The sequence below is a fragment of the Muntiacus reevesi genome, chromosome X (genome assembly GCF_963930625.1).
Source record: "Muntiacus reevesi chromosome X, mMunRee1.1, whole genome shotgun sequence".
In the NCBI taxonomy this organism is placed as follows: Eukaryota; Metazoa; Chordata; class Mammalia; order Artiodactyla; family Cervidae; genus Muntiacus; species Muntiacus reevesi.
Genome location: NC_089271.1, coordinates 146,497,011 through 146,636,585, shown reverse-complemented (window position 1 = coordinate 146,636,585; position 139,575 = coordinate 146,497,011). Strand labels below are relative to the sequence as shown.

Here is a 139,575-nt window from a genome sequence, read left to right as displayed (position 1 = left end):
CTTTGCTAAGATAGCAACCTGTCCTAAAAGGCATGCCGTTCAGCGATAGGACCATTTTGGTCTGTCAAAAGGGCAAAATACATGGAAACCAGAAAAGATGGGGGCCAGCTCTCCTGGGGACCCTCCCATTTGGGGGAGACACATGGCAGCCGTGCCCCTGGCCCTGGGCACTCGGCCCCCTGCAAAGGCTTGGTGAGCTGACTCACAGAGGAGTTTCTGGAAAGGTTGGAGTACTACCCACCCCCTCCCCCCATCCTGTGCTTTAGTGACTCAGGGTTGAACGGCTGGAGGAGGAACATTTGGACTGGATGATGCCACCCTCACCCCTGCAGAGCTGCTATCCCAGCCCTCCCACAGGGCTTCTGCACTCCAGGCAACAAGACCCACCCAGCGATGGAGGCGAAGAAAGCTAACCCGAACCGCCGGGCCAGTCCTGGGAGTTCCGAGGACACAGACCTGGTCCTTCAGGGGAAACGGGATCCACCTGCCTCGTCCTCAGGGGCTTGGCTAGCCAGGCCTAGCCTGTGACCCTGTTGAGGGATGAGGTGGAGAACCTTCTCGAAGAGGACTTGAGTGAGAGGTCAGCCATGTCGGAATCGAGGCTGCTTTGAAGGCATAGCTGGGCCTGCCTCTGAAGCAGCCAAGCCTGCATGCTCAGGTCCTAACAGAAACCTCAGGGTGGGTTCTCCTCTGTGGCCTCCCCGCTTCTCCCACTGGGCACCCCCCAAGCCCCCCACCCGCCCCAGACACACAGCAGAAATTGCCTGTGCAGGGCAGAGGAGCAGAATGCTGGGCAGTGGCCAGGATGTGCTCCTGTGCACCTGTGACTGAAAGCGGCCGTACCTGTGAATATGCAGCTTTTCCAGGTCCTGATTCTGGGTCACTTTTCAGACAATCAAAGCTTTGAAGAAAGGCCTGTCTCACTGGGTCCTTGCATGGAGGCCCCGGCGTCCCCAGAGCACCGGCGTTCGGGTGCATGTACACGTGAGCCTTTATTTCTGGGCAACCATTGGGTCCCACCGAGCGCAATATCCTCCGCTGAAGCCATTTGCTCACATGACAACCGCCCCCCAGGCCGCTGCCGCCCCTCCACCGCTGGGAAACAGGCTTCACCGCCCCTCCCCCCTTGGAGGCGCGTAGCCAGCATCTTCTGGACGCATCTCGCGCTACCAGTTGCCATGCCTCCGGGAGCACATCCTAGGCCCTGTTCCCAGGCACCCCACTTGCCCGCCACAGCCCCCCTGGCAGGACCATCTGCGGGCATTGGAAACCAAATGACCCAGTGATGGCTCTCAGATCGGCACTTGAAGCCCAGGTGAAAGGGACAGAGAAGACAGGAGGGAGGCAGTGTGTGCAGTGCAGCAGTGATTGATTTCTGTGGGGCCAGGACCTCGGGAGCCATTAACATCCCCATTCTGGGAGGGCTCCAGTTCAGGTTTGATAACCTGGTTATCAAACCCCTCTGGCCAGCCGTGTGGGCTCCTGGTCCTTGTCTTCCCAAGAAGCCGTGCAGCACGTGTGTTGGGATGTACGTTTCAGATGATATAATTCTTTTACTGGGAGAGAACTGGACTCCCACGCCCATTAGCTGGACGGGCAAAGAGAGGCGAGAGGGAACCGGGGGCCGGTGGTGGGAGGGGATGAGACAGAGGGCTAAATGGGACCAGGAGAGGGGAACCAGAAAGGTGGAAGGGACAGGCCAGGAAATCCGGCCCCTTTCAGCCCTGTCTCTCATCCCCTGCTGCGGGACCTGTCACCAACTGCTCTGATGAAGGCCTCTGTGAGTGAGGCCATCACCGGGTTCTCTGGTCACATTTCCCTGTCCTCCCGCCAGGAACATGGTTCTTGACTCAGGCCATCGCCTCACAGGAAGGAGTGTGTGAAACAGAACAGTGGGCTCAGGCCCCTGGCTCTGGCTCAGTTGTCTTTGGGGGGCCGGGAGGGCCTCCTGTGGGGAGGGGATGCTGTGGGTTTTTCTCATGTCCTCATCTTCAGGGGTCTGCCTCCCTGTATCACAGATTGATCACCTCGCTTCCCAATACGGCAAGGCCAGCCTGCGTCCCGGGAGCTCCTTGCACCCAGACCAAGGCCTGCTAGCAGGTTGGCTGGGTCACTGCTGTCCTGGGGTCACGGGTGCTGGGCACAGCTCTGCACACATCTTCTCCCGTCGTGGAAGCTTTCCACCCCAGTCCGGTCTGGGAACACCTCAGCAGTGACTGGGATCAATGAAGTCAGGGAGGGGGCCAAGGCCCAGGTCAGGGACCTGCCCCATGGCTATGGCTTCAGTGCTGAAGCTGAAAGAGTCAAGGTGAGAGCATTGCACAGGGCGAGCATGGAGCCACTTGGCCCCTGGAAGGGAGACTCAAGTGGGCTTTTGCCATGTCAAGTCATATTTGCTGCCCTTTGAAGCCTTGCTGTCACGAAGTTTGGAGCAAGCCGTCCTTGTTGGCCCAGAAGGCCCCGTCGTGAGACCCTTAAATAATGAGAACAATGGCTTTTTCTGGTCACCATGCCAGGAACAAGGGCCACAAAGCTTCCATATGAGGAAACTGAGCCCCTGAGAGATGAGGCTGAGGATCCCAGCCTCTGGTGTCAGGGCTCGGGTCCGAGCCCATCTTTCTCACAGATTTCAAGGTTTTGTGGTGTCGGGAGGGGGCCCAGCGAGGAAGGATGGAGCTCCAGGTCACAGAGAAATCATGGAGAGTGGTCCACATGGTCCAAAATGGTGGCGAACAGCCAGTGGAGAGACCCTGGTCTGCCTGTGAGTTCAGACCCACCCTGGCCCGGACGAGGCCTTCTGTCATTGCCCCTCGGCCTTGTCCCTGTCCCCAAGCACGCCTCCCCGCCAACCCCGCTGCCACCCTCTCCCTACTCGTACTTGAGAGGCTTGTCACAAGGAAGGCCCAGGATCTCTCTGCCAACTCTGTGGGGACTTTTCCCGTCTAAATTGAGAGAGTAGCTATTACCCTGCTGTACCTGCTTCTCACAAAGAGGAGAGACAGAAGAAGAGCGAGGGGAAGGCCAAGGCCTGATGGCGGCAGGGCCAGGGGAGGGTCACTGTCTCCCCACAGATGCCGCTTCAGGCCCTTGAAGCTGGCCCTCTTGGCAGGAGGCTGTGAGGGTCAGGGGCTCCTCTCAGGGGTCCTCAGAGCTGTCTCCCTCCAACATGGTGTGTTCACCCCTCCTCAGTACCTGCCACCTGCTCCCCATCGCCCCTCACCCCCAGCACCATTTCACTATCACAGAGAGAAAAGCCAAGGACTGAGGTTGGTTTCCTAGCCATGGTGGCCTCTCTTCACCACACCTCCATTTTAGGGACCCCTGTTGGGGCTGGCGTGGGCAGGGAGCATGAGTGTAACCTAGAGCCCAACGTGTCAACCTGCAGGACTTGGCTCTTGGGACCTGTCCGGAGCCACAGGGACTGTGACTAGGACTTTGGCCGCCCTATGGCATCCCTGGCTTGAGCTGCCTGTTCTCTATGGCCCCAGAAGAGAAGAGGGAATCAAAGATGGAGTCCCCACGTCTATAAGCCTGAGAGGACTCTTCCTAGTCAACAGAACGAAGTCCCCAAGGTCTTGTGCTCTGGCTCCCAGTAACAGCTTGGGACGCTGTCTCTGTCTTAGCCAAGCCTCCCCTCCCCATCTCTGTGTCCTCTCCCCCACCACTGACCCTGTCCTTCCAGCACCAGCCTTGCCTCCACCCAAGTCTCTAAATTGCTCTCAAAGGTCCTTCTGTAATACTTTGTAATAACATATCTGGGAAAACAATCTGAAAGAGTATATGTATATATATGCATATATGTGTATATATATATATATATATATATATATATATATATATATATGTATATATATATATATATATATGTATCCGAATCACTGGGTTATATACCTGAAGCTAACATAACATTGTAAATCAACTATACTTCAATAAAATAAAGAAATACCTTGTGAAATTTTAAAAATAAAAGCTACGGCAAATAACACATGTCTAAAGAAAAGCACTTCTGCGTGTTCTTGCTCACTGCACCTCCCAGAGCCCAAGGCCGGTTGGCATAACCTTATCTCCCAAGGTGATGGCTTCTAGATGTGATTTGTCCATCTTCCTGTCGAATACCAGGATCTTTGAAGCTCTTCTTCTCAATAGACTCACCTCTCACGCCCTGGTTTTGGATTCAGCACTGGAGCCTTGGGTCTGGGCTCCCACCTCTGTCCTGTTCTGTCCATTCGAACCCCTGTGTCTCTGGGCTTCTCCTGTAACCCTGGTCCCCTCTCCACTTGGTACCCTGTGGATCCCTTACTTGCCCCTGGCCACCTTCCTTTTCCACCATCCTCAGTGGCCAGTCCCAAGCTCCATCAGTCTTCTGGAGCCCAACTGAGGCCTGACCCTTCCAGTGGGTACCTTTGCCACCCATATAACCTGACTGTCTTCAGGCCAATCGGGTGAGAGCTCCCTGGACTTCCTGCCCTTCGTGAGTCAAAGCCAGCAGCAGTTGTAGTCCCAGTGCCCTGGCATCCAGGCTCAGAAGAACTGGGGTCCGCTGTCCCATCCCCTCAGCTACTGTCCCAGATGTCACCTGCAGAGGTGCCTTCCTATGTCCCTCCCACCCCTCTCTGCCCTCCAGGTATGCTTCCCACTACTCGGGCCATTTCTGTCAAGTTTGTCTCAGGCTCTGAGTCCTCTTCTCCCACTGCGTGTTTCCCCGAGATGGCCTCCACTACTGTTCTGGGTGGGCCTTCCTGGTGGCTCAGACAGTAATGAATCTGCCTGCAGTGCAGGAGATCCAGGTTCTATCCCTGGGTCAGGAAGATCCCCTGAAGGAGTACATGGCAACACACTCCAGTATTCTTGCCTGGAGAATCCCATGGACAGAGGCGCCTGGTGGGCTACAGTCCATGGAGTTGCAAACACTCGGACATGACTGAGTGACTGACACATTCACTTCAACATGTTCACCTCTCCTGGGTGATGACTGTGCCATCACAGTCTCCACGGCTCCCTGGATGACCCAAGGCCCTTCAGATGTGTTCTTTGCCACAGGGAATTCACTGTCTCCCCTCAGTTGCCCAGATCCCAGCCTCGAGGCCATCATTCAGTTCCCTTTTCTTTCCACCCCTCCCACCTTGAGTTGCCACCTCCTGCTGGGTTCCCATCTAAAGAGTGGGCATGTGCTGCCCTCCTGTCCCTGGTCAGACCCTTCCTCAGTCTTGCCCTCATCCCCACAGAGTGGACGTGGTGATTCTCCTAAAGCAGAGGCTCTTGCCACCTCACCCCCCAGCATTGTTCAATGGCCTTGAGTGGCCTTGTGGACTTGGGGACAAAGTCCAAGCACTTCAGCTGGCTCATATGGTCCTGTGTGACCTCTTGACTTCCAGCCCCTCTCTCTCAGGAATCTTCTGCAACCCCACTGCAGTTCCAGTTCTTGCCAGAACGCACCAGCTTTCTTGTGTCCACTTGCCTCATTCAAGATAACCTGACGCACTGAGGTTCCAGGCACAAAGGTGTTTTGTGGGGCCACTCTTCAGCCCACTACGGCCAGCCCACTGCCCCCAGTGCACATCAGCCCATGTGCAAAATACATTCCCCCCCACCCTGTCATCTCCTAGAGACTTCAACAGCCATACCACCACACTTAGTGTTGCAACTCCTCATCGGCCTGGTGAGGGCACACCATCTTTCTTCCCTTTACTGGTACAGAATAGTTGGGGACAGAGGCCACACCATGTTGGCGTCTGTCTCCAGCATGAAGCGCCCAGACTGGCTCTGGGATGGGGCTCCTGTAATGTGTGTGGACCCCAGGAGTGAGTGGATCCAAGAACCTGGCTATGATGGCTAAACAACTGAACCAGGTCACCAGACCCTGCTGATTAAGAAACAGGAAGACAAAGCCGGCTACCAAGGAAGGGGCCGGGAGACATGGGTGTCACTGCCGGCCACCTCCATCCTGGCCACAGGAGACCTCAGAGTGTGGGGCTCTGGTTCTCCTGGCACCCTTTGGAGTTGCAGGTCTGAACTCAGGCTGGTCCTGAACACAGATGGATGCCACCCAGCCGCCGCGGGCCCTTCTTCGTGATGGGCCCCAGCACATCCTCCGGCCTTGCGCCACAGGGTGCTGGGCATCCTGGCACAGTCGCATGCTGACACTCACTCTGGACCCACCAGGGTCGAGGCCAGTGGTGGTGGACTCCGGACCGAGCCTCTGCAAGATGACCACTGGGCAGCTTGTGGTGTTGAGACCAGCCTGACTGTGAAACACTTGGTGCCCTCTGCAAGGACTGGCTGGGGGCTGCTGCCCGGGACCCCAGCCCTGGATGCCCCCAGAGAGGCCCACATGGCTGTGACTCTGGGTGAGAAGGGAGTGGCTTGGCCAGGGCCCCCGGCCTGCCTCTTCTGAGCAGGAGGCAGCACTGTCGTCTCATTGCAGGGGGTGCCAGGCCTTTTGTCCCAACTCATCCCCCACCATCCACCAGCCGCTTCCTGGCTCTCAGCCTTAGTGGGCATCTGGCCGGGAGCAGGCCAGGAGGGAGCTCAGGGCACCAGGAAGGAGAAGATTTGGAACCCGGGGAAAGGCTGGCCTGCATCTCTGATGGACTGTATTGCAGGGCTTCTCTGTCTGTTGTCTGCTCCTCTGCCCGGGCAGCTGGTGAGCCCAGCGCCCCCATTGCAGGTGCCTCTGGGCTCTACCTTGCCTGGCATCGGGCCTAGGCACCACAGGCCCTCCACAGATGTCTCCTGAGTGAATGATGTGTAACCCCACATTGGCCTTCTCAGCACCCCCACCCTGGCCCACTGCTGTCTGACCATGGGGCTGACTTGTGGCTGTGGCCACTTGCCAGGGCCCCTCCCTGCCCCGGGTTGTCCTCCTCCTCCAGGTGAGGACTGTGAATTCCTGGGGTTGAGCTCCGATGACTGTCTTGGCTGCCTCCTTTGTGCCCGGCTGTACCCACAGCCTGCAAGCTTGGTCACGGAATCTGGATGCTCCCGCTGGCCCGGGTGCCCCCACACTGCCAGTCCTCTCTCCCAGAACCCTACAACTGCCCACACATCCTTCTTCCAGTCCAGGCAGCTGACTGGGGCCCTGGGGTAGCTCCTACCCACAGCTGAAGGTTGAGCATGTGCTTGCTGATGATGGGGCCAGCCACCCCTGCCCTGCCTGAAGGCATTTGCTGGGCATATAATGCAGAGGAAAGGGGGGCAGGGGCCGGAGGGGGGATGAGTTGCCATGCCATCCTGTTGGCATCCCTGGGACACCTCTGCCACAGGTTCTGTGACCAGTCACCAGCCTTGGTTACTGCGGAAACCGGAGCCTCGTCTGAGTGCTTAGCTGTGTGGAAGTGGACAGGCAGAGTGCATCTCTCCAAGGGATGAGGGCCAGGGTGCCCACAAGACTGCATGGAACCCCACCTGTGTCCACCAAGACCCTGGCTGGCTTCCAGACTGACAGGGGCCCTGGATTGGGCTAAGGGAGAAGGTTAGGAGCACCAGAGGCTCCCAGTGTCAGTGCTAAAACTTGCTTCATCAGTGGTGCTATAGTAGCACAAACCCAGAACCAGGACAGTCACATGGTGTCCACACGTGAATGTGCACAAGCCATTACAGGGCATAAATTCACCTCCCCCGGGAGCCTGCCAAGGTTGAGACACATGCACACATATACACACTCGTATATATCCAATTAGGATTTAAGTGGACCACATAAGGTATAGCCAACAAAAGGGACAGTGATGCAAAAGACCAAAATGTTCTAATAGGACATTAGTGTAGGGCTTGTTACCGATTGAATGGTCCCCCTCCCACCACTCACACGTTGAGTCCTAACCTCCCTGTGCCTGTGAATATGACCATCTTTGGAAATAGGGCCATTGTCGACGTAATTAACATGAGGTCATACCAGAGTGGGGTGAGCCTCTAATTAAATATCAGGGGACCCTAGCTCATAGACCACAAACTGGGCCGCACAGGAGGAAGTGAGTGGTTGTCTTCCACAAAACCGGTCCCTGGTGCCAAAAAGGTTGGGGACAGCTGAGTATGACTGATATCCTTATGAAAGGGGGATATTGATTTCTCTGTTGCTGCAGCATGTGGGATCTTAGTTCCTCAACCAGGGATGGAACCCATTCTCCTTGCACTGGAAGCATGGAGTCTTAACCACTGGACAGCCAAGGAAGTCCCAATAGGGGACATTTAGACACAGACACTCCCAGGGAAAATGCTGTGTGGAACTGTAAAACCAAGGGGCATCAAAGGCTGCCAGCACACCAGTGGGAGCCAGGGGCGACCCCTGGGGCAGACCCTTCTCTACTGTCTTCAGAAGGAGTAGAACCCTACACACAACTCGGTCTGAGACTTTCAGCCTCTAGAGCTGCGACACAATAAATGTCTTGTTATTTTAAGCCGCCTAGTTTGTGGTGCTTTGTTATGACAGGTGTAGCAGAAAAGTGGAGAGCCTTAGAGCTCTTGAAAGGCTTTCTCATCTATTGCATCATTTAAAGCTAAAAGATACCCTGTGAGGTGAGAAAGTGTTAGTCACTCAGTCGTGTCTGACTCTTTGCGATCCCATGGGCTGCAGCGCACCACTCTTCCCTGTCCTTCACCATCTCCTGGAGTTTGCTCAAATTCATGTCCATTGAGTTGGTGATGCTAGACAGTCTGCATACATGCTAGCTGGTGATGAGGCAGATAGCCTTAGCATTTCTCAGATGAAGAGTTTAAGATTCAGCACACTTGAATGACTTTCCCAGAGTAATTCAGTTGGAAGCAGACCTGGGGCTCAGTGCAACTCTTCTGGTTTAAAATCTAGATCCAGTGATATGTAAAAGCACTAAAGTCTCCAAGCTTCCTGATATAGTCAGATTTTAATTCTTTTGTAAACGATGAATTTCTGAAGTTTTCAGCCTGACAGATACTGTTGATTGAATGAATCAAGGCAAATTGTCTATCCTTACTCTATGCATTTTCATACCTCTGATAAATTGATTCCTTTTGAAGGAGAGAAAGAATCTTTATTTTTTTCTTCTTTTTTTCCCTATAAATATCCCTCCTCAGCACTGCTTTAGCTACTTCTCACAAAATTTGCTATATTGGAATTTTATTTTCTTTAATTTCAGTGTATTTAAATTTTTTTCTTTAGACTTCATCTTTGCCCCATGGATTATTTAGATGTGTATTTAGTTTCTTAGTGTCTGGAGATCCTTTTCTGCTATCTTTCTGTTACTGATTTCTAGTTTGATTCTATCATGATTGGGGAATAAACTCTGCATGATCCAGTTCTTTTTGGTTTGTTGGGTTGTTTTATGGCCTGGGATATGGTCTGTGTCAGTACATATTTCATGGTGTTTGTAAAGAATGGAGATCTGCTATCATTGGGTAGTGGTGGTATAGTGGTGGTTTAGTCTATAAGTTGTATCTGACTCTTGCGACCCCATGGACAGAGGAGTCTGGCGGGCTACAGTTCATGGGATTTTCCAGGCAAGAACACTGGATTGGATTGCCATTTTCTTCTCCAGGGAATCTTCCCGACCCAGGAATCGAACCCGGGTCTCCTGCATTGCAGGCAGATTCTTTACCGACTGAGCTATTATTGGGTAGAGTGCTTCATAAATATCTATTACATCGGATTTATTGGTGGTGGTGTTGAATTCTTCTACATCCTTGTTGATTTTATCTCGTTCTTTTGCCAGTTTTTGAGAGATGAGTGTTGACCTCTCCAACTGTAACTGTGGACTTCTCTGTTCCTCCTTTTGGTTCTAACAAATTTTGCCTCATGTATTTTGCAACTCTGTGGTTTGGTGCATACACATTCAGGAATGCTATGTCTTCTTGGTGGACTGGCCCTTTATGATAAGTTTTTATTGTTGTTGAGATGACTTTGTTTATTATTATGTAGATGATTTTTTTTTTTTTGCCAGTTACAGTTTTCATGATTTAGGGGATGCAGCAGAATTAGAGGGTCTTGGAAAGCAAGGGAACTCATCTCAGAGGAGGTAGTTTTACTTTGTTTGGCCATTCTAGACTGAAATTAAGGAAAAGAAAAGAAAGTCTGCACTCTTTTCTGCCCCTCCCCATGGAAAAGGGAGGTAGCCATGAGCGGACATTGTCACCTGCTTGGGAATTCCCCCACAGCAGAGGTATGGATGGGGCTGGGCATTTTGATCAGAAATCACAAAGAGGTGTTTGCTTATTTTACCTCTGGGACAGACCCAGCTTTAACAAGCAGCAGCAATTCATAGTTGACGTTGAAACAAAGTTCTTAATTTATCTTTTTTTTAACTGTGTCCTGTAGCATGCAGGATCTTAGTTCCCCAACCAAGGATCGAACTTCTGCCCTCTGCCGTGGATGTACAGAGTCTTAATCACTGGCAGGAATGTCTTTTTAGCTTATTCTTAATTAATTGTATTCCTTTAAACCCTGCTGTAAATTATAGCTTTTCCCAAATATGCATCCCAACCTAGTAACTGATAATTAGTTATGTTAGCTAAGAGCTTATCTTTAGGGAGGAAGCATAATTTAGTTCGCATCTAACAAATGCCTGTGGAATAAATGAATGAGCTGATTCTGTTGGTTTCCAGGGATAATCTAGGTCTGGGAATAGTTACTGACACGGCAGCCGAGAAACCAGGATGAAGTGGACTGCCTTCAACAAGTGGTCAACAAAATCCACAGGCTGGGAAAGAAAAGGGGAAGCTTTGTATAAGGTGGACCCTGGACCCTAGTCTTGCAGTAGGAGTCCACCGGATGGAGCAGGGAAGAAAGTGGTACCAGGCTGGAACAGCATGGGCAAGAGCAGGGAGGGAGGAAAATGCTGAACCTTTTCAAGGACTCAGAAAGACTCCCTGTGGCATGTATGTGTGTGTGTCTACTTTGGGTAAAGATGAAGCTGGAGGCAAAGAAGAACTGAACGTGCAGAGCCACATGGCTGCCACATCAGAGAAGGGGACTCTGGGGAAGGCAATGCCCAAGACTGCCCCCCTCCTTTGTTCAAGAGCTGGAGGCTGCTTCCCAGATGGCAGCTTGTCTCCCAGAGCCCCTGGGACACACACACACGCACATTTTTGGGCCTTGATCACTCCCACCCCTCCCACACACTTCTGCCTGAAGTCACGGTACACGCACCCACACATTCACAGTGTGAGTGCGAGCTCCTGGGTACCACCTTACCTGCCCTATACAGCTGCCTGCATGCACACATGCATGTGTGTACACACACACACACACACACACACACACACACACACACACACACCACATACATAGAACTCTTTGCCTCCGCTGGGCAAAAAGCAGACATGCCTGTCCTTGGGGCTGGACCCTTTAGCTAGTGGCCTCTCACCGAGCCTTCCCCTTGCCCCTTCTTATGCCAGCTTCTGGTTCTCTATACCGTTCCAGAGGTGGGCAAGGGGAGCTGGGCACCATGCAGCGTGACAGATCCCTGTGAGGGAGGCAAGACGTCTTTGCATACTCATGAGATGGTGGGCGGGCAGTTCGGTCCACGGATCAGTGGCTTGGCTGCCAGCCTGGGCCAGGCACAGTGGGTCATGGATGGGGGTGGGCAGAGCCCCGGGTGAGCCCAGCTCCCCCGTCCGGCCCACCCCTGAGGCTCAAGCTCCAGTCACACCTGACCTTTGTGCTGAGTTGATGCACATTCTCTCTCTTCTGGTGATTCTGCCTCCTTGTGATGCAAACCCCCAGGGCGATGGCCGACCAGGCTGGCTCCCACCCCAGGACCCTGCTTTCCCCACGCGGCCCTGGCAGCCAACTTGTGCCCTCACCAGTTCTGAGCTGGTCCCCTGGGGGACAAGAGGTTGATCTGTGAACTCAAGACTCCTGAGTCACTGCCCAGCCCAGCTGAGGATACCCCAGTGGGCTGCCTGCAGCCCCAAGCCCGAGCCACAATAAGGGCAGGACGGCCCTGTCTGGTGCTGGCTGGTGCATCAGCAGAACCTCCGCCCTCCTTGTTGCCACCAAGCCAACGTGGCACCAACATCCACTTCCTGCTCCCGGCAAAGTTGGCCCATGGCCTCTTTGGGCCTGGCCTCCACAGTCGGCCCATGACCTTCTTGGGCCTGGCCGCCATGGCCGGCCCATGGTCTCCTTCTTAAGGGGCTCGCCTGCTTACCACCTATGTCATTGCTTCACCCTGGACTCTTTCTCTAGGTTCCTTCCCCAATGGTGTCCCAAGGACCTGCTGCTGAGCTCAGTCGGTGACCCCAGCACTCTCTCCCCGGGGCCTTAGCTCCATTGACTGCCCATCCTGGGCTAGTCTCAGACAAGGGGAGACAGGATGGAGAGAAGGGGGCCTGGGGCAGCCTTCCCCTGCCCCCCCCTTCAAGCTCTTCTTCACCCCTGCTCCTTCCTGCCCCTCTGGACCACCAGCCTATAACGGTCTTGGACCTTTGGCCTGCGGCCTCCATGCGTCAGTTCGGTTCAGTCACTCAGTCATGTCCAACTCTGTGACCCCATGGACTGCAGCACGCCAGGTCTCCCTGTCCATCACCAACTCCCAGAGCTTACTCAAACTCATGTCTATCAAGTCAGTGATGCCATCCAACCATCTTACCCTCTGTCGTCCCCTTCTCTTCCTGCCCTCAATCTTTCCCAGCATCAAGGTCTTTTCCAATGACTCAGATCTTCACATCAGGTTGCCAAAGTATTGGAGCTTCAGCTTCAGCATCAGTCCTTCCAATGAACATTCAGGACTGATTTCCTTTAGGAGGAACTGGTTGGATCTCCTTGCAGTCCAAGGGACTCTCAAGAGTCTTCTCCAACACCACAGTTCAAAAGCATCAATTCTTTGGCGCTCAGCTCTCTTTATGGTCCAACTCTCACATCCATACATGACTACTGGAGAAACCATAGCCTTGGCTAGACAGACCTCTGTGTCTGGTGAGCAGTAACTCAGAGGCCAGTAGTCCCAGGCAAGTGGTTCAAGACTCGACTGTGAGGAGGAGACCTGGATCCACGGATGGACAGCAAGGACCTGGAACAGGGCTTTGGTGATGTGTACCCAGGGGTCAGCTTCGTGGTTTTGAACACCCTCTCCTCCCTGCTCTTGTATGGTGTGATGGGCCTCTTCATTCATTCATTCATTCAAAAAATAGTGAAGTACCTCTGGCATGTCATGTACTGTGCTAGGAACTGATAGAACAGGAAACAAAGCCAAGCAACTATTGTTGAGGTGCTAATATTCAAGCAGGGCAGGCAAATGGTGACTCAGATGAAAGGCAAGTTTCCCAAAGCTCAGGGGAAACCTGGGCCCAGGTATCCTCCCAGAGCCCCTTGGAGCCAGCATGACTGTGCCAGATCCCCTCTGGTGATGGCTAGGCCCTGAGTGGCAGCGGCCTAGCAGCTGTGAGGCTGGGTTCAGGCTAGCACACTGTCCCCTGCAGCCCCCATCCCCATGGGGGAGTCCCTGGGGCCATCCCCTCCTTGTGCGTCTGGTGTCTCTCTTGACTACAGCCTTCACTCCTGCCCGCAGTACTGTTTCTGCACTGTTCTCATCTTGGCATGTAAACACAAGGAGGCCTCAGAGAACTGGTCTGCCTGGCTGCCCTGGGTCTCCACCGCTCCCCTGCCCCCCATCAAGGCCAGGGAACACGGAGCTGAGACTGCAGACAGACAGGTAGACAGGTTGATGGGCCATCAGGTCTGTAGGGAGGAGGGTCATTGTGGAAAGAAAGGAAATGGCTGAAGTCACCAGCTTTGGCGACATGGAGGGCCTTGGCCAGAGCAGTGTCTGTAGACACTGGGTGGGTGGCCATTGAATGGGTGGAAGGTTTGGGGCTAGGGGGTGATGGCTGGAGGGGTTCCTGTGTGCTGAGTCCCAGCTGCCCAACCTTCACAGTTGGGGGAACAACCTGGGCATCTTGCTGGGTCCAGCACGCTCACCGAGTGATGGCCACCAGCCCTTGCTGGTTGGGAGCATCAGCCATCACCCTCCTGGTGCTTAGAAGGGCTCTTTCCCACATTCCCGTCTCCCCTGGAGGAGTGTCCTGGGGCTGCCTTCAGGGTCCCATGAAGGGGTAATGACCTTCCAGAATGTTCTCATCTCCAGAGCCTAACCTCATCATGTCTTTGTCTGATTGGGCCACATTCATAGGGCCAGTATGTGGACTTGTCTCTCGGGGGAGGGGGGTGCACCATTCACCCCACCAGACCCACAGCGTGTCACCCCCTCCGCTTCCAAGGGCAGTGACTTGCAGAAGGGTTCCTGGGTCCTCCCAGTCAGGCTGGAGGATGGGGCCTCCTAGCAGCTCTGAGGGGGGATGGCCACCCTAGCCGCTGTCCAGCACGTAGCCAGATGGGAGTTCCGTCCCCAGAGGGGCTGCTGTGTTTGCAGATGGGCACGTGCTCAGTGCATGATGGAGAGCAGTCCAGGGGGGAAGGGCCCAGGGTCCCCGTGGAGGGGCTGGCCTCACAGGGGAGCAAGGACAGGCCATCTGGAGGACTAGGGGGTGGGGAGCGAAGGGCCATGTGGGTCACGGGGATGGCCAGGGTGGGGGGAAGGAAGAAGCATTTGGGAAGCGGGCCCACTTGTACCTTGAGAACCTTCTTGAAGGCCTCCCTCCATCCTGCCCCCAAACCTTGGCTCACGAGGTCCCCTGATCCCTGCCCTTGCAGCCCCCACCCCCCCACCCCGTGCTTCCGGGCTTCTCTGTAGGACAAGGGTTCAGCTCTCCACCCCCCACTCCAATCCCCCCAGCCTTGAAAATTATGCAGCCACGTAAATGCCATTCACCGTTAAGCCAAGCAAGTCATGGTTACTTTTCTCCTCTGCACAGCATTTTGTTTTCCCAGGAGTTAATAATTGTCCTCTGGCTGACTGTTTGCTTAGCTTCCCATGCACTTATCACTAATTCAACCCGAGACTCGTCCTGGTGTGTAAATGTTCTCTCAAGACGTTCAAACACACCAGGCATTCAAGTGATTTCATCTTGAAAAAAAGCTCTCATGGCAGAGCCCTCTGACTGGCCTTCTGGCTGCCCGTGGCCCCGTCCCTGGGCACAGTGGGCACCCTGGGTCTCTCTTTGCCATCTCCCAGGGAAGCCCCCCATGCTGCAGCCCTCAGTTTATAGTCAATTTCCCTCCTCCTTTTATTTTTTTTTAAAAGCATGTGCTTACGTACTGCTTATTTAAAGTTTAAAAAAAATATATTTTAAGAGAATGCGATTGGAGATCAGAAGCACTGGGATTCCATGTGGCCTTGAGAAGGCCTCCCTGGGTCTTGCTTCCATGATCTATAGAACCGCAGGTTTTGACTGTGGTTATTCATTAATCCTTCATGTATTCATTCATCAGACATTGGTTTAGCAGTGACTCTTAAGAAAACTGTTTATTGCGGAAAATATCAGCCATTAAGCAAAGGTGAAGAGAATCGTTAATGAGACCCTGGGGACTGACCAGCCAGTGTCAACAGTTAGCAACAACTGGCTTGGATTTTTCCTTTCGACCTTTTTTTTTTTTTTTTTCTGGAGTATTTTTGGGAATTTATTGTTTCAGAATAATTAGATTCACAGGAAGTTGCAAACAAACAGGCAGGAGGCCAAGGCCCCCCTCCCCAGTTCTGTGTTAATTTCTGCTGTAGAGCAAAGTGACTTAGTTATAAACACACACACATACATTCTTTTTCATGCTCTTTTCCATTCTGGTTTATCACAGGATGTTAAATACAGTTCCCTGGGCTGTACAGTAGAAACTTGTTGTTTATCCATCCTAGGTGTACTAGTTTGCATCTGGTAATCCCATACCCCATTCCATTCCTTCCCCATTGCTCTCCCCCTTGGCAACCAAAAGTCTGTTCTCTATGTCTATGACTCTGTTTCTGTTTCATAGATAAGGTCATTTCTATCATATTGTAGATTCCACACATAAGTGACATCATATGGGGTTTGTCTTTGTCTTTCTGACTTACTTTACTTGGTATGATCATCTCTAGTTGCATCTGTCTTACTGCAAATGGCCTTATTTCTTTCTTTTTTATGGCTCAGTAATGTTGCACTGGATACATGTACCACCTCTTCTTTATGCATTCATCTGTTGATGGACATTTAGGTTGCTTTCATGTCTTGGCTATTGTGAATAGTGGTGCTATGAATATAGGCGTGCATATATATTTTTGAATTATAATTTTCTCTGAATATATGTGCAGGGGTGAGATTGCTGGATAACACAGCAGCTCTATTTTTAGTTTTTCAAAGAATCTCCCTACTGTTTTACATAAGGGCTGCACCAACTTACATTTCTACCTACAGTGTAGGAGGGTCCTCACAAAGTGAGCTTTTGACTGTGGAATAATTTTTTTGTTGTTTAGTTGCCAAGTTGGGTCCAACTCTCTTGCAACTCCATGGACTGTAGCCCACAAGTCTCCTCTGTCCATGGAATTTTCCAGGCAAGAATACTGGAGTGGGTTGCCATTTCTTTCTCTAGGGGATCTTCCAGACCCAGGGATCGAATCTGCATCTCCTGCTTGGCAGGCGAATTCTTTACCACTGAACCACCTGGGAAGCCCTGGGATAATTTTACATGAAGTTGCAAACATAGTACAGAAGCTCCTGGGTTCCCCTCACCTACCTAGCTGCCCCTGAAGTTGACACCTGGCCTTCCCAAGGTACATTTGTCAAAACCGAGAAATGAACATTGGTACAGTACCAGTAACTAAGTTCCAGACTTCATGTAGATTTCACCAGTTTTTCTACACATGTTCTTTTCTGTTCCAAGAGCTCACATCATTTCTAGTTTGGATCATTTGAAAATAAATGGTAGACTTCATATCATTTCACACATAAAGACATACCTATGGGTTTCTAAGAGATCCTGGCTTCTAAAAACAGATACTGGCTTCTAAAAACAACCCCACAAATCATGATCACACCTAATGATTGATATTAGAAATAGTCCTTAATGTCACTTAATATACACTTTCTTTGTCTGAAAGATGGCTTCTTATAGCTGGTTTGTTTAGACATGAGCACTAGTAAGGTGATCACCTAGCAGAGAGTTGATTCGCCTCTCATGTCTTATAAGATCTTGAAAAAACCATGTCCATCCTGAAGCATTCCTCACAGCTTAGATGTGTCTGATGATGATGATGATGATGATGATGATGATGATGATGACATCCTTGTGGTGTCTACTGTGTCATTTGTCTCCTGTATTTCCTATAAATTGGTAGGTAGAGCAAGACGTGTCACCAGATTCAGGTTAAATTTTGTTGGTAAGATGACATGTCAGGTGGGGCTGAGCACTTCACATCCTACGCCAGGAGACACACCTCGTCTAGTTGCCCACTTTCAAAATCAAGATGGACTGGTAGGTGCAGGTGGGGTCAACCTGATACAGCAAATGTCCACCCAGAAGTTTCAGCAGGCATTGATGTTCTCCATCTAGGACCATTATTTTGAGTTATGAATGGTGATTTCATGATTGTATAATTCTTCTTGCACCTCCTAGTTGGCTTTTTGGATGTAGCGATTATGGTAGAGACTGCTGGTTGCTTCTGTGGTGACCGATTTTAGCTGGGCCCATGACTGTCTGAGGATAAGACTACACTTCTGAGTCTCTTTTACAATTGAGTGTGGCCACATGACCAGTTCTGGGCAGTGAGATTAATTAATTAATTAACTTTCCTTCTGGGAAATTCTTTTCAGAGGTGCTGGTATTCTTCTTGTTCACCCTTTTCTCTATTTTTTTCCTTATTTCTGTCTGGTACTATGGTTGGAGCTCTGGCTGCTGTCTTGGATCAAGTCAATGAAGACCACACTCCAGGGTGTTGGAATGATCTGGAAGGAATATTGATTGCTAGTGATTTTGTGAAATATCCATACTAGTCATGAGTGTTTTACCTCTGGACTTCATTAATGCACAAGACAAATAAATATCTCCCTTGGTTAAGCAACTATTAAGTTTTTTCTCATATGTGTCAGTTCAATTCAGTTCAGTTGCTCAGTTGTGTCCGACTCTTTGCAACCCCATGAATCGCAGCACGCCAGGCCTCCCTGTCTATCACAAACTCCCAGAGTTTACTCAAACTCATGCCCATCGAGTTGGTGATGCCATCCAGCCATCTCATCCTCTGTCGGCCCCTTCTACTCCTGCCCCCAATCTCTCCCAGCATCAGGGTCTTTTCCAGTGAGTCAACTCTTTGCATGAGGTGGCCAAAGTATTGGAGTTTCAGCTTCAGCATCAGTCCTTCCAATGAACACTCAGGACTGACCTCCTTGAGGATGGCTGGTTGGATCTCCTTGCAGTCCAACGGACTCTCAAGAGTCTTCTCCTACACCACAGTCCAAAAGCATCAATTTTTCGGCGCTCAGCTTTCTTCACAGTTCAACTCTCACATCCATACATGACCACTGGAAAAAAAACCATAGCCTTCACCAGACAGACCTTTGTTGGCAAAATAATGTCTCTGTTTTTTAATATGCTATCTAGGTTGGTCATAACTTTCTTTCCAAGGAGTAAGCATCTTTTAATTTCATGGCTGCAGTCACCATCTGCAGTGATTTTGGAGTCCAAAAAAATGAAGTCTGACACTGTTTCCACTGTCTCCCCATCTATTTCCCATGAGGTGATGGGACCAGATGCCATGATCTTAGTTTTCTGAATATTGAGCTTTAAGCTAACTTTTTCACTCTCCTCTTTCAGTTTCATCAAGAGGCTTTTTAGTTCCTTTTCACTTTCTGCCATAAGGGTGGTGTCATCTGCATATCTGAGGTTATTGATACTTCTCCCGGCAATCTTAATTCCAGCTTGTGCTTCCTCCAGCCCAGCGTTTCTCATGATGTACTCTGAATATAAGTTAAATAAGTAGGGTGACAATATACAGCCTTGATGTACTCCTTTTCCTATTTGGAACCAGTCTGTTGTTCCATGTCCAGTTCTAACTTTTGCTTCCTGACCTGCATACAGGTTTCTCAAGAGGCAGGTCAGGTGGTCTGGTATTCCCATCTCCTTCAGAATTTTCCACAGTTTATTGTGATCCACACAGTTGAAGGCTTTGGCATAGTCAATAAAGCAGAAATAGATGTTTTTCTGGAACTCTCTTGCTTTTTTGATGATCCAGAGGATATTGGCAATTTGATCTCTGGTTCCTCTGCCTTTTCTAAAACCAGCTTGAACATCTGGAAGTTCTTGGTTCACGTATTGCTGAAAAGCATGGCTTGGAGAATTTTGAGCCTTACTTTACTAGTGTGTGAGATGAGTGCAATTGTGCGGTAGTTTGAGCATTCTTTGGGATTGCTTTTCTTAGGGTTTGGAATGAAAACTGACCTTTTCCAGTCCTGTGGCCACTGCTGAGTTTTCCAAATTTGCTGGCATATTGAGTGCAGCACTTTCACAGCATCATCTTTCAGGATTTGAAATGGCTCAACTGGAATTCCATCACATCCACTAGCTTTGTTCGTAGTGATGCTTTCTAAGGCCCACTTGACTTCACGTTCCAGGATGTCTGGTTCTAGGTGAGTGATCACACCATTGTGATTATCTGGGTCATGAAGATCTTTTTTGTATAGTTCTTTGTGTATTCTTGCCACCTCTTCTTAATATCTTTTGCTTCTGTTAGGTCCATATCATTTCTGTCCTTTATTGAGCCCATTTTTGCATGAAATGTTCCCTTGGTATCTCTAATTTTCTTGAAGAGATCTCTAGTCTTTCCCATTCTGTTGTTTTCCTCTATTTCTTTGCATTGATCGTTGAGAAAGGCTTTCTTATCTCTCCTGGCTATTCTTTGGAACTCTGCATTCAAATGGGAGTATCTTTCCTTTTCTCCTTTGCTTTTAGCTTCTCTTCGTTTCTCAGCTATTTGTAAGGCCTCCTCAGCCAACCATTTTGCCTTTTTGCATTTCTTTTCCATGGGGATGGTCTTGATCCCTGTCTCCTATACAATGTCACGAACCTCCGTCCATAGTTCATCAGAAACTGTACCTAAATGCTAACTGATGTAGTCCCTGTTATTACCTAGTGTGGAGACAGCCATTTGATGACACTGTTATTATTATTGCAAGGCTATCTATTAAAGAAAAACACAAGGCTACCCCTTAAGTATTCTTCCCTGGAGAATCCCATGGACAGAGGAGCCTGGCAGGCTACTGTCCATGGGGTCACAAGAGTTGGACACGACTTAGTGACTAAACTATTACTACTACCCCTTAACAAAAAAAAAAAAAAAAAAAAAAAAAAAACAAGAATGAGAGAAAGAGAAATTCATCTTAGATGAATTTATCGAGGTTTTTGCAATCAGAATACCAAGAAGGAAGCCATTTTTATGACAGAATACATGCAAGGTTTGTGATCTTTCAAAAGGTGTAAGTTGATTTCTGTTTTTTTCAGCATTATAAACTAGATGCTCTGTGTGACCTTTCTGATGAAAATAATTAAAGTCACTGAATAAAAGATCTAAAAAATCATCTTTTTAAATGGACCAATTAGATGGTAAAAGAGTAAGGAATCCCAGAGTCCAAAAATTCAATCAAGACAGAAACTCAGAGAGGGAAACAGAATGCTGAGACCAGTCTTGAGAACATTTGTGGATCCTGGTGACCCTGAGCTTCAGTTTTCACAGCATCATGGATTAACTCCAGATATTCGAATGATCAAATATAAACTTGAAAATAGCTAACCATACACTGTTCAAAGATATAATTGACAATATTGATAATTATGGCAGGGAACTGGAGCTATAAAAAGAGCTACTTAAAAATTCTAGAACTAAAAATGACAGTAATCAAAAGTAATAAACAAATGGGTGGGTTTAAGAGCAGACTATGTATAGCTGAAGAGAGTATCAATGGACTGGAAGGTAAGTCAGAAGGAACTATGCAGAATAAACTAGAGAGAGACAAAGAGATGGAAACTAAAAAAAAGAGGAAAAGAGAGACAGGATATAGAGCTAAACAAATGGATAATTAGAAGAGGAGAGAAGGAAGGGGACATGACTAGCATTAAAAGACCTAATGGCTGAGAACTTTCCAGAAACCAGTGGGGGGTACCTCAAACCACAAATTAAAGAGGACTTAGAAACTACTTGAAGAATAAATGAAGAGAAATGTGCACCTAGAGATATCTGGGTAAAACAGCTAAAAACCAAATCACTGGATTGTGAAATGTTGAAAGCATTACGTTTGAGGTCAGATACAAGATAATGCTACAATCTAATTCCATTTGACATTGTACTTGAGTTCCTGGCCAGTGCCATAGAGCAATCCAAATTAAAAAAGAAGATTTAGAAATTCTTTGCAGATGTTATGATAGTTTATGTAAAAAGCTTGGAGATTCTGCAGATAAATTATTCAAATTAATAAGAAAATTTAGCACCATTTCTGGATATAAATCAGTGTTTGGGACAGAATTTATGAATAAAGAAAGATAACATTTACAATAGCATAAAATATCTACGTAGGAGTAAATACAAAAAATGACGTGTAAGACCATTATTTAGAAATTGACAATCATTTGAGAAGACATTGAAGGAAAGATGAAAATAACAATAGAAATATATGCTATGTTCATGAATTGGAACACATACATATTTTTTCACTTTAACTTTTTTAAACATAACTTCAAATTTGTGAAAGATTACAAGAATAGTAGAAATAAACAGTGGTAGGGGGACATCTTCAATGTGAAATAGGGCGTGTAGGAAAAAACACAGCTAACATTATACTTTATGATGAAAGACTGAAAACTTTCCCTCTAAGATCAGGAACAAGACAAAGTTGTCCATTCTTGTCACTTTCAGGTAACATTGTGCTGGAGCTTCTAGCCAGGGCAATTAGTCAAGAAAAAGAAATGCAAGGCATCCAGATTAGAAAGGAAGAAGTAAAACTATCTCTAGTCACAGATGACATGATTTTGTGTCCTAAAAAGCTATTAGAATGAATAAATGAGCTCAGCGAGTTGTAGGATACAAGATCAAGGTATTAAAGTCAATTGTGTTTCAATACACAGTAATAAACAATCCAAATGAAATTAAGAAAACAGTTTATTTATAAATCACAAAAAATAATAAAATGCTTAGGAAGAAATTTAAGAAAAGAAGGGCAAGTCTTGTACAACAGTATGTTCTTAAAAGACAATAAAGAAGATATAAATAAGTAGAAAGACATCCTATGTTCACAGATCAAAGAACTGATATAAAGTGGTAGTACTGTCCAAACTGATCTATGGATTCAATACAATACTTATTCTAACTGGTGTTTTTGCAGAAATTGACAAGCCAATTCTAAAATTCACATGGAAATGGAAGGGATCCAGAACAGGCAAAATAATCTTGAAAAAGAAGAAAGTTAGAAGACTCACACATCCTTATTTCAAAACTTCTAACAAAGTGTCAGGAATCAAGACTATACGGTACTGGCATAAGGATAGATTTATAAATTAATGTAATAGAATTGAGGTTCAGAAATAAGCCCTTACACTTATGGTGAATTAAATTTTTTGAAAAGGAAGCCAAGACAATTCAATGGAAGAAAAAATGGTCTTACAACAAATGGTGCTGGGATAACTGGATATGCACCTGCCAAAAAATAAAGTTGGATTCCTACCTCACACCATACACAGAAAGTAACTCAAAATGGATCAGAGACCTGATTATGAGAGCCAAGACTATAAAGCTCCTAGAAGAAAACATAGGTGTAAATCTTCATGACCTTGGATCAGGCAACGATTTCTTAGATATGACACCAAAAGCAGGAGTGGCCAGAGATAAAATAGATAAATTGCACTTCATTTAAATAGTTTTATGCTGCAAATGATACCACCGATAATGTGAAAGCACAACCCACAGAATGAGGGGAAATGTTTACAAATCATATATTGGATTAAAGGGGGTATAGCTCAGGGGCATATATTGGACAGAGGGCTTGTATCTACAATATAAAAAGAAACCTTACAACTCCATGATAAAAAGACAAAAGATTCAAATCTAATAATGGCAAAGCATTTGAATAGATATTTCTCCAGAAATGATGTATAAGTGGCCAAAGAGCACAGGAAAGATGTCCAACACCATTAATTGTCAGGAAAATGCAATTTCAAAACATCATGAGATACTACTCTATACCCACTAGCATGCTTGGAATCAAAAAGATGAATGGGGACTTCCTTGGAGGTTCAGTGGTTAAGACTCCATGCTTCCACTGCAGGGGACATGGGTGTAATTGCTGTTCGGGAAACTAAGATTCCGAATGCCATTCAGCGTGACCAAAAAAAAGGAACAAAACATGTTGATGAGAAAGTGGAGAAATTGAAACCCTCATACATCACTGATAAAAAGGTAAAGTGGTGCAGCTTGTTTAGAAGTCTGATAGTTTCTCAAAATGTTGAACATAGAGTTGTCACATGATCCAGAAATCCATTCCTAAGCATAGTCCCAATAGATAAATTTCATGGCATATGATTTATATCTCACTATAGTTGTTAAAAGAATAGTAGATAGATTTTTTCTACACCTTTCATAAAGATTTCCCAAATGTTGACATTTTACTGTTTGCTTTATTCTTGTCACTTTTATCTGTACACACACACACACACACTCATAAACACATTTTCTGAATATTTTAAATCAATTAAGACATGATGCTACTTTATCTGTAAATACTTCAGAGCACATTTCCTAAAAACGAGGAACATTCTCCAATCTCAGCACAGTTCAGTTCAGCTCAGTTCAGTCACTCAGTCATATCTGACTCTTTAAGACCCCATGGACTGCAGCACACAAAGGCCTCCCTGTCCATCACCAACTCCCAGAGTTTGCTCAAACTCATGTCCATCAAGTCTGTGATGCCATCAACCATTTCATCCTCTCAGGTTCCCTTCTCCGCTTGCCTTCAATCTTTCCCGGCATCAGGGTCTTTTCCAAGGAGTCAGTTCTTCACATCAGGTGACCAAAGTATTGGAGCTTCAGCTTCAGTATCAGTCCTTCCAACAGTTATTCAGGACTGATTTCCTTTAAGATTGACTGGTTTGATCTTGCTGTTCAAGAGACTCTCAAGAGTCTTTTCCAGCACCATAGTTCAAAAGTATCAATTCTTTGGTGCTTAGCTTTCATTATGGTCCAACTCTCGCATCCATACATGATGACTGGAAAAAACATAGCTTTGAGTATACAGACCTTTGTTGGTAAAGTAATGTTTCTGCATTTTAATATGATGTCTAGGTTGATCATGGCTTTTTTTCCAAGGAGTAAGTGTCTTTTACTTTCATGGCTGCAGTCACCATCTGCAGTGATTTTGGAGTCTGAGAAAATAAAGTCTGTCACTGTTTCCATTGTTTCCCCATCTATTTGCCATGACGTGATGGGATCGGATGCCATGATCTTTGTTTTTTGAATGCTGAGTTTTAAGCCAGTTTTTTCACTCTCCTCTTTCACTTTCATCAAGAGGATCTTTAGTTCCTCTTCGCTTTCAGACATAAGGGTGATGTCACCTGCATATCTGAGGCTGTTGATATTCTCCCAGCAATCTTGATTCCAGCTTGTGCTTCATCCAGTTTGGCATTTCGCATGATGTACTCTGCATATAAGTTAAACAAGCAGGGTGACAATACACAGTCTTGATGTACTCCTTTCCCAATTTTGAACCAGTCTGTTGTTCCATGTATGACTCTAACTGTTTATTCTTGACTTGCATACAGATTTCTAAGGAGGCAGGTAGGGTGGTCAGGTTTTCCCATCTCTTTAAGAATTTTACACAGTTTGTTGTGATTCACACAGTCAAAGGCTTTGGCATAGGCAATGAAGCAGAAGTAGATGCTTTTCTGGAATTCTCTTGCTTTTTCTATGACCCAAAAGATGTTGGCAATTTGATCTGTGGTTCATTTGCCTTTTCTAAAACCAACTTGAACATCTGGAAGTTCTCAGTTCATGTACTATTGAAGCCTGGCTTGGAGAATTTTGAGCATTACTTTACTAGCATGTGAGATGAGTGCAATTGTGTGGTATTCTGAACTTTCTTTGGCATTGCCTTTCTTTGGGATTGGAATGAAAACTAACATTTTCCAGTCCTGTGGCCACTGCTGAGTTTTCCAAATTTGCTGACATATTGAGTGCAGCACTTTAACAGCATCATCTTTTAGGATTGGAAATAGCTCAGCTGGAATTCCATCATCTCCACTAGCTTTGTTGGTAGTAATGCTTCGTAAGGCCCACTTGACTTCGCACTCCAGGATGTCTGGTTCTAGGTGAGTGATCACACTTTCATGGTTATCCAGGTCATTAAGATCTTTTTTGTATAGTTCTTCTGTGTGTTCTTGCCACCTCTTCTTAATATCTTCTGCTTCTGTTAGGTCCATACCATTTCTGTCTTTTATTGTGCCCACTTTGCATGAAATGTTCCCTTGGTCTCTCCAACGCTAGGTCTGTGAATCAAGGTAAATTGTAAGTGGTCAAACAGGAGATGGCAAGAGTGAACATTGACATTTTAGGAATCAGTGAACTAAAATGGACCAGAATGGGTGAATTTAATTTAGAAGACTATTCTATCTACTACTGTGGACAAGAATCCCTTAGAAGAAATGGAATAGCCCTCATAGTCAACAAGAGTCTGAAATGCAGTACCTGAGTGCAATCTCAAAAATGACAGAATGATCTCTGTTCATTTCCAAGGCAAACCATTCAATATCACATTAATCCAAGTCTGTTCCCCAACCTCTAGTGCTGAGGAAGTTGAAGTTTAACAGTTCTATGAAGACATACAAGACCTTCTAGAACTAACACCAAAAAAAAAAAAAAAAAGTCCTTTTCATCATATGGTACTGGAATGCAAAAGTAGGGAGTCAAGAGATACCTGGAGTAACAGGCAAGTTTGGGCTTGGAGTACAAAATGAAGCAGGGCAAAGGCTAACAAAGTTTTGCCAAGAGAACACACTGGTCATAGCAAACACCCTCGTCCAACAATACAAGAGATGACTCTACACATGAACATCACCAGATGGTCAATACCAAAATCAGATTGATTATATTCTTTGCAGCCAAAGATGGATAAGCTCTATACAGACCGGGAGCTGACTGTGGCTCAGATCATGAACGCCTTATTGCCAAATTCAGACTTAAGTTGAAGAAGGTAGGGAAAACCACTAGACCATTCAGGCATGACCTAAATAAAATTCCTTATGATTATACAGTGGAAGTGACAGATAGATTGAAGGGATCATATCTGATAGACAGACTGCCTGAAGAACTATGGACGGAGGTTCATGACATTGTACAGGAGTCAGTGATGCAAACCATCCCCAAGAAGAAAGGCAAAATGGTTGTCTGAGGAAGCCTTACAAATAGCTGAGAAAAGAAGAGAAGCAAAAGGCAAAGGAGAAGAGAAAAGATATACCCATCTGAATGCAAAGTTCCAAGGAACAGCAAGGAGAGATAAGAAAGCCTTCTTCAGTGATCAGTACAGTACAGTTATCAAAATTGCGAAAATAACACTGAAATAATTCTATGATCTTACCCTTGTCCAGAGTTTGCCAATTGTCCCAATAATGCCTTTTCTAGAAAAGGAACATATTTTATCATGAATTACATTCAATTGCCATGTCTCTTTAGTCTCGTTTAATCTGGAGCAGTTCTTGGGTCTTTGTGGTTTACGGCATTGACACTTTTCAAAGGCGTAGGCCGATTATTTGGAAGAGTATCCTCTGTTTTGGTTGGTCTGACATTTCCTCACCATTAGATTCAGGTTTTACACTTTTGGTAGACGTGTCAGAGAAGCGATGTGGTGGCGCATGAGACATGGAGGCATGCAATGGCGGTTTGTCCCATTACTGGTGAAGATGTAACTTTGATGGCTTAGTTAATGGGATGTCTGCCAGGTTTCTCACCTGTTGAGTTGCTATTATTTTGAGACTATTTAAACATTTAACTATTTAAACTATTTAAACATCCAGTTCTTTGTCAAACTTAGACCCAGCAGTTTTCTCAGTCACTGATCATTTTTGCTTGAGTCAGTCATTCCTATGATGGTTTCCAAATGGTGCCTTTCCAGTTATATCATTCCTTCCACACTTATTCTTTGGCTTTACTGTGAGGAAGAACTTCCCTTCACCTCTCCCCATTTACCTGTTTATTTATGCCAACACTGAGTCATGGATTCCTCACCTTTTGGAGGAACAGGATGTTTTAAGATTCCTCCAGACCTTCCCTGACCCCCACTCCTAGGATCTGCCGTTTATCCTAGGATCCCTAGTTCATTCTGAGTGGATAATTGTTGCAGTTAGAAACCTATTGGGAAATTACAACCACACACACTACACGCATTTATGTATAACACATTCATGCATACATGTAGATGTATGTGCTTAGTCTCTCAGTCATGTCCAACTCTGTGCGACCCCATGGAATTTAGCCCACCAGGCTCCTCTGTCCATGGAATTCTCCAGCCAAGAATACTGGAGTAGGTTGCCATGCCCTCCTCCAGAGGATCTTCCAAACCCAGGGATTGAACCCAGGTCTCCCACATTGCAGGCAGATTCTTTACTCTCTGAGCCACCAGGGAAGCCCATGTAGATGTATATCTTTGGATATATATGTACACTTTCACACATCTGTATTATCAATCAGTATTTAATGTCCATCTATCTCTCTATCAATGATCTATCTCTGTCTCTCTCTCCACGAGTTCATACTGACATCTCTGATTCCAGGTTCACTCTAGCGTTCTTCCCACTTGCTTACTTGTAACTTCTCTCTCATTGAGAAAGCTGGTTCACATCAGCCTCAATTCATGTGTGTATTTGCTCAGCCCCAGAACACTCTGAAAGCAGTTTCAGAATTGTCAACTCATGTCTCTGCAAATAAGAAAGCTACTCTCTGGAGTTCAATATTTGTAGTTCTTTGTCTTTAACTTAAGGGCAGCAAGGCCAAGGACTGTGTTCAAAGGTTACCTGGCTTGCTTCTTTTCTTCCCCTTTAGGGTGGTTATACATTGATACATGTGTTGCTTAATTTGTTTTTGTCTGTATTTCATTTTTAAGAGATTTCCCCCTGTCCTTGTGATTTTATTTATTTTAGGTAATTTGAAATTTGGATGCTGTCTGTCTTCTGGTTATGCTGAGGGGCATGGGTTTTGTGTGGTCATACTTGTTCTTGTTTTTCTTAATTGATTTTTGGTTTGGAAGCTGTATTGAGAGTTTCAGATATACGGACCTTGCCACCATTATCTTGGCTACCCAGAAGTCTCCAAAAAATCAATGTTTTGAGCATGTTTTGAACATTTCCATTTGATTTATTGATTGACTACAGTAGCAACCTAAATGCCATTTTAAAAATGGAGCTTGACAAGGTAGTTCTTAAATGTATATGGAAGAGTAAGCAAGTGGTCAGGTGGATGGAGCTGCCTTAGCAGATTCTGAGATGGATTCTGAAGGGACAGCATTTAAGCAGCTGCCGTGTTAGCAAAAGGAGGGACAAACAGACCAAGGTGGCAGAATAGAGACAGTGGAAGCAGATGAGCCACGTGGAGAAATTCAATGTATGACGAAGTTGGTACCGCAGGTCAGTGGAGACAGATGTTTTTCAATGAAAAATCCTGAGACAGTTGGTTATCTGCATGGAGGATAAAGTCTGACAATATCAGGCTCTCTGGGCAAACCACGAGAAAACTCAGAGGCTGCAGGTCCACAAACCGTGGGAAAGAGATTCATCCGATCTTAGCAGAGTGGAGGGCTCATGTGACATGTGGCCCAGGGGCCTCCCCCTGCCTGTGATCATTACAGAAACTCACCCTGAACTTCAGGACACCTGTCCACGAATGTGTCAAGCCACCCTGTTTGTAACACCACAAAAGATGGACTCAGGCCCACTGTCCATCAAGCTGACCATGGAACTCAGTGTCAGCTCTTAGGGGGGAGCATGGGTGAGTCTCATGATTCCCATGTTCAATGAGAAAGCAGATTCGAGAAGAATACACATAGTATGATTCCATTTATGTACACTTGGAATCTGGTGAAAGGAAACATGTTGTTGGGGGATGGACACATATAAAGGTGGTGAGACTATAAGGAAAAGTCCAGGAGTGATCAGTGCAAAATTCAAGAAAGAGGTCCCATCTGAAGCAGGGGGGGAAGTGGGGTGGGGTGGACAAGAAGGGACACCCAAGGTCCTTAAAGGCAATGTCACCTTTCTTTTTTCCAAGCTGAGCAGTGAGTAAGCAGGGCCTGCTGGCATTGGTCTTCCTACCCACATGCGTTTTGTTGGTACTCTTTTTTTTTCTTTCAATTTTTACTTTTAAGTATTCATTGTTTCCTAAAGTATTTAACTGTTAAACGTTTTAAAAGGAAAAGCAAGTTTTCAAAATTTTAGGCCCTTCATTTAAGCACCTCCGCCAAGTCCAAAAATCTTCTTTGCCATCCTGGAAGCAAGACATTCTCAAAGAACCATGTTGCTACTCTTTTTTTTTTTTTTTTTTTTTTACAGGACAGGATAGGATATCTTTTATTAAATTTTCACATAAAAAGAAAAAAGTACACAGGGCATTAATTATAAGTAATACCACAATTAATTGGGCATCATCTCTCTGTAAAGAATAGGCAAGCAATATATCACTTTAGTAACATTTTTTCCTGGTCTTTCACTTTCTGTATTCTCTTTTCTTGATTTCTGATCATTGAAGACATTGCTGAAAATGTTGATAAAACAAGGTTAGAAAAGCGACATATACTCAGGCTTTAAACACATACTTCTATTACATAATTCTTAAAAGGTCAGCTTGCTACCATAGAATAGATACATGCTGAGGTCAAAAAATTCTTAAAAAGTGCAAAGTAGCATATTAAAAAAGACTTTAATTATGAAACAGAGCTGAGAGTAAATCTTTGCTCTTTTAGTTGTTTTCAATGAACATGATAGGGAATTCCCTGATGGTCCAGTGGTTAGGATGCTGCACTTTCACTGCCAAGTGTATGGGTTCAATTCCTGGTCAGGGAAGCAGCACTGTGTGGCCAAATAAATAATTAAATAACATGATAGTTATTGTTACAGAAGTAATACATACTGTTGCTGCTGCTGCGTCACTTCAGCTGTGTCCGACTCTGTGCGATCCCATAGACAGCAGCCCACCAGGCTCCCCCGTCCTTGGGATTCTCCGGGCAAGAACACTGGAGTGGGTTGCCATTTCCTTCTCCAATGCATGAAAGTGAAAAGTGAAAGTGAAGTCGCTCAGTTGTGTCTGACTCTTAGCAACCCCGTGGACTGCAAACTACCAGGCTCCTCTATCCATGGGATTTTCCAGGCAAGAGTACTGGAGTGGGTTGCCATTTCCTTCTCCACATGTTGCTACTCTTTTGTGCCTTCTCTTTATCTAGTGAGCTTTCCTGGTAACTCAGAGGGTAAAGCGTCTGTCTGCAATGCGGGAGACCCGAGTTCGATCCCTGGGTGGGGAAGATCCCCTGAAGAAGGAAATGGCAACCCACTCCAGTGTTCTTGCCTGAAGAATCCCATGGATGGAGGAGCCTGGTAGGCCACAGTCCACAGGGTTGCAAAGAGTTTGACATGACTGAGCTACTTCACTTCCTTTCTTTTTTCTTTATCTAGTAGAAACAATTTTAGAGACTAAGACTTCTGCGGAATTATCTCTGGTGAGGCGCTGGGATCCTGTCCTGGCTGGAAACTTCAGAAGCCGGGCTCTGGCGCCTTCCCAGGGAGGAGGCCCCAGTGTTCTGGGCCCACGGTCCTGATCACAGCAGCTGGAACCCTGGGAAGGGCGGTACCGCAGTTAAAATGCTGCAGGACTTCTGCATACATCAGTAAATTGCAGCTCAGATGTTCCTGGTCTGCGGCTCCCCTGCCCCCATCTTGATCCTCTAACAAGGGTCGTGTGAGGCCCACGAGAGGCCCCCTGAGAACTTCTCTTTTGCCCACCCCCCCCTCCAAGGCCTGGGCCCCCGGGGTTGGCAGCATGGGACATTGGAGCTGCGCCTCCTGGGGCCTCTGGTCTGGGAGGAGGGAAGATTCAAGGTTATGTCTGCTCACCAGGTCCCTTCGCCTCCCTGTCCTCAACCAGTTTGCCTAACCACCAGGTCACCTCCAAGCCTGCATTTGGAATTCAAATGACAGAGTTTATTTCCACCTTTTATTCCAACAGCGGCTCCAGCTTAATCAGTTTTCTAATGATCAATTTGCCTAATTAAAAAAATGAAGCATTTGGAAACCAATTCACTGACGGCCCTTCTGTCTCTGCAGTGTGTTTCCAAGCTTTGCTTTGTGCTGGGTTAGGAGTGACGGCTCTCCTGGGGAAATCTTTTGCTTCTTCTTGCAAAAGTAGCCGTATCTAGCTGTAAAGCATCTCCTAGAGCAGCCCGCCTGGGTCTACACAGAGAAGGGGCAAGTGGGGCAATGAGGTACTGCCCTCAGTACCTCGGTACCTGCCTGTCACGTCCAATCCACACAAGAAAACAGGACTAGTAGACACGAAGCGATGTACAAAACCCCTGAATACTTATTCTTTTTCCTGGAGCAAAACCACTGTAGGGGAAGATCTTTATATCAACACACACACACACACACACACACACACACACACACAAGAAAGTCCTTCAACTTTTCTAGGGCGGCAACTGAGTCTGTGGAGCCACCCCAAGAGCTAGAGCTGCCATATCCCCTCTTCCACTTCCCGCTGCAAACAATAAAAGGTCATTTGTACAGTAAAAAAAAAAAAAAAAAAAAAAAAGTCCTTCAAGCACTCCAGAGATGAGCAAAGGGAAGAAAGGCCAGTCTGGACCCAACAGCTCTGCTGTCCCTGGCCTTTGACCCTGGGCAGGTCACACCAGCCTCCTCCTTCATAAAATGGGGCAACAATGGTGTGTCCTTCACATAGGTGATGAGTTAATCGGGTTAATCCATTTACTGTTTACCGTGGAGCTGGCCTGGAGATCCATTCAACGGCTGTAGAAACACAGATTAATGCGTCCTGCCCTTAGTTAAAGGAGTGTTCTTTTTTTTTACATCTTAAAATGCTGACAACTTGAGAGAAAAAATCGGGCCCCATAGCTGCAGCCCCAGCCTCACAGTACTTTCTGAAAGGACCCTCACCACCTCCCTGGGATTGTTTCTGCCTTTCCCTGCAAAGCTCCATGCAGGTCTCTCCATTAGCCTCCTCCCCAGGAAGCCTTCCCTGAGTCCCCTACCCCTCACGCAACCAAGAGCCTTCACCATCTTTGGGGGGCAAGGCCTGTACCCCTCTTTTTGCCCCATTCCCTCACTCAGAAGTTGTTAATGGTTTAATGGTGGTGGGGGGATCACCCTCCACCATCAGGTTAGTCACTCCTAGCCCGATGGAGGGGTGACTCAGAGAGTGTCACTCCCCACTCTTCCCGCTGCCTTCTGAGGGTGTGGTGTGGGGAGAGCTGGCTCTGTGGTCTTGGGAATGGGGGTATCCACATCTCTCCACTGGGGTCTCAGGAGGCTTGCTGGAGTGCCCCCCCCCACTTGCTTGGCCAGGAGGGACTGAGAATGCATGTTGAGAAGGAAAGCTTGGGACCCCTGCTCACCTCTGCCTCCAGGGGCAGGAATTGTGGGTGGCCAGAGGGCCAATGTCGGGAAGGGGGCACCCACCTGGAGAGGAGGCTGGGCTGTGGACATGGCATGGGACAAGAAGACAGGGCTGGCTGGCTACCTGAGTCCTTGGTGAGGAGGGGCTGAGCCCACCCTGGGAGAGGGGTGACCCCTCAGCAGGAGTCACAGTCAAGGATGGAACAGCCCCCACCCCCTTGACCTTGGGCCGGTGGCACCAGACAAGGCTGGCTGGCCCCAGCCTTAGGAGCGGGGAGGGTGGGGGGGGGTGGGAGGGGAAAGGAGGTCAGAGCTACTTGTCTCCATTCCGGTCCGTTCCAGTCCTGGGGAGGTGGATGGGGCACTTCAAATGAGATGTGAGCCTGGGCTGAATTTTAATCACCCCCAAGGACTAGAAAAATGAATGAGTCAGGGGTGAAGGGGTAGGGACGGGGGGAGCTGGTAAGTGGCATAAACAAAGCCTTTTGAATGAGTTCCACCGTTGGGGAAAGTTTGGGAATGACCGGTAGAGACCCAGGAAGTGCCAGAGGGGCTGCAGGTCTGGGTGTGATTCCTGTTCCAGGCTCTGGGTGCCCAGTGCCCCTGCCAGGCCTTGGGGCAACCTCCTCACCCCAACACACCATGGTGCCCTCCCTATCCCAGGAGACCTTTCCCAGAACTAAGGCTGTGGGGACAAGGTGAGTCCCCTGAGTCGTGTTGGAAAACTGAGTAGAGAGAGGGTCCCCGAGCTAGCACAGGGGCTGCCTGCAGGTTTGGAGACTGGAGGGACTCTGATTCTTGCCTACTCTCCTGGGAGGGTGGTGGGCTACCTACAGGGCATCCTTGGGCCCGTGGAGAACAGACCGGGTCCCAAAGGGAAGCTGCAGCCCCAGGGACCCCCAGCTCAGAGCTACCAGCAATTTCTAGGTTCCAAATGGCAGGGTGCAGAAGGGTGGGATCCCAGAGTCTGTTGCACTTGCAGGCTGTGGACACCCAAGATGTTCCTCCCACTCACTGTGTTCTGGCCAAAAGAGAAATGGGCTCCTCTGTGCCAAGAACCCATGCCCAGGGCCCAAACCAGCGGTGCCTTCTGCCCAAGCACGTGTTGGCTCTAGCATTTGGATTTTTTTTTCTGTGTAGTATTTTTTGCAAGGCCTCTTGATCTGTGTGCTCAAGGAGTGTATAATGCCCTGATGTTTACTCTCTGGCCCTGGGGAGAGATCTCTGGGACTAGGTTTTTTTTTATTTTTCACCATCTCGCTTGCTTTTGGCCACCGCAGCTGCACACCCAGCCAGCACCAGCATCCCGTTGCGGGAAATGGCTTCCACCGCGCCCGCTGCTTGGTAGCAGAGCGGAAACCATGGCAACAGGAAGCAGGGAGGATCTTCCCGTCACCCTGTAGAAAGGGCAGCCTATTTCTGGGACCTGAGCCCAGTTATTCACTAGTTCTGCATTTTGATGTGAATTTCAGTTGTCGAGATCTGGCTTGGAGGGTGGTGGACCTGAGTTTGTGGGGGCTGGTTAAGTGGCCTGCTCCCTTCTCTCTCTGAAGGAGACCCAAATCCTGGCTCCAAAGAGGGCTGTTTGTGCTGCCACAAGACTCAATCTGTAACACCCAGTCGGATCCCTTCTTTTGCTTGAACGGGAGAGATGGGTGCTTTGGGTGTTGACTAGGGTAACAACTGGATTGCATGAGCTCTTTCTGTTCTGAGAGCCTGTGTCCAGCAGAGAGGAGCCTTTCAGCCACCGTGGCAGCACAGAGGAGGCTCTAACATGGCTGATGAAGAAACTCAACCGAGCAACGAGCATGCCCCCAACACGCCTGTACACACACTTAGACACACACACACTCGCACTCTCCAGCTGTGTGGCCTTTGATGTAGTCGACTGTGCCCCCTGGTGGTAGGCTGTGGCCGGCACACTGGGCTCAGGGCAGCACGCTAGCCCCTAACTCACTGGGATTCCTTCTAGCCTTGACTTAGGGAGACCGTCTTTGGAAATCAAGGAGATAGGAGACTGGTCCTCGGATACTACGTCCAAGGAGAAAACTTCAGGCTAAGGTTGGGGTGGGAGAACTTCTGAGAGCATCTGCAGCTGGCCTACCCCAAGCCATTCTTTCCACCCACCACCTGCCCCCACCCCTCTTTGGGTGACCTGCACCCTCTCCTTGGGTGACCGCAGCTCCCCTCATGGCTGTCGAGGCTTTTCCAAACTGGTGACAACTCTTTGATGGCTTCCCTCCTCCTCCTTAACACCTAACACCTAACCCTCACCCTTCTGGGGGTTTACATCCCAGATAGATTTTAAATAACCCACTATGATAGGCATAATTTTGACTCTCACGTCCTTGGTCCTCTGATGTCACACCCATGAATATGTTACACTGCACAGCTGAGGTGACTTTGCAGATGTAATTAATGCTATTAACCAATTGACCTGAACATAGGGAAATTAGCCTTGATTATTGGCTGGGCTGTGTCATCACAGGAGACCTTAACAAGCAGAGCTTTGCTGACTGAGGCCACAGGGGAGTCAGAAAGATTAAAAGATATTGAGAAGGACTCCACTTGCCAGTTTGAAGATGAAGGGACCACGAGTCAAGGAAGCAGGGAACTTGGTCCTTCCACCTCAAGGAAATGGATTCTGCCAAGAACCTGGATGAAGTTGGACACAGAGCCTCGAGTTAAGAGCCCAGCCCCATCAGCTGTCTTTGGTTTTTATTTTGAAATTGTTGCAGATTCACAGGACATTCCAAAGGCAGTATGGGGAGTCTCATGCACCTTTCTCCTAGCTTCCTCCATGGTGACAGCTGCGTGACCACAGCGCAGGCATCAACTGCTTCTGAGATGAGGCTTTGGGGTCTTCACTTTGCCTTCCAGACAGAGCTGCCCCAGGGCGGCAACAATTTAAGGGTTCCCTTTGGGCTTTCACTTTTAAAAAACAGAACTTTACTGAAATATCACTTACATACTAATTCACTCATTGAACGTGTACAGTTCAATGCTTTTAGAATCTTCACCACCATCACCACATGGTTGTGCAAACATCACCACTCTCTTAGGCCAGAACATTTTCATCACTCGCAAAAGGAAGCCCATATTCACTGAGTGGTCATTCCCTAGTTCCCCTCCCTCCAGCCCCTGGCAGCCATGAATCCTTTTTTTTTTCCCAGTGCTGGGGGGCCAGTCAGAGCTCAGGAAGCCCCGCCATGCTGCCCTGCTCAGAACTGTTTACTTTTGATGAAGTACAATGTATCTGTGATTTTAGAGCTCCAAAATCTGCAGATGGTGACTGCAGAGATGAAATTAAAAGATGCTTGCTCCTTGGAAGAAAAGCTATGACCAACCTAGACAGCATATTAAAAGCAGAAACATTACTTTACCAACAAAGTTCTGTCTAGGGCCGACTAGTCAAAGCTATGGTTTTTCTAGTAGTCATGTATGGATGTGAGAGCTGGACCATAAAGAAAGCTGAGTGCTGACGAATTGATGCTTTTGAACTGTGGTGTTGGAGAAGACTCTTGAGAGTCCCTTGGACTGCAAGGAGATCCAACCAGTCCATCCTAAAGGAGATCAGTCCAGAATATTCACTGGAAGGATTGATACTGAAGCTGAAACTCCAATATTTTGGCCACCTGATGTGAAGAACTAACTCACTGGAAAAGACCCTGAGGCTGGGAAAGATTGAAGGCAGGCGGAGACGGGGACGACAGAGGATGAAATGGTTGGATGGCATCACCGACTCGATGGACATGAGTTTGAGGAAGCTCCAGGAGTTGGTGATGGACAGGGAAGCCTGGAGTACTGCAGTGCATGGGGTTGCAAACAGTCGGAAGCGACTGACAGACTGAACTGAACTGAACTGACAATGTATCTACTCATGTTATTTATTGGTATCATATCTAGGAAACCATGAACTTATCCAAGTTCACGAATATTTAAGTCTATTTTTTATAAAAGAGTTTTATAGTTTCAGCTGTTACAATACATTTAGGTTTATGATTCATTTTGAGTTGATTTTTCTATATGGCGTGGGGAAGGGGTCCAAAATTTCATTCTTCTGCATGTGGCTACTATCCTGTTGTCCCAGCACCATTTGTTGAAGACACTATTCTTCCCTCATTGAATGTCTTGTCACCCTTGTTGACAATCAGCTAACCAAAGCAGTATGGGTTTCTTTCTATTTTGTGGATCTGTATCTCCATCTTCTTGTCAGTACTACATAGTCTTGATTCCTGAGGCTTTGTGGTAAGTTTTAAAATCAGGAAGTGTGAGTCCTTCAACTTTGTTCTGTTTCAAGATTGTGTTGGCTAGTCTGGGTCCTTTGCATTTCGGTATGAATTTTAAGATGGGCTTGTCAATTTCTGCCAAAAAGCCAACTGGAATTTAGATAGTGATTGCATTGAATTTCTAGACCGATTTGAAGAATATTACTATTTAAACAATTAAAACCTTTTAATATATGAACACAATATGTCTTCCTATTTAGATCTTCTTTAATATCTTTCAGTAGTATGTTCTTGCACAAGTTTTGCCCTCCTTTTGTTATATTTATTGCTGGGTATTTTATTCAATTGATGTTCTTATAAACAGAACTCTTAATTTCATTTTTGATTGTTCATAGGTATTGTGTAGAAATACAATAGATTTTTTTATACTACTCTTGTATTCTACAACTTGGATGGACTATTTATTAGCTCTAGGTAGTTTGTGTGTGTGTTCCTTAGGCTTTTCTTTATATAACATTGTGTTATTTGTGCACAGAGGTAGTTTTATTTTTCCCTTTCCAGTCTAGATGCACTTTGTCAATATTTCAATGGCCTGCCTTCAACGTAATACTGTAACTCTTCAGATACTTGCCTGCGCATCTCCAGACAACTGGCTTTTTCCCAGCTATTTCTTCATCTAGCAATTTAGACCACCTCTGTTGACTGCCTGCCAAGAAAGTTGAGGGCTTTATTTCCTTGCCCAGTGAACAAATAGCAAAGACAAGATCTCTGGCTGACCACTGAAAGGTGGGTGATGACAACCCTTTTCTCTGAGTCCCTTTCTGGGTGTATGGGGGTGGTGCACAAAGTATAACACCTGAGGTCGTGGGCTCAGATGTGCTGAGACTGACCCTGCCAAATGGGTGTCCTTGGGTTCCTGGGTTGGCATGCTGGTCACTGCCGATCTCCCACACAGCTTCCCTAGGAATGTGTACAGACACTGAGCCAGCCCACCCTGCCGCTGATTTGACCAAAGGTGGCTTCCTGTTTCAGAGGGCTGTGTGTTCATAATGAAGATTCATCTCATCAGATTCTCCCTGGAGATTTACACCTTTAGAGACAGACTTGGTCAAGTGATGGTGGGCACGCACATGAGGAAAATCTGGGCTGCGTTACCGCCCTGTCTAGGCGGAGGGCAGAGACAGCAATAGGTGTGTCCCTGAGCCTTGGTGATTGCAAACACAGGAAGGGCTCTGCTGGCATTGACATTGACAGGGTCTGGTATAGATCGAGATGGTTGGGGCTAGAGAGGCATACAGGAGAGCAGTGTCTGGCAAGGATGACCAAACTGTCAAGAAGTTCCCTTTCTAAGATCCCAGAGCTAACAGTCCCAATCCATTTGGGCTGGCATCCACATGCTGGGAGGCTTTGAGAAGCCTCTCGACCTTCTTGGATCTGACTGTTTCATCTGCAGTCTTTTTATCTCTTTTGTTTCCTAGTGCTCTGGGGTAAAGATTATGCGCCCCTCAGGCCTTCTTCCCTCCACTGGTAGAACTTGTGAGGGGCCCACACAGCCATCAGAAGCCACAACCATCTTCTCTACTGTCTCTGTAGCAGATGGCGAGGTGGGGCTTAATCGCTCCTTCCCACACCCCTTTGTGTGAGTTTCCTTGGGCTGTGGCAACAGAGGACCGCAAACCAGGTAAACAGAATGGATTCCCTCCCATCTGGAGGCGTTAGGGAAGGACCCTTCTGCATCTCTCCCTTCCGCATCTCTTCCAGCTTCCAGTGGTTGCAGGCATTCCTTGGCTTGTGGCCGCATCACTCTTAAGCCCTGCCTCTATCATCATACGGCCTGTGGGTTAAAGTCACTGGTGAGAGGCACTCGGGTCAAGATATCTCCATCAACCCCTACTCAGGCCGGCGGATCCTGGATGCATGGAAGTGTCAGGCCTGGATGTTCCCCCATTTCCAACAATCCACTCAACTCCCCTCCCCAAGGGGGAGCAAAGTACTGTGGACCGTTATCTACCCTATTTCAGGACTTTGAGGGTGGGTCTGTCAGTTCATCGAAGAAGGAAATGGCAACCCACTCCAGTATTTTCGCCTGGAGAATCCCATGGGCAGAGGAGCTTGGTGGGCTGCCGTCTATGGGGTCGCACAGAGTCGGACATGACAGAAGCGACTTAGCAGCGGCAGCAGCTGTCAGTTCACTTGTCTCTGAAGAGCACAGGAACTTTAAAAATTAACAGCTATGGAGATATGTCAGATACCATAACATTCACTCATCTAAGCTGAACAGTTCGACATGTTATTTTTTTTTAACATATTTACTGAGTTATGCACTCATCACCATAATCTAATTCCGGAACATTTCCATCACGCCTTCAAAGAACCCCTGTGCCAGTTACCAGTCCCTTCTGTGGCTCGTTGGTCCCTCGCCCCCACTGATCCACTTTCTGTCTCTGGATCTGTGGCAGCTGTTTGTGCATGTCTGTGGCTGAATTGCATTTACTTCTGACCCTCATACTGACTCTCAGCCTTTCTCCTGAGGCCCAACTTGGCCTCATAGATCTCATAGGCGCTCAGAGGTCATTCCATTGTTTTCCGTATTGAGTCTGTCTTCATTTGAAACTCGTGTAGTCCAAAGGAAATAATCCCAGGCAGTAGATAAACCAAGAACTGTAATCTCACCAGTGTTTGTGCCTGGGAGGACACTTGCCGGGTAAATAGAGCTGCCTTCTGGCAGCCGGTATGGCTCTTGTGGGGGTTCAGAGAGGGAAGGGCACTGATCGGACTTGGTTTTTACAAAGCTTGTTCTGTCTGGAGCCAAGGCAAGGCTACTGAAGGCAGACCCTGTCTGATTTGTCCCAGCACCAGGCCTGAGCCCGACTTGCCGGGCACTCAGCTGACCCGGGAGGGAAGAGATGAGCCAGGAGAACAGGCCCGGAATCCAGGAATGCCCGAAGGGAAAGCATTTGGGGCAGGAGGGCATGTGTTGTGGTCGGCGTGTGTTGTGGTCACCGTGTGCAAGTGAGACGGACCCCCCTGCACCCCAAGTGTGGTTTGGACATGGAGACTGATGGCCCCAAGAGGTTATGAAAAAACTCCCTGACTCTGAGTCTGAGGCCCCCCAAGGTGCTCGGGAAACAGCTCGAGTGCATGGTAAACTCTTTGCTCTGGCTGGGGCTGGGGGGAGGGTATCCTGATCAGTTTGTCCAGATGTGGGGGGACAGGGAGCATGAGGCTTCAAAGCTTGCCCAGACATGGGGGGCGGTGCCTGAAGGGACACGGAGCACAAATCTTCAAAGCCGTCCAGGTACAGAGCCAGACCATGTACCAAGCAGTCAATTGCAAAGGGTGCCGCGGGTGGGAGACAGCTCAGACGTGATCCTTGACCTTGGCGAGGGCTATGGTCTGAATAGGCCCTCCCCCAGATTGATCTGGTGAAGTCAGAAGGCCCAAGGTGATGGTGGTACCCAGAGGTGGACTTTTGGGAAGCAATGAAGCAGAGCCCTTGTGGAATTAGTCCCCTTCCAAAAGCATCTCAGGAGCTCCCTTGGCTTGTCTCTCTTGAGAGGCCAGAGTGAGAAGCTGACTGGCTTGTAACCCTGAAGGGGGGGTCCTCCCTAGAACCCAACCCTGCTGGCATCCTGGACTTCCAGCCTCCCAGAACTGGGAGAAATCTGTGTCTCTGGTGGTTTTGTTCCAGCAGCCTGAATGGACCAAGAGGATGGAATGGGGGCAGGGTGGGGGACCGAGGGCACAGTATGGAATCCAGGGACACAAGTAGCTTCAAGAATGCGGCATTGAGAAGGGTGGGTGGGCGGAAGGCAGTGGGGGGTGGGCAGGGAGAGGGACCCACAGGGAGGCTTGATCAGCTGCCTTCACTGGCCCAGAAAGTGCCAGTGAGCCGGGAGGGGGTCAGGGAAGAAACGGTGATAGTGTGATAGTGGAGTGAGAAGTTTCCAAGGAAAAGTGGCAGGGCTTCCACTGACTGGTCCTTGGGTGGAGGACTCTGGGGAGCAGGTGGGCAGGGCAGGCACTTTGGAGGTGAGCCCTGCCTTTGAAAAGCATGTGCGCTTTCCTGAGGTCCCGCCCGGGTTCAGTTTTCCTCTGTGCCCCAAATGCCTCTGCCCTCCTCTGCCTCATCTTTTGAGCTTCAGCGTGACCCTCTCACTCACTCATTAGTGGACAGCCCCTTTGTGAGGAGGTTGCGGCTCCCTCAGGATCACAGAGCACGGTCAGGGGTAGATAAGGAGTCTTGGCAAATATCACAGAGTCCTCTTCCGAGATGATGTCCACCCTGCCTTTATTGGCCATCTTCTCTGTGCAGGGCCTGGAGGTTATCCCCAGGTGAGGTCAGGGTGGGGGGGATGAGAGGGGACAAGGCAGGGAGGGCCTCCATAGCAGTTGTGGCTTGCCTGTGAGAGAAGAAATGCTACCCCGAGGTTGGCTGGCTCCAATTGGTGGCTAGTGAATGATTCATTTATCAACCGCTGTGCCCAGGCGGCCTGCCAGGAGGGTGCCCTGTGACCCAGTGCTTTCAAAATTAATGTGTTCATTGAGTCATTCCCTTGAGTCACATTCACAGGCACCTATTACTCACTGAGCCTAGACTCCTCACACCACAAAAGGCTCAGGGGAGAAGGAGGAATCCCAGTGGGCAAGGAGGTGACAGGCAGGCCAATGGGCCTCGGGCCAGAGGGAAGAGTGATACAGTTTGGGTGTGTGCACGTGCACACCCCAGCGGACGAGAAGGGAGTGTCTGACTCGTGTGTGCGTCTGTGTGCGCATGCGTTTCGGGGAGGGGGGGCATGTGCGTCCTACACAGATGTGGGGAGCTGCGAGGGGTCAGGGGGGTACTGCTCTGGGCCCAAGGACAGACAGCAGTTACAGAGTGATCAAGGCATGACTTGATCACCTAGATTGCTGGTCATTTGTTATAGCAGCCCAGGAGGCTGGGGGCCCCAAGCCCCTTGACAAGCATGCACACGCATGCACACTCAGACGTAATCAGCCCAGAGGGCCTGCCTCTTGCCTTGGACAGAGGGAACCAGGGAGAAAAATGTGGGGAGCAGTTCCTTCACTGGGCAGAGAGACCATAACCTTTGGGGAGCTGCCCAAGGCCTTTGCCATGATTGACCAGTTAGCAGGGTGACTCCTCTAGGACTAGAAGGTCAGGCAAGGCCTTGGGCTTTCTCCTGAGGTGAAGGGGCCCTGGAGGCTGTTAGGCCAGGCAGGGTCCCCTTAGCCTCACCTGCAAAAAGCTCACTCTGGTGGCTGCTGTCATGGGCAATGGTAGCCACCCCACTCCCACCAGAGATGTGTCCATGTTCTCATCCATGGAACCGTGTGCATGTGGTCTTATTTGGCAAAAGAATCTATGCTGACATACAGATGTGATTAAGGACTGCAAGTTGCTACCATCCTGGATTAGTACATAAATGCAATAACAAGTAGGACAGAAAAAAGAGACAGACACAAGGGAAGAGGCCATGTGACAATGGAGGCAGACACTGGAATGATGTGGCTACAAGCCAAGGGACATCTGGGGCCACCAGAAGCTGGGAGACAAGGAAGGATGCTGCTATAGAGCCTCTGGAGGGAATATGGCCCTGTTGATACCTTGATTTAAAGTTCTAATGTTTTAAGTCACCTACTTTGCTGGTGATTTATTATAGCAGCACCAGGAAACCAAGCCAGCTGGTGTAAAGAGAGGACCAGGTGGGGAAACTGACTAGGGAGGGGCTAAAGAAGGTGAAGGTTGGTCTTAAGGTGGCTTTTTCCTCTCAACCTTCCAAGCTCTCTCAAATGATAGGAACTGTCTGGCTGTATCAGAATGACCAGAGTGCACTGTCTATCAGTAGCTTGGGGGTCCCTTTGGAGTTGTACATCCCTAATGCCTGGTGCAGAATTTCCTACTTGTAGAAGACACGAAGTGTGGGATTGCACTGGGAGCTGGATATTCAATTAACACTCATTGAGCAAACATTTCTTAAGCTCCTCCCTTGCTGCCAGGCTGGAAAGGAGAGCAGCAAGCAAGTCCCCCAGGGATGCTGGGCCCCTGGAAAAGCCTGACACAAACAGCCCTACTAACTGTCCTCATTTTGTGCACAGCGGTTCCTTCGGGGCTCATCTGTAGGTCTGGGAAATTCTGGCAAAGCCGGATTTATGTTTTAGGAACACTGAGATTGAACCCCACGTCTTGTCTGGTTGGGAGACACCGTTGTGAGCTCTGGTAAGTGCCGCCTCGGCCCCACGCTGGGCCACCAGCCCGGAGCGACACTGTAGGGACTTGTCGCTCAGGCGTTAGGGGGTTGTTTTTGCGCTCTGGCCCTAGGACTGTAACCTCCCTGCGCGTTGGAGGAGTAGCCTCCCAGGTTCCCGAGGCCGCCTGTGAGCTTCCAGGGGCGGAGTGTGAGTCTCCGGGGGCGGGGCCTACGCCTCCTGAGGCGGTGCGGGATGACTTCCGGAGTCCAGGCTGAGGGGCGGGGAGCGCGACTGTTGCCTGACAGACGCCTGACAGGGTGGACCTGTGCGCTTGCGCTTGATCTGGAGCCTGCGCAGTCTGCCGGGCTCGCCTTCTTCACCCTCACCCGTGGGGGTGGGGAGGGCCGGCTCAGGCGGGGCGGGGCGGGGCGAGGCGGGGCGGGGCGGGGCGGCACCTCGGCTCCCGCGGCGAGGACCCGCGGAGCCAGCCGCCACGCGTCTGGGCGCCTCTCCTTCCGGTGGGGGACTCTGGGTCTGTGGGGCGGGGCCTCATGGAGGCCGGCGGCCCCGGGACCTGCGGAGGAGGGGCTGAGACACGGGGCTCGGAGGGGCGGCTGGCACCTGAGTCGAGGGTACACTTCCGAGTGACAAGGTTCATCATGGAGGCAGGTAACCGCGCCAGGAAGAGAGCGGGACGTGGGGGCCGGAGCCGCAGTGCTGCCCTAGCGTCCAGCCGGCCCCTAGCCTGTCAAGGGAGCCGAGAGCGGGTGGGCAGGGGCTGCTGGAGTAGGGGACCCGCTTCCCGGAGGAGGGGGACCTGCCAGACGTGGAGCTGGCGTGGCTGAATGGAAGGCAGAGATCCGGCCTGTCCTGCCCGAGTGGAAGCTCGACCTGTGGGTTCTGGCCTCAGCCTTGACGCCACACCCTGCCTCCTGGGCTTTTGGCCATTTCACAACTGGCGCCTAGGCCCCAGGAGAGGATGTGGCAAGTGACTGGCCCTAGCTTAGAAGGTGCCTTCCGACATACCTGTCTTCCAGCATAAGGGGACGGCGGCACTTGGTCACACAGAACCTTCTGGAACACGCCATTGGTGGCGCTCCTGACAGGTCCCGTCACAGTGAGGACCCAAGGCGCACCCTCTGTTCTGAACCCTGACACGGTGTACCCTGTGCTGTTGGACTCCCCTGCTCCCGAGGCTCATTAGCCTGTCAGAGTCTGACAAGCCTGCCTCTTAATTCCTCAGGTCAAGAACCCCGTGGAAGGGTCAGCAGCCCCTGTCAGCTGGGCCCTGGGCTCTTGGTGCTGTCTGAGCAGGCGTGTGCACCCTCAGTGCCCAACTGAGTGGCGCACCTCACACTTCACAGGGGGTGAGCTCTGGATGAAGATCTCCCCTGCGTGTTTTTTCTTGGTAGGTGTCAAGCTAGGGATGCGGTCCATCCCCATTGCCACCGCCTGTACCATTTACCATAAGTTCTTCTGTGAGATCAACCTGGATGCCTACGACCCCTACTTGGTGGCCATGTCTTCTCTCTACTTGGCCGGCAAAGTGGAGGAACAGCACCTGCGCACACGTGACATCATCAACGTTTCCAACAGGTAGCAGCTTCTGGTGTCTCCCAGGTGCCAGCAATCAAACTCAGAAGGAGGCACTTGGGTGGCCTTGAACTGGGGTCAGGACCCCCAGCAGCAGAGGCAGGAGTGAGCACAGTGTCAGAAATCGAGGGGCACCTGTGCAACAGCAACTGGGGCCAGATTTGGGGGAAACCTCAGAGGCCTGATGGTGTGCAGAGAGGAGTGGAAAGAGGCTGTCACAGGCTGGAGCAGAGGGAGCTTGCAGAGGGGCACCAAAGAAGATTCTTGAGGAGTCTTGGACAGGACAGATCAAAGCAATTGGATTCTGGGGCCGTTGTTCTATTTAGATGGTGTGGCAACTGGGTCAGAGTCACCCAGGAGTGTCTCTTGCAGCCCTGGGCCTGAGTAGCCATGTTCCTGTTGGGGAAGAACATGGGGGTCCAGCTGGCTGGGTGGGCTGTGCCAAGGCCCAGTGGATTTGGGAGAAAAGCAGTTTCTGGAAAGTTATTGACTAGCAGTGTGTCATAGCCCTTCCAGGAACTCTGTAATCGTTAAGGAAGAAAGCTATTTTGTGCTGCTTCTCTTTTAATAAACAGTTAATGGAAAAGCACTCCCTACCCCATAAACATGACAGGTTTGCGATGTACTGAGAATGACTAGGAAAAAAAACCAGAGAGGGCACTGTTGGGGGGGGGGGGGGCAGCTGGAGTCCACCTGTAATTGCCAGGGCCCAGCAGGGAGGGTGGGTGGGCATGAGGGGAAGTTGTGGGGCTCACTAATTGGATGTGGGCACCCAGGTGGGTTCTGTGGGGAGCTCGGAAGACGAGAGGGGAGCTGAGAACAATGACTCAGTGGCTGAGAGTTCTGATCACTCGAGTATAAATCCTGTTCCCGTACATCTTAGTGATCTTGCATAGGTGGGAGTCTTGTAGACAAATAAGGTGTACACAAGGACAAAAAGATCTAGAATGAAAGAAAGAAAATCTGGGAAATAGCTGAAATACTTTCATGTTTCTGAGTGTGTATCATCCCTGTATTTAAATACCTTCCCTGGGCCCAGACTGAGTGCCCTGGGCATTGCCACCCCTGGGTGTAAAGAGCCCATGTCTTGCTGAGTGCCATGGCACAGCCATTGGGGCTAACACTGGAGGCAGCTTCTTTCCTCCCTGGTTCCTGTTTTTATCCCCTATGCAGATATGTGGGTGGACCCTATGTTGGTCGATGGCAGAGGAGCCCTGGTGTGTGTATCTGGACACTCCATGACTGGGGGCTCCTGGAGGCACCCCCTTCTACTGCCAGCCATGTTGTTTCTCTGTTCAGATACTTCCACCCAGGCAGTGACCCTTTGGAGCTGGACTCGCGCTTCTGGGAGATCCGGGACAGCATCGTACAGTGTGAGCTGCTCGTGCTGCGGGTCCTGCGTTTCCAGGTCTCCTTCCAGCACCCGCACAAGGTTTGGCAGGGGTTGGTAGAAGGGCAGCAGTCACTTATGGTTCCCAGTGGCATGAAAGTCTTTGCTCTTTATCCGGAAAGTGCAGTCACCTGAACCTGGAGCCACACGGGGCCCCGAGGAGGCGCAGTGACGCTCGGGTGTCCTGTCTCATCCCCACTCCCAGGGTTCTCAGGCAGCTCTGATTTCAGCTTCTGCCTTTCTGCCCGCTCGGCTGTGGCCGAAAGCTGGGATCCGTGTGCCCTCTGAAGCCTGTACCTGTCCCCAGACCCATATAAGCTGTGTGTTCACTGACCCACAAAAGCGGAGGTAAGGCTGGTTTCATGATCTGCTGGAGTCTCTGTTCCTGGGAGTTGCTGCTCCGCCTCACAGCTCACACGCAGCTCATCTGTGCGGAAAAACCCTGAGAAAAGTCGGGTCACTGACTTCACTGCTAGGAACACATTCCTCCCAACAGCAGAGCTATCACAGAAAGCAGCCCTGCAACGGTCTCCTTTGGGGGCCTGAGGCCTCATGTGGGCAATTGGCGGGTGGACTGCAGAGAGAAGGGGGAGGCGCTGTGATGTGGGCCTCTGCACTGTGATTTTGTCTCTTTCCCATTGGAATTTTTGTTGAGTGAGTTGTAGATTTAGAAGGAATCAGAAGAAATAGCCCAGCCTCCCCAAATGGCATTTTGCAAAACTCGAATAAATATTAGATAACAGTCAGGGTGTGGGTGATGATACAGCACCCCTGCCCAAGTTCCGAGTGTTGCTTGCTTGTCATGTGTACTGGTGGCCACTGCCTCAGTTAATGTATGAAACAACAACTTGGTCACCATGGAGGCCTTCCTATCGCCCCTGTTATCATCTCTTCCCCCCACCACCTCCCTAATCCCAGAACCCATGGTGAAGATGCTCAGCAGTCACGGTTTGTGTCTGTGTGCAGTGCAGGGCTGCCCTCCCCATGGGCTCAAGGAGAGCATGTGTTCAGGCAGAACAGGAGCTGACAGTCGAGCTGGAGTGTGTTCAGAGACTCGAGCCCCCCTGATGTCTTGTCTCTGGCTGGCCTGTGGGGGCTGTGGTCTGTTCTGCAGATCAGGTCACTGTTTCTGGAGCTTTATGTTTGAGCTGGGCCAAGGGGAGGAGCAGAATAATTGCTGATGGTGTCCAGGGCAGGGCCATGTTGACGGAGAGGCCCAGGCAGGTTTCAGGAGCTGGGTTCAGAGGACAAGAGCAGATGAACCTGTGGGGACCTGGGGTGGGAGTTGGTGGAGGTGGACCTGGTAGCAGGGTGGGGCCTGGCCTGTGGAAGTCACTGGGACTTTTTTCCCCAAGTGACACAGGGAGACGACATCTGATCTGTGATGTATACACACCGTGGCAGTTTAGGAGAGAGAGGCTGGCAGGGGAAGGGCCTGCAGGCTCCCGGTTAAGGAGGCAGGTGATGGTGGGGAGCGGCTGACTAGCATATGTCTTTACAGTACCTGCTCCATTACCTGGTCTCGCTCAAGAACTGGCTGAACCGTTACAGCTGGCAGCGGACCCCTGTCTCCGTCACTGCCTGGGCCTTGCTACAGGACAGCTACCACGGGGGGCTATGCCTCCGCTTCCGAGCTCAGCACATAGCTGTGGCAGTAATCCACCTGGCCCTGCAAGCCTATGGGGTCGAAGTGCCTGCTGAGGCCGAGGCCGAGAAGCCATGGTGGCAGGTGAGGTGACTGCATTGGTGTGTGTCCCCTCCCCCCCCTCGCCTTTTCCCTCCCTGAGGACCTTCAGCAGTCCCCGCACCAGGTGTCAAGTGTCTTTGTAGTAATTACCTGCAAAGAAAGATACAGGCTACTGGGGAACCTTGAAGTTTGAAAATATCCTGTCGCCATAGCCTAAGCTGGGCTCTTCTCCCTTGATATTGTGGATGTTTGGGGGGGTCACGCTCGGCACTGTTGGGTGCAGGGTGGCATCACCAGCCTCCACCCACTGGACGCCATGACAACCCAAGCAGTGTCCAGACATTGCCAAGTGTCTTGGGGTGGGGAGGGATGCCAAGTGTCACCCCTGGTTGAGAACTACTGAACTCAAGCAAGCACTTTTATTGTATTGAGTGGGAGCTTTCTGTAGATCAGACATCAGTAAGTCTGGCATCACATCCAAAGTATCGGGGGTGCCCTTAAATGACAGTGGCTGGTAGGTAGGTGGATAGGCGATAGATACAGAGATGGATCAGTGATGGGTAGATGGCTGGCTGGATAGATGTTAGAATGGGAATGTCGACGGATGATGGATGGGTGGGTGGATGAATGGATCAACAGAGGAGATAGATGACAGCCCTCCTCCTCAAGACTGGCTGGACCCAGGGAGCAGTTTATTGAGAGCTGAGTCAACTGTGTCTGCCAGAAAGGCTGCATGCAGTCCTAGCAGGTTTCCCTCAGTAGTCCCACCGTTACTTAAAATGGGATTTTGAGATCATTCTCTGTTTTTCCTTTCCCATGCTTGAAATCCGCTGTTCCTTTCTTCATGAAACGAAGCTCATTGTCCCTCCTCGTCCTGGAATGAGATTCCATGTGAGCAGACTGAATTGCTGGAAGACTCCCTCTCTTTGTGCACCACCCCTCCCCTGCGAACCTACAGCGGCTGCCTCCCCCTTCCTGAGTGCCGCCCCACCTCGGGCTGCCCTTCCTTGGAGATAGCAGCTATTCTCTGTGCTTCATTGTCCTTTCCTGCTTGTCTGTCCTTCCCCCTCCCCTGAGGTCAGGGATCTTGTCTACTTCATCAGAGGCCCCAAGCCCAGCGCCTGAGCCTGACGGGTAGTAGGTGTGCAAGTGTCCTCAAACAAAGGCATCTGTGGCCCCAACCTCAGGCCGGATGTAGCCTGATGGCAGCTTGGAGGGGGGAGCGGGAAGGGTAGCTGTGTGGACAAAAGCATTGCTCCATGCTGGACTTCTTGGGGACTTCCAGATTGTGTGGCCCCCTGCACCCCTCCTCCGTTGAATCAGGTAGTGGGCCTCTTTTCTGGGTGACACACTTCCCCTGGGTGAGCCTACTTCTCTGGGCGGTATAGCTGTGCTTCCCCTGTCCTTCACTCTCTTTGGGTGGCTCTGGGCTCCGTGCATCGGAGCCCTTGGACTTCCTCTGGGCATGGAGGGCCACTTGCTTGCTGATGAGAGACACCTCCTGGTTGCGTGCTCCCAGCTGCTACCTTTCTGATGCCACTTGTCTGCTCTGAGTGAGCTTCCCATGCTGCTCAAGAGACTTGACATCCCCCCCTGAAGCCTGTCTGCCCTTGGGTGTGGTGGTGGCGGTGGGGCAGACCTTAGCACCCAACTGTGTTGGTCCTCTGGGTGGATGACGTTCCAGCTCTAAAGCAGTAGTGAGTTGTAGCAGGACTCAGAATTTCCATCCTTTTTAAGGCTGAGTGCCGTTCCATGGTATGGCTGGTCTGAGTCATGTTAGTTCATCCTCTGTGGATGGACTCTTGGGTTGCTTCCAGATTTTGGCCCTGGGCTACTTTTTAATGGTCATTTCTTGGCTTGGGGTCTCCAGAAGCATTCAGGTAGTGGATCCTGACAAGCAAGCCTGTGTTTCTGAGATATTCATTTTCCACCCAGAGTGCGGGGTTGGGGGGGGGGGGATGGCTGGATCTTCCTGAGCTGGATGGGGAGGGCGGGGGTTTTTCCAGGTCACTGTCTCCCACCTGAGATGATAGCCCATGATGGGTTCAAGCTTCCTTGGGTGTCCATTTAGCAGGGGGGACTCAGGTCCAGCTTTTGCTCCAGCTCATCCCCAGACCTGGAGCCCAGGTAGCAACCCCTAGGCCTGGGGGTCACAGCATCCAACCAGGGATTCCTTTTTTTGCCTTTTACTTCTGGTGTTATTAGGGGTCCCCAAGAGCACCCTTAAGCTCCATGTGTCACTGGGAGGATTCCCAGAGTTCAGAAAAATCATTATACTCATGGTTATGAGTGTCAGGGTTAGTTCTTGGGGAAGGATGCAGGTTGAAATCAGCCAAGATAAGAGGAATGGAGGTAAGGTCCAGGAGAGAGCAGGTTCAAGCTCCCAGGTCCCCCTCTCATCAAGCAGGGAGTAGCAGTCCCTTCCCAGGAGCAGGGCCAGGGCCAGATCTTACTTGGAAACAGGCAGGGTTACCCCTTTCATTTGGGCCCCTGGGGACTCACCTTGCAATTTTATAAGTTCTGTGGCACAGTCAAGGGGCAGTCTGAGCAATTTCCTGGTGGTCCAGTGGTTAGGACTCTGCACTCTCACTGCTGGGACCTGGGTTCAGTCCCTAGTCAGGAACTAAGATCCCTCAAGCTGAGTGTTGCCACCAAGAAAAAAAAAACAAAACGGTGGTCTGATCCAGGCTAGAGAGCAGGTCCATGTGTTCCTCAGGGGCTGGCCTAGGGTGGGGTGTGTCCAGTCTACTTCTGGAAATGGACCCCCCAGAAACCATGGAGCTGAGAGCCCAGGGTGGAGGGTAGGAGCTTGTGCTCTGGGCCCAGCTCTGTCACCAGCTCCCCAAGTGCCCAGGACGAGTCCCCTCTCCTGTGTGAACTGGATGATCACCAAAGCCTCTTCTGTCTGGAATGGTCTCCCATAGCAGAGTCCCCATGCCATCCGTACTCCCATGTACTATGGTTCTGTGCTTAGTGGCAGGTGCCTTGTTTAACCCAGAGGCAGTCTAACCAGAGCCTGTTTTCCTTCTCCTTTCTAGGTGTTTAGTGAAGACCTTACCAAGCCAACCATTGATAACATTGTGTCTGATCTCATTCAGATTTATACCATGGACACAGAGATCCCCTAGAGCCCTGGTCCAGGCCTCCCCAAAGAGAAGCCCAGGACGCTTGGCGGCCTGGGGACGGCACCGCCACAGGGCCGTGAAGGCCAGCCCCCAGAGGGCCAGCTGGGAGGGCTGGTGAAGGCAATGACTGTCCCCAGCAGCCGTGGTTGGGACAGTGACGGGAGTCACGCCTTCAGTGGGCAGGCTGAGAGTGTACCAAGTGGGGCAGCTCAAGGCCAGTCGCTGCATCGACATTTGTGCTTTGAGAGGACCTGACTGCCATTGAAGAGTGATGTCATCGGCAGGAAAATCTAAGAAGCTATGGGACTGCACCCCTGGGGATTTTTTAAAAGCCAGATTTATAGAAAATATGTTCAACATAGATGAAATTTTATTTTGTGTAATAAAAGATGATAGAAATCAACTGAGACGCCCGGTGTTTGCTCTGTAGCCTGTGCTGCCCTGCAGGTCTGTGGGTACCATCCAGACTCGATTTCTCCTCAGAGGCTTTCCAGGTGGAATTGCCCTTCCTACAACCTGAGGTGCCAAGGGCAGGCCCTCCATCACTTCTGGAAGGGCAGGATGACACAACTTGTACCCATATCACAATGGCACCCCCTAGAGGAGCAAACGTGACCTTCCTCTGCTGGGACACTTGCAGGGCTTGGCAGTAATTCTGCTTGGTGAATGAACTTACATTTTGGAAGGAGGGGTTAAGGACTATCATTTGAGATTAAGAAATCTAGATCTGACCAAAATGTATCTAGAAAGTTACAGATTTTTTTTTTAATGCTGAAATGGTGAGTCTAGATGCAGAGTCTAGTTAATCTCTGGCCCAAATGTCCTTCTGGAAGAAAGGGTCCAGGCTCCACACGTGCTGGTGGGACTGCCCTTCACCATGATAGTGTGGGGCCTGATGGACTGTCCAAGACACTTCACTGCATTTCCAAGCTTGTCACCCAGGGAATGTGGGCTCTGGACACTGGCCACTGTGCCCCCTGGCACCCACAGGTGTGGGAGCTGGTTGGCATGCCTGGGGTTCACTGGGTCAAGGGCATAAGGAGAAGTCATACCTGGGTGACAAGTCAGGCAGCAGGGCTCCCTTGAGTTATGAGTGACTGTGTTCTTTGGCTTCAGGGTGAAGGATATGAGCCAAGGTCCCCTTTTCCACTTTGTCCTTCCCTTTGAGGACAGAACTGGTGCCCAAGCCCAGGGCCTGGGCTCTGAATGTGGATGGCGGAGGGTGAGGGCCTGGCTGGGCTCTGAAGGTGGGTTTGACTTTCTTTCCAATCCTTTTCACCTTGTGCTTTCTAAAAAGCACCTTGCCTCCATCACCCCCTTCCTCCCCACAGGCTGGGTGTGGCCCCCCACCCTGGGACTTGCCTGGCCTGCATTGACTAGCTCTGTCCTTGGTGTCCCCATCCCAGCTGAGAGTCACAGAGCTGAACTGGGTGAGCTCTGGGCTGCAGGGCTAACAGCAGCCTCTCTGGAGGTTTTGTGACCCTAAGTTTCCTCTCAATGATTATCAGGTATCAGGCAAGTTCCTTTGTCTCAATGGGACTCAGTTTCCCACTGTGTAAATCAAGCAGGTTAGACCAAGACATTTCAGAATGTGTTGGCTGTTTTAACTCCCTTGACCCACGTGTGTTATCTGTCACATTGCCCTGGGGACTTAGGGGGTCACTGAGGGGTTGTCTGTGTGTGTTGTCATTGGAACAGAGGTAAGGAATGGTATTGGGACATATGTGACACTTTGGGGAATATGTGTCATGGCCAGCTCTGCTTTGTAAGGACAGTTCAGTCACACAATATGAATTAAAATCTGGTGCAGAGTTATTTTCTTTTGTTTGTTTTGGCTTCCTATTACTGAGGCTTTGTAAAAGATAATAGGGATTAAAGAGACCGTCTTCTGTCTTTTTTATTTTAGGTTCAAAAAGGTCAATAATGACAGATGAAGATTTTCTAGAACCCCAGGCCTCCAGGAACTTTTTAGTCCAGAGCACATCTTAATTAAAGTGATAAATCCTTCCTTGGCCTGTCAAGCCAGAGAAAGGAGGGGGAAAACCAGGTCCTGGGAGGGGCTCGGTCCATCTCTCCATCTCTTTTGTAGCTGGGATGGGGTGTCTGGTGTCCCCCAAAGACAGGGTCACGTCCTAAGCCCCAGAACCTGCGGAGATGGGACCTTATTTGCAAATAGAGCCTTTGCAGTGTCATCAAGGTAAGATGCGATCCTACAAGAGTAGGGAGGCCCTCGTACAGTATGCCTGGTGTCCTTTATAAGAAGAGAGAGAGACAGACACATACCAGGTGGAGACACAAGCTCATAGGGACAAGGCCTCATGATGATGTAGGCAGAAACTAGACTTACTTGTCTATAAGCCAAGGACTGCCAGTGATGCCAGAAATCGGGGAAAACTAGAATCTGCCTTCTGGCCTCCAGAAACAGGAGGGAAGAAAGGCCTGCTTCTTAGGTCCCCCGAGTTCATGGCACCCACCCGTGTTCCCAGGCTGCCGGCTAATAAGAATGGCTCTCAACTTTGTGAAGGGATGGGTGTTGTAGTACTTTCCCTGCCTCAAGGCATTGGTGAGTGACCAGTTTTTTTTTTTTTTGGTTTTGTCTTGTCTCTTGGCAACCTGAGTCCTATTTGCTCATAGAAGTCCACGGAAAAGAGAACTCAGATATAGATGAGTAATATCTCCCCAGAAGGCACAGCTATCTTGATACAGTGTTTGTCCCTACCTCCGCTGACTTTGCCTTCTTATTTGAGAGGACCTTGTGTATCAATGAAGCCAGAACTTCTTGCTATTCATTTCTCTGCTGTTTGCTGCCATTTGCCTTTGGCCTTTTCTGGAAGTATAGCCTCAGGTGGTTGGGAGGGAGCTTAGGAGCCATTTTGCTTGTTTCTTGGCAGTTTCCCTGGAAAATGCTCCCTCTGGCACTGCCAAGTCTACCAGGGTGATGTGCACAGTGGAGGAATAGAAATATGAGGAAATAGGATGCAGGGACTTTGGGCCCTGTTTCCACGGGAGTCATTTGTAAATCATGAGCCAGGGTTGCCCTCGTGGCTCTGCTGGTGGGGCAGAGGAGCAGGGCCATGCAGCCCGGCTGTCCCCCAGGACAGATGTTCACACAGCTTGCCCCAGCACAGTTGTTCAAAGACGCCTGATGTGTGAAGGCATGAATGGTGCAGTGACCCTCGGAGCCAGTGAATGAGGGCAATAATGGGCTTTCTTTTCATGACTTTGGTTTAAAGAGGAAATCTGTGACGGCAACCCTTGTACACTGCTGGGGGAAATGGAAAAGGGTGCCATGGAGAATGGTCTGGCTGTTCCTCCAAAAAGTAAATAGAAGATTACCATAGGTGGAGAACAGTGTGGAGATTCCTTAAAAAACTGGAAATAGAACTGCCATATGACCCAGCAATCCCACTGCTGGGCATACACACCGAGGAAACCAGAATTGAAAGAGACATGTGTACCCCAATGTTCATCACAGCACTGTTTGCAATAGCTAGGACATGGAAGCAACCTAGATATCCATTGGCAGATGAGTGAATAAGAAGCTGTGGTACATATACACAATGGAATATTACTCAGCTATCAAAAAGAATGCATTTGAATCAGTTCTAATGAGGTGGATGAAACTGGAGCCTATTATACAGAGTGAATGAAGTAAGTCAGAAAGAAAAACACCAATACAGTATATTAACACAAATATATGGAATTTAGAAAGATGGTAACAATGACCCTATATGCGAGACAGCAAAAGAGACACAGATGTAAAGAATAGACTCTTGAACTCTGTGGGAGAAGGTGAGGGTGGGATGATTTGAGAGGATAGCACTGAAACATGTATATTACCATATGTGAAATAGATCATCAGTCCGGGTTCAATGCATGAGACAGGGCGCTAAGGGCCAGTGCACTGGGATGACCCTGAGAGATGGGATGGGGAGGGAGTTGGGAGGGGGGTTTAGGATGGGGGATACATGTACACTCATGGCTGATTCATGTCAATGTATGGCAAAAACCAGTACAGTATTGTAATTAGTCTCCAATTAAATAAATTAATTAAAAAAAAAGATTACCATAGGATCCAGCAATTCCACTTCCAGGTATCTACTGAAAAGCAGTGAACACAGGGGCTCAAACACATATGTGTACACCCGTGTTTACAGGTACATGCGGTTCACAGAAATCAAAAGGTAGAAGGAACCCATGTCCATCGATGCATGCCTGGATGAAGAGAACATGGTCCAGCCCCACAATGGAGTGTGATTCAGCCTTAAAAAGACAGCCACTACAACACGGCTGGACCTACAAGGCGTGATGGTCAGTGAGAGAAGCCAGACATAAGGACAGACCCCATATGACTCCATTTGTATGAGATGTCTAGAGTCATCAGACCCTAGACAAAGAGTAGGATGGGAGAGCACGGGCTGGGGGAGTAGATGTTGGTGTCTAATGGGGACAGAGTTTCCATTGGGGAAGATGGGCAGTTCTGGGGATGGCCGCACACCCACCTGAACGTACTTAATGCCACCAACCTGGACACTTAAAAATGATCAAGATGCTAAATTTATGTTATTTGTACTTTGCAGCAGTGAAAATAAAAAGACACCATCTGCATGTGTACCAGGGTTCTGGTATTTGGGTAGTGTTCCCTACCCCACCCACCTCTGAGGATGCTAGTCTGGACATTCAGGTGAGGGCCCTTCCAGGTCAAGACCGTTCAAGCCTGACCACACAGAGCAGGTGAGCCGAGCACTCTCCTCTTTCCATTAGGATCAGCAAGGTGGCTGCACCCCCAGGAACCCTGCTGTTCCTGGGGCTCACCCCAGCTTGATGAGGGGAGAATGTTACCTCTCTAGCTTCAGAGGAGAATTCACCAAATAATAAATCACACACATTACCCAGAGAGAGACTGTAGGAGCCTTGCATTTTTTTTTAATATACAGAAATTTTGGTCTAGTCTTAAAATTAGGATATTCAACTACAGACTTTAAATTATGATGCATCTGTGGTCTTCCTCATTAAGTTATTTTTGTTCATCTTTTTTAACAGGCAGATAAAAATGTAAAACAGATTTAATAACTGAACACAGTTGACCAAGCCATTCCGTATAAGATAATGCTTTAGAGAGAGGGGTTTCCCGGTGAGACAGGGCCCCCTGGTCTGAAGACGCACAGAAACGAGAGCAGCGGTCTGCACCCCACACCCCGTGGAAAGGCACCCGGGGACTAAACGGTCGCCGAGCACAGGAGGCGACTGGATAGCAGCAGTGAGGCTTGCGCTATATGTCAACCATGTGTCCTACCAGTGTGTCTACAACAGAGGATGAAAAGAAGCCCGTGAGCAAAGTGTTCTGCGTGCATCGTCTTCCATTTCAACATTTCCAATTTGAATTCTTGTTTAAGAACACACAGACCTGCGACAAATTGAGTTGCCCTGTTTGTTGTTGTTTAAACAAGGACATTGGGGAACAATTTACAAATGGGTAACATTCTCAATGTGCCCTTTGGAAAAAAGGGATGGCTTTAAGTTATCTGTAGCTGGCATTGTGAGTGGGATTTGCCTTTCTAACTGAAATTCCTTGGCCCAAGATATGACTACTCCTGCTCAGGGGTGACATGGTGTTATGTTAACAGTGGGGACTTGAGCGTGCTTGGGATGCCACCCATCCAGACATGCACAGACACAGGTGGAGGTCAGGCCAGCCCTGGCCAGGGGCTGTGGGATGGGCCCAGGATGGGCGAACCAGCCTTGCCAGCGGTCTAGCTAATGCCTCTCCGCCCCTCAGCTCCCAACTGCCCCCCAGAGGCTCAGCTCCTAGGCCCTAGCCGCAGGCTGTGGTTGGACCCCAACCTCCTCCGTGCAAAACGGGAGACAGAAGAAGATTCTGTCTCTTTTTCTGCTTTTTTCTGCATTTCCCTCCTGGGATATCATAAATTCGAGAAAACCAAGGGCACGCTGAGTGCTCACACTGCCAGGAGAGATCCCCAAGGGAACTGTCTGGGGAACCCAGGCCCAGCCCTCCATGTGGGCTCAGTCAACCACGTGGTAGAGCTGACCTCCTCAGCTTCCCACCTTCGCAATTACAGCCACAGAGATGAGGTACCATTGCCCCCAGGGGCTTGGCATCCCCAAGGTCACCATAGGTGGCTGCAGACCCAAATCCATGCCCTCATGCGTCATAGTTATCCTTGAGCAAGAAGACCAGGGTCAGGAGAGTGCTTTGGTGAGGGGTGACTGAGAATTGATCCCAGTCTCTTTAGGAGCACCTCAGCGACTTCTTGGCATTCTCCAAACCAGAGTGGGAGTCCAGCTGGAGGTGCCAATGGGGGCTGAGGTCTGTGCTGTGGCCGAGTCAGCTCCTCCTGGGTTTGGTCCCTCTCTGCTTTTTTTCTGACTCTGCATTCTGCCCCACCTGCACCTGCAGACCTGGCTCTCCTGGATTGTCCTCAGGAGGTCGGGCACATCCAGGGCCAGGCTTCGTGCTCTTCAAGTTGGAGATGCAGACAAAGAAAACCCACCCACAGGCCAGAATTCAGGACTTAGAGCATCGGATTTGGAGCCAAAGGAAACCAAAATCAAAACTCCCCCTTCCACCTACTGGAGGGGATCATTCTCAACAATACTTTGGTATTTTCCTTTGAAAGAAAAATTTTGACTTTTTTTTTTTTCTCTATAGGCAGGGGTCTCAAAGTGCAAATGTTCCCAGTGTTCTGATTTTGCCTGCCTTCCTTAACCTTCCTTACTGCTCCCAGGAACTGTGCTGGGAGGATGGGGGATGGAGGGGACTTGTGGGGGAAGAGCAGTGAACAGGGGTCCCAAGCAACCAAAAGGAGATTCTTGTAGTCTAGTTCCCTGAAAAAAAAACAAACAAAAAAACAAACAAAAAAAAATGACCCTGGCACAATAAATAATGAAATTTCAAAATGAAAATACTGGATAAGAGGAATGGAAATATCATGCCAATAAGTAGTTCCTTATTCTTGAGATATTCATCTGGTCCTCTGTGTGCACACACATGTATATATGCACACACACGGGGCTATGCACACATGCACACACAGACCAACTGCACCCATCCTGGGGAGGAGGTGCTGGGCTGGTGGGCTGCCTGGGTGAGAGCATCCTTCCTGCAGAGTGGCACTCCCTTGTTGAAACTGTTGATCCAATTGCTCTGCAGTGAGTGCTTCCCCCCCCAAAACGACAAGGAGACCTCTGTCCCACTGCACCGCCAGAACAGTGAACATCTGGTGGAATGACAGTGTTCATTTAAAAAAGCTTCCATAGAAAAAAGGGGGGGGGGACACACAACTCTTCTCACTCTCTGATCTCTCCTTCCTCCTCCTTCCCCTTCTAGAATGGATTGGCTTTAGGCAAGGGTGGTCAGGCATCTTCAACAGTCCTCGCGGCCCGTGACCCCACCCATCCGAGTGCCTGTGTGTGCATGGTGCGCGTGCCCAGAGCAGTCCTGCTTAGAGGGACGTCTCCACGCTGTGGAGCGGGCTCCCGGGTCTGGAAGAAAACAGTGACGAGGTAGCTGACTTGGTGCCGCGCGTGGTCAGGTAGACGCCGCTGTCTATGGCATTGTTATTCTGGTTGGGAGAGGGCGGAGGTGGGGCTCGCAGGCGTTCCTCGTTCTCATCCACGTCCGTGTCATCAATCAGTGGGATGTTGTGGGTGTAGTCATTGATTAGAAACTCGGGCGTCGCCATGAAGTTATGGATGGAGGTCTTGGATTCTGGTTTCTCCAGGCCTTCATAGAGGGAGCTACGGAATGCTTTCACCACCCGAATCTGGAGGGGGACAGGGGGAGGGAAGGGAGGAGAGAGGAAAGAAGGAAGAAAGAAGGAGACCATGAGCGGCGGGCTGGCGCTGCCAGTTGTGCCCACATCCATGGCAGGGGTCACTGCATGACAAACATTGGTCTTTTGGAAGAGAATGGTCAGAGCCCTCTGTCTGGGTGCGGTTACCTCCCATCACCTGACATGCATGCAGGACAAATGGTAGATATTCTGGAACTCAAGAGCAACAAATGCAGTGGACTGCTGGCTACACGGGAGAGGCGGGGAGGCAGGGGATTCCAACATGGGAGATGAGAAAGTTGACTGGGAAAAGGGAATGTGATGGGCCCTGGGCTCTCTACTTTCTCCTCCCGAAGAATCTGGAACTTTCTGGCATGAGAAAAGCCTCCAGCCTCTGGGCAAATGGCAAGCCTTTCTTGAGTGGGTCCCCCTCTGGCTTCTCCAGGTCCTCTCCTCTGTCCCCCAGCTCTGATGCCTCAGCGACTGCCACTCTTTCTGGAAACTTCCATGACACCACCCCTTTCTGGCCCTCCTACCTCACGTTTCTGTCTCCCTCTCCTCCACTCTTTCTTACTCTGTCCCAGGGTGCCTAGAGTGCTGGCCTGTCCTTGTCCCTCCTCCTCCCTGTCCACACTGCCAGGCCGACCTCTTGGCTCTGGCCACAGCCCAGGGCTCATCTGGCTGAAACCAGGGATTGGGGCTCAGGCCCCTGCCAGTCCCCCATCTGGAGGCACCCAAGATGGAAAATGGCTCCACTTTTAATTTCTACCCACCAAGTCTCTCCTGCTTGGATGCCCAGCATTTGACCAGGTCATCACTTCCTTTCACAGACCCTTTGCAGTGTGCTCCTAACCTGCCCCTCTTGCCTTTCTCACCCTCCTCCTTTTCAGTCTCCAAGACACACAACTTCTTTCAGTCCCTGGAATCTGACATATTTGCCCCGTTCTCAGGTTCTCTGGCCACCCCACTGGCATCTGCAGGCCTCAGATCAGCACAAGGGTCCCCAGGAAAGAGCTTCCCACAATGCCTTGCTCCCCAGCTACCGCAGCTCCAGCTGCACTCAGGCAGCCCTGAGCCCCACACCCCCTGCAGGCCTAGCCCCTTGACTTCTGCTGGCGGCCCTGCCTTCACGTCCATGCGTGCTCAAGTCTCATTGGGTCTACAAAGCTGTAGAGCTGCTGCCTCTCTCTGCTCCTTCCTTGGGGCCCCAGCGTGGCCGCCCTCATGCTTCTAGAAGGCAGAATGGATGAGAAACCCTCAGCTGGGCCCCATGCTAACCAACTGGCCCTGTGCTGAGATTCAGAGGCCTGACCCTCCCTATGTGAGTGAATGGACACATGTCAATTCTAAAGCTACTTCCAAGTCCAAGGTGCTAGGGTTGGATTTTCTTGGTTTAGACAAGATATTGGCAACTGTGGCCCAAGAGCTAACTCTGGCCCTCAACATGGTTTTGTTAACAAAGTCTTAGTGGGGCCACAGCCACACCCATCCCTGTGAGCATTTTGTCTGGCTGTGTTGGAGGGCGGAGACGTATAGTTTCCACAGTGACTTGGACCACAAGCTAAAAGTACTTGCTCCCTGGTCCTTCATAAGACAACTTCACTGCCCCCTGGTTTCGACCATGAATCCCACTGTCAACAATGAGTCCTTGGCTACCCTCTGGACACCAGGGTTGGCATTGCTCAACCAAGTTCAGTGCTCCATGATCAGTTTAAACCAGGAGAACCTCACTGTCAAGTGCCAAAAAATGAGCCACACCGCGCCATCAAATTGGAATTTTCTAATTGCATGTCTTAAATCCTGTGAGGATTTTCTTGGAATTTGGTGAAGACCCATCTTCTGGCTGCTAGATGGCCATCATTTGTTGTCGGCTCCTTCATTCCCCAGACTAGTTTCTGAGACAGGGCTGACACCAAAATTGAGTGTCATTTTGACCTTTTTAATGAAAAGGAATAGTTCACTTTTTGTAGCCATGGCAGATGTGGCCTCATCATTTGGAGCTTTTCTGGTGCCAGGACTGTGGAGGAACCACGGGCAGCTGAAGCAAGTGGCATCCTGCCACCCTCAACCCTGGTGGCCTTCATGGTAAGTTTACCAGCAGTCATCTGGTGCCCTGGCCACCTCCTTTGCCCTCCCTTGGACCTGGGTCGTGTGATCAGGCCAGGCCTCTGCTCAAACTCACCCTCAGCTCTCCCAGTCCACCCTTGCCAGGGCCGTCCTCCTGGCTGTACTCAAAGACTCACTTGAATGCCTGTCACTAGCCTTCTTTGCTGCCTGGTGCCAAAGCCTGGCACAGAGCAGCTGCTCAGTCACCAACACGAGGTGCCAGGACTGCCTGCTCAAACATGTGCCTCTGGCTCAAGTCAACCTGAGTGTGTTTACAGCTGACCATGAGTCAGCTTCCCTCCAGCTTCCGTTTCCCTGTATCCAAATCTTGGGCTCTTAACAAATGGCTTGAGATGGGTCTTACGATGGGATGTTTTCAGGCCACCTGCCACCAAAGGGCACAGCCAACCTCTGGGGCATGGGTTTGGTGGGAACTGGGAAGACAGGACCACCCTGGAAGCCTGGGCTCACAGCCGGGGGCCTGAGAATGTCCCCATGGTGGAGTTGGTGCCTCCCTGTGAAAGCCCGGTCACAGCCAAGTGGGTCCAGCACCCTTCCCTAGCTCCTCTCCTGGCCTGGGACTGTCCCAGAGGCTGGGGCAATGCCCTCAGGTCACCTCTCCATCTCGAGAACCCCAAAAGGATGTCACTGTGCTCAAGGCTGCCAGTGTCGCCCACAGCTCACAGACTAAGTTGATGCCATCAACACCCACTGTACCACGACCACCTGCAGCCAGGACCCACCCTTCCTGGCACCTGCTGCCCCTGCACCTCCTGTGGATGGCTAATAGGTCTCTCGAACTGAAGGAGGTCCTGGAGGGATCCCCAGCCTTGCCTCTGCCGACCCTGCCCCTTGCCTCGTCTTCCCATCCAGGGGGCAGGGCTCTGGCTGAACCTTGGAGGCACCCAGCACTGTGACCCCAGGACTGAACATCAGCGTGTCTTGCGGCCCCTAGTTCTCAAACCTCTCCCCAGTGGAGCCTTTCCCACCTCCATGGCTGCACCTGTGTTCCCCGGGGACCACAACCCCCAAGCACAGAGATGCCAGAGGCCAGGCCCTTGGATCTTCCCTGGGTCCCCAGGGGTCTTCCTTGTCCCCATCCCTTTTGTCTGACACTGAGTCGTGCCCTGCCCTCATGTCTAGCAGGTGAGGACTCCAAACCTCCCAGCAGCTGCTGAGGTAGCTCTGGGTCCTACTGTGGTGGCACTCACACCAGTCTGTGCAGTATGGGACACCCCCCACCTCCGAGTCCAGATGACTGTAAGATAATTTAAAGGTGAAAGAAAGACATGAAAAGCACTAGCCAGCGAAGAGGACTCCTAGGTTAGGGCAGGTCTGGCTGGAGCTGGACGCCATTTTGCAGTTTCTTGCCCCATCTCTCATGAGACCCGTCACAACCCCCACCTCCTGGCATCTGAAAACTGCCACGTTTTCTCCTTTACTGCCTGGGCGTGCCACCTGGCCATCTCCCTGTCCCTCATCTAGGTAACTCTTTGCCCCTCTCTTGGTACAGTGGTCCCTCCAGCTGTGGCCACGCAGGGCCCCAGCTTCATTTGGCTCTGTTTTCTTCCGTCCCTTGCTCTCCACGCCAACCCCTGTTTCCAGGCTGGACACCAGGTCATCTGGGCCTTTTCTTCACCCATGTCCATGCATCTCCTGGGTGCTTCTAGCTGTCTGTCTGGTAAGGAGGCCCCATCTCTATGTCCAAACTCAGGGCTCTGCCTGCTTCCTTAACTTTACCTCCCACTCCCACGTCTCCTCCCTTGTCTGGCTGTTGCTGCTCTTGACCTCCGCTCTCTCTTGGAATGGAAGCCTGAACCATGTTTACAAACAAACACAACTCAGACTGCGTCACACCCTCCAGTGCTCCAAACCCTTCAGTAGCCCTGTCTCCCTCAAAGGAAAAGTACTGCCAAAGCCTGCCTCGGGCCATTGTCTTCCTCTTCCTCCTTTACTCTCTGCAGCCCCCTGGCTCTTCCTCAAGCGGGACACTCCTGCCTCAGGGCCTTTGCACTGGCTGTTCCCTGTGTCAGGAAGGCTCTTCCCCAGTGAGCCTCGTGGCTCCCCTTCACCTCTTTCTGTGTGTAGCTGCAATCCACCCATCTTCCTCAGCAACCCGGCACCTCTTCTGCCTCCTTTTCTCCCCAGCATGGTTCGCCTTCAAACAACTCACACATCCTATTTATTCTCTGTTTCCTGTCACTGGAACATAAGACCCCTGAGGGCAGGGGGCCCACACATACTGGCACATGTCTTCCATCATATCTTCCCCGACCAGCACTCTCCATCCGCGTTGCTCAGAACAGTTAGCCTGAGTGTCCCACAGGGCCATCACACCTGCCCCCTTCACCCCCTAGACTTTTCTTCCACCAGATCATCCCGTCAGCCTTGTCTCCTCATTTGGAACTCAGCTCACAATCCACCCTCTAAGAGGCTGTCTCAGACAACCTTTATCCCAAACAGTGCCCCTTAAGTTTCTCTTGTTCTCCTTCCTTTTGTTCTGAGGCTGGTGAGCATCTGCACTGAGCGAAAGGTTACTTCTAAATTGTCTGCTGCCTGGGGCCTGCCTTCTCCTCACCCTGAGCTCTTTGAGCAGGGACCAGCTCCTGACCCACAGGACCACCGGAGCCACACGGAGGAGGGGTGCTTGTGTCAGACTCTGCCATGCGGCCATGCTACTGATGAAGAGTTGGGGTCTGAGGAGGCGGAGTTGTGAAGGTCACGGCTGAAAGTGGATGGACTGCATTTTGGTTTTGAATTTTAATCGCTGAAGTTTGCAATGGAGGTGCTGGTGGTGGCAGGGAAGGGCCATGAAAGCAGACAGGAGGTGAAGGACTGAGGGAACACCTACCCTATTAAAGGAAAAGAAAAGGAGAGAAGAGAAAACTAAAAGCAATGACAACAGTCACAACAGAAACTGGGCCTGATGTCTTCTGTCCTGTGGGATGAACAGGCCCTGGGGAGTTGACATCCTCTCTACCCTCTGCTCCTGTCTCAGCACGAGGCTCACAGAACTCAGAATTTTTCTGACCAACTCCTGCCCTGTCTTGCTCTACTCCCTGAAAGCCTGTACATGATTGATGGACATGCTTGGCTCTGGACCAACCACTAATCCAGAACTTTCTGTAGGAGGAAGGAAGCAGGCAGCTTCCCTGGCACTGGGGCTTTGGATTTAGAGCAAATTCTGAACACAGCAGTCGGGGAGAGCCATGAGGCCTCCATGAACTTCAGGTTCTCAATTCCCAAACCCTCCCCATAGGCATGAAGGTGAATCATGACTTGAAAGCAACACAAAGACATGTAAGGTGATGGAATCACAGTTGAGGGGACAGAAAGGGGAAGGTTCCCTTTCCTCAACCATGGAATTAGGAGATGTGAAAATGCAAACTCCAGAGTTGGCCCTTTCACTGAGGTACTGAATCCCAAACAAAAGATGGATTTGTGGGTGTTGGCCAATCGAAAATGCTGGTGACTGGTGAGGTTGTGAAGACAACCCCCCATTCTGTGGGCATGTGTGTGTGCCCAGAACTGCGACAGTCCACCCTCAGTGGCTGGCATCAGTACAACATTGCACTCAATTGACCCAGGCATGGAGAGTCTTGGGCTTTTGGGGAACTTGGCCTTGCCTCTCACCCCAGCCATCTTCAGCTTCAGGATCTCAACTAAGTCTCTTGAGCTGTCTCAGCCCTGGTTTCCAGCCCCTGGAGTTGGCCTGGAAGTGCCTACTGGGAAGGGCTCCAGAGCAGGGCTTCCAGGGTCGGCCTTAGGCTTTCAGCTGGTGTGTGCTTTTGGAATTGCCTGCAAGGTCCTTCCACATGGTAGGGCCCCTGGTTGCACGAAGGCTTGGGCAGGGTTGATACTGTTCCTAGTGTGGAGACAGTGTGCACACTGTCAAAGAGCCAGCTGCAAATGCCAATACGCTATTCCCAGAAACCCACAAGGGCAGAGTTAGCTCGAAACCAATGCATTTCCTAAGAAGGAAGCAAACTCCAGCAAATGAGACAGCTTTCACTTGCAAGACTCCTTCCTCCATCTTCCACAGGGCTGCCTTAACTACTGCTCTGTGAGCATGTGAGGAGCATGTCTCCCTGCTCTCCAGAAGGGCATGTCCACGGAAGACCCAAGGCCCCACCTAGTGGGGCTTTGCCAAGTTGGATGGAATGTTTTCACATTGTAAAAGCCAATTAAAATAAAACAACTGCCATGATATGTTTCTGGCATGGTTGATCAGAACAAAACCACCCTGAGGGAGTCCTTCTGGCCACATCTGACCAAACTCACAAGCTGCCCCTGCTACAGTAAACACTGGAGTATGGATGGCTGGACTGATGTGGAACAGGCTTTGGATGTGTGGCTGGGGAGGGCCTGGGGTGTGTCTGTGTGTCCCCCCTCACACCTGGGAGCAGCCACCTGGCACCCTGGGCTTGCTGCTCATAAGTAAACCTGAGTAAATAGACACTCCCTGGCTGGTTCTACCTTGGGCATCCTGACAACCAGCATTATTGTGTGAGAGTGTAATCAGGACAGGAATGGGGGTGACTGACACACTAACAGAGGATAGGATTTCACACCCCTTTCATTTCCAAAAGACTGAAGGTGGTTAGTAAAGGATGGCATTTCCCTAAGCCACTCAGATGGGTGGCCTCAAGGCCAAGCATGGCTGAGGTCCTGTGAAATGAAGTGTCAGGCCAAGAATGAAATGGCTGTGGTGGGGCAGCCACTGAGCCAGGCGGGAGAAATGGCTGAGTGAGCAAGGAGGAGGCAGCCAAGGCCATTGTGGAGCTGGGAGGTCATTGCCTGTGACCAGGGGTGTGGGGACCGAGTTAGGACTCCCGAATCCAGGAGCAGCAAAGACCCACATGCACATATGGGCATGGGGAGCCCGGTTGGGGGGGGGGGGGTCAAAGGTTGACTAGGAAGTGTGGGTGGCTGTGAACGTGGGCACGTTGAGCCCCAAGGATCACTGCATCTCTAGCCTCCCCCCAAAACACCCTTTGGAATGATTCTCCTCCCCTTCAGATTCTGAGAACATTCTCTGGCCACTTCTTCCATTGATATTACATGCTGGGACCTGCGTTGGGTGATCTGTGCCATGTTTCATTCTGGCCTTCAGGCTCCTTGTCCATACCCTGAACTGGGCGTTCCACCTAGAGAGCCCGAGGTTCTCCATAGAAGTGACACTGGGTTGGGACTGGCTGTGGTGCTCAGGACGAGGCGTGGCCTGGCCAGGTGGTGGGCAAGGAGGACAGGAGACTTCCTGAAAGAGCCAGGTTTTCCCGAGGAAACCTTGTGCCCCATGACCACTGGTAAGTTCTGAGAGAGAGAGAGTGAAGGCCTGGGGCTGTCCTCTGCTCCACCAAGCCTTCCCCTGATTTGCATGATGCGGGTGCCAGGCTTGGTGATTTCTCAGGGTCTTTGAAGCTCAGACTGGGAACCAGTTCAGAGTTCCAAGCCAACCTGCCACGTGGTGATGGTGGGAGGAAGCGGTTTTGGTGGGCAGTATCTGGAATCTGGGAATGTTCCCTGGTGTCACCTGGTCCTCCATCCAGCATCTTCCTTCGCAGAGGGGTCCTTTCCGAGGTGCTGTGCCTTTGAGGCCACCCCTTGTGAATCAGAACATCAGAACCCTCTGCAGGCCGAAGGCACTCATCTCCCAGTGGCATAAGGTATGGAAGGGACAGCAAACCTTCTTCTGGCCAGGAGCTACTTGGGTCCCTGTCAAGTGGCTCCTACTCTGCACTGCTGGACTCCCAGCAGTGGGAAGGGAGGTGCGGCACGTGGCCACAGAAAGAAGGAAGGCACTAGGAGCCAAGGAAGACACAGGAGAGACACTGCCCCAAGGGAGGAAGCTGGAGGCACCCAGACAGACAGGCAGATGGACAGACAGACAGATAGAAAGCACAGAGAGAGATGGCAAAGGAACACATGGAAGAAGTGGGGCAGGGGGAGGGCAGCAGCTGCCCAGTGGGCCCTGGCCAAGCCTCCTGTCAGTCTTCCTGGGTGGAGTGGTGGCAACTCCCCTGTGGGATGAGGCTGGAGCTTTCCAGCTCACCCATGAGGGCCATCAGCCAGTATTTGTGGCTCAGGTGGGTGTCTCAGTGAGCATTCTAGGTAGCCGGATGTATGTGTGGCCTGTGGGATGGAGAATGCATTTGTGTGTGTGTGCGTTCACGTGTGTGACATTTTCAAAGCGGACAAGGTGACCCCAGTGGGGACCAGTGCAACCCACATCCCTTCCTTAAAGGGCAGAGTGGCCTGAAACGACATCTTAAGCAAGAGGAGGGACACTCTCCACTGGGGACCTCTCACCAGTTCCTAAAAAAAAAAGAAGAAAAAGAAGAAGAAAACAAACAAACAAACCAAAAACCAAAAAGAAACTACAAGACAAAAGAAAAAAAGGAAAAGAGAAGAAATCAAGGTAAAAGAAAATCCGAGTCTGGTGGGAAAAGCATAGTTAACGACTCTTGTCTGTGGGAAGTGGTGTGTTCTCAGAGTGAGAGCTGCCAGGTCCCATTGGAAGGAAAAGAAAGAGGCTCATACCTGAAGGTTTACTGTTTTGTTTTTGAAAATGTCAAGTTTGTTATGAAAAGTAGGTGACCCTGGGTTGGGGGGCACACATGGTTCCTTGCATTGTCGTTTGGGGGACCATGGGGTAGTGAATTCAATGGTCCAATGGCTTTTCCTTTGCCTTTGTGAAGAAATGTGAGCAAATGTGGAAGTTTCTACCTCTTCAGGTTCGCCCCTGGGTTCCTTTCTAAATGTGATGACATGGTGGGAAGTTTTCAGTGGAACATATAGCAAGGAATCAATGTCTCCCAACTTCTTGAAGGAAGGAGGACAGAGAGTACGGACCAGATCAGGTTAAGACCTTCCAATCCTGAAGCCTGCTTGGAAAGAGCAAAGATGCATTGGGGACAAATGGAAATGTGGCCGAGGGTGGATCTGGGGCATGAGGAGGGCTCCTGGGGACACCTCTAATGCCTGGTGGCTCAGGTCTACTGCCTTTGGAAACCACCTCAAGGAGAGTTCTGGAAGCTGTTTCTTTAGTCCCCAGTGGGTGGGCTGGGTTCTTCCACTGTGAAAGATGCTGCAAAGGCTTCTCCTTCGAGTCCCGGAGATGGCCCTGAGCCCGCGTGCCAACATCATGCTGCCCCGCAGAACACTGACCAAGTCCCCACCGAGTCCCAACGCCACCAGAATACGGCCCAAGTGAAGAACCATCAGCAAAGGCAGACCAGTTCAAGAAAAGAAAACCAATGACAGAAGGAGCACCAAACGAAAATTAAAAACATAAAATAAAATAAACCAAACAAAGAAAAGAACGAAGGTCCAGCAGTGCCATGGATTCAATACATTTCATAAGAGGCTATGGCTTTGGAGCGACACACCGTCTGGTGGGAAGGACTGAAAGGGGCAATAAAGAAAGAACGGAAAAGCCACGGTGCGCGGAGGATGCAAGACTGGAAAAAAAAGAGAAGGAAGAGTTGGAGGCTTTTTCCTCCCTAGAGATGCCATTTATGAGAGAAAAGGGGACTCAAGACTCACTCCCAGCGGCACTGGTGGGATTGGCAGCAGAGAGAATTACGTGAGTAGGGGTAGAAAGATTGGTTACGTCATGGAGCTGGCTGAGGACCGAGGACCGCCGGCGCACAGCACCCTGAAATGAACCGCTTCTCTTGAAGGTACTCACTACCTCCATCTGTGGGAGAGAAAATGAGATAAAGGTTGGCTTGCACTGTGGTCCTGGGGATCGCACGGGGGTGGGGCTGGGTGGGGACAGGGACCACGCTGGGCACATATCGTGACAGCAAAGCCTCATGGGGGTCGCCGCGGTGCTTCCGACGGGACCGTGGCCGAGGCCCTCGGCCTCTGCGTCATCCATCAAGAGACGATTTGCTGAGTGAATGATTTGGGATCAGAAGACTTGGGGCACTCGGGGATTAGTGATGGATCGGGTGCACCACAAACGATTTTAGGGAGAGCCATTTGCATTCACGATATGCTCATTGCAAGCCACTCATCAATAAATACCTGTGTCTGGCAATACTTTGTTATCCTAGGTCAGTAGTGCTCAACTTTTTTGCTGCCCCAACACACCTGAAGGATGTGACATGCTCCCATTAGGAACGAGGTCATGGATGGTGGTGACAGCTGCCCTTCCCTGCCCGTCCTTGCTTACATGGCTCTAACCTGGCATCACTCTGCTTCTGTGGCTCATCCAAGTGACTGAGGGGTACTTAGAGGGAAATCTCAATGGAAGAATGGATTTTACAAGAGGGGGAGGGGTTTCCCCAAAGCCCCCGCTTTATCTTATCAGAATGCCTACCCGCAGAGCCACAGGCAGGGTGGGAGGAAAATGGAGAGCTAGGTCTGGGGAGCAAAGATGGCTTTGGCTTTGGCCCTCACCCTTTAAGCTTCCAGGGAGCCTTTGGGAAAGAAGAGCCATGGGGGTGAACTTGCCAGAGACACAGTGTCTTCAGATTTCCCGACCCTGCCTTTGGCTGGCAGGGGGACTGGGGGTGGAGCAAAGCCAGGCATGGGTTTCCAGGTAACTGTGGGTGGGTGGGCACTATGAATGTCCCGCTATCAGAAATCTATCTGTCTAGATTCTGGGATGCCAGCCTGCTGTGACGCACTTGGGGTACTTCTTAAGGAATGACCTCTTGGGCGGGCTATGTGTGTGTGTGTGTGTGTGTGTGTGTTTATGGAATTTTTTGGCGTTAGAAAGTGGATCCGATTTCTAGAAAGTGCCTATCTAGAACTATTTCTAGAGAGTTCACTAGATGATGTGATCAGTATGCATTTCGGGAGCCCAGAGCACACTGGCTGCCTGCTCTGGGCACAAGGTCATGGCCCCTGCTCACAAGTCCCCAGGTGGCTACATGGTAGCCACCAGGGTCAGTGGTGTATCTGACATAGGGCCAAGCTCTAGGAAGAAGGCAGCTTGAGTGCTTGGACTCCCTCCATCCCAACCACAATGAAGATGTCCATCATTTCAACCCTTGGATGCACTGTGAGACAGATACTTATTGTTGTGTGCCCACTGCTGAGTGCCCATGGGGCTGGCACAGTGCTGAGCGCCCCAGTGCACTGAAGGAAGATGACCCATGTCATGATGTTGCCGTCTCTTTCTATTTCTTCCCTAGGTTGAGATGTTTCTAAGGCTACAGAGATAAATCTGTCTCAAGAGGGTACTCTTACTGTGGAAAAGGCAACAAAGGAAGGAAAAAATGCCTTTCCTGTCTCTGATTGGGCCTCTCCAGGTGGTGTACCGATGAGATGATGGTATCAGTCAAAATACCACATCATTTTTCCCTCGCCCCCACCCCATCCAAGAAGCCCCCACACTGGGCCATGAACAAGGCCCAGTCACTGCTGAAGCTTCTCTTTGGTTTGTAATGGAATGCAAAATAGACCATGTCATGAATGCTTCGAAAAGTCCCAAGTCCTTAGTTTTGAGGACTCATTCTGGAATGAGGGTTCTCTGGTAGCTCAGCTGGTAAAGAATCCACCAGCAATGTAGGAGACTCCAGTTCAATTCCTGGGTCAGGAAGATGCCCTCAAGAAGGGGTAGGCTATCCACTCCCGTATTCTTGGGCTTCCCTGGTGGCTCAGACAGTAAAGAATCCACCTGCAATTTGGGAGACCTGGGTTTGATCCCTGGATCAGAAAGATCCCCTGGAGAAGGGAATGGCTACCCACTCCAGTATTCTTGGCTAGAGGATTCCACGGACAGAGGAGCCTGGTGGGCTACAGTCCACAGGTGCAAACAGTCCACATGGTGCAGAGTCAGACACGACTGAGTGACTAAGCACAGCACTACACGTTCTCAAATGATGTCCTGCCTGGCTGGTGCACTGCCATGATGGGTGGGCAGCAGGTTAGGAAAGGCCTCCATTTAGCAATGTAAAAAGTTGTGGTGGCCTCTGAAATCTTGGGAGCAATTCTGTATTTTGCAAAAGTCAGAAATAGGCTGGCTGCCTAGACAATGGCTCTCTTGGCTAGGGGTGTATACAACCTGAGGGACTTTAATTTTCCTGGGCTTTATTTTCTCATTTTAAGTAGGTATTTTGAATAAAAAAGAACTTTAAAAAAGTGAGCTACAGTAACATTGGTTCAGCATTCTTGAGAAGCGTGGCGGGTTTGATGTGACCAAGTCAAGTTTGGGTGACCTTAGGTAGATCCCTTCTCTCTGGGCCCAATTTCCCTGTGTGGAAAGCAGAGGTCAGAAGTGTCAGACTCTGTCTGAGGGGACACAGCTAGCTGGGGCACCAGGGAACTCCACCCATACACCTCGGATGGGGGCAGGGCGGCTGCCTTCAGCTCATTGATGGGATTGAATAAGCTCTGCCACACAACCTGCCTGGCATGACACCCCAGAGCCGGTCGGGGCCGGGACAGGGTGGGTAGGGGCTCACAGATGAGCAGGAGGCCACAGGGTAGAGTTGGGCAGCTGGCATCAGAGGCTCCTCCCATTCTGGGCACTCGCTGTTATGGCTGGGCTGAAGACATCCTTCTCTGGCCATGCTGGTGCTTGGGATGCCAGGAAGCATGAGCCAGAGGCCGGGAGAAGCCCCTTGGGACCCCAGGGAGCTCCTTCACATGGTGCTCTTTGATGCCCCCTCATCCAGCCCTATAGGATCCCAGGCTGGGTGACCCAGGACCCTGCAGCTTTGGAAAGTCCCCCAGGGCATCCTGCCCGCCTCTGATGCCAAGTGGAGGCACAGATGCCCTGAGTGTGTGTGCCCTGGTGGCAGCAGGGACTGGACTCTGAGAAGGCTTCACGGGATGAGGAGCTAAGGAGGCCTGGGGCCCAGAGAGCAGCCAGCTTGGAGGCACAGCAGCAGCATGGAGAAGCAGAGAGGAAAGTCTGGAAAGGCAGCAGGGATTCTCGGGGCACAGGGCGCATGGGTTAGGAGAGAGGCTGAGAGCTTCTGGTCGGGGCTGGGGGAGGAGAGAGGGGCGCCTGGAGGCTAGGACCCCAAGGTCTGTGCGGGAGCAGCTGGTGAGCCATGCACACCAGGAGGGAACTTTGGGATGAACCCATGGTGATGGGTGAGTTGCTGCAGGCAGATGCCAGAGAGAGCCATGGGCTGAGGTCCCCGTCAAGGCCAAGGGGCCCATGGCAGAAAGTTGTCTAAACAGGGGTTGGGCTGTGTTCTTCTCTTCCATGGGTCTCCAGTGGAAGAAGCAGTTGGAGCTGGCTCAGGGCAGTGGGGCTGGGGGTCCGGTACAGAGAGTGGGGAAATGCACAGGAGAAGCAGGGAGTGGTAAGTGTCACAGACTGGCTAGGTTGACAAAGAGCTGCAGGGGTCCAGGGTGGACCCCGGACCTCAATCCAAGCAGAGACGTGGGTGACTAGGCCCAGAGAAGGCTGGCGGTGGCTGGACTGCAGATTCATATTCGAAGGGCCATGGCCATGCACCCAAGTGTTCAGGGACACAGGAAGAGGGCCGGTGGCAGCTCCAGGTTCTTGGCTTGTGCAGAAGTGATGGAGCCATCCATCAGTGGATGGGGGGCTGAGAGGTGGTGGGCTTGGGGTGGTGGGGCCTGTGGTCTGGGCTGAGCAGAGCCCCGGCCCAGGGCTGCTGGGTATCTGGCCAGGAAGAGGAGGAGGTGGTCGCCATCTGGAGGCTGTGCAAGGAGGGCCAGGCCACGGGGAGTGGGAGCCCCCACTCCCCCGCACCCCAGGACCTATGGTATTTCCAGCAGCTGGGGTCACAGCCAAGAGGCGGGGGCAGACCAAGATCTCAGCAGGGGGTGGGAGTGACAAGCAAGGAAGAGGGATAAGGGACAGGAAGTTTCCAGGAGAGCAGGGCAGACTGCACTTCCGGAAAGGCGCTGGGAGGCAGCAGGAGGAATGGAGGGACGGCCCAGCTTGGAAGCCAGGAGGACGTCTCGCAGACCTTGGTGAGGACTGATGTCAGGCCATGATGAAATCACCAGGGAGTGCCAGGGAAGGACCCGGAGAAACAGCAAGTACGGAATATTCTGGCAAGAAGGCTGGCCGGGAAGAGGTGGGAGCAGGAAGTGAGGGTGGCTCTGTCAGGCAGGCTCTCATGAAGCCTTTGCAAGTGCCTCCAGGGGTTACCCATCACGACTGTCTGACTTTCTAGAGGACAGTTGCTGATGGCCTGGACCTTGACTGGCACTGACATTTGGAGATTGGGATGAACAGAATGGACCACCTTGGTGGCCAGAGTGTGCTTCCCAATGAAGTCTTTCCCTAGAATTCACAATATAACCCAATAAATGGTGAGCTCATCAAAGGCTACTTGGAGTGGGCATCCGCCTCAGCCTGAGAAGGTCCCTTTCCCATGACCTGGGACCACCCCCAGGAAATAAAACAAGTCTCTAGCTATTTGAATAGCAGGTGGCCTGTGCCGTCGCCTCCCCAAGACACAGCTCTTGGTCACAGCAAACACTCTTAGCTGCCACCTGCACCCACTCTGGGGAGGGCCACTTGGGCTCTAAAGGGGTGTCAGGCAGGGAGAGGCCTTCTCGGTGACATTCTGTCCTTGGGCACTGCCAGAAACTGCCCTTGCGCTCATGGCGACCAGACCCCAGGGCCACCCTGTTGGTCTTGGGCTCACCTCACCCATTCTCTACCTCTGGCTTGCTGGCCCCTGTCTCAAGGCAGGAGAGTCGTAGTGGCTGAGCCCCCCGGTGGCTTACCTGTGTCTGGATCCGGTTGAGGCCCCGGAACCAGAGGATCTGGCCCCTGCGGAGCTCCCGCTCGGCATGGTCAATCTCTTCTTCTCCTTCAGCCAGCTCCTCGTCAGTCATCTCATCCTTCCCGGGACCATGTCCTGCTTCCTTCAGGCACTTGAGCTGGCTGGTGGGGATGGTGGCGATGACCTGGATTGCCGGAGGTGAGGGACAGCAGGCAGAAGTGACTGTCAGAAGTGGGAGGACTGCTGGGGCCGGGAAGGGACACATACTGCCCACCTCCCTTGGACCCAGGCCAAGGCCGCTCCCCTCGCCTGCCCTGCACCATGCTTGGCTACTTTCTCAAGGCTTCCTCCCAGTGAGGGGGCAGTGCCCAGAGGCGCAATGCATGTCACCTTTTTTTCCGCCTTACCAGACCAAGGTCTGGCTCTGGCCTGGCTCCTGGGAGGAGACCTCTAGGGCCCTGCCTGATGAGTGGGTCTTGGTTTGCCCGGGGCTGAGGGCCAGTGGTCTATGCCACTGGAAATCATGGCAGCGTGATTTCCGGCAGGGCCCTAGACCTCATATACCAGCTTGACTTCTGGGGCTCAGAGATCAAGAAACTGAGGTGAGCCACATGGGTGCTCCAGGCCTCCAGGAGTGACTCCCCCTCAAGTCCCCAGATGGCACTGCTCAGGGGAACTTCCCTGGTGGTGGTACCTGTGCATGTTGTTACATGTCACTTTTGGGAGAAATCAAGTTGCTGGCAGCTCCTGTGGTGGGGACCTGGAAGCCTGTGCCTGCCACCCTCCTGGATCTGCCCTATGTAAGCTTGATCTTGGATGTCCAGCCTCTAGACAGTAACATCTGACACTGAAGCTGCTTGGTCTATGATACTTTGATGTGGTGGCCTGAGACACAGGGTAAAGCACATGCTGGTCTCAGCCTCCTACACCAATGTTCTAGAACTCTGGAGAAATGCCCTTAGGGGCTTCTTGTGTTCCCAGGGCCTGATCTGGCCCCTCCTGGCCTCTGCCCAGTCCCAGTACCCAGGCCCCTTCTTCCTAATGTAACCTTTGGCACTAGGAACTAGCTTTAGCTGCAGCCACAGAGCCAGAAGTGTGAGACTTGCCCTCTGTCAGCTCAGAGGATTTCCTCATTTCCCTTGAGATATTCTCTTGTCCTCTTGAAGGTTCAGAGAGGTGTTGTGGAGCTTCAAATATATGAGCATCTTCCAAGTTACCCAATTCTAAAGCACGATTTTCAACTCCTACTGTATAAAAGGGAGTGGCAAGTGGTTTTACCAGGGCCTGTCACATCCCAGCCATGGTCGTTTGCATGCTCTCCACTGATGCTTTCACTTGTGGCTTTGCACCTAGGTCATGGCCTGTCCCAGAGGAAAGACAGGAGCCCCTGGGCTGTCTGCACTTACCCAGACAATTGGGAAGGAAGCACAGGGCTGGAAAAGTGGCCGAGGCAGATGCTTACCTGTCCCCAAACCAGTTCCCCAACACCGACAAACAGGCACCAGAGCCACTGCTCCGTGGACAGCGGGGAACAGCTGAAGGGCTTTCCACCGAACTGGACGATGACAATCTGTGGGAGAGGGGTGGGCAGGAGGTGGGTCCAGTCAGCACCTCTAGCCCTCGGGGTACCCCCTGCCTGTGGGCCCAGCTCAGGGAGTCAGAGGGGCTCCTGATTCACCCAGATAGACAGGCCATTCATGGGAGAATTCCTTTCTCCAGGCTCCTTCTCTTCATCTCCCTCTCAATCAGTGCTGAAAGAAGCTTCCCAGACCAGCTGACCATAGGCCGTGGGTGCCATGACAGATGGGCTCAGGGCCTTGCTTGTTGCCAGGAGCTTGCTGACCCTGGTGTCCCGGACCATCCTCTTTCCAGCATGCAGGTGTGTCTTGGCCATGCTAGCCAAGTCCCCAGCATCTGTGGACATGGTGTTTGAATGTGCTAGGTGCTGGACACTCCAATGGGCCTCCTGCAGCCTCATCACTGCTCCATGGAAGGTAGCCTCTTCCCAAGGGTGAGCTTTCCAACTCCAGACCAACTGGTCCTGAGCTTGCACTCCAACTCCCTCTGTTCTGGACTCTCACCCTCCAGGTCAGGGTCCTCCTGCTGTAACCACCCAGGGCCAGGTCTTAGACCATGAAGTAGACAGCCTTATACCCCAGAGCCCAGAAATTGTTCTTACCATCAGACCCTCAGCCTGCTCCCCCAACCTCACAGGTCCTGCCTCCATTCCCCACTCTCCCTCTGCCTCCCGAGAAGCCCAGGTGCTTTCCCAGGTGTTCCCGTGGTGTGGCAGGCCTTCCTCTGAAAACTGCAAGAAAAACACTGTCCTGGCCTATTGGCCTCGCTCTGCCTCACATTTTCTATCAGCATGTTGTGGTTTTGAATGCTCAGCACCTCCTGGAGAGCTGAGTGACCAGCCTGACAGGGAGAATTGCCACAGGAAACTTCTGGAGCTAGGGTGGCCTCTTGCCAAGGAATCGAGTGCTAGACATGGGAGTGGCAGATGTGGAGTAACCTGTGAGAAGGTCAGCTCTGGGGAAGATCCACTGAAATCCTCTGGAATTGAACAGGTGAGCCTGGGGCCACGCCAGGGCTTTTGAAGATGAAGATGCTCAGAGGGCTGGGCATCGGGGAATGTGAGCAGGAGGGGCAGAGAAGCCAAGGCTGGTGTGGAGAGTCGGGTGATGGTCCCCTCTCCCCCACCTTTTCCAACAGTGGAGTCGCCCATCCTACCTGGATGGCAAATGTGCCTAGCACGATGGTGCAGAAGATGGGGTTGCTGAAGATGCCGTGGAACACATTGCGCTCGCCGTGGATCTTGCGGGCGTTGATCTCATTGAAGAGCTGCATCATGACGAAGGTGTTGAAGATGATGGTGTAGTGCTCGGAGGGCGGCGAGTGCAGGGGAGCATTCCGTCCACTGTCAATGTCAAAGAAGAGCTCCCCTGCAAGTCCAGGGCCACATGAGGAGAGCCGGACCCAGGTGGGTGATACCTCACATCGGGTGATACAGGGGGAAGTCATGAGTCCCCCAGCCCCCTGGGCTAACCCACATTAGGTCACAGCAAAGGCCGGATCCTGACCAGGGGAGCTGTCACCCAGGACAGGAGTGTCCCCAGGACATGAGTGAAGACATTGTAACCCATTTGCACATTGGCTTGAGCTAGGGAAGGAATGGGAACTGAAGTCTCAGGGTAGGCCTGACCCTCCTCTGCCCTGCCTGTCCTGCCACAAGGACCAACCTTGGCTCAGCCATGAACAGCTTCTGCTCCCAAGATGGCACAGAAAGGTCCCATGAGAATACCCCCAGGGGCTGTCTTTTGGTGCTCCCAAAAGATGTTTTGCGTGACTATTACCTTTGGCCAGCACCATCCCTGCACTGAGCTTCAAGTCTGCTCCCAGGAATGTGTGCTGAAAGCTGAGCTACCAAGGGTCACCTGACCCATGGAGAGCCCCCTGATGTCAGGCAGAGAGGCCACAAACAGAAGTGACGATCCCACTCCATGTAAATAAAAGAATCACCTAAAAGTTGCTGATGCCAGACACAGAAGAAAACTCCCAGGACAGCAGTGAGGTGAGGGCTGAGGGGTCCTCACTGGAAATCAGATTCCCAAGTGCCTGTCCCTTCCACTGCTACACAGGGCCACCAGAGCCTATGTGGCCCTGGATTAACCTACCGACGAAAAGTAGGGTGAAGATGATGGTGAGCTGGTAGACGGCATGGCCCAGGATGTTTTTCATCATGGTCCGTGAGATCAGGGGCTTGTCCCGGCCGTATGGCTTCCGCAGCAGCAGCGACTCAGTGGGTGGCTCTGTTGCCAGGGCCAGAGAGGCAAATGTGTCCATGATCAAGTTCACCCACAACATCTGCACGGCTTTGAGAGGAGAGTCCTGTAGAGAGCAGCCAGTCACCCCAACATGGGCCTGGAACCCTCACTGTCCCCCCCCCCCACCCCGTGGGAAGAAACTCAGCTAGGGGTCAATGTTACTGGAATTTAATTCAAGTGAAATTGCAACAAATCCAGCTTTCCTGTAACATTCTGACATTTCTATCCCTATGTTTCCTTAAGGTGAGCAGAAAGTTTTCACTGGCTCTCAGATTGCTGCTCTTAAAATGTTGCTAGTCTCCCTTCTTCTCTCACCTGCTGGCATTGATGTAGAAGATGTGGTCCCAATTGTTAGCAGGAGGTTGCTACCCCCTTGTCAGTTGCCCCAGATCATAAAAGAGCATGATGGATGGGTGCTCGCCTGTGCTCCCATGCCCATGGGCCAGGAAGAGGCAGAAACTGCACTGGGCCTTCCTCCTCATCACTTCTGACTTGTTGGTTAAAAATGAGCCTCACAGAAGGTAGACACCAAGGACACCCTGTAGGAGTCCATTCCTATGAAACTTCCAGAACTGACAGATCCATGGAAACAGAAAGCAAATGGGTGGGTGCCAGGGGCGGGGGGAGAGGAGAGTGGAGTGTGGCTGCTTAGTGGGTACAGGTATAGGTAACAGTTGCACAAGATGGAGACAGCATCAAAAACCACTGAATTGTACACTTTGGTTCAAACGGCTATTATGGTACAGAAGATGTTGTGAAGATTTTATCTCAATTAAAAAATACCTTTGAGAAAAAAATACCTTTGAAAGAGAGACAAATTCTGAATACTCACTAATGGGGAGAATTGGATGACAGAAAAAGGGAAAGAGGCTCCTGCAGAGGTTAACCACAGAGTTCCCAGCAGACCCAGGACAAGACTTGCACACACAAGTCCACAGTGGCCACAGGAGGAAACAACCCAAATGCCCACTGAAGAAAGGATGCAGAAAAGCTAGGTGCTCCATCCATACAATGGAACATCAGTCCGCCATCCATAGTAATAAAGTACCTGCTACAACATGAATGGACCTTAACATTGTGCTAAGTGAAGGAGCCAGACACAAATGACCACCTATGATTTGCTTCCATGGAGTTGAAATGTCCAGAACTGGTAGGAGGTGAGTGGGGAATGACTGCTGATGAGGATGGCGCTTCCTTTGGGGTGATGAAAACACAATGGACCTAGACAGAGGGGACGATGGCACAGTGCTGCAAATGTACTTAAAAGTCACTGAATGGTGAATTTTTTGTTAGGTGAATTCTATCTAAATGGAAAAAAAGTCAGCAGCAAAGAAAAACCTGGCATCCTCCACTGAGCCCTGAGACCCAGGCACACCAGGTGGGAGGGCTGTGGTCACGGAAGGGAGAGCCCCATCACCCACCTGAGTGATGCAGGCGCCCGTGAAGGCCACGATCACGGCCACCACGTTGACCGTCAGCTGGAACTGCAGGAACTTGGAGATGCTGTCGTAGACGTTGCGGCCCCACATGACAGCCTTGACAATGCTGGTGAAGTTGTCGTCTGTCAGGATGATGTCCGAGGCCTCCTTGGCCACGTCCGTCCCTGCAATGCCCTGGGGGGCACACACATACCGTGTCCATAGGCCCCTTCCCCAGCCCTCCTTGCCCACTCCAATTGTGTCCTTGTACTAGAGAAGTTTGGCTCACAAATGAAGGAGACACCACCCCTGCAGTGGCCGCCCCCTGGTTTCCTATCGGGTCCCTGCATAAGGGGCCCCTGGTAGTCCCAGAGTGAGAGCATGGCTTCCTAGCCCACACAGGTCACCACGGTGCTGCCCAGCTGGGTTCCCTCAGTGCCAGGAGCTGGGGCTGGGCCCTCTCTGGATATGGCCCTGGGAAGGACTGCTCTGTGCCCCTGGTGCCTGCACTCTGAGGGCTGCGCCCCTCCTTCGAGGTGGGCTGGGAGAGGCCTTGCTTGGTTTCTGCCTTAGGCAGCTGAGCACAACCCGTTTCATGCCAAGGCCTCCCTGCTCAGCCGTTTTTACAGAAAGAACCAGCTCTAGTTCAGCCACGAGAGAGATACACAGAGGAAAAGCTCATGTGGGGACTCGGCTCATCAGACTTGGGGCTGAGGTTCACTCGAACTGGACCTGGAGATGGTGAGGCAAGTGCTCAGCAGACAAGTCCCCGTGACCCCCTAGCAATGCAGCCAGTCCCTCGTCACCTTAGGTACCATTACACCAAATACCTTGGCACAAATCACCGGCAGAGGACTGGGTGATCAGGATGTGAGAGAAAGAAATGTCTGGCACTTGGAAACTTGCCTTAGTGCTAGCTCCCACATTCCTGCCCAAAGCTTACGCATCCTCTGTCATGGGGCCCCACCTGGCACGGTCACCCAGACTGGCACAGCAGGTGGCTTACCATGGCGAAGCCCACATCCGCCTTCTTGAGGGCTGGCCCGTCATTGGTGCCATCTCCTGTCACGGCCACCACCTGCCGTTGCTCACCCGTGTTGCTGTCGATGATCCCTGGAACATAGATCGGGGCAGGGCATGGCTCCTGCCATCTGTGGCTCTGGGTGACCAGCCCAGGGGCTGTGGGAGGCCAGTTGGCTCTGGAAAGCCTTTGAGATTGCCACCAAGCCTACTGCCTCCAACTCTCCATGCACTCCATCACCTTTGGGACCAAGTCTTGCATCTTGATTGGCAGCTGCATCCTGCTTCTCCCACCCTGGTCCCTCACCCAGTGAGACGATACAGGGCAGTGGAATTTAGTACAAGGCAGGGGCCTGGCACTGAGTGACTTGGAAAAATGTCTCCTTCTCCCGGGCCCCCGTTTGCTCATCTGCTCTGATGAGAGGCTGGCCCCTACTGACATCTTCCATTGATACTGTGAGTGCAAGAGTGGAGGGTTGAGCTCTGGCCACTCAGCCCTTGGAGGGAGTCTCCATTATTATCCCCATTTTCCCAATGAAGAAACTGAGGTTCAGGGAAGACCAGTGACTTCCCCTGAGACAAAATCTCCAGGAGCCATGTGTCCAGAGCTGAGTAGCCTGCTTCGTAGGCAGGGCCCAGAAACCCGATTGGAAGCTCAGCGTTGGGCATCTGGGAACAGACGACCCACAATCGAGGTGACAGCCACACCCCTCCCCTGCATCATGCCACCTGGGCCAGGGGGAAGGAAGGGCAATGAGCGAGCCCACTCCATTACCTTTAACCAGAGTATGTTTGTCGGTGGGAGATGATCGCGCCAGGACCCTCAGCTTAGGCCACACCTTGTCCAGACGCTCCTGCTCTATCTGGGAGGGGAAAGCATGTAGATGCTGCAGAGTCTTGGAGGGGCTGAACCGAGGGGCAGGGTGAAGAAAGTGCCAGAACCCTGGACCCGCCGGGGTGCTGATGGGTAGAGAACTACCTCGCCTTTCTCGTTTCGGATCCGACGGTTGAACTCTTTCCCCTCCAGGCACAGGAAGTCCTCCCCGGGCTGGATGATACCGCACTTGGCTGCAATGGCGCGGGCTGTGTTGATGTTGTCCCCCGTCACCATGCGGACTGTGATGCCGGCCCGCTGACATTTGCGGATAGCTTCAGGGACCTGCAAGGGATAAGATGGGTGGGTGCAGCTGTCCAGGACAGACGCAGCAGTGTCTGAGCTCTACCCTTTCCTCTGTCCAGATCTGCGGTGCCCCTTGTCTCAGCACGGGGCTTGGAGGTGGTGGGGGAAGTGTACTGACCCACAGGGAGCAGGGTCCCCCCATCCCCTGCCAGGTGCCTCCTTCCTTGTGCCACTGCCAGGAGCAGCAACAACTCAGACCCAGGCCCTAACCCCACGAGTAAGGCCGAGAGAAGCCACAGGAACGCTGTTGAGCAGCACCACTGGGGCCATGTCCAGCAAGGTGACTGTAGAAATCACCCAATTTCCACCAGGGAAATGGAGACCCACAGCCGCTGAGCCAGGTCCCGCCCCATTAGCAGGCTAGCTGGTGGGGTACCGTGTCTGTGAGTTCCAGAAGGACGAGAAAAGAACTTCTGGTCCCAGTTGCCACATCAGATGGCAAGAGCCATCATGGGCCTCCCCTCCCAGGCCTTGATTCACTTGTCTCTGCATCTCTTCTTAGTTTTTTTTTTTAATAATATAAAACCTAAGACTTTAACAGCTTCCCTGGTGGCTCAGATGGTAAAGAATCTGCCTGAAATGTAGGAGACCCAGGTTTGATCCCTGGGTTGGGAAGATCCCCTAGAGAAGGGAAAGGCTACCCACTCCAGTATTCTGGCCTGGAGAATTCCATGGACTGTATAGTCCATGGGGTCACAAAGAGTTGGACATGACTGAGTGACTTTCACTTTCACACATATATATTCACACATACACATACACACACATACACACAGAGATGGGCTTCCAGGTGGCTCAGTGGTAAAGAATCTGCCTGCCAATGCAGGAGATGCAAGAGATGCAGGTTTGATCCCTGAGTCAGGAAGATCCCCTGGAGGAGGAAATGGCAACTCACTCCAGTATTCTTGCCTGGAGAATCCCATGGGCAGAAGGGCATGGGGGGGGGGGTGTACAGTTCATGGGGTCACAGAGTCAGCCACAACTGAATGACTAACACAGGACTAATTTTGGTAAAGAATCTTTCTGCAAGGCAGGAGATGCAGCTTCGATCCCTGGGTGGGGAAGATCCCCTGGAGAAGGAAATGGCCACCCACTCCAGTATGCTTGCCTGGAGAATCCCATTGACAGAGGAGCCTGGTGGGCTAGTCTAGAGGGTTGCAAAGAGTTGGAGACAGCTGAGCAATGAATGCTTTCACTTTCAAGACTTTTAGAGCCAAAGGGTTGACATGATTAGGTGTTCTCAGGGGGAAATGGGCCATCGCTGTGGTTCCTCATATCTCCATTTTCCTAACATAAGAGTAGATTCCAGAAAAGACAGAACAAGATATCCCTTTGGTGCTGAGAGGAAAATGGGTTGTAGGGAGAGGAGACCAACTGGGAGGTGGTGCCCTTGTTCCAGAGAGTGGAGACACTCCTGTTTTTTCGATGAGGATGGGCTGGTGAGCCCTGAGATGGCAATGTGGAGGGGAGCCAGGGTGACAGTGCCTGAGGGCCGGGAGGGGACAGGAGGCTCAGAGCTCAGGGAACTGGATTAGGAGGTGAGACCTAGGCCTGTGACATGTCCAGATGGGGCTCTGGTGCGGGGTGCAACCTGGGGAGACCCAGCTCCCTGCTGTGTCCACTGGCCCCAGCACAACCCTCTGTGAGCTCCCAGTGGGCACCGCCAGAAGCCTGGGGACAATGTGAGCCTGGGGACAGAGAGTAAGAAAGTGCGCTGTGCCCTGGGTGTGGCCTGGAAGCCGGGCCTGGGCACCGGGGACAGAGGGGTGATCAGGGACACACATGTGCGGTGGCTGGGGAAGCATGGGCCAGGGGTGGGGGGGCAGGGCATCCATGAGACCCCAGGGCAGGTGGGTGGTAGGCAGGGCCAGGCGGGCTGTGGGGGAGCCCTGGCCTGGGAGGTTGGGGCACTTTCGAGGCTGGGGGCTCCCCCAAGACAGGGGGTGGTGACTGTGATTCCTGCCATGGAGAGAGTGGGGAGAGGATGGGTACCGAGGGCTGTGACAGAGTGACCTTACACATCCTGCCAAGTGGCCTAGAAGCCCAGCCCTGGGGGCGTTGCATCCTGCCCCCTCTGTAATGTGTCTGTCTCCTCGCTGAGCCTCAATTGAGGACCCTTTCTGTTCTTGGGAGCTGCCAGGAGACACCGTCCCTTCCAGCAAGTTCCCTTCTGGCTCTGAAGCATCTGGTAGCTGGCTCTCTGCTGCCACCCAGTGGTCATGATGTGCCTGAGCATGCGGAGCTTCAATCCAGCTTCTGCTTGTCTCTGCGCGGCTGCGGCCCCACTGGCTCCCTCTCTGGTCTGAAAGGCCCTTGGCCTCCCAGGCAGGTAACAGGAAGCTCCCCTCCATCTGCAGGTACCTTCTCCCTCATCGGATGACTGTCCTACCTCCCTGCTGTCCCAGTGGACACAGCCCTGGTCCACTGATGCCCAGTGGCTCCATGCCTGCACGAGCCCCTGCGCCCCTCTGGCATAAATACAGCATGCCTACAGGGGCCAAGTGATCCCCCAGGGGCAGAGACATGCCACTGCCAGGCCATCTTTGGGTTGCAGCTCTCCCAGGCCCACAGACATCCTGACAAGTCTAACAGTGCTATTGGTCTTCCTGCCTGCCTTTGGGACCCAGGGTGTCCTCCTTGGCCACTGCCTGCTGACTGATCCCCATGGTGGGGGGTGGGGGTCCTGCCTGGCTTCCCTGTCCTGGCTGTGTTGGTGCCACCTGCTGCCTGGCCTCTCATGCAGCCATTCACCAGCCAGAGGCGAGCTGCCCCCAGGGCCCCTTTACCAAGGCCATTTCTGGTTCTTAAACAAGCACGCCATTACTTTGCCTTGAGGGTTCTCCCCCACTCTGATTCAGCCCACTGGGGCAGCCACTGAGGCTGAGCCTTCATGGTGACCTTCTTGGAAATTTTATCCAGGTTTTTTCTAAGATGAAGACTTTTTTTTTTATGTATCTCTGAGAAGAGCACCAACAGGGAAAGGTTTAGGCCTTGCCCCACCCACATGCTGGCCTTCTAGACTGTTCCATCTAGCCTCCACTCCGGTCCCCAGACTTGAGCCACCATGGACCTGCCTCTGCAGTTCTGTCTCAGAATGTATGCATACATCTCAGGCATCCAACCTTGTATCAATGACCAGAGTTTCAGTTTGCAGTGAATATTTATGTGGGAAATGAAGGGAAACTGGAAGGGCTCCTTGGCCCAGGGGGCTGAGGTGGAGGGGCCGGATGGCCTGGTTATGATGCTGTGGATATGGCCTTGGCCATGGCTCTGGGAATCTGGGAACCTCATCTTCCTCTCTGATAGTTAGGTGGAAAAGTGTAGAGCTGTTGCCGTTGATACTGGGGACAGCAGTGGCGAATGGCTCTGTTCAGAGGGGGAGGCCATTGGTCTAGGCAAGGGCCACATGGCTTTAGGACTCGACTCACTGTGTGGACACAGCCCTCCTCTTTGCCTCAAAGTTTCTCCTTGGTCTGGTGAGGGGAAAGGCTCACTTTCTGGGGCCCCTGGGGTGGCCCTGCCACCCTCAATGGCACCCTCTCACCCTGCTCTTCTGGGGAGCTCCTCCCACTGCCCACCTTCTCTGGGCCCACTCCAGGGCCAGCCTAGTAGGCTCTCTTCCTCCAAGATGGAGTTTCCCATCTTGAAAGACCCACACCTCTACCCATTGCTCTTCCTCTCTAGGCTCTGATTAGCTTCTGCCCTGTTGGTGTGTTTCCTGTTCAAGAAAGCTCTGAGTGAAGTTATCTCCAAGCACTGGCTCCCTGCGCCATTCCACAGGACCTGCTCAGCTCAGGGTGGGACATGCCACCCGCCCTCTTGCTCCAGCCAACACGTTTCCCATGGTTTCACCTCCCTACCTGGCCCTTTCCTTTGCAGGCTCCTCCCACCATCTGCTCGGCTACCCTCATGACCCTAAGTTATGTAAAGTCACTTATGGACAACGTCCCTCTGGCTAGGACCTTTGCTCTGAGCTTTCCACCTAACCACCTCTCCCTAGGGATGTCCGGAACCCCACTTGGCCCCAATCAAAGCCTCAATTGAGAACTGTCCTCCTCTCTCCCAGTGCTCCCCAAGTATCATGTACCCAGTTCTCTGAACCAGAGCCCAGTCACTTGTCCCTGGCTCCTCCCTCCCCTCCTCCTCATCCCCTCTGGTCCATCACTTCTGCTGCCCTTGGCAGCCATCAGGGTTCTACCTGCTGTCCTCTCTCCCCTGGCAGAGGCAGTACCTGAGACAGGCATGGATGCCAAGCCAGAGGGGACCTTCCAGAGTGCAGCACAGAGCCTCCTGAAGGACTCCAGGGCCAGAGGACAAGGGGGCTCCAGGGTGCCTGGGAGGTCTGACCTGGGCCATGGTAGCCATGCCCCTGAGGCTCTGCCATCATCCACCCTCCTTACTTGGTCCAACTCTGGCCAACTGCCGTGTGTTCTACCTAGAAAGTCTGGCAGGGAGGGGTGTGAAGGCTAGGAGGGCAGGAGGAAGGGGCAATCCCCTCTTGCATTTGTGTCCCAAGGCCGAGGCCCTGTGCAGACAAGGATGGCTCCCCCAGCCATCATGACAAGCTACCTCGGGCCGCACAGGGTCCTCGATGCCCACAACGGCTATGCAGGTGAGGTCGCCCACCACCTCGTTTTCGTTGTCCCAGTCAGGCTCCTGGGTGGCGGTGAAGTCCCGGTAGGCAATGCAAATGGTGCGGAGCCCATCGCAGGCCATTGGCTCAATGATCTTCTTCACCATGTCATCCCGGTCCCGAGGGCGAAAGCTGCGGAGTTCCCCATTGCTGTTCAAGATGTTGGTGCACCTGGGGTGGATGGAGCAGAAGTCGGTATGAGACAGTGTAGAGGGTTTCTCCGGGGTGGGTGGTGCTCTGTTGCTGCGGGGGCTTAAGAGACCCCCCACCTTGTTCTCCCCAGAACCTCAAAATGTGACCTTATTTGAAAAGAGGCTTGTTGCCAATTTAGGATGAGGTCATCCTGGATGAGTGTGGGCCTTCAATTCAATGCCTGCTGTCCTTATAAAAAGAGGAGAGGCCACATAGAGACACAGACACAGGGACAAGCTGTTTGATGACGGAGGCAGAGACTGGAGAGATGCAGCCACAAACCGAGGAAGACCAAGGAGACACACCAGGGAGCATCCTACCCTGGAGGTCTTCTGGGGAGTGTGACCCCGCCCACACCTTGACTGAGGACTTCCGGTTCTGGCACCAGGTTTATGGTACTCTGTTTCCCCGGGAGCCAGGAGCTCAGACACTTGTGCAGCACATCTCTGCACACTCAATGGGCGGCAGGGGCGGGGGTGTGTTGCTCTTGCCCTGTTGAGCTTTGGGGCAAGAGGGGGGATGTGAGCAAAAACCCAAGGCCCCAGAAGGGCTGGGACGGGGAGGGCTGACGGGATTTGGGTGCAGAAAAGGAAGGAGAAAGGAAACCTGAGCTCCAGGGGCCAGCATGGCCATTTGGACAAGTGGAGGCTCCGAGAAGACTGGTGAGGAAGGAAAAAATGTTGGTTATGGAGGTTCTGCTCAGGCCTTTGTCCTGAAGGCTCTGGAGGGTGGTGGGAGCGGGGGGATGGAGGGGTGAGCACTGAGGTACAATTAGGTCAAGTCTTAGGAGGTGGCTCCTCTGGAGAAGGCAGCTGAGGAGCCAGGTGGGTGGAGGAGGGTGCTTGAGGGCCGCAGAGGTCAAGGCCAAGGGAAGGTGTGAATGCTGAGGGGTTGGGGGAGGGCAGGGCACTGCCTCAGTCTTCCTAACAGCTCTGTTGAGCTCTAATTCACACAGCACACGACTCACCCATGCAATGGCTCCTAGTATATTCTTAGTTGTGCTGCTATTACTACTATCACCTTGAGAACATCACTAACCTCTAAAAGGAACCCAGCAGAAGCGACAAAAGAGGAGAGATAAATTGGACTTCCCAATTGAAAGATATTTGTGTGTCCAAGGACAAATCAAGATAAGGAACAAGAAACCTATCAAGGGAGTGAAAAGACAGCAGCCCACAGAATGGGAGGAAATGATTAGAAATCAGATACGTGTTAAGAATCTAATATTCAGAACATACAGAGAACTCTCACCGCTCAACAATAAAATGACAAAGAATTCAGATCCAAGATGGGTAAGGGCTGGAATAGACATTCCTCCAAAGGAGCTAAATAAATGACCAATAAGCACATGAAAAGGCACCAATATCCCTAGTCATCAGCAAAATGCAGGTCAAAACCACCGTGCGATCCCAACAGCTATAGCTACAGCAGCAACAATAATCAGGTAATAACGGTGAGGATGAGAAGCTAAAACCCTTAGGCATTGCTAATGGGAAGGTAAAGTGGGATAGCTGCTGAGGAAAACCGTTTGGCATTCATCAAAAGATGAAACACGGAGTTACCAGTTTTGCTCCCAGGAATATACCCAAGAGAGCTGAAAATATGTGTTCAAGCAGAAACTCTGTGCGAGCCTTCAAAGTGGCACGACTCACGGTAGCGAAAAGGTGGAAACAACTCAACAGTCTGCCAGTGGGAAAACTGGATAAGTAGAAGGTGGTTCATCCATGCAATGGAATGTTATTCCATCGCAGAAAGGGATGAAGCACTGATAAGGGCTGCAATTCAGATAAACCTTGCAAACCACACTCCGTGAAAGAAGCCAGGCACAAAATGACACATCCTGTACGATCCCTTCATATGAAATGTCCACAATAGGTAAATTCACAAACAAGAAAGCAGATGTTGTTGGTTATTTGTTTGGTTGTTTAGTCACTAAGTCATGTCCGACTCTTGTGACCCCATGGACTGTAGCCCACCAGGTTCCTCTGTCCATGGGATTTTCCAGGCAAGAATACTGGAGTGGATTGCCATTTCCTCCTCCAGGGGATCTTCTCGACCCAGGAATCGAACCTGAGTCTCTTGCAAGAACTGGGGGGATGGGGATAGGCATGGGGTTTCCTTTGGGGTGATCAACTTGTTCTGGGACTGAATGCACTTTAAAGTGATTTAAAGGGCCAGTTTCAGGCTACTATCTATTGCAATAGGAAAACCAGAAACGCCATAGCCTTTGGCTAGCCCCAGTCCCATCCACTTACTTTTTCAGCAGGATCTCTGAGGCGCCCTTGCTGAAGAGGCGGAAGCCGCCGTCAGGCGTGCGGATGACTGTGCTCATGGACTTGCGGACCGAGTTGAAGGTGTACACTTTATAAAGCTTATCTTCAGGAATTCGCTCCCGCACCGGCTGGAAGTCCCGCTTGAGGTCCAGGACGAAGCCAAGCAGAGCGCACTCCGTCTTGTTGCCCACTTGGCGTGGGAGGGCGCCTTCCTTCTCTGGAGGCTGTGAGGTGAGGAGAACCAATGTGGCCCTGGGGGCCCCAAGTCTACCCACCTTACTGTCCTTGGACCCCAGGCCAGCCTTGGCCTCCAGCGTGGACTAGATGGGCAGCTTTCCCACCATTCTCTGGGCTGTGAAGGGCTTCCAGAACCTGTAGGTCCTGCCCAGGTTCCACAGATGAGGAGGGAGCCCAGCACCCCAGAAATGATTGTGGCCCTGCCCAAAAGAGTCCTTAAGGGAGCCTAGCCAGCCCCTGGCAACAGCCCACCCCACAGCCACGCCTTGCTGCCCCTGCCTGGGCCCACCCGCCGCTGGCTCCCAGCTCACTAGTATTTTGGTGGTGTAGGCACTGTTGATGGAGATGGCGTGGACCAGGAGGTCGAGGATCTTGGGGGTCAGGGCACTGGGGGCTGGAACCTCTTTGTAGTGGGTGTCCCCGAGGTAGGACTGCACCACGGTCATGCGGTTGGTGGTGAGTGTGCCTGTCTTGTCGGAGCAGATGGCCGTGGCATTGCCCATGGTCTCGCAGGCATCCAGGTGGCGGACCAGGTTGTTGTCCCTCATCATTTTCTGTAAAGGGCACAGATGGAGGCTTGGGTAGACAGCTGTTCTAGGGGAGGGGTTGGCCCAGGGCGTGGGGGAGCAAGAAGCACAGCTCAGATGGGCCAGGATGATGCCCCTGCCCGGTGCCCCCTCTCAGGCAGGCCCTGTGGGTTCTCCACCCACCACAATCTCTGCCTTCCTCCCCTGTGTCCCAAGGGTCATCCTTCCTCTTCTCTCCCATCTCAACTCCCTGCCCCCCGGGACCCTGCCCTCATCTGGCAGATGCTGGCTTGTCGTGCCCCTATGCTCAGGAGGCCGGGTTGGGCAAGGATGTCCAAACCCAGCTCTGTGTCCCTGCGCGCCACCCACCCCGTTCTGCCCCTAAGCGATCCCAAACTTTATCCGGTCCTCTCTTGTTCAAGCTGCTTAAGGGCTTTGCGCCTCGAGTCCTGGTCCTGTATCCTGGTACCACGGGACTCGTATCCATGGTGTGTTGATTTTATTACCTTGACGGAGTAAGCTAAGGAGATGGTGACAGCAAGAGGCAGGCCCTCTGGGACAGCCACAACCAGCACAGTGACACCGATGATGAAGAACTTGACGAAGTACTGCACATAGACAGGCGTGCACTCCGCCAGCCATGCCCGGCCATCTATGACGAAGGTCTCAATCACGAAGTAGAGGACCAGGATGATAACTGTGATGGCGGACATCACCAGCCCTGCCATAGGCAGTGGAGGTAGGAAGGGAGAGCAAGACGGAAAAGATAAGGGATGCTGCAGCCTGTCCCTGGATTCTTGGAGGCTCACAGTCCATCCTCACCAGAAGGGGCAGAAACGGGCCCTGAAGGCCATCACGTGTCCCTGGCTGGTCCCCTGGCTGATTGGCCCATGGTCCCCATCACTTTTCCCTTGCCCACTTGTTCTCCTTGGCCCAGCCTCAAGCCCAGGAGCCCAGCATCCTCCCTGCCCACCAGGTGGCCCCCTGGGCAACCCCGTCGATGGCCCCCACCTGCTTTCCCAATCTGCACGGCCAGTTTGGTGAGCTTTCCCTGTAGGACCGACTTCTCCTTCTTGGGCACGTTGGCTTTCTTCTTTTCCCGCTCCTCCATCTCTCCACCCTCTGCACTCTTCAGGGGCTGCATTTCCATGGCAACGGCCCCATCCTGCTTCTTTGCTGTGCAAAAGAGAAGCCCGAAGCCAAGGTTAGGACCTGCCTGCTGGGGTGACGGCTGCAAGCGGGGCTTTCACAGGGCAAGCAATGGCACGCCAGCCCTCCTCTCTCATCAGCCCAGGCCCTCCTGAAGCGGGCGCTGTCCAGGGCAGGACTGAGACGCTCCTCTTGGGGCCTCGCAGGGGAAGAAAAGATAGACAGAAGCACTGCTAACTGGGGCGTGCACACAGCGTGGCCAGTCCTGTGACGCCCCAAATCTTAATACCCGAGAGCAGAGACCTGGGGTCCATGGAATATTCCAGAACCCAGAGCTGACTCTGGCACACTGACGTCTAAGCCATGTCCCCACTCCCCTCAGGGAGGCCCAAGAATCCCCGTACTGTACTCCCCTGCTCTTGGCTCAGGCCTTTGCTCCTCTCCACTAGCTGTCTGCCCACCTCCTCTCTGGAACTAGCAGTTCTGTCACAGTGCCCCTGGTGCACCCTAACTTAGTGGTGCTGTTTCTCACCACCCTTTATGGTCCTTCCACCACCCGGAGTGGGCACCCAACACTGACACTCATCCTCGTCTCCACTCAATGGGCTCTCAGTGACTCTGCATGCCTCCTGCCATCTTGTGGGGTCAGCCAATCCCTGTGGCCTCATCTCCTAGCCCTTTGGCTGCAGCCTCAGGGACACTCAACATCCCACCTAGCTGGACCACTCTAACCCTGCCCCCAATGCAGTCTGCCACTCCCCGTCCCAACCTGGGCCTCTGGCCATTGGACTATCCTCCAGTCCCAAGTGCCCTCCCAACCGCCAGCAGCCTCTGAACTCTTTGTCTGCCTCATCTGAGATGGCAGCAGGCCTCAAAGCCTCAGCAGAAAGGCCACTGAGCTGGGAACCCACTGGCCCCACGAGGTCTTGAGTGAGTCCCCCTTCCGGAGCGTCAGATACCTCACCAGGATGCAGGCTCACGGGCCATCTTTGTGCACTCCTGGTGGGGCTGCTCACCGGCCACTTGCCCCACTCACCTGGCCTCCAGGTCCTGCCCCTGCAGCCGAGGCAGGCGGCCCCCCCACCCCGTCTGGCACCCTCTGCCACCCATCCTGAGTGCAGAGAGCCCATTACCTTTGGTCTGGCTACTCTCCATCGCCCCATCCTGCTGCTTGCCTACAACGGAGAGGAACGACAGACACGGAGACTTGAGAACACCACGTGGCCCTGGTAACACACATGCACACGGGACAGTGGGGCACAAGACACTGCAGCCAGTGTGTGTCGGAGGAGGGGCAGGCGGTGAACCCGTGGGCCAGAACCAGCACAAGGGGCTTGCCTAGATTGGCAGTCCCCAACCTTCTTAGTCCTGGGGACTGCTTTCATGGAAGACAATGGCTCATGTCCTGCTGTGCAGCCCAGGTCCTACATGGAGCAGTATCCATCCGGGGCTCAGAGGGTTGCGGTTCCCTGGCCTAGATGGTTCCTAAGCCCGGTGGCCTAGAGATCAGCTTTCTACTCAGCACGGCCATGGAGAAAGAGGAGTTGGCCAGGGTCAGGACACCCACAGCACGGAGGGAGCATCAGGGCTGGACACAGTGGATCTGTGCAGGGGTCTTTCGCTTATGTGCTTTGCCACCATAAAGCCTGCAGCTGGCTGCTAGGAATGGTGGCAGTGACTGGCTTCCCTGTGCCAATGTAAACGGTGCCGGCCATGCCTCTGGTTTGCAAGGTTGGCAAGGACTGTCCCACTGGGAGGGCTCAGGAGAGCCAGCAGGTGAGGGGATTCGGGCTTGGGAGTTCGGGTTCTGCACCCCAGCTTCTCTTGCTTCACCTGCACTCAGGAGAGCTCTCTAGAAGACACACATGGACAGCCCCATATCCAAAGACCACTGACCCTGGGCAGGAAGGGCTCATGTGGGCTGGCTCATCAGCCCTCATGGAATAGCTCATGGTCATTGGAGATCCTGGGATGCAGACTGGAGGAAACGTAGCTCCCAGGTGGTGGGGTGTGGTCTGGGGGTTTCTAGGCAAGCAGGAGAGGACCCCTCCCCACCCCCATGGGGGGTTGGTTGGGCCCCGTGGGGGCATTCAGAAGCGAAGGGGTGGGTGACAATCTGGCATGAGGAAGGTGTGTTGCCCTGTGATTGGGGGAGCCTTCTGGGGGAGGGAGGGAGGTTTGAGAGGAGCACAGCCAGAAGACGAGGGCTAGACCTGGCCTACAGAGGGGGCAGGAGCCAAGGGAGGGGAGGAGGAGGAAAGACAAGTCAGCCCAAAGAGGACCACGAGGAGTCAAGCCAGAAGGCAAGAAACAGCCTTTAGTGGTCAGGGAGTGCTGAGACCCGCAGGCAGGATGGATCTCAGTGGAGGTGGGGAGAGAGTGAGACCCCACCTTCCAGTCTCCAGTGTGCAGTAGTGGGTGCAACGCCCCCTCCTGGAGCCTGGCCAGGTTGGCCTCCCCTCGGGGCTCCTTTCCTCTAGCAAGCCAGGTGCTGGGGATACCTCCTACCTGACATAGCAAGCAGGGGACAGGAGCTGGGGCTGCAGGGACCCAGGGGACTAGAGGTCAAAGGTAAGGGGCCTAGGACTGAGGCCTTTAGGCCTCTGACATTGAAGGGACCTAGCAGGAGGGGGGGAGCCTGGGAAGTAACGTAGAGTGGGGGCGACCTGCCAAGTAGTCATCAGGATGTCACTGGAGGGTCACCAGGGACTCCAGTCCAGCCTAGGGGAGGCCTGGGGCCTGCCTACCCACCCACTGGTCCTCCTGGGGGCCCCAGGGTGCTGACTGTGCAGAGACACTGGGCTGAGCCCTGCAGGGAGGAGAGCCCACAAAGGGAACCCAAGCCCAGGCTGCCAGGCCCTGGGGCCCTGGGAAACCTCTAGGCAACAGCAGCTCACCTATCTCCTCCAAGGAACACAGTGGCCCAGGGAGGGGGACATGAGGAGGTCTTTCCTTACATTGACCTGTCCCCGAGTTCCTGGGTTGGCAGACTGATCCCACCTGCACTCGAAGCCCAGTGGCTTTGATTGACTGAGGTGGAGCTGGTGACTGGTGACCTGCTGCCCCTGTCCACAGGACCCTGGCTGCAGGTGTCTGGCACACAGTCCCCCCATACCAGTGTGTGTCTTTGTACTTCTAGTGGGCCCAGGGGGCTTCACAGGGAGGTGGGGTGCACATGGAGCAAACACCATTCCTCACCTGCTTTGTCACAGGAGTGGCCTGAGGGGAGACCCAGGTCATTGCAAGATGAATTGTGAGCAGATGTTGTGAGGACTGCAGGGGGCAACTGCCATGTCTGGGGCTCAGGATGGTAGCAAGGGGAGACAGCTGGGTAGCCATGTGCCAGGGTGGATACAGAGCTGGGATCTTTGAAGACATCTGTCCCTCGACAGTGCTTTCCCTTGGGGTGAAGGCCCTGGCCCCCTCTCAGCTTCCCCTGCCATGATGGCCTTTAGAGAGGCCTTCCTACTTGGGAGCCCTCCACCTCGGCTGTGTTTCCCTAGTTGTCATCGTGGCCTGGACCCTCAACACCTCACCATGGGGGCTGAACACCCCCCCAGGATGGCCCCGAAGCTCTCTCCCAAGCCAGGGTGGCTGGTCTCTGCCCTCCAACTCCCTTCCTACTCAAGCAGAGCCCTCCCCACACCCTGTACACCTGCACCTGGGCACACATGCCCCAAAGCCTTCAGGGCACAGCCATCCAAAGGAAACTGCCTTGCACAAGATTTGGGGCCCCAAACTGCTGGATCTGGGGGAAAGACCTCAGAAAAGGGGCCTCCAAAAGGAATTCCAGGAGAGAGGGTATGGGTTCCCACCCGCCGAGGGCTGGTTCTCATCAGTGCCAGAGCAGGGATGGGTTGAGCGAGGGACCACCAGCAGGCAGGCTCAGGAGAGCAGGCTTCATACAATGGTTAGTGCTGCATTACCTTTCTTATCCTTCTTCTCTTCCTCCTCTCCACCAGCTCCAAGCAAGGTAAAGATGATGCCCGTCTGGGAGTTCACACCCACAGCCGTTACCACCATTCTTCCAGAACCTTCCATGACATGAGTGCCTGGCACAACAACACAGAGAGGCTGAGACAGACACCTGTACCACGGGGCTGGGAGGCACGCTCAGCACCTCCAGGTCTTGTCCCAGGACCAAGGGCCCTGCTTCCCCCTGGGCTCACCTGACAGCAGCATGGGGTCCTTGTCTGTTGACTTGCGCACATGGTCCGACTCGCCCGTCAGGGAGCTCTCATCGATCTTGAGGTCGTTGCCCTGGATGAGCACGCCGTCGGCAGGCAGCAGGTCTCCTAAGGCCGGCCAGGCAGCCAGAACCACAGACCGTCCATGCGTCTGGGCAGCCTTCCTCCACACTGCCTCCCGCCACTCCCAGAGGATGTCCCTTTGGGCCTGGGTAGCCACCCATCCCCAGTCCTGTCGTCCAGCTGTCAGGGAACCGGGCCCACAGAAGTCCCCAGCCGGGTGTGCTGGAGGGGCTGCCCTGGGCACACTCACCATACTTGACCTGGGCGATGTCCCCCACCACAAGCGCAGCCACGGGCACCTGGAGGAGCTGCCCGTTCCGGATGACGGTGAACTTCTGCTCCTGCTCTATGCGACTCTGCAGGCCTCGGAACTGCTTCTCTTTGCTCCAGTCGTTGAAGGCCGTGACCAGAACCACGCAGATGACAGACAGCAGAATGGCGGCCCCCTCGATCCAGCCCGCCTCGGCTTCCCCTTCATCTTCCGCCCCAGCCGACACGTTCCCACAGGCTGCGCCCACCCGAGGACAGAAGGGAAGGACGGAGGCGGCAGATGAATTCCTTCACTGGCTCCTTCCTGCTGGTACCTCCTGGGACCCCCTCCTGCCCGCCCCTCGGTGGTGCAGCCCTCGGCCCGCTGTGCGCCTCCACGCCCCGTCCCTCCGCGTCCGCCCCGCCCCTCCATGCCCTGCTCCAACACCCCGCCCCCAGCGCCCCTCCCCTCCACTCCCCTTCACGCCCCGCCCCACCCCTCACCTTCGCTCTCCTCCCCCGGAGGTGCATAGAATGAGAGGCCCAGGGATACGATGGCGGCCACCTCCAGGATGATGAGGGTCACATCCTGCAGGGCCTCCCACACCAGCTGTAGGAAGGTCTTGGGCTGCTTGGGGGGGATGAAGTTCTGCCCGTAGATCTGCCTGCGCTTCTCCAGGTCGTTGGCGTTGTCAGCCAGGCCTGCGCAATGCGGGAACACAGAGCAGAGGCACAGAAGGAGACGATGGCAAAGGCCAGCCCCACACCCCCCCTCCCCCGCTCCCTTCTCCACATCCGCCCGCCTCCCCCTCTAGACTGAAAACTCCCAGGAAGCGGAACCACACTGACCGAGCGCCTGGAGCCCTTCTTCAAAGGCGGGGGGGCGGGGGGGCACATAGGGGGCGCAGGCAGCATCTCCAGCTGCCTGGATGGCACAGGTGTATGAGTACGCGATAGTGAGGAGTCCCCAGCACGAGGAAGGGCTGGACCATCCTCCCACATGCCTGGGTGGGGCCAGGAGCTAACACCTCCCTCTGCATCCTCACAAGCTAATGTGTGTGGGGTGGCAGGGAGGGAACGCGGGGTGCAAAATCCACACCCACAAAGGGGCTGGTCCCAGGCACTCATTTCAGAATCTGTGGCCTGACTTCTCATTCTGGGGACAACCCACTTCCTACCCAGGTCAGCACCAAGGCCTCTGGGTCTCTGCTTTCACAGGGTGAGTCTCCTCAAGTCCATACCTGAAGGCAGCGAAAGCTTCCACGTGGGACTGGCATTCAGGTCGCTGCCTCCAGACATCCGCTTGGCCATCTTCCCCAGGGGCAGACTCAGTGCCCTGGTCCCACCCTTGGCCTTTGGGCTTCAGCTTCCTTCCGGGCCCTTCCACAGGACCCCTCCACTCCAAAGCTTTCTGGCTTTTTGGTGCCCCCAAGTGTCTGGCCCCACACTGACACCTCATGGACTCTGTGGCTTGCAGTTGCCAGCCCTGAGGAGCTACAACTCCCAAGGCCTCCTCCAAGTGTGGAGGGGTGGCGGTCGGGGTGGGGCAACCGGAAGGGCTGGGGTCCCAGCCCGTGGGGTGCTCCTTGTGGCAAAATGTGGTCCCAGATGACTTAAGAACATGAAGGTGCTGAGGGTGGCATAGAGGAGTCTGAAAGAAGGAGGGTGGGTGTGTGCTGGGTAGGGAAAGGTGGTTTCTGGGGAGGGGATGATAGAGCCCCTAAGGGTGGAAGGACCAACAAGAAAATACCCTCTGAGCTAGGCTGTGACTACACACTGTCTCCCCCACCCAGCAGCAGCCACAGCTGTCTCTGCCCTTCTCCGCTGGCTTCACTGTGCCTGGGCCCAGCTGCGGGTCAAGTTTTTGGAGGCTGTGATCTCCCACTGGGAGAAACTGAGAACCTCAGCTCCTAAGGGCCCGGGGACCCAGCTGAGGGCTTGTGTCCCACTCCCCTGACCTACAGAAGATATGAAAAGTGGGCTTACTACTCAGAAGGTTCTTGAACCCTGAATCTCCCAGACACCCAGAGTCTCCACTACCCCCACTCTGGGAAAGGGCGCTGACTTGGAGCCACCAAGAACCACAGAGGCCCAACCCACCATCTAGAGAGCCCCTGGGCCCCTGTCACGCCTCAAGAATCTGCACGCTGCCTGCCCAGCCCCATCTGCCCAGCCAGGCCCTCAGGGCCCCTTTCCTAGGAGTTTCCTCTCTCCCTCCCTTGGCCTGTCCGTTGGCCTTGGTTTGCCCTTGATGCTGCCGCAATGCTTCTCTCTCCCTTGCCCGAGGGCCTTGGCCTTCCTGTTGGCGCTGGGGTCTGGAGAAGTGCTCATGGGGGTGACCCAAGACAGCCAGCAGCCCCTCCAGTTCCGAGCACACACTGGTCCGGCCCAGGTCCAGGCTGCAGGGGCAGTGGCCGGCGGTTGGCATGGACACAGATGGGCACCCTGCCCGGACCAGAGGCCAGATGCCATCAGAATTGGATTAGGACCACAACGTGCGGCTCTCCACTCATCTGCCCCTCCTTTCCATGAGTGTCAGCGGAGGCCAGCCAGGAGAAGGGCCACTCACCCTAGCCTGGCCTAGGCTCCCAGCTTCTGGAATTCTCTTGGATGCACTTACTGCTGGGAGGAAACCCAAAGTCCCCTCCTCCAATATAGCATGCACCTGCCTGGCCTGCTGAACCCCTCACCTTGCCAGGGGGTGTGTGGGGGCCCTGGGGCTCAGCTAAGCTGCACCCTGCCATCCCCCCATCCTGGAGCTCAGGTCACTGTGTATGAACGGCAGTGGGAGCATCTAGGTGGGCCAGGACCTGCGCCTTCTTCCAGATGCAGAGTGGGCTGGCTGGCTCCCTCTGCCATGGCTGGGCCACCCACCTGGGCACCTGCTCTTCTTTAGGCCTGCCCCTCCACCGGGTGAGTGCCAGAGCCGCTGTGGCAGAATCGGGCATGTTCCCAGGGGCCTTGACATTTTAAATATTTAACAAGGCCTGACAGGCAGAGGAAGGAGCTGCCAGCTGAAGCCCATCTGCTTCCTTTCATCTGGGAGAGGCCAGAGCCCTGGTGGCTAAATGGCCCTCTACCCCAGGCCTTCCCCCAGCCCCAACTTGGGGGTGGGGGAACGGGCCAGGAGGAGGGGAGGATAGAGATCCTCTGGCTCCGAGCCAAGCCATCTGCCCCTGATCGATCACACACCCGCACCAGGCTGGGGCCCTTGAGAGCACAAAGTAGGAAGGACCCAGGCAGGCCCTCGGTGCTCCTGACCTGGCAAGGTGGGTGTGCTCTCACCTGGCCTCAGGCCCACCTCCTCTGAGGGGAGCAGGGGTGCATCTCTACCCCCTGTTGCAGCACTGGTATCACCTGCAGACAGATGGAGCCAGGGAGCAGGAGACAAGGGCAGCAGCCAGGGCACTGGTGTGCCAGCCGAGACAGGGCTGACGGGATCCATCTGCACTGGCTGGGGACTGTCCTGGCACCGGCCTGGGGTAGCCCCAGTAGCCCTGCCAGGGAGGTAGCAGCTAGGCCAGAAATGCTCCAGCTGGTGGAATCCAGGGCCAAGCCTGGCTCCCCCCAGGGGGTCCTGGCCTCCCAGCAGACCCATAAGGCCTCCACGCCCAGAACCTTCTGGAGGACACAGAAGGGGGACAGTGTGTGGGGAACACTTGGTCAAGGGCCACCCCGCTCATCTCTTGCTGAGGTTTCAGTTTATGGCCCATCCTGCCAGCATGTGCCATTCAGTGCCAGCTTCCTCCCTTACTCAGCTTGGGTACTCCATTGCTATTTCATCCAGAGAAGAGATGTGAGTGGGAACCGCTGGTGATGGAGGCAGAGGGGCAAGGGGGAAGGTTGCCCCATGCAGAGCATCTCCTGCTCTAGGGGAAAATGGTTGCCCAGGGAGGGCACAAGGGCACAATCGTGGTCATGGTTTAGTGAAGAGTGCCTCTGGGAAGCAGCTGCAAGCCCAGTCTGCTCTGGGGCTACGGAGCCTCTTCAGAGAGGAGCATGGGGAGGTAATGACCCTGCACCACTGGCATACCCGCCCTGCTGGCAGACTTACCCTCGGTGGGTGAGGTCTTCAGCCTCCTGCAGAGCCCGCCCACATCCCCGTAGGCCTCCTGGACTTTCTGCAGTGCCTCAGCCCCCCGGAGCTCCATGAGGGAGCGCAGCTCGGCCAGCGTGCACCCGAAGCCGCCTGCATGTGGGGCCTCCCGCTGCTGCTGGGGTTTGGGGTGGAACTCGATGGAACTGTTGGCCACGTCGCCCATCCTGCCTGTGGCACGGGAAGGGGTGGTGTTCTCACAGGTGCAGCCTCCGTCAGGGGCAGGCAGACCCCCGAGGTCCCAGCACCGGGATGAGGTGTAACTGGGGCGGCCAAGTGCACACACCTGGGGAGAAGGAGGTGAGAAGCGCAGTTGAGACGAAACCAAGGTCCCCTCTCTGTAATGTTCTTTGCAAATGTGCACTCAGGTCGAGCCACAACTCACTGGGTGCAAAATTCCCCCACCCCCCACCACCCCCAGGCCACGCCAGGGCCCCCCATGCCCACCAGGCCTGCCTGCCAGATCACCTCTCAGTCCTGCCCACCACAAGCACACAAGCTGGCAGGGCTTGCCACTGGGGGCAGGAGGCAGTGTCAGAGCCTCCTAGTGGGGACCTGCTGTCGGCAGCAATAGGCAACCTGGGACAAGGGGGCTCTCGCTGCCCCCCAAGTCCATCTGGGCCCCCACACTGGAGCAGGTGCGACATGTTGGGATGGAACGAACAGTGGGTGGTCCTGCCCCGGCATAGATGCTCCATCACATTCCCTCCCTTGCCTGATTTAAGACTCGCCCTGCGTAGCAGGCATGCCGTGAGTCCCTGGCAGCAGTGGTCTTCGGGGGAAGGGGGCCTGCGGTTCAAGGTTTCAGGCCCGCGGGGGTCCAGGGAACAGGGCAAGCCATGGACAGAGCCAGCTGGGCGCTAGGTCAGGGCTTAGTGCACAGGTGTTTCTGCTGCCCTGGGGGCACCTGGTGTCCAGGGCTAGGAAGGGAGAGGGTGGGGTGAACAGGGGAAAAGGAGGGGAGAGGGCCAGAGGGAAGGGGAAGGAGGCAGGGAGGGAGGGAGTGGAAGGGGAGGGTGGAGGAGAAAGCGGAAAGCAGCCACAGGTCACGGGTGACTTCTCTGTCGCCCTGCCCCACAACACAGTGCCACCCCGTCCCCCACACCCTCCAAATGGCAAAGTGAGGAGCTGGAGTCTCCCCCAAATTAACAGCAGCTGGCTAAGTCCTGGGCCACCCACCTTCCTCCTCCATGGAGCATCCTGAAACTTGCCCGAGGAACTCTGGTACCCCGGGCTGCCCTGTCCGCAGCCCTCACTGGGGCTGGTGGCACAGACCACGGGGGCCGCTGGGCTGCCGGGTCCTGGGTCCCGAGCTTCTCCAGCTAGTCTCTCCCCTTCTCTCATCCCGGATGGCAGCCTGCACGGAGTGGCAGCATCACCAAGGCCACGCATTAAGCTCCTGGAACTGAACAAGTCTCAGTGCATGTGGCCTTGGCCTTCACACCAGTGCAGACGCCTCCTGGCAACGTGGCTCAGTTGGGCTGGATCCCTCACCTTTGGGGAAGCTCCCGGCTCACAAGGATCCTCTTGGAAGCAGCTCTTGGCTACCCACCCAGGTTTCTGATCTAGAACTGCCCATGGAAACACAATGGCCCGGAGGCGTGCGGCCTCTGATCTCAGGAGAGCTGTGGCTGCTCTCAGAGGCCGGCCAATGCCAGGAGCAGGGACGTGCCCCAGGGGCTGAGACCAAGTCTCTGGGAAACAAGGTTCATTTCCTTCATTGCCCACCGGCCCAAGGGGGCTCAGAACACAGAGGGGCTCTCGGTTCCTCTGGACACTGAGGCAGTCCCTGCCACAGAGGTGTAGCCTGAGAGGCATCTCAGCCAATGGCCATATAAAGTGAGCCAGGTTGTCAAAGTTTGGGCACCTAAGTGTTAACTCTCTAGACAGTTTCTGCATGAAGCAGCCTTCCCTGCCGGAAGACGTGGGAATAAGATGGCAGACTCGCGAATGCACGGTCCTCTCTGGCTCCCACGCATCTCCCCACTGCCTGTCCCTCTTGTTCGCCATCTGACCGAGCTTTCCTGAGCACCTACTCTGTGCCTGTGCTGGCCATCCCTGCTGGCTATGGAGGGGTGGGCAGGACTGAACAGGTCCTTGCACTGTCTGGCCAGGAGGTGGGTACCTAGCGGGTCCCGCTGCTGAGACACGTGGCCGTAACAGCTTTGGAGTGTTGGGGAGGGGCACAGTTTCAGCTGGGGGCCGGGATGGAGGAGTGAGCCATTCTTTTTGGAGGGAAGAGTGTTCTGAGACCAGGAAGGAGGCAGGTAATGGGACAGGGTACCGGACAGGAAAGAGGGCTGCTGACCCCATGGGACTGAGAGTGGCAGAGGCCACCACCAAGCAGAAGGCTGCTGGCTGATGATGGATGATAGGGGAGGGAGGCAGGAGATGAGGGCTGGGGCTGCAGGAGAGGGGGGAGTGGGGACCCCAGGGTGCGCCTGGAGCTCAGGGGACTTGAAGGAAGTGAGACTTCCAGGCATTAGTCTGGGACCAGGTGGGCTTCTTCCGGGATGTTCTGTGAAGGCGCTACCCACCCAGGCAGGCACGGCAGGAATCCCCCTCCCATTTGTCACTTGGGCAGGTGAAGGGGCAGAGACACAGGGATACCTGGGTCTCCTGCTTCTGACTGCAGGCTCTTTCTGGAAGCGCTGAGGCTGAGATGGCAGCTTCTGACTGTCAGTAACACTCCTGAGTCCTCTGCAGATGCCCCGAACTGTCACCCCCCCCTCCCCAGCTTCCTTCTCCACCTTCACTTAGGTGCTGCCCGTGCTGGGATACCTGTTTGCCCTGCTTTCTCTACCTTGAGCTCTGTGTCCGTGCTTCAGCACTCCCAGTAGGGAGCACCCAGGATGAAACTGGCCAAGTTGGGCTCAGTTGCCCCAGCCCCTTGCCTGTTGGTTGCTGGAGGCGAGAAGGGAGTCTCGTCCATCTGCGGAGGCCCCAGCTTTGGCTTTGATCAGCCCTGGGCCCACGGACAGGGCACCAATGCCCTCAGGAGTCCGATCCCGGGGCTCAGACAGGCAGTTTGATCTGGGGGTCCTATGAGTTCGGGAGGCTGGGGGGCATCCAGCAAATATGAGTCACTTGTCCCTGAGCAGAGTCCCCAGCTCTGGCCAGCACTCACCCCAAGTTGTGATGTCCTTGGCAGTCAGGCCACGGGCCTGCATTCCAAGATCTTGTGAGTTCGACCCCGGGGTCCCAAGGACAAGCTAGGTAACTTCATGGCCCCCACACCGAGCCACCTCCCCAGTGCTTTGTTCTAAAAGGGAAGCTAGGTGAACAATCTGTTCCTTTTTATCATTTTGGCCTCTACACTCACTCAGACAAGACTTAAGGCACCCAGGCCCACCCACATGAGTCAGGTGGACTCATCCAGGTGAAGGTTGCACCCTTCTAGGGCACAGCACCCTCCCTCCTGGCCCTGACAACCAGGGTTCACCCAAGGGTGCCTTTATCCTCCTCCATTAAGCAACAGCAGTTGCCCAGACCCAGCCACACTGGGGCTCTGAGCTGCTCCTTACTGTCATTGCTGTGGCCTTACTGGCTCCAAAGTGACTCCTGGTAAGGGGACCAGGCAGAGATTTGAGGCCTGGCCTTCTTCGAGGACACAGAGCTCTCCTAGCCCCTCACCATGGTCCCTTGGCTGGATTTGCCATTGCTCCATGCTGCAGCTTGGCCTCCTACCTGCAGCTGTGGAACAATCCCTGGCCCTCAGCGCCTGCCAGGCAGGCCCCAGAGGTCTCCCCATCTACTACCCCACAGGTCTCACTCCAGCTGGGTGACTGGTCACTACGCGGCCTTGTTCAGGAGTTGTCAGTCTGTGCCTCCAAGCTGCACTGCCCAGAAAGCATGCTCCAGCATCAGTCCTCCTAGACCTCCCTTTTGCACATTTCTTCAAAGGCCCCCTCAGCTCCTGTCCTGTGCTGGTTGGTCAGCTCCATCCCATAGCCCAGTCAGCACACCGTCCTGTCGCCCACTCCCCTGAAGGCCTCTGATGAACCTGAGTGGCAATTCACATGGACGGTTCTCCACACAGTTCTGCCTAAACCGACTGCTGCTGAGTCTAGAATCCCAACAGCCAAATCCTTATTTCACTGTTTGCCAGGGTGCCAACCCGAGAGTGGGTCTGTCCTGTGCTTGGGTCATCATCTCTTTGAGACACGTGGTTGTTGAGAGGGTGGGGAGCCCAGTTTGTGGTGGGCCGTGGCTGCGGACGGGGACTTAGACAAGTGAGTGAGTGGAGGCCTGAGTGGTCTGAGAGAAGCCAGGGGCCCATCCTGGCCCACCATCCCCCAGGAGGTGGGATGCAGGGATGATAAGTTGACCCCCCAAGTTGGAGAGTGTGCTCTTGAGAATGTTCCTCTTCATCAACTTCACAGGGTACCAGGTACAGGAGTCATCAGTAAGATCAAGACCAAACAGCATATCCTTTGGTTTCCCTGTAAGCCTGGGGGATGGCCTCCCTCCGCCTGAAAGAAAGGACAGCAGTCATACTGAAATGGCCAAGAGCAGAAGTGATCAGGCCTATCAGGGCTGCAGGCCTGACAGAGACTTCCTGGCCTGGGCTGGCTGCCTAGAACGGTTTGTAGGCACCAAAAGGGCAGGGAACATACCATTTCTGTACACTTCCATCTCTCAAACCTTAATTGGCTTAATTGAATTGTAAACCTCCATGGTTTACAATGGCCAGAACTCAGACTTTCTGGCCTTTGTTCCATCCTGGCCCAAACTGGCCAGCACTGGTGGGGTGGCAGGAGCCGACCTGCTAGGGGCTTCCTGACCTACCTCCCCCAGTTGTGTGACTTTCAACAGGCTGCTACCTGGGGGGTGGGGGGAGGTTGCGTGGGGCACGGCCGGAGATTGCTCAATTTCATGCTTGGATTTTCCGATGCCTCTTGCCACTGGGCCCTGTGACTCATGTCCACCCAACCAGAAACCCAGGAGTCTTCTCCACCTTACACCGGCCCTCCCTGGCCACCGCTGACCAGCTTTGGGAGCTGTCCCAGCACCTCTGACTTAATCTGCCTGGGTCCCCCACTTCACCTTCTGTGAACTCCCTCCCCCCGGGGCCCTGGGCAGCTAGGAGCTTTCTGAATGAGATGGTGCTTCTCTTCCCAAGCCCCGGCTCCAGAGGCTTCCCTCACTGCCTCTTCACAGACACCCCATGAGGGTGAAGAGATGCCTTCGCTCCATTTCAGAGAAGGCAAAACTGAGGCTCAGATCTCCAGGCCTCACCTTCCATGTCCCCAAAGGGAGGGTCAGACGACCCTAGGCTGCCAGGAGAGATAGCCCTTCCGATTCCCCAGTGCCTTCGAGGAGGAGACGAGGGGTGGAGGACATCTGCGCCCACAGGGCTGACCAGGCAGCCCTGTAACTGGCACCACCCTGTAATTGGCACCACCACCTCCCTGGGGTGGACAGATCATGGCCGGTGGCCCTGGGCTAGAAGTCCCTGGGTCCTCCTGGCAGTAAGCTCGGGCTGAGAACACCCCAGCCAGGGAGCAGAACCCCCACGGTAGAGTCCCCAGTCCCATCCGAGTCCCATCCAAGTCCCATCTGAGGCAGAGTCCCAGGGCACCAGATGCCACCTGACGCCTGCCCTGTGCGTGCCCTCCCGGCCGACCCAATTGCGTGGGGACCAGGGGGCTGAGCATCCAAACTCGCCATGGGGATTTGAAATAACAATCCCCTCCTCTCGCTATATCCAGGCACCTGGAACCTGTAGATGGGCTTGGGGCCGGGAGCCCTTGGAGACTCAGGGAAGCGGGAGTCCTCCCCTCGTCCGGCCTGGGAGATCCCCATGATCCCAGGCAGGTGGGCCGGGGAGCCCAGCAGCCCCTCCCCCTTGACTTCACCCACGCCACCCTTCCCACCCAGGCCCTTGCCCTCCTGCTGGCCCTACACCCTCCCTTCTGCATGATGCACCTTGGTGACCACTGGGGCAAGGGAAAGGAGGGATCCAAGGACCAGGTCTGCTTTCAGCCAGGGAGGGAGGGAGGGAGGCTGGGGGGGGAAGGCGCTGAGGCAGAGAACAGCCTCATTAATATTTCAGAGGCACCATCACTGCAGCTCCTGGGCCCTCACAGCTCCGACACTTGTGCTAGTGGAGGGAGGAGGATGGGATAAAAGAAGGAAGTAAAACAGAGAAAACAGATTTAAAGGGACAGCCCAGCTCCCCCACCCCACCTCCATGCCTTCCCCCCCCCCCCACCTTGTTCCTGGTACAATCTGTGCACCTGCCAAGTGGCTCTCCCAGGGAAGAACTTTGGGCAAAAGCAATAACAGCAGAAAAGGGTCAATCCTCTCCCTAAACCCGCTCCTGTCTCCACCCACGTGGGGCTGCTCCTTTCGCGCTGTGACCAGGACACCCAGGCTGCCCCAGGGACAGACTCAAAGGACTGTGTGAGGTCAACCGAACCACAGATGCACGGACTCTGGACATTGGAGGTCCCCACTGAGCACAGTCCACTCCAGAAGGATTCTAGAACCCGGAGAAACACAAGTCTGGATTCCGAGAGGTGGCAAGGACCAGGCTCTCCCTGATTCAGCTCTTGCCCTTGCGTGGGTCTCAAAAATGTAGACATACAATTACCATAGGATCCAGCAATCCTACTTGAAGGCGATCTCCCCAACAGATGGGAAGGCAGGGACTTGAAGTGATACTCGTCGCCCTGTGTTCACAGCAGCCTTATTCGCAATAACTAAAACATTTAAAACCACCCAAGACTCCATCGATGCATGCCTGGATGTAGAGAACGTGGTCCAGCCCCACAGTGGAGTGTGATTCAGCCTTCAAAAGACACCTGCTACAACACGGCTGAACCGACAAGGCGTGATGGTCAGTGAGAGAAGCAGACACAATGACAGATCCCATATGACTCCACTGGTATGAGGTGCCTAGAGTCGTCAGACCCTAGACTGAGAGGAGGATGGGGAGGGGGCATGAGCTGGGGGAGGGGGAGTTAGAGTCTAATGGGGCAGAGTTTCCATTGGGGAAGATGGACCGTTCTGGGGATGGCCGTACACCCACGTGAATGTACTTAATGCAGCCAACCTGGACAGTTAAAAATGGTCAAGATGCTAAATTGGAAGTTCTGTGTGCTTTCCCACAATTAAGAAACCTAAGAGGCCACGTGGCCCCTTTGCTCTGTATCCAGATTAGCTTCCTATGGTGCCCCAGGCCATACAGTCATCACAGAATTTCCACTGCCTTGATAGGTAGATCAGCTGACCATTCGGCCCACGTGAATGTTAACTTCCTGGAGCAGCACCTGCCTGCACAGAAACCTAAGCAGACCTTTCTGCACCCCAACCCTGTGACCTCAGGGGCTTTCAGCACCACCCATAGCCTGCCTCAGCTGGGTGGCTGCCTCAATACATGGCAGAGAAGCAGATGAGCTGAGAGGCCAGGCTTGCTGGCAGACACTGCCACCACTCTTGTCCCCTTCTGGAAAGCCGTGTGGCCCCCAGGGCCTCTGTGGGTGCCCCTTCTCTCCTTGGTGCGCATGTGCACTTCCTCAGAGGTGCTGATCCCATCCTGTCCTCCGAAGGAACCAGCAGGTGGTGTGGCCAGAGCAGACAATCCAGCCTTAGGAGCTGCTCACGAATCCCCAGGAGTTCGTGGCAGAGACTCGCTAGACTTTCCCTGATTTCTATTCCCGTCTTCCCACGTCGTATTTTAATCTCTAGCTAGGAGTCTAGTCATCCAGCTAACGACTATCCTCCCCCAACTCCAGTGTGGCTACGGAGGACCATGTGACTAGATCCTGGCCAATGTGAGCAAAAGGGACATGGAACTGCATTACTCCCGGGCAGCACTAAGGGTTCTCAGCACAAGGGACAGAGCCAACTTCAGGGTTGTGTCCTTAAAGAGAAGGATGTGTTCTCCCCTGCCCCTCTCCTCTTTCCTGCCGACTGGAATGCTGATGTGAAGACTGGAGCAGAGGCAGTTATCTTGCTCCATCTGGCATGTGGAATCCATATGTCAAGGATGGCAATGCCATGCAAGGAAGCCAGATCCCTGATGGCCAAGTAACCCAAAGTTGCCTCCCTAGACTTTTACACACAGAAGAAATCCTCTCTCCCTTTCACTTTTATGTCCATTAAGCTGGGTCTCTGTTACAGAGCTTAAACCTCTCTCCTGGGTAATTCAGGTGTATAGGGAGGAACCCACCAGCAGGTAATATGCCTGCCTTCCCTCCCTGACCAAAGTCAGCCCTGGTTCTCGGAGAGCCAGGAGGCCTCCCTGAAGTTTCCATGACCTGCTAACCTGTGACATTTCCATGGGTTCCCTGGAACATGGGGTGGTTCCGAACTGGGCTCCCTCTCATCTGTATCATTTGATATTGTCCTAGAAGTTCTAGGCAAAGGAGAAGACAGAACCAGCAGAGTACCAGAGTACCAGACACAGACAAGTCATCAGGTCACAGGCAATACTGAGCACCCTTCTGTGTCGTGGCAGAATTCCACATTCCCTCTGTGCCCCAAGCCTCGAAGGCGGGAAGAGTCATTATCCCCACGTCAGGACTAAGCTGCTGAGGCACAGAGAGGTTAAAGAACTCACTCAAGATCACACAGCCAGGGACTTCCCCTGGTGCTCCAGTGACTGGGACTCTGTACTCTTAAGGCAGGAGGCCCAGGTTCTGTCCCTGGTTGGGGAGCTGGGAGGTCACATGCCGAAACTGCAGCTCTCGGCGAGGATCAAGGATCCTGCAGGCTGCAACAAAAGTCTGCTGCAGTCAATAAATCATTCTTAAAACAGAAGAGGATCACACAGCCAGCAATGGGCAGAGGCCAATGTGGACTCAAGTAGTCTGATTCTGGAGAACTCTACATTGCTCATCTGCCAAGTGACGGCCCAGAGAGGCCCAGAAAAGTGATGAACACACGGTTCAAACCAATTAAAAGAGTTCACCAAAATGACCAGACAGGAAATTTATTTCCATATACCTCAGAGATTGGGGGTGCCAGGGCTAGAGTGAGGCCCAGCACAAATCTCTCAACCTCTCTTGGTCTCCACTTTGGAATCAGGGAAAGGTGCCCTTGTTCCTCCTGGTGGCATTGCTGTGAACTCTGCTGTGAACTCACCACTACCACACACTGTCCCCCTAGGAAGGGCCCCAGAGCCCCATTTCCCTGGAGGGTTTTCTCAAGCCCAGCAGCCACACCTGTAGACCAGAATTCATGGGTCAGGACCAGGCTCCACCAGGGAGGCCAACCCATTCTGCTTGGCCAGGGGCTGACCCCTGGAGGGGCCTTTCACATCCTCCCCTGTTTCTGGGGCCATCCTCAAGCCAACCCAGGCCCCAAATCCCTTCTGTGGACCACAAGGGGCCTGGAGAGGAAATGAGTCCCTAGGATGCTTCTGGGGGAAGTCCACACTCCTCCATGGGTGGCCTCGCATCGCCGGGTACCCCTCTATCCTGAGGGAAGCGGGAAGCCCTTTTACTTACTGGGGCCTTGCAGCATTATGGGGGTCATGACTCTACCCTGAGGGTGGGGGGACGGTCGTTTTTTTTCTGCCAGGGAAGGCGACAGCGTGAGTGAGCAGGAGCGGAGAAGCCCACAGGCAGGAAGCATAGTGACACTAATTATCCAATTACGGCCGCTGTGCCAGGAGAGCGCTGCATTGCAGCAGGGAGCCCGGGCCAGCAGCCCCGCCCCCGCATGCCAGGCTGCCACACTCTGCCCTCCTGCTTTACCCTGTGAGCGGGTGGCAGCCACTGAGGTCCTGGGCCTGTTCTGCAGAGCGGGGTCTGGCTGGCAGGCTCAGGAATAGTGGGCTTCAAGGGGGGACCAAGAAGCACTCGGGCCTGGCCCCTGGGGCATGCCTCTGGCCCCCCAGGGGGCAGAGAACACACGTGTGGGGCTTGCGGAGCCCTGACCTCCAGGCTTTCATCACCAAGAACACGTGGATAGAATGAGGGGCCCTCAATCCTGATCCCCACCCCACCAAAAAAAAAAAAAAAAAAAAAAAAAAAAAATCCTCCCTGGCTCTGTCCATGGTACCACAGTGCCCACCCCTGCCAGCTTCCAATCCCCGGAGCCAGCTCCAAGCCACTGGAAGCAGCCAAGTCCTAAGCAGGTAATTAAGGAAATTACAGACAGTTGGAGGCCATGGGATACTGCAGGCCTAGGGGGACTAGATAAGGAGACTGTCAGGACACATGCTTCCTCCTAGGGACAGCCTCCGTGGGGACCCCATTATGGGTCCTCGTGGGTAAGGGTCTGCTTTCTGTCTCCCCTTGGGAAGGCGGGCTTGGAAGGACTCTTCAAGTTAAGGTCAGGGGCTGGGGGACCGTCAGGGAAGAATCCCCACTTCCCCTTGGCCAACAGAAGAGTCCATAAGGCCAGGCTGCAGATGGGGGACCTGAGATGCGTGGGCTAAGTTGGGCCCCACCTAGGGGGTCTCTGAGTGATGGCAAAGCAGGTCTCTTTGGGTCCCTCATAGGACCCAGCTTGCCCAGAGGTTGGAGGTAGGTTTAATGGCCAGGAGAAAGAAGTGATGCGGATCATTACCATACAGGGACCCTGGGCATAGGCCACACCAAGTATGTAGCAAAGACCTTGGTCATGGGCACCCCACTGGGACGAGTGAATGGCAAGGATGCTAGGTGGGGCAGAGGAGACGCGTTCAGACTGAATGTGGGAGACCAGTCCAACTGACCTTCTGTGACCCACACATGAAAAGCTAGCACGCTGGAGTGCTTGGGCCATGTTTCCAGGCTGACCTGCTGCCAAGAGCACGGACAGAGGAGGAGAGAGTGGCCGGTAGTGCCACCCTGGAGGACAGCTCAGAAGCTGCGGCCCAGGGAGGGGCATCTGCATAACTCCCAGGCTCTGCTCCAGCATCCTTACCAACCCCAGCTGGCAGCCATGGCAGGATATGAAGGTCACCAGAGCATCAGATGGCAGGGGCCTGGCTGCCATCTGAATCATGGACCCTATGCCCTCCTGGTTCCTGAAAGCTATCTCTGATGGAGGACCATGCACACAAATGCAGAAGCCTCTCCAGTGAAGCCCTGCAGCCCCGGGGGGGGGGGTGCTCGTGAGGGAGTAGGGGGTCATGCAGAGCTAGGAGGGCCCCCATCACAACAATACAGGGTCCGAGTGCCCCCCACTGGACTGATCATGGCCCACTAAGGCCGAGAGCCAGGAAGGGGCTGGTGGATGGTGGGAGATGAATTGGTGGGACAGGTCTGGCACCCCCTGCAATCAGATGACAGTGCCACCTCCTGCTCAGAAGAGGGATGCCGGGGGCCCTGACCAAGCCGCTCCCTTCCTACCCAGAGCTGCAGCCACGTGGGCCTCTCCAGGGGCTGCTAGGGCCAGGGTCCCAGGCAGCAGCCCCCAGCCAGTCCTTGCCCTCCAGCCCTGTGGTTGGATGGGGGTGCTGTGGGCACCCTCGCTCTGCTGTGCTCCCATGACAGAGAAGGGGAGCACACCCAGGGCCCTCCCACCAGGTCCTGGGAGGAAGGGCCTAGTCAGCAGCTCAGGAGGGAGGGGTCAGGTAGGGTGGGGGGCCCCCAGGACAGCTGGAAACCCAGCACCAAGGGGCCTGGACTCCCAGCCCCAGCTCACGAGCCTCCCTCCCAGGCCCCTGGCTCCAAACTAATACAGGACACTGCCCAGGCTCTTCTAGCAGGAACGGAGCTAAGGCCCAGGGCTGGGGAGCAGGAAGGTCCCCCTGGGCCCACCTGGCAGCTGGATGCCTGAACGAGGCAGGGAAGTGGGTGACCCAACTGAGGGCACTGAGCATTCGCGGTCGGGTTGGTCCCACCACCACAAACTGCCCAACGGTCATCTCGCAGAGGCTCAGCTCGGAGCCCACCGCCACCGGCCTCACCCCTGGGGGTCCAGGGTGGGTGTCAGCACGCAACTATGCCAGGATGCCCAGCGCCCCATGGTCTTGGGCTGGAGGACATGCCCAGGCCCCTCGGGAAGACGGGCCCGTGGTGGCTGGGTGGCATCCACCTGCGTTCAGGGCCAGCCTGAGTTCAGACCCGCGACTCCAAAGGGAGCCAGGAGGACCAGAGCCCCAGGCTCTGAGGTCCCCTGTGGCCAGGATGGAGGTGGCCGGCAGTGATGCCTGTGTTTCCCGGCCCCTTGCTTGGTGGCCGGCTTTGTCTTCCCGCTTCTTAATCAGCAGGGTCTGGTGACCCTGGGCCGTCTGGCCATCCTCACTGTAGGCCTTTGCTTCTGATCATGCTCTCCCACCCTCCCCTGCCTCCCCTATGTCCCTCTGTGAGGAAAACCCAGTGTCTGCGGAGAGCCAGACGCCAGCCAAGTCTGCGGGGAAGCATCCTTGTTCCAGAGGCTAAAGAGACCCAGACAACAAGAGCTTGATTCGAGGGAATGGACAAGCAGCTCTAAAGGTCAGGGGACAAAGAGGCAAGCAAGAAGAGCAAAGGAGTTTTGCTTTCAGATAACTGACGTGGGACCTGCAGGTCAGGTATCAAAGGATACAGGGTGTGGGCAGACGATCCAGGGACAGGCCCTACCAGACATCAAGATCACACATTAGCCAGGGAACAAATGTTTTAATAAAAGAAATGGGAATGATGGCTTACCACTTGGGAACCTCACCTTGTACTATTCCCCAACACGCTTTTTTTTTTTTTTAATTAAACTGGATTTGGCAAATTCCGGCCTCAAAGCCAAATCTGGCTGTGAAGTGTTTTTGTGAATAAAGTTTTATTGGTACACAGGCGCAGTCAGGACAGAGACATTGTGATTTGCAAGGTGGAAAATATTTACTCTCTGACTCTTCAAAGAAAAAGTTTGCTGACTCCTGGATGAAAGAATTAGACATCTTAAAAATGCAGCTACACATACGCTCACTCACACACACGCAATGTGTGTGTGTGTTAGTCACTCAGTTGTGTCCAACTCTTTGCGACCCCATGGACTGTAGCCCACCAGGCTCCTCTGTCCATGGAATTCTCCAGGCAAGGATACTGAAGTGGTTTACCATTTCCTCCTCCACACACACACACAGAGATAGGGCCAACCCAGATAGCTCTGGACAGTTCTCAAGTTTCTGTAAGGGATTCTGTAAGCCTAGAAGCAATGGAAGGGATCACACACACAAAATTGTGAGACAGAAATCGTTCACCTTTTGCATGAAAACATGAAAAGGCAAAGAACAAAGGGGATTTAAAACTATTTGCAACCAGGATGCTAAACTGTCTGTATCTTTCACGGATCAAGTTTACCCAGAACCGCAAGAAGAAACACTTGGTCCTTCATAAATAAAGGTGAGGAAGAAATAAATCACTCAACAAGAAGAGAGACAATCAATAAACGTGGAAAAATGCTCACCCTCGGGAATAATTCAAGACAGAAAATGAAGTAGATATTTTAAACCTAGATATTTATGCCAGGTTGTTTGATTATAAAACTTAACACTGGCAAGGCTGCCCTGAGCCAGCCCTTCAGACGCCCAGAAAAGCCCTTTGGAGCAGAATTTGGCAGAACGAGCTTCCGTCTGGGCACTCTCTCCTTGGGACAGAGGGAGTCACCTGCCGAGATGCTCAGCAGAGCCTCATGGAGGATAGTGAAATGAATCCGACCGCCTGAATCTCCACAAATAGCCAAATAATTAAGCGAATTACAATCTCCTGAGAGAATATTATTCAGCCATTAAAATTTGTAATTACAGCCCTGAGGAGCATCCTGATACATCCTGGGTGCTTGAGAAATTGCTATCGAATGAGTGAACCATCATGTGTCATTCCTTCAAGTACTTTATTTGTGCGATAAGTACTGACTGCTTTCATAATCTTAAAAAAATTAAACCATATCCATTTTGAAAAAAATCATTTAGAAAGGAATTGCATTAATAAAAAAAATGCTTGTGTGAAGTAAAAAATAGATTCCACAATGGTGCCCACGGTATAATTACAATAATGTGAAAATAAATAGCCCATGCAAAGAAAATGGTGCAGAAATGGGTCCAATGAAATGGGAAACATTGGCTGGCATTTTGGTGATAGGATGGGGAGGGCTGTTTCTACATCTTCTACTTCTCAGCGTTGCATGAATTTTCTGGTAAGAGCATGCATGTTAAAAGCATTATTTTAAACTGAAAGGCATAAGTGTTATTAAAAAAAAACCCACCCAAGAGCCTCCCCCATCTGCAGAGCTGCCCAGGTGCCTCCAGCATGCCCAGTGAAAGGTCCTGAGCCCAGGGCAGGAGACAGATCCAGTTTGCCCAGTTCTGTGGGTGCATCTGGGCTGGCCCTTGGTAAGTATGGGAATAGACTCAGGGTCCCCATGAGGATCAGTCTGCATTGGCTCTAAAGGGGCATGGGGTGACACAACATCCTGGACTGATGGAAATGTTCTGTGTGACTTCTGAGCACTTGAAACATGGTGTGTGGCCAAGGCCTGGAATTTTCAACTACAGTTTTCATCCACTTGCACTTGTGGCTAGTGGCTACCACACTGAACCTTGGCTGCTATAGGAAGCACATTTTTCATCTGAAGACAATGGTTCGCCTTTACTGAGGAGCCACCTACAGAACATCAAGTCAGGCTCAGGACCACATTATGTAAGGCGATCCCCAAGGATACTGACCACAGCACCCACTTCACATGACTCTGATGTGGACCCAAGTTGCCCTGGACTTGGGACTCAGTAGAAACCTCTTGCTCTGGCCCCCAGCTGCACTGGTCCCCCTTGTCCTGTGGTTCTGGGTGTTGGTTCTGCTACTTCCTAGCCACGTGACCTTGGCCACATCCCCTTCCCAAGCTTGGGCAGTCTGATGATCCCCAGCCCCGACTCCTCTGGCAGGGAACCTCTTTCCTCTGTCCTGGGGATGTTTGGGCTCAGATCCTGCTCTCCAAGCGGCGCTCCCAGGCCCACTTCCAGCACCTCCCACCCAACAGAAGGTGCACAGGCAGGGGAGGGCTTTGCAACCAGGCACCACTTGGCCTGTCTTCTTGCAGCTTAACCAGGGCAGGGGAGGGAGAAACAGCCAGCAGTTGGGGTACCAGCTAAAGAACTGGCCTTCTGGGGAAGCATGGGGGTGAGACAGCATCTGTGCAGTGCAAGGGTCTGCTTGCTGTTCCCAGTAAAGCAATCACCGAGCCTGGCCCCCTGAACCCATCTCACAGGCGGCACGCCCTGGGTCAGACTGAACCGTCTGCCTTCGCTGCTACAGCCCGGGTCTCCATGCATCAGCAGACACCTACCCACTTCTGTAGAGGTGCCCTAGAGGGGTCCCAAGGAATAACACTGAAGGATAGATAGTCCCCCCAACTTGTTCTGGACTCATATAACCCCACAGTTCGTCCATTTCCCTCAGGGAGTAGCTGGGGGCCCAGCTACTGGGTCATTCTGCAGATTCAGTGAGGTGTGAGGTGTAGGGTCTTCCCAGGACTGGAAGCGCCCTTGACCTGAATAGGCTCATGCCTCCAATGCTCCATTTTGCTGAGTTCCACCCAGACTCCTAGAGGCAACGGAACCAGTGGCAACATGCACAAACCAGACTCGAGAGTCTGACTGGCCTGCCTTCCAATCCAGCTTCGAGCACCTTCTCCTGGCTGTGTGACCTTGGACAACTTGCTTAACTTAATTCTGGGCCTCACTGGCCTCATCTGCAAAACGGGGACAGCAACAGTTGCTGCTTCTCACTTCACTGAAGTGAGAGAATGTCTGGGAAGCCCTGACCACTGTGTCTGGCACAAATTATCATCACTGTCAGGGCTGACATTAGTTGACGTGCTGGTGACCTCTGACAGAGACAGCAGCCATCAATTAAATACATACAGCCTCAGTTTACAAACCGAAGGAAGTGCAGCAGGCAAAGTCCACATGTATGCTGACAACTCTGTAAGGTGGTAGGAGGAAGCTGGGCTTGGCTTTGCCCAGCTGGGAGAGTCCCAGCTGGAGTTGAGCTCTCAAAGTCCCCAGGAGCCCAGGACCCTCTGATCTCACCCACGAAGGAGGCGAGGGTCTCTCTCTAAAAGCCACACTGGAGGAGGGGCAGAGAGGCTGTCGCTGACCCCAGCACCCTTCACTGCCTCCTTGTGCACCAGGAGAAGCTGCTCTGGACTGGACGGAGAGCGCACACTGAGTCACGGCTGGCCTCCCCATGCTCCCAAATGATTCAGTCTCTGAAGCTCCAGCTCTGAAGCTTGAAATGTCAGCGGAGTTCACCAAGGCCCACCCCCGGGCTCCCTGGGCCTGCAGCGGGAAGAGACTTAGCCAAGGTCACAAAGACCAGCAGGCCCAGAGCTGGCACCAAAGCGGGGTGCTTCTGGTCACCTTCTTTGTCCCCTTGGGGCCTGCTGCAAAGTCCCCGCCTGCCAGCTGCCAGCGCTCTTAGCCTCTGGGTCTTCTTTCCCCAGAGGACTGGTTTCCCTTCTGGCTCTGCACAAAGCCCCCTCCCACGCCACCCCGGTTCCATCTGCCTGTGTTACTCCCCCAGCCCCCAACTTTTGTGCCAGAGATGCCTGCCCCTTCACTCAGACCACCTGGTGGCGCTAGGCATGGACCAGGTTGGTCTGATACAGACTGCCTGTGTCCTTGGCCCTCCTCCTTGAGGCTAGCAGCAGGGACAATCCATGCCCTCAGATCACAGCTGCCCATCCCCCTCCGAACGACTTGCTCTCCAGGGACTGGCTCCACCCTCAGACCCTCTGTTGAGCCTCAACTGAGACCCTCAGGGGCCTGGGCAGCACCCCTCAACCCTTCCCTCCGTGGGCCAGAGCAGGCCTCGGGTTCCCACTGCCCAGGTCTGCACCCCAGTTCCCCTCTCAGGAGCCACGTGGCCTTGGCCTCCCCGGCTGGGAAAGGGGGTGATGGCAACAGTGGCAATGCTTGTTGAGACTCAGCTGGAGAGTCTAGATACCCTATGAGAACCATGCCAGGACCTCTGGAGCTGCTCCCCCACCAGCCACCTGCCCATCCAGGCAAATGCAAGCCCTAGTCCCTTCTCCTCTTCAGGTCTCAATTATCCCATCGGGAAAATGGGGACAAGAACGCGGGCCTGGCCTCCCTCTCTGGGTGATTCTGCAGATTCTGTGAGGTCAAGGTTGAAAACGTGCCATGCAGAAACCCATGCCCACTCTGAGTCAGACCTCCTATGCTGGGCACCCGAGCACACTGTGTAGATGACTACCCAGTCCCTGCCTGAAGACACTCACCGACAAGTGAGGGGTGACACCAGTGGGTTGAGAGAGGACAGAGCTGGGGGGCAAAGGAGGGGGCTGCCTCCCAGGCTGGCACTCAACTCCTTGGGGCAGGCAAGGGAGATCAGAATGATTGGGGTCAGGCTAAACCTGCCCCCGTGGCTGGCAGGGATGTGCCTGAGGTTGGGGGCCCAACAGGCTCAGCTTTGATCCACCAAGTGGACCCACTCCCCCGCCCTAGACCTGAGGAGTGTCAAGTGCTGGATTCGGGGGCCGCGGCCCTGCCCTGTACTTTCACAGAACATCGCCACAGTCTCTCCCAGCCCCTCACCAGACCCTCGCCCTGGGCTCCCCAAGGCTGCCTCTGGTCCTGCCAGCCCCATGCAGGGCCCCCACCCATCCCCAGTTGACCAGGCCGCTAAGCCCTAAAGGGGCCAGTGGCAGGAAGGAGACCAGGTCTGCCAGAGTGCAAAGAGGAGACCCAGGGCTCCCAGCCTCAGGGGGACGTGCCACACCAGTGCTCCAAATGCCAGAATCCGAAACCCCAGAGAATGCGGCAGGACCCCGCAGGGAGAAGCCATTTGGCCAAGGTCACCCAGGTGAGGGGGGGGGGGGAGGACGGCGGTGCACCGAGTGATGGAGGAGTTAGCCAAGTGTGGCTGGGGCTGCTTGCCCGTTGGCATTGCCCGGGCCGGCGGCAGGGTCGGCCCAGAAGCTGTGTGGGTGTGCGGGGGTGGGGGTACAGTGTGGGAGCGTGTGAGGGTTTCTCAGACTGTGGGTCCGGTAAGGATGATATAGTGTGAGGGCGCGGGGTGCGGGGGGTGGGGGAGGGGGTGCCTAGAGGCTCCGAGAAGGTGCGTGTGCACGCTGCAGCTCCAGCCGAGGCCCGGCGCCCCCTCTCGGGCTGTGCGCTCCCCCCTTTCCTGGACCCGCCCGCAGCCCCCCGGCGGTCTTTCTCCCCAGACGCAGATGCGCGTGCGCGCAGGATGCGGGGCGCCGGGCGAAGGTTGCGGGGCGCTGCCCGCCCTCTCGGCCGCCCAGGGCCCCCAGGGGTGACGCTCGGCCGCGGTGCCGCAAGAACACGCAGGCCAGACGCAGGGCACAGGTGGCTCAGGGCGGGGATCTGGGTCCCCCCACCTGCAGGTCGGGCCACCTGCCGGGCCGCCCGCTCCGCCTGCGCCCGCGCCCACCCCGGTGGCGGCCGCGCGTCTAAGGCACCACTTACCCGGTCATGGGCACGGCCGCTCCCGCGGCCTCGGTTCAGGCGGGCGCTGTCTCTAGTCTCTGCGGGCGGGCGGCCCGGCGGGCCACGATCGACTCCGGGAACCGCAAGGCCCGGGCACGGGGCGGCCTGGCCGGCGGCGCGGTCACGACCCTCCGAGGCGGCCGAGGGCTGCGGCCGAGTGCTCCACACGCTCTGCACCGGCAGCGGCAGCGGCAGGCGACGCGGCGCGCTCGGCTCCAGCCGCAGCTCTAAGCGCGGAGGGAGGGAGGAGGGAGGGAGCGGGAGGGGGGAGGAGAACGGAGGGAGGAGGGAGCCGGCGCGGGGGGCGGCGCGCGGCTCGGGGGCCGCGGGGCGCGAGCCATGGGACTCCGGGGCTCCGCGACCATTGTGCGCCCAGGACGCGCGGGGCTGCCTGCCCTTCTCGGTTTGGCAGTGACCCCCAGAGGGCGGCGGCCGAGGATGGGGGTGGGCGCAAGCTGGTACTGGGGGACCCTGGCACCCGGGAGCTCAGAGAAAGGGCGTCGAGAGCGGAAGGCTGCCTCTCCCTCTCCAGGGCACCGCCCGGAGTCGAATGGGGCGTGAAGCTGAGTTGCTGATTTGTAATTTGGGGGTCTTTGCTCTTCTCCGGCCCCCGACTCCCACCCCGCGGCTTCAGAGGTGTTGGTAATTCTCAGGAAATCTAAACAGTTTTCCGGGAGGGTGACCAGAGCTTGGGACAGGGTCTCAAAGTCAATGACCCCAAAGGTTATCACACAAACACCATACAGGACCCAGGGCGATCCTGCACACAGGTGAACACCCAGAGGCAGACACAGAAGAGCACACCTTACGGACACGTGGAAACAGACACACAGACCAAACTCTAGTGTGGAGAAGACCCCCCCCCCATCCCCATCACCACCGTATGGCCAAATGCACATAGGGACATCTGCAGACAGACTCAAGCATGTGCCCATGGCCACCCAGTGGCCAGGTGGGAGCTGGCCACTCCTGCCCCTGGTCCTTAAAGCTCCAAGCTGCCCAACCCCAGGGGCAGTCAGTGCCTACACACCCTGATTGGGACTTTGCCACCATCTGTGAGCAGTGAGCAGAGTGCCACGGGGTGTGGGTGGCATGGGATGGGGGCTGAGTGTGTGGAAGACAAGTGCCAGACCCCAGTAGGCATCACCACCCCCGAGCAGGCAGGGAGACAAGGCCCAGACACAGCCGCTAATTCTTTCTTGCCTCAGACAAACAAGGTCCCAGGGTATCCTGTGTGCCAGGCCCAGGCTGGGCACCAGGGGTGTGGCTGGGACCCTGACACAGGGAGCTGGTGGGCAGAGCTTGAACTCAAGGCATGGCACTTGGGGTAAAGGCCGCAGGAGACGTAAGATGGTACTAGGAGCTCGGAGAGGAGGTGCCAGGGTGGCAGGACCTAAAAGCCACAAAGGCACTGCAGGAGGTCTTCCCCAGGTCAGGGGACAGTCCCACCTTGTCACAGTCTGTCCCTTCTGCAAGAAGCCCTTGAGATCTGGTACATTTCAGACATTCCACGTAGGTTCACGCATGCACACCCACACACACACACACCCACTCTGACTTACACATGCTGACATACATCCTCTTGCATGCAGACACACTCGTACATGATGACATTGTCACATGTGCTGACACACACATGGTGACACACGCACGCTCACACATGCTGCCACTCACATATGCTGACGCACTCACAGACAGTGACACACATGCTCCCACATGCTGACATTCCTACATGCTCACTCAGAACACATGCACACTTATGCACGCACATTCACACCAAAGCTCACCCATGGTCACAGCCTCACACATGCACACTTACCAGTGCTCAGCCACAATTCCTCATAGCCACACTTACTGCCTCACAGAGCTCACTCATACTCACTCACCCACACGCACACATGCTGTTATTCTCACACCTTTACCCTCTCATCTTCAATTATTCACAGTCACATACTCGCGCACAATTGTATGCACTCAGTTATTCACACACACACACACTCAGAGCACTTGGGGCTCTTCTTCCCTGGTGTGGATGCCTGGGTCAGGCTTGCGCCCCATCACCCGTCTCAATGAAAACCCAGCTTGACCACCAGCTCTGGGTACAAGTGGGTGCTCCCAGGGCCCAGACGCAGGGGTGGCCAGGACAACCAGGCAGAGAAGACCCCAGGCTGCAGGGGCCATACCATCTCGAGCTGTGGGCCCTACCTGTTGTGATAATGTGTGTGTCCTTTTAAGAGGGAGGCAGGAGTGAGTTTTTGTAGCCCTCCTGATACCCTGATTTTGGACTCCTGTGTTCAGTAACACGAGACTTGATCTGTATTTGAAGCCCCTGTGTGGTCTTTTGTCAAGGTGGTGGCCCTGGGCAGCTCGTACCAGCCATGACCTGGCAGCCCCTGCTGGGTCCCTTCAGTGCTGGAGCTACCCGGGCCCTCTGGGGTGGCAGGGGCCCTGTGTCACCCCTGATGATGACGCTCTGCTCCAGGGGTTTGGCCTTCACCTCTTCCAGAAAACCCTGTCCTCCTGAGACTGGAGGCCACGGAGGTGGGGCCAGCAATGGATGAATAACCCCTCCAGGTTCTCAGAGTGGGGCCCCTCCACCCCTTGGGCCCTTCAGGAGGGGCTGTTACTTTCGGTGTCCTGGCTCTCGCCCTCAGACACCTGGCTGACTGCCCCTCGGACAAGCCCCAACTTGTCTAAACCTCAGTGGTGGATTGAGCTTAGGCTCCAGCTGGGCCCGGCCACATCCAGAAGGCACCTGACCTGCCAGGAGGGCTGGGAAATATCCCCTGCCCTAGCCCTGGGTCATTCAGGCAGCCCCTTGGTGGCCTCTCCATTCACGGGACTGCCCGCCCCCAGCGAGCTGCTGCCATGACTTTCATTGCCGTGTGTGTGTGTGTGTGTGTGTGTGTGTGTGTGTGTGTGTGTGCGCGCGCGCGCATGCGCGCCAGCCCCAGCTCACTCTCAGGGTCAGACCCCTCCTGCAAGTCACACCTGCATGCCCAGAGTTCCCCAGGGGGCCCCAAGCTGCCCCCTGCGCCCTCTTCAGCTCTCACCCCGTGTCCAGTCTGTACCCAAGGGCAGGCTGGACCTGGTCCAACTCAAGGTTGGCTGGACCCAGTCCCTCCCCCCTCTTTCCCTGGGGGTTACTGTGGCTTTGGAACTGGACTCCCCTCCACCCATCCATCACTCCCCACCCCAGCTCAAGTCCAGTATCCCAGCCTTCTGTACATGGCAGGCTTTGGGCTGGCAGAGATGCAGCCTTAGGCTTTTTTCAAAGGCTGGTCACTCCACTTTTGCTTTCTTCTTGCTATCATCTCAGACCTTGCCATTCACCCCGTAGCTGACTGACACTAAGTGGACTGTTGGTCTTGGACCTGGGGCTCTGGCTACGGAGACCTCCCTTCTAACTGGTCTCCGAACCTGCAGTGGGGAGGTGGGATGGTGGGGTTGCCTGGGTGGTCCCTTGGGTCCCTGAGAGCCACACTCTGGTCCTGCCTGTGGGGTGTTGTCGCCTCTCATGCAGGGTAACCCACCGGGCCCATGGGCCACGTTCCCAGGAGCCCTACCCCAGGGGTTGGCTCTGTGCCTCCCAGCATTATGACACGGGTCCCACCGGCTTGTCAAGGCACCCATGTCCTCGAGGGAGACGGAGGCAGGGAGGGAAGGAAGGGCAGGGCAGCCAGGAGAGAAGACAGGTATCCACGATCTCCAGTGGGGGCGGGGGGTACTGCGTTGAACCTATGCCCCAGGATCTGATGCCCTGAGCTCCCGCCAGCGAGGGGACTTGATCGAGGCCCTGACTCCTGGCTCCCTGCCACTGCGCTTGCCCCAAGCCTGCCCAGCTCAGCAAAGATTGCCAGGGCCATGGAACACATGGCCCAGAATAGTGCTACGATGCCAATGAGTGGCATTCTATCACGAGGCCAACCACATTGAACAGTACCTCCCATCCCCCAAAGGAAAAACCCTCCTCTTGAAGGGCCTAAGGGGTGGAAGGGCCCCACTCTGAGAACCTGGGGGGGTGCAGTATTCATCCATTGCTGGCCCCCACCTCCGTGGGCTCCGGCCTCAGGAGGGAAGGGCTTTCAGGAAGAGGCGAAGGCAGTTCCATGCCAGACCCCTGGGGCAGAGCATCGTCGCCAGGGGTGACACAGGGCCCCTGCCACCCCAGAGGGCCCGGGCAGCTCCAGCACTGAAGGGACCCAGCATGGGCTGCCAGGTCAGGGCTGGTATGAACTGCCCGGGGCCACCACCTTGACAAAAGACCACACGGGGCCTTCAAACACAGATCCAGGCTCTTGTGTTCCTTTGGTGGCCCATGGCTGCTCAGGGAAGCCCTGGCTTCCATGGCCCAGTGCCCAGGACCCTGGTGCGGGATGAGGGCAGAGCCGTCAGGCTGGAGGTAGCCTGCCTCCTGCTTAGCCCAACGGGCTTGCCACCCAAAGGGCATTTCTCTGAGGACTGTCTTCCCTTCGTCCCCTCTAGGGCAGATCTGTGTTCCCTGGCTTCACCAGCTGTGTCCGCGATCCTTCCTAGCGAGCCTGAGCCTGCGTGCTACGACCTGGGCATGGCTCTGCTGGCATAAAGGGGGACCTACTGGGTGGAAGCGCTGCTGGGAGCCTAGGCCAAGCCGGCACAGGTGAGTGTACATGGCCCTGGATCCTGTCCCCATGAGGCCTGAACCTCCTAGGAGTGCGCCCCCTGGTGCTCACATGGGTGTGGCACACGACTCTGCCCACAGCCGACATCCCATACCATTCTGAGCCCCCAGACTCCAAGACCAGCTCCCTCTGGTGATCTGCAGCCAGCTCTGCTTCAGGGATAGCCGGGGCAACAGAAGGTAGGGCTAGAAGGGAGGGAAAGGGGGCAGCCTGGGGCCTTCTGCCTGGTTTCCCGGGTCCTCTAGGTGCAGCCTCCAACCTGAGGGTGCTCAGGACCCTTCCTTGAAGGCAGGGAAATCAGCAAGTAGGCAACCCAAGGCTGGGCGTGGGCACACAGAGGCAGAACCCGGGAGCCAGCCGCAGTAGCCCAGGGTGGCTCCCCCTTCTGCTGGGTCCCCAGGCACCCTGAGAGGTGGCACGCACACAGCCTTATTGCACAGTGCTTCTTTAATTGAAAGACAACAATCGACCTCAGAAGCAGCCCCTCCTCAAGCTGGGTGTGATGGTTTGAAACCCCCACCAGACCAGAGGCCAGAAGGCAAGGGGAGGGGAGACTGAGCCATCATGGGGGGAAGATGGACAGTGAGAAGCATGATGGGAACTCCAGTGGGACAGACCCTCAGGGTCTGGCTGAGCCCAGGGCTCCACTCTTGGCTGTGGAGGAGAGGGTGCAGCACTTCCCTGTCTGCTGGGTTCCGGAAGGATCACCCAGGCTTTGGGCGAGCCTGGGCAGAGTAGGAGGGCAGCTGTTCCCCACTCCTGCCTGCCTGGGTAAGGGCTGGGCAGAGCCCAGAGAAACAGAAAGCAGACCTAGCCCAAGTATGTCAGAAACGAGGGTGGGGGGGACAGACAGAGAGAGCTGGACAAGACTGGTCCAGGGGCCAGGAGACCCCGGAGGCTGCCCTGGGGGGCCATGAACTTGCAGAAGGATGGCAGGGGGCTGAGGAGGGCAAAGGTAGCCGGCTGGGCTGAGGAGTGATGTGAGTCTGGCAGGTGGGGTGGGCTTAGTGGGGTCTCCATCCTTGATCCCCCCAGAGCCAGGGACCGTTTTCCTTGGACTGGAGCCTCAGATCATTTGCTTTTGGGGTGAATGGGAAGAAAGCTTGGTGGGGGGGCGCCTCTGAATGGGTATGATGTGGGTGGGCAGGGGCAGCTCTGAAGCCAAGGGGCATGTGATGGGGCCCAGGCATCATACCCCACCTGCACACTTGGGAGCCAGTGTGGGGGTGTCAAGGGGCCGTGAGTGGAGGGTGGGGGTCGAAGGTAGGGCTTGGTTCCCTTGCTTTGTTGCCCCTTCAGGACACATGCCATGCACCCCAGGAGACCCTTCCCAGGCCACCACCACAGCGGCTGCCACAGCCTCTACTTTTTATAGTTCCCAAACTGGATGGCCAGGCGGTCAGTGACGCAGCGAAAGGTGGCCGGCTGCACCTCCCAGTAGGGCACAGGGTTGTTGAAGAGGCTGATGCCATTGTAGTAGGCCCGCTTGACCCCGAAGCCCACCGGGCAGAAGTCGTTGACGCCCACCTTGGTGATGTTGTTGGTGTGCAGATAGACCACCTGGGGACAGAGAGGTGTGGCTCAGGGCAGCAGGCCCCCTTGCCCCCGCCCCCAACCCTGTTCCTGAGTCGGCCCCACTTGGGGAGCCCAAGCAGCGGGCAGAACCCATAAGCCTGGTGCCCTCCATGCCAGCTGAGTCCTGCCCAGCCGCCTCAGGGGTTCATGTGCTGCATCCATACGACCCTTTGAGGGCCTGGAGGTGATTCTTCCATTGTCTGGAGGAGTACAACCAGGCTTGCAAATGGTTGTCAGGTGGCTGTTGAGCAGTGTTCAGGCACTGGTGTGTGACTGGGTGCTGGGATGGGGGGTTAGTGGGGTGGGTGTGAATGGGGCTGTTGATGTGGGAAGGATGCCACCCTGGGTTCACACAGTCCCTGGCCTTCCTCTGGGTTCCCTGGACTGAGGGTCTCCTCCTCCTCCCAGTTCTCAGGAGCTCTTGCCCCCCCCAACTCCTTGAAGGCTCTCTCTATGGGACTGTAGGGTGGGGGGCATGGACTGTCTGATGGGGTGGGGCAGAGGAGTGCGGCATGGAGGGCTGCAACAGTGCCTTCTAGAGGTGGCAGGATATGGCCGCCAGAGGGCACTGCCGCTGTAAGTTGGCAATCCCCTTGCAGGGCAGGGTGATGGACTCCCCCCGACTGGACAGCCTGCAAGAATGGCCAGTCTCCTGGCATGTAGGCAGAGACTGAGGTCCAGAGCAGGCCCAAAGAAGACCTTGAGAGGACCCCTTGATCCCCTCATCAAGCCACTTCCTGCCCAGACTATTCCCCAAGCCCCTGGGCCTGTGACACCTTTGTGGGGTCTCACCCACCCAAGAAACTCCAATACTTTGGCCACCTGATGCGAAGAGCTGACTAATTTGAAAAGACCCTGATGCTGGGAAAGAGTGAGGGCAGGAGGAGAAGGGGATGACAGAGGATGAGATGGTTGGATGGCATCACCCACTCAATGGACATGAGTTTGAGTAAACTCTGGGAGTTGCTGAAGGACAGGGAAGCCGGTGTGTTGTGGTCCATGCGGTTGCAAAGAGTCAGACACGACTGAGAGACTGAACTGAACTGAACTGAACCCACCCGAGAGACCTTGAGCTCAAGTATCTACCAGGCTGGTTCTGGCGCATCCTGCCACCTCGCCACCCCTGTACCCAGCCTCCTCGCTGTCCACAGTGCAGTCCCTACTCTGCCCTTTCGCTTTCTCAGCACCTTTCCAGATGAGGAGCTGGAGTCACCAGCCAGAGCACACATCTGACCAGCTGCACAGCGAGGTCCCGTTCTGCTCCGCGATGGGTCCGAGCACTGACAGCTAGGGTCTCATCTCAGCAGCTGCCCTGGGAACATCGGCTGCCCCCTCCCCTCGCCGTGTGTTAGAAAAACCTGGCTCTCACCTGGAGGAGCTTGAGGTCTGGAAGACCAGACGGTACCCTGGACAGCTTGTTGTTGTCCAAGTGCAGTTCCCGCAGCATGGGCAGAAAACTCAGGCTCCCGTTCTCAATCATGCGGATCTGGTTGTGGCCCAGCCCCAGCCTGGGAAGGGATAGATGAATAAAAGACGATGTAATGGGGTCTGTGGGCCACAGGGCACTGGGCGAACTCAGGGCCCCCTGAGACACCCCCCTCCCCAGCCTACCTGTACAACTTGGAGTAGCGGAGCAGATCTTCTAGCTCGATTGCCTGGATTTTGTTGTGGTCCAGGTGGAGTTCATTGAGGGTCTCGGGGAGGTCTGCCGGGAAAAAAGGATCCTCTGAGTTGAATCCAGGAGGGAAGACTGTGGGGTGGGGGAGGGCTGGTCCTGTGTGTGTGTGTGTGTGTGTGTGTGTGTGTGTGTGTGTGCACGATTTCACTCCTGATGGAGCAGAGAGCCGAATTCTGCCCCAGGATGGGAGAGGGGCGACCAAAGCCCTCCCTGAGTACACTGGGTGGTGGCTCCAGATGGCTCCGGGCTCCTTACCTGTGCCCCCCCACCTGTGCCCCCCCAAAATGTGGGAAAGAAGGGCTACCTCCCTACCTTTGGGGATGCCAGTGAGCTTGGCCTCGGAGATGCGAAGGTAGTTGAGCTTCAGGCCATCAAAGGCTCCAGGTTCAAAGCCACTGTTCTCCAGGGGGTTCCCACCCATTTCTAGGAGAGAGGCTCTCTCAGCCCTGAAGCCAAGGCTAAGCATCTGTCCCCATACCCTTGGGGCCTGTTGCTTCCTAAGGGGCCCCCACTAAGCACCCACTCCCCCATCTCCCCCTGAAAGCAGTGCCACTAATTTACTGGATGAGCTGCAAACCCCTTGCTGTTGAACACCACGAGCTACCAAGGGCCCTGGGCCTGGCATGGGCCCTCGGGGACAAGGGGAGCCAGCCCAGCTTCTCCCACCTGGCCCCTGGCTGGCAGGCTGTGCCACCTCTATACTTGTCCTTTCCTTACGGGCCTGGGTTTCTCTTCACCTGGCCTTGGCAGCTCTGGGGTGTGACCCTAGGCAAGCCTCCAGAACGTTCTGTGAGGCCAGCTGGCTTGTCCATGTCACCAGGCTGCTCCGGCCGGCAGAGACCCCCTCCTTGACCCTCCCCCTTCCCTGTCCACCCTCACCACAACGGAGGACCACCACAACCTCAGGACCACCTGAGGACCACCACAGGGCGGGCCTGACTCACCAATGCAGTTCATGTTGCGAAGCCCACTGAACACGCCCTTGGGCACCTTGCGGATGCGGTTGTCATGGATGCGGAGCTCCACCAGGGAACTGGGCAGGTTGGGAGGGATCTCCACCAGGTGGTTCTTGGAGATGTAGAGCTTTTGCAGCTTCCGCAGGGGACTGAAGGCCTTCTCGTGGATCTTGGAGATCTTGTTGTTCACGAGGACCAAGGCCTGAGGTGGCACAGAAGGCCTCAGTTCCCCGCCTGCCTGCCTGCCTTCTCCTCTCCCCTCTTCCTTGCCCCTGAGGTAGTGATTCACGTTGTCGGGGCTTCACAGATGCTGGAGCCCCAGCTCAGCTTCCAGGAGATCTACCTCTGCTCATGGGCAGAGTGCAGAGCAGGAGCCGGCACTCAGATTTAGCAAGGTCGCTGTAGCTCGTGCCCTGGTTACCCTACCTGCACCCTGGTTGCGATGCAACCTTTCCTTACTGAGCTGCTGGGAGGAGCCAATAAGATGCAAAGGTAGCAGTCAACAGAGAGAATTGGGCTGGGTGATCCTGTCCTTCCCTGGTGGCTCAGAGGGGAAAGAGTCTGCTTGCAATGTGGGGAGACCCGGGTTTGATCTCTGGGTGGGGAAGATCTGCTGGAGAAGGAAATGGCCACCCACTCCAGTGCCCCTGCCTGGAAAATCCCATGGATGGAGGAGCCTGATAGGCTACAGGCCACGGGGTCACAAAGAGTCAGACACGACTGAGCAACTTCACTTTCCTTTTATCTTGTCCCGACATTGCACATGTGCCCATGACCCTGGGTGCTCCCACCACAGCTGCCTCCTAACCTCTCTCAGGACTCCCTGGGTCCCCGGTCCCCTCTCACATTGCATAAGTGCGTGCCAACACCCATCAGAACCCCACCCCTCCACACGCCCACCGGGTTGCAGGCCTGCTGCCTCTTTCCAGACCCTTGGAAGAACCAGGGTAGGCTTACGTAGAGGTGCTGGAGGCCTTTGAAATCATCTTTTCGGAGCTCAGAGATGTCATTGTTCTGCAGGTCCAGCAGGGTGGTGTCGGGCGAGATCTCCTTGGGCACAGCCTTCAGACCTGGGGGCCGGCGCAGCAGTCAGCAGTGTGAGCCAAGGCCATGGCCATAGCCCCAGCCCCAAAGGGGCGCACATGTGGACCCTCACATGGGGACTCCACGGCCGCAAGTGGGTGCAGCTCCAAGGCCAGGGTTGTACACTCTTTTCCCTCCCCACGTTCTTTCAAGCAGACCCAGGGACACCCTCCCACAGTGAAATTAGGATCCCTGGGCTGGATCCGGATCACCCCCTGCCCACCCTCAGCCTTCCACATCCATCCGCCACAGACTGACCCAGGTCGGAGCACTGAACAACCCGCAGATGGCAGTGGCAGCCAAAAGGGCACATGGCGCTGTAGGTGGGTGGGAGGGAGTCCAGGTCTGGGATGCCCGAGGTTGTTTCTGCACCCGAAGCTTCCTCATCATTCAGCATGGGCAGCCCATCGTCCAGAGTGAAGTCCCAGAAGGCTTTTTGCTCAAAGGGCAGGGCCTGGCTCAGGGCCAGCAGGGCCGCAAGAGGCCACAGGGGCCACATAGTGGGCGTGCCTGAAAAGCCAGGGTGAGGAGGGGCCATCAGAGGAGCCCAGTCAATGCCCATGCCCAGGGGGCTGGGGTTCTGTGTGTGTGCTGTCTTCATGTCTGTCACACCTCCCCAGGGCAGCCAGACCCTGGGCTGGAGTGACCAGGAGGGAGGTGTGGGTGGGCAGGAGTCCCTGGGCAGGGTGGGGGCATGGCTGGCTTCCTTCTGTCCTGCTCCGTTTCCAGGCAGGACTTTGCCACCGTGGGCCATGCCCTATCTTTCCAGTTAGGGAGTCTGCACCCCTCCAATGCACAAGCACACACACACACATGCATTGCCCCCCTCCCCGCACAGGACAATGAGTCAGCCTCAGCCTATGTGGGGGGGGGGATCGGGGAGGTTAGTGGAGGTGGCGGAGAGGGAAACCCAGTCCTCTGCCACCACAGATCTTGAAGAATTAAGATTGAAAGATAACCACGGGGGCCAGGGCCAATCCTTTCCTGCCTGAGCCCCCTTTGCAGTGCACCCATGTTTTTCTAAGAAAGTCAAGAGACCAAGGCACCAGGGTGGGCATGCTGGGCAGAGCTGGGCTAGCCCTAGCCCATGTGTGGAATACCAGAGATCGAGGGGGAACCCTGATGTCCCCCCACATCCTTGCTGCTACTGGGGGGTCTTGGCTTCCTCCTCTGGCCCACGAAGCCTTCCCCTGCCTTCTATCCAAGGCCCGCCCCCCTGGAAAGGCCACTGGAGGGGAACAGGCTACTGCCAGGGTGGCGGGCAGGGTCAGGCTTGTCTGGAGTCCCCCAGGCCAGGAAGCAGGCTGAGGGTGGGAGTGGGGGGAAAGCCGTCCTGCCCAAGCCTGCCCCTGGTGCCCACATCTGCCTGCCTTCTCCTCCTCCAGCAGAGGCTGCCCCCATCCACACGGGCTCCTCTAGCAGAAAATCTTGTCCCTGAAGAGGATGCCCCCTCACCCAGATTTCCTGGGCAAGCCCCAGCCTCATTTTCCCAAGTGTGACACAGGGATACACGTGCCCGCCTTGCTTGTTTCCCAAGCACAGGGTGTCTGGGGTTGCCCCACGTGCGGACCTCAGCCCTACCCCACAGAGGCCCTCACTTGGGGCCCATCTTGGCCAGGGGAGGAGTTTTTTGGGGCTTCAGAGGGGTTGGGGTGAGCCCCCCCGAGCCTGATGGCTGGATGCAAAGTGGGGAGAAGCCCCAGGCAGGCCCAGTGGATGTGGGGCTGGGCTGGTGGCCTGGGGGGCTGCTGCCTTGGAGCCGTGCCACCCTCAGGCAGTGGGAGGGCCTGTGGCCACTTGCAGACCTGTTGGCACAACAGCTCTGCCCTCTGGGGTTCCCATTGATCGCCATCCGGCCACCCTCTCTCGCACCTCTCTGGCCCCTCAGAGCTGGTCATGTGACCTGTCCTGGCTCCCACCTTTGCAGCAGCTGGGGCGGGCAGTGCGCTTGGCAGGCAGATGCTGGAGGTGGGGGATGGGGTCCCCAGTCTGGGGTTCAGTGGCCTCAGCGTCAGAGTCAGCCCCAGAGCGCCCCCAGCAGGCCGGCAATCCTCTTGAGTGTGCAGCCCCCACTGATAGACTCAGAAAAGCCACCTTGCCTCCCAGGTCACACAGCAAAGTGAGGGTCCCTCTTGGTTGGGGGAGCCCCTGGCCTTCCTGGCTCCTTTGGGCCTTGAGCGCCTGTGGTCACACTCAAGGTCCCATCAGCCCTATGCTGGTCCCATAGGACTGGGGGAGTCTCCACTCCACCCCACCCCCAGCCCCGAGGGTCTTGGCACAGAGTGGGGAGAAGACCCTGTGTTTGCCTACCTGGACCAGTAGTCCCTTTTCCTTCCCACAGGTTTTCAAAGCACAAGGCAAGGTAGGGTGGGCCCAGGCTTCCCAGGCATGGCTGGACCCCCAAAGTTGAGAAGAGGAAGTGAAAGGGAGGATGAAGGCAGGAGGGCAAGATGGAGCAGGAGGCGGAGGAGACTGCTCCCCCCTCCCCTGGCACCCCTCCCAAAGCCGCTACCTCACAGGGGGAATGAGTCAGGGCTGAAATACCCCACTGGAGCCTTGGGAGGCTCTGGGATCCACCATCCACCTGGACGGCTGGGGTGGGGTGGTCCGGCCAGGCCTGGGGGACTGGGGAGGCCTGGGGGCCTCCACAGGGAGCCTTGGCCTGGGTTTGGGCCCTCCACATGGAGTTCCCAGGCAGAACTAGCCACCGAGGCCCTACGTGAGCTCCTGAGACCCTCCCTGGGGGTGCAGGGTGGGGAAGGGCGGGTTCCATTGGAAGCTCAGTCTGCGGGAGAGGGAAGCTGAGGTCTTGAAGGCCCCCAGAGCCCTCAGGGCAGAGGACAAGGTTTGGCTGGTTCTGCCTGGCTCCTGGCCAGGCCCAGGCAGTGGGCAGGCTGGCGGGCTTTCCTCCACAGCCCTCCTTTCCCCACAGAGAACTGGCAAGAGACTCAGTGCCCAGAACTGTGCAGAGGGGAGAGGGGCCAGCTGCATACCAAGCCTGCCAGAGACCACGAAAGACACCCCCGGGCCTCAGGGCCAGAAGGAGCCAGGGAGGGGCCTGGAGCGGGCGCCCAGGACTGAAGTTCCATCTGATGGAAGAGAAAATGGAGACCTAGAGAAAAGAACCCACCTCAGGTGATGCCAGGCCCTCAGATTTTCACTATGGACACAGAGGGTGAGAACCATGGCTGGTCCCCCCAGCCTAGCCAGGCCTCCGGGCCTCAGTTTCCCTTCATTGGCCTCCCTGGGCGTGTCCCCGAGGACTTCAGGTGGCCTTGGGCCTCATCAGGGGGTTCTCTGAGCTCAACGAGCTCCACCTCCTCAGAGCAACGGAAAGAAGTGGTGATGGCGGTGAGGCCTCAAGCCAGGCGCCCACAGGTGGGAGTGAGGACCGCCCCCCCCCACCAACATGGCTCTCCTTGTCTGGCCCTCTGAAAGGCTGCGCAGTCCTCTGACTGGGATGGCTCCAGGTCCCAGCCAAACAAGACGCACTGGCAGCCACTGAGAACACGGAGGGGCCATGCCAGGCATTCACACCAGGCCAAGGGTGGCAGGAGTGGGCCCTGAGGTCTGGCAGGCCCTGGGAACTCACTTACAGATGTGTGGCCCACAGCTGCCAAGTCACAGATGCCGGACGCCTAAGCCCAGTGCCTGGCTCCACCGAGCAACCCGACCTGAACTCGGACACACGTGCCATCTTCCACTCAGCCCTGCTGGTGCCCACTTTTCTGTCCGCTTCCCTCCCAGAATCCAACCCATCATCCCCTGCACCCTCCAGCTCTAGTCTCCCCTTAGGTGGCACCCAGACAGAGGGCACGGATGCCATCCTTGGGTCTTCCTGAAGCTGATGTGTGTGCGCGCATGTGGGGATGACTGTGTGAGGGGCTGGTGGCTGCAGTGGAGGTTGGAGTGAGCCCTGCCCTGCTTGTGTCTACACCCCAGCCACCTCTGAACCCACCGCTGTGGCCTCAACACGCCTTCCAGCTCTGAGGGAAGCGGGCATCCAAGTGTGGCTGGCCAGGACGGCTCCTTCCTGTTGGGTCCTGTGCTCCCGCAGCCTTCAGGCACAGACTCGACCTGGATGTGGGTGTCAGAGACCCACAAGGAGCCAGCCCATCTGCTGCAAGGAGCTGGCCCTGGGCCAGTGGCTGGTGCTACCCAGGCCAGACCTCTCTCCCCACAGCCCTGAAGACACCCATCACACCCCCATCCTGCTGGGAAACCTCTGGAAGGCAGGAAGGTCTAAGGGCTGGCCTTCCACTGTGCCAGAAGTCAGGCAGGAAATGAGCCAGGTCACCTGGTCTTTCCGCCCCAGAGCTTTCCTTCTCCCGCTCACTGAAGAAAGCCCAAGGGAGAGTGAGGGTGCTGTCGCTTCCCAGGGGTGCAACAGGAGGCCCAAATGATTTCCTAACTCAGCCTTCCCCAGGGCCAGCAGGAAGTGCTGTCTCTCCCATTGACTCTCCACGACTCAGGCTGGAGGTGACGCTGATGGAAAACAGGGCTCTGTCTTGTGGGTCTGGAGGCCCCAGGCTTGCATCACGCAGCTTCTGGAAACATAGCATCTCTCGGGCCAGCACCATCAATAGTTCCCCTCGGCCCGTGGGGACAGATGGCCCTGCCCCGCCTCCAGCTGCAGGGAAGTGGCCTGGGAAAGCCATCACGCCACCCTGGCCTGGAGGGTCCCCCAAGCTTTTAGGCCCCAGCAGGCACTGGACCCCACAGGGAGATGTTCTCAGCCAGGCTCCCAGAACCTGAGGCCCTTGGCTGCCTTGCTCCCTTGTGGGACTGGGGGCTTGGCTTGGGGTGGAAGTCACCCTCTGCAGCCAGCCTAGGTCTTGCTGGACCTGTGACTTTCAGCCCCTCCCAGGGTTCCCCCTCCGTGTGGTGGGGTGGCTTGTAAACCCCTAGGACCACCATCAAGGCCAAACTGGAACTGAGACTGTGAGAGGATGGAGGTGGCACCCAGCTCCCCAGCTGTCCCTGTCTCCGGAGACAGGGCTCCCAGAGTCAGTCTCCCTCTGCCCTCTGTCTGGCTCCTTCAGGTCCCAGTTTTGTTGCCCAAATCTGTGATCCTTTGGAAACTCGGGCCTCTGACCGCTGCATCCCTTTTTGGCCATCTGATTCTCCTAGAGGCTGCTGGTGGGCAAGACGTGGGGGCAGGTTCACTGTTGCATGCAGCCTGGGACCTCTCCCAGCCAACTGCCCCGTGTCCTGCAGCTCTGCTCCGTGCTGCAGTTTCTGCTGACTTGGGCCTTCATGCCATGGACCAGGAGAGCTAGGTGTGAGCTGGCTGGGTGGAGCCCCAAGGCCCCTAAACCCCGAGATTGGATGTGTTACCCAGGGAGAGGAAGCAGGGAGTCGTCAGAGTCCCCGGCACCTTTGGTGGGTTTGGGATGTCAGAGATCCCAGCCCACCAAGGAGCACAAACTGGGCTACTGAGAAGGTAGGGGACAAGCCAAAGAGGGTTGAACTGTGGCTGGTGCTCCAAGAGCCTGGGCAGGGGCCCAGAGGGAATGAAGGAAGCCCTGGGGGACCCTGGGGCTGATGGCTCCAGGTGTGGGAGGGCTTTCACCCCAGGACCTCTTATCTAGAAGGTTCATCTTACCACAACCCCAGTGAGCAAGACTAAGCAGACCCCTTCCCCTTTCCCCCTCAGGCCATCTCCCACTGGCTTCCTTGAAGATGGGATTCACCAAGAAGGTTTTGTGCGTGATCGAAGTTTGGGTGGGCCCAGTACATGAGCAGAGAGAACAGAGGGGATGGGAGGGCACTGTCTGGTCCGAAAACCAGCCAACAGGAGGGTGGAGCTGGCAGGATCCTGTGTGCCTGCCTTCAGGAGCCCATGCCCATCCCCCTTCCCCCCCTGTGGCTCATAGCAGGGGGCCCCAGGAGGCTCACTGTCACCCTCCAGCCCCTTGAATGGAGCTAAACCCTTGGGCTGGTGTGTCCCGTCCCACCAGCAGGGTAGAGAGGCTCAGGGAGGGGTGCCCAGCTCAAGGCAGGGACCGAGATCTCCCACCTGGGGTAACTGATGAGGACGATTGGGAGGCTGTTGTGGTGGGCGTGGGAAGACCTTTTCTAACAATCTAGGGTGTTAGCACATGGGCAAGGAAGGGGAGGGCCCAGATATGCCAGCCAAAGGACCAATGGCTCAGTGGCCTAGCAGGTGGAGCTTTGGAGACCCTGGAATGGGGCTGGGGCCCTGCCTGGGGGCAGGGGGCACACGCCAGACAGTGCCTGGCCCTATGGACACTTTGGGCGTTGGGCTGTGCCTGCTGTTCACGTGCTCCTGGGTGGCCCTGGGGGCCGGTCACTGTCCCAGGCTATGTCCCAGGTGACCAAGGACAAATGACCACTGGACGGGCCTGTCTCCTTGGGGTTTCTCCAGGGAGTGGGGGAGGGCTGGCTGTGGGTGGCTCTGGGAAGCAGGCTCATGACTGATTCCTCCTCTGGGACTTGACGCCAATGCTGGAAGGGACCCTCTGTGGTCCTGAGTGACTACAGAGTATCCCTAAAGAGAGGAGGTGCTTTCTTGTCTTTTGAATACCCCCTCTGCTCCAGTCCTTCCCTGTTCACCCTTCTGTGATGAGCCAGGGCCATTGATGGGACTGGGGAGAAATTCAGGCCAAGGCTTGTATGTCACCCTGCACAATGGTGAGAGGGCTAGCACCCCACGTTTTTGGGCCCCTAAAATCAACTGGCAAAGAAGTGCTGCCAGACCTGTGGTTGAAGGGGCTGGACCTCAGACTCCCCATCAACACAGTGAGGCCCCTGCTCCAGGGCAGGACATTAAAAGCAATAGGCTGGTTAATGCCTTCTGTGACCTGGGTCCTCAGAACCTGAAGGTGGGCCAGTGGGTGAGCCAGCCAGGGTGGCAGGGTTGCCACTCAGCTGCTGGCTACATGGTGGTGGGAGCTCTCCCTGATGCCAGCCTCTTTCCACGGCCTTGCCCCTGTGGCTGCAAGACAGCCATGTGCCTTTCTCTCGATGTGCCTATGGCAGCTGGTCATGGGGCATTCCGCACAAAAGCACTTCTGCCCAACCACCAGGGTGCAGATGGCATAAGTGCTTGCAGGCGGCCAGGAGGCGCTCACTTGTGCACACACAGGGGCAGCGACGTGTTATCTCTCCTCATGAACCCGAGAGCCTGGATGCACATTCCAGAGCATCTACAGCTTCTCTCAATCCCAACCAGTCCCCACAGGGTGGCTGGCCAGGAGGGGAGTGGGCACAGAAGCAGGAGACCTCAGGGCACGGGACTGGCCACATTGGCGACCTGAGCAGCCCTTAAGAAGACTTCAACTGTGAGAGCAATCTCCCAGGCCTAAGCGAGGTCTGCTCTGTGCCCCCCACCAGCACCCTGCCTCAGAGAACCCTGGGCCTTCTGCTCCACCAAGCAGAGCCAGCTCAGGAAGCTCTTGCCAACCCATGCCTAGGTCCCAGACCCATCCACAGAATGGTGAGGTGGGGCTCCCACCCCCCCCCCAGTCTTCCAGGGCACTCTGCTGGATTCCTTGGCAGGTCCCTTGGCATGCCAGCCATTTTGGGAGCTTGCTAGTACATGGGCTGGGGGTCCGGCTGCCTCCCACACCAATCTGCACACCCTGCAGTTGACCATAAGCTATCATGATCAACACTCAAGTGTCTCTAATGGCTCCCTGGATGCTATGGGGTCAATAGCCAGGGTCTGTCGGTCAGAAGCCCTGACCCCTGGCCCCAGCTCTTCCCCTGACTGGCAGGGCCACTGTTGGCAGTTTCCTGCCCCTCTCTGGACCTCTGTTGTCCCCTCTGTGTAATGGATGGGTTAGGGGGTCCTGTGGGACCAGCTCTGGAGGGCAACCCTGTTGGCACCATTTGGTTTCAGATCTGAGATGCTCTCTTCATTCTAGAGGTGCCCCCAGGTATCTGTGGGGTGTGGCCTTTGGGGAACAGAGCACCTAGCCTGGGATCTCTTGAACCCCACCCCTCCCTAAAGGTGCCCATCCTGGAATGATGATGTCCTCAAATTGACCCATGGAGCCCTCTGGGGCCCTGGGCCAAGCCGGCCTGGCTAACATGGCACAGTTGCCTGGGCTTCCTTCTGCACCCCGCTTTGGAGCCTCAGTTCAAGGAGGTTCTGGGGACAGAGAGGCCTGAGCCACTCAGGCAGCCCCACCCAAGCCCCCCACTCCCCACCCTCAGCCACGGCTCTGTGGACCCATGCCTCACCCAGGAGGAGATGAATGCAGAACATTCGCCTGCGAGTAAGCGAGGAATATCTGGGCAGGGTGCCTGGGGTGTGCCTGGGAAACCAAGTCTCCGAGCCCATGCCGTGGTCTAGCCTCAGGCCCTGGGGATCGCTCCCCAGCACTGAGTTCAGGCTGGCGCCCGCAGGTCTATGCTAACCAGGGGCCAGAGCCAGGCCAGCGGTGGGGGTGCAGGGCGTACCTGGGACTTGATGATGTTCTGGGTGGCCTCCAAGAGGCAGAAGCCCAGGGGGATGTGGAGTGTGAAGCAGGGCTGAGCAAGGGGAGAGGGAAGGGGATGGAGAAAATGCCTGGAGGACCTAGGGGGGAAAAGAGGCCTAGATGGGACCGGGACCAAGGAGGGGCTGCAGAGTGGCCATGAAAGGGCATGCTGGGAGCCTGCAGCGGGGGGCTTGAGAATCTGCAAGCAGCCTTGGGGGCGGGGGTGGGAGACCGCGGTGAGGGGGCCGCGGGGACAGGGGTAGGGATGAGGAGGGTGAGTTTGGGGAGTGCAGGATCAGGGCATCTGGAGGATGAGACAGCGGGGCAAGGGTGGTTCCAGGCCAGCTGTAGGAATGGTGGGGGACAGGATGGGGCTTGTGGGGGTGGGGGCCTTACCTGAGGAGAGCAAGCGGTGGGCACGCACTGGCTGGTGGGCAGCCTGAGGAATCGGCCAGTCCCTGTGTCCGTGTGTTGGGTCGTCTGAGAGCAGCTGCTCACTCCTGGGCAGTTCGGGGAGAGAGGGAGAGAGGGAGAGGGAGGCGGAGGGAGGGAGGCTAAAGGCTGGGCGGGCGGTCAGACCGACGGGGGAGGGGACGGCGGCGGGGAGGGGGCGGGGAGGGAGGGAGAGAGGGAGGGAGGAAGGGAAGGAGGGGGCAGGCTTCCAGGCCCCCCTGGCAGCTTCAAAGGGAGTAATTTTCTTGTAGACGGCTGGGCTAGCTGCACCCCTCCCCCTTAAGCCCCCCCACCCCGAGGACGACGCCACCAACTCCAAGGCCACGACCCCCTGCTCCCCACCCCGGGGGGTGCACACTCTCTCACTCAGACAAGGCCCCTTGGCGTCTCCGGGCCAACGACGACTCAGCCTCAGAGATTCAAACTTTCCAACGTCCGGATGGGGACACTGAGGCCCAACAAGGGGGGCGGGAGTTGGCTAGCTGGCCAGTGCTCGGCCTGGCAGAGGAAGGCGAGAGGGCAGAAAAGGAAGGGGGACAAGGGGGTGGTGGCCTCCTGGTACTACTCCAGCGAGGGGCCCCTGGAATCCTGTCCTGAGCCTTCCCAGAACAAACGTGTGGCAGCCGCAGTCTGGGGAGGAGGTGGTTGTTTGGGATCAGGGAGGGAGCCGTGGTGGATTGCTGGAAGGGCTGGATCCACTTCCCGGCCCACTCCAGCCTTTTTGTCCCTGTGACCTCAGAATGGGAACTGGCAGGGGGCAGTACAAATTCTGGAGGTCCTCCTCCCCGGCTTGCCTCCCCCGTGCTGAGGCTAGCAGAAGCTGATTCAGAGAGGTGGAGCCGGCCAGTCATCCTTCTTGCTCCATCTGAGCAGGTCCCCCAGGGTGCAGGAACCGTGGTGAGGGTGGCCACTTCCTCAGCGCTGAGACTGGTGCTGACCACTTCTTGGGGTAACCAGATCAGCCCACCAAGTGTCCCAGAAAGAGGCTATCAGCAGCCTTGACACCCACGCCATCCCTGGTAGCTCAGCCACTTCCTGAGAGACAAGCCCACCCCTCCTCCCCGTTCCGTGGGGTCCCAATTCCTCCTCCCCACCTCGGCCCTTTTTGCCCAGCTTCGGCCCCAGGGAGCCTCCTGCAAAAGCAGTTTTGGGGAGACAGAGGTGAGGGTTTAGATGGGACGAGAAACTGAGGCAAGGAGCGCCGCTGAGATCTGCAAAGGAGAATGGGGAAAGAAATGAAAGCCGGACAGAACTCCAGTGAGCCCAAAGGAGGAAAAAAAAGAAAAAACTCAAACAGGCAGGGGCCGAGGGCAGGTCAGGGAGAGGCAGAGCCAATGAAAGGAGAAGGGTGGTGAGGCCTCAGAGTCCCGCCCACCCAGCTAGCAGGTAGGTTCTAGAAAGTTCTACCAGGGCAGTGGCTGGGCCCAGATCCCTTTTCTTTTTGGAAGCATCCATTCAGGCATGGCTGGTTGGACCTGGGACACAGCCTTGACAAAGCTGTGGTGGCTCCCTCTTGTTCCTGTGGGTGAGGTAGTCACACTTGGTTGGAAGCATGTGCTCTTCCAGACATGGGGGTTGGTTTTGCTTATTTGTTTGTGTGTTTTTTTTTTCCTGTTTATTGGTGACATATTCAAATATCTCTGGCAGTAGAAGGACTCATACCATGAAGCCTGGGGTCACCCCATGGAGCAGCAAGCCTCATTCACAGCTGGGAAGGAGGAGAAAGAGGGTCCAAAACACATACAAGACCTTGTGCTCACATTGCGTGAGCCTGCAGGAAATGTCTAGAATCGGCACATGGACAGGGACAAAAAGTAGATTCGTGGTTTCTCAGGGGGGCATGATGGATAGTGTGGTGATAGCCAAAGGTATAAATTTTCTTTAAGACTTGATGAAAATGTTGTAAAATTGACTATGATGATGTTGGACCCTCTGTGAAGATATTAGACAAAAACCACTGTACACATTAAATAGGTGAATTAATTGTATGCTATAGATCCTTTCCAAAACATATTATGGAAAAATCTAGACAAGCTTTTTGGTCAATGCAATATAGCTCCATAAAGTTATTGAAACATTTTTTAAATGAAAAAAAAAAAAAAACAAAAAGGGCGCAAGGCATGCCTACTGCCTAAGGAGCCAAGTTGTTTACTGAGTAAGGTCCCACCTGGCCTGGTGCCCCTAGCCGCCCTCTGTGGAGCCTTGCACTGCTCTGGGGACTCTGTGGCCGGGCTGTGAGCTCTGTGGGGAGGGGACTGGGTCAGGCCATGGCCACACACAGCGCCAGAGGCACTCAGGAAGGCTTCCTGGAGGAGAGGACTTAGAGCAGACAAGTAGAGAAGAGGGACATTGTTGGCAGAAGGAAGACCATAAGGGACAGGAAGGCAGTTAGGTGGGAAACCTTAGTGGTGGGCCAGGGAGGCTCCTGGAGGGAACTTGGGACAGCAGTGAGGCGACACCCTGCACCTTGGAGTTCTTCCCCGCAGCTGGAGGTGCGTCTGGGACAATATGTCCGTAAATATGGTTCTTGCGCTTGGAAGGCTTTTCTGTCTGTGGTTTGCAGTCTGCAATAAGCCATAACTGCACGCCCGGCCCAAGGCCCATTGAGTCACTGGGCCTGGCCCTCTAATTTGGGGGCCACTCCCAGACCAGCCAGGCTGCACCTTGGTCCTGGGCCTCCCCCGACCCCTCCCTCTCCTCTGTAGCCGAGGAACAATGAGGACCCCAGTCGAAGCAGCCACTGAGCACAGCACATCCCTCTGGCCAGCGGAGCTGTGGCCTCCTGGCCTCTGGCCTCCTGGGGCTGGGAGGAGGCAGCAGGAGGCAGGGTAGGGCAGGCGTGGGGGCAAGGCAGGAAGGAAGAGCAGGCATTTCCTGAGGCCCCCAGGCCCTTGGAGGAGGCTAATGCACAGCTGTCTTAGCTCCACAAGAACCAGTGCAGACACGGCTGGCTGAGGGACTGGAGGTGGGGGCGGGTGGACTGGGAGGCAGAGGCCGGCCTCTGCCAGCAGGAGCCCAGGGGTGACTAACACCCTTTCCCAGCATTCTCTGCACCTCTGGGACATCACTGTACAGGCTCCCAAAGCCCTAGTCTGGACACTAGCCCCAAGGGGCTAAAGAGGACTGGGTGATCCTGCCAGCAGCCCCCTGCCCCTCAGCCAGGATACCTTAGCAGCCTCCACTTGTTAGAAGGTCCTTCTGCCAGGAGTCAAGAACACAGCCCGCTCAAGCTGCCTTTGCTGCGTGTTCCTCAAGGGCAGAGCCTGGTAGCCTGGGAGGTGGCCCAGTGGGCTGGGCTCCCAGAGGCTCAGAGAGCGCCTGCCCCAGCCTGAGCGCCAGCCCATCCAGATGCTCGCTCCCATCCTGTGTGCTTCTAGGGCCTGGAGAGATTAGCCTGGCCCTGACCTTCAGGGGCCCTCTGCCAGCCCCCTTTCAGGGCCTTCCTGGCCTCCCTGCCCTGCTGTGTCTGGCTGGTGCTCCCCTCTCTCTGCCTCTGCTAATCACTCCCCTTCTCTGTTCTTCTGGGCTCCCCAGTCCTTGTTCAGGTCTCTCTTCTGCATCTCTGTCACTTCCCTGGGCACTGAGTCAGTCAGCCTCAACTTCCACTGGTCCCCCTCACCCACCTGGAGCTCACTGGATGGGGCACAGTGAGGACTTCTGGGAGGAGGGGGCACAGGGAGGACTTCTAGGAGGAGGGGCGCAGGGAGGACTTCTGGGAGGAGGCGGCTCCCAGCGGTGTCCTGGGGCTGCCTTCTAGCCCCTCCTTGGAGTGCTCCCATGGGTTCTTGCACAGCCAGCCCAGTAGGGGGCATCACCCACAGGAGCCCCATTGCCAGGCAGGGACCTGTCACACACATACATTAGGGTCACTTCCTGAACACGCCACCCTGCCTAGAACTCAGCCAAGATCTTGGAGAGGGCCCTCAAGGCTTCTAGGCACTGCAGCCCCTGCACCCAAGCCGACAGCCCCAAGTTCACAGCCTTGCCTGCCGTCACTCTCAGCCTTCTGGTTTTATCCACTCCCCTT

General features: G+C 54.2%; 3 protein-coding genes across 9 annotated transcripts; 1 reads left to right on the top strand and 2 right to left on the bottom strand.

The window, feature by feature from the left end:
• The first annotated feature begins 43,334 nt into the window (after nucleotides 1-43,334).
• Nucleotides 43,335-51,089, top strand: CCNQ (cyclin Q). Of its 3 annotated transcripts, none has more exons than XM_065916283.1 (6): nucleotides 43,335-43,560; nucleotides 44,304-44,487; nucleotides 45,784-45,916; nucleotides 47,376-47,603; nucleotides 48,417-48,452; nucleotides 50,600-51,089. In XM_065916283.1, exons 1-6 carry the CDS (start codon nucleotides 43,443-43,445, stop codon nucleotides 50,687-50,689), a joined length of 789 nt encoding a protein of 262 aa, XP_065772355.1. In that variant the 5' UTR covers nucleotides 43,335-43,442; the 3' UTR covers nucleotides 50,690-51,089. The 3 variants fall into 3 exon arrangements, with proteins under 3 accessions (XP_065772355.1, XP_065772356.1, XP_065772357.1); XM_065916285.1 differs by having other exon boundaries at nucleotides 43,442-43,556; nucleotides 45,763-45,916; XM_065916284.1 differs by lacking the exon at nucleotides 48,417-48,452.
• Nucleotides 51,090-55,654: 4,565 nt separating this feature from the next.
• On the bottom strand, nucleotides 55,655-116,903 carry ATP2B3 (ATPase plasma membrane Ca2+ transporting 3). Of its 4 annotated transcripts, none has more exons than XM_065915999.1 (23): nucleotides 116,675-116,903; nucleotides 99,490-99,667; nucleotides 98,269-98,596; nucleotides 94,719-94,916; nucleotides 94,216-94,473; nucleotides 93,885-94,010; nucleotides 93,642-93,767; nucleotides 90,849-90,890; nucleotides 89,578-89,742; nucleotides 89,073-89,287; nucleotides 88,351-88,593; nucleotides 87,785-88,026; nucleotides 85,274-85,508; nucleotides 80,504-80,683; nucleotides 80,300-80,387; nucleotides 79,511-79,617; nucleotides 78,508-78,699; nucleotides 76,937-77,150; nucleotides 75,993-76,204; nucleotides 74,722-74,829; nucleotides 73,261-73,443; nucleotides 68,171-68,284; nucleotides 55,655-58,470 (listed from the first exon to the last, which is right to left on the bottom strand). In XM_065915999.1, the coding sequence occupies exons 1-23, from the start codon at nucleotides 116,680-116,682 to the stop codon at nucleotides 58,150-58,152; spliced, it is 4,083 nt and encodes a 1,360-aa protein (XP_065772071.1). In that variant the 5' UTR covers nucleotides 116,683-116,903; the 3' UTR covers nucleotides 55,655-58,149. The 4 variants fall into 4 exon arrangements, with proteins under 4 accessions (XP_065772071.1, XP_065772067.1, XP_065772068.1 ...); XM_065915995.1 differs by having other exon boundaries at nucleotides 58,307-58,470; nucleotides 68,131-68,284; XM_065915996.1 differs by lacking the exon at nucleotides 90,849-90,890 and having other exon boundaries at nucleotides 58,307-58,470; nucleotides 68,131-68,284.
• Nucleotides 116,904-121,785: 4,882 nt separating this feature from the next.
• On the bottom strand, nucleotides 121,786-135,620 carry BGN (biglycan). 2 transcript variants are annotated; one of them, XM_065916117.1, is made up of 9 exons: nucleotides 135,492-135,620; nucleotides 135,076-135,193; nucleotides 126,907-127,158; nucleotides 126,523-126,635; nucleotides 125,554-125,767; nucleotides 124,922-125,032; nucleotides 124,543-124,636; nucleotides 124,301-124,439; nucleotides 121,786-122,916 (listed from the first exon to the last, which is right to left on the bottom strand). In XM_065916117.1, the coding sequence occupies exons 3-9, from the start codon at nucleotides 127,145-127,147 to the stop codon at nucleotides 122,719-122,721; spliced, it is 1,110 nt and encodes a 369-aa protein (XP_065772189.1). In that variant the 5' UTR covers nucleotides 127,148-127,158; nucleotides 135,076-135,193; nucleotides 135,492-135,620; the 3' UTR covers nucleotides 121,786-122,718. The 2 variants fall into 2 exon arrangements, with proteins under 2 accessions (XP_065772189.1, XP_065772188.1); XM_065916116.1 differs by lacking the exon at nucleotides 135,076-135,193.
• Nucleotides 135,621-139,575: the final 3,955 nt, after the last annotated feature.

Coding starts and splice junctions, on each gene's coding strand:
- BGN (XM_065916117.1), bottom strand. CDS start 127,147: ATGTGGCCCCTGTGGCCTCTTGCGGCCCTGCTGGCCCTGAGCCAGGCC. Junction 125,033..125,553: donor TCGCAACATGAACTGCATTG/GTGAGTCAGGCC, acceptor CCTCTCTCCTAG/AAATGGGTGGGAACCCCCTG. Junction 124,440..124,542: donor CGCTACTCCAAGTTGTACAG/GTAGGCTGGGGA, acceptor ATCCCTTCCCAG/GCTGGGGCTGGGCCACAACC.
- ATP2B3 (XM_065915999.1), bottom strand. Junction 85,509..87,784: donor TCAGAGATCCTGCTGAAAAA/GTAAGTGGATGG, acceptor CATCCACCCCAG/GTGCACCAACATCTTGAACA. Junction 58,471..68,170: donor ATCTTTCTACCCCTACTCAC/GTAATTCTCTCT, acceptor GTCCCCCTCCAG/ATTCGGGTGGTGAAAGCATT.
- CCNQ (XM_065916283.1), top strand. CDS start 43,443: ATGGAGGCCGGCGGCCCCGGGACCTGCGGAGGAGGGGCTGAGACACGG. Junction 44,488..45,783: donor ATCATCAACGTTTCCAACAG/GTAGCAGCTTCT, acceptor TTCTCTGTTCAG/ATACTTCCACCCAGGCAGTG. Junction 47,604..48,416: donor CCGAGAAGCCATGGTGGCAG/GTGAGGTGACTG, acceptor CATGAAACGAAG/CTCATTGTCCCTCCTCGTCC.